This window comes from Cygnus atratus, chromosome 8, assembly GCF_013377495.2.
Source record: "Cygnus atratus isolate AKBS03 ecotype Queensland, Australia chromosome 8, CAtr_DNAZoo_HiC_assembly, whole genome shotgun sequence".
NCBI lineage: Eukaryota > Metazoa > Chordata > Aves > Anseriformes > Anatidae > Cygnus > Cygnus atratus.
In genome coordinates this window covers 3046735-3190913 of record NC_066369.1, presented here as the reverse complement: position 1 = coordinate 3190913, position 144179 = coordinate 3046735, and the positions used below count along the sequence as shown (strand labels likewise).

The window sequence follows — 144179 nt, the reverse complement described above, 5'->3', positions numbered from 1 at the left end:
TCAAGAAGCAACTCTTAAATCTACTTGACAGTCTGAGTAAGTTCCTTATGCTCTTCCTTGCTTTATATATGCCATCTCAATGCGCTATATGGTTCAATACTTCAATGTAGAAAGATTCTTCATAAATAAAATGCTAAATATATTTATACATCCTGATGTCATTTTCTTAATGACAATTAATCATTTAATACATTATGTCATTTTGTGGTATTTCAAGTGAGTTTAAATAGTTCTTCCCTTCAAATCTATCATAGAAAGCACCATTAAAATCACGTGAATTTATATTCATATCATGACTGATTTTTTCATGAATAATCGAAACAAGTTTTGACAAAGGCTTTCACAAAACAAAAATTGGAAAACCCAGTTACAATTTAAACAAAGGAAAAAGTGATTGCAAAGAATTTTTCAATACCCATATATTATGTGGGTTATGAGAGCAACCAAGTATTCTTCAATTTCATATAAACATTGATAACCTTTTTTAACCTGCGTAATCCAAACTCTACAGATTTAAATTCAGAAAAAAAAATGCCATGGAAATCTTATCTTTTTTCTGCCAACGTTCCTAACTGATTATAAAAGAATCTAATACCATACATTTTGAAAGTAATTGCTGCCAAACAAGAAATGGAAACTGAAGTGATCTGCTACTAATCCTTCAATGAATGTGAGAATTGGTCGTGACAGTCTAAAGAATTATCATATGAAGGAATTAAAGTCTAAACCCTGAAGAGTGCTCAGTAGATTAAAATTGAAAAGAATCCAGAAAAAAGTATGCCCAAGTGATAACCAGAATACCTTACAAACAGGGTCTTAAAGTGATTGGGCTGTAGTCTACATTCTAAAGTGTTTCTTTACCAAGAAACAATGGTATTAATGATCGGTAAATGGAAGTTCACCTAAGCACTGACCAGTAGGGTTACAAAAATGCAACATTGAACTAGTTTTTTCCATTAAAAAAAAAAAAAAGCATGGAACAGTACAGGTTATAATTTATGCATATTTAATCTAATACTGAATGACGCTCAAGTTCTAGAATTCCACCTGCCTTTCTGAGCAGATTGAGTTGCAAATATAGAGAACACTAGGGAATTATGACACAGAGGTTTTTGTGTTTTATGCCTATAGAAAATGACTGCAATGATCTTTCATCAGCAACCAGTTAGGATATTCACTTTGCAGTAACCACAGAAAACACATCTACTTCATCACTGTAGTGTGTCTATCATTTAAGATATCCATACTCATTTATTGTCAAAGAGATGAATCATTGTTTAGTTTACTGAGGCAAAGCTTAGGTTAAAATTCAAGTACAATGAAGAAAGAATGTCTACCTGTATTATGATCTTAGTAGCAGAACTGCCCAAACTCTGTAAAACAAAACAAAAAAAGCAACAAAAAAGAGATCATTTGACTTGTTAAACAGAAAATATCTAGTTGTACCACTTTGCTTCAGAGAACAAAGGAAAAAGTAGCACATGCAATGTATTAAGTATTGTATTCTGAAAACCCAGCATTAAATTAATTTATCCTCAGCTCTGAAGGGGAGGCAGCCTAACACTACTAAAGTAATTTCCTATGCTTAAAGCTCCTTCTAAAAGAGCTCTTGAAAGAGCACAGGCTTTGGCCTTTTGCACTAGCAGTCAGCTCAACTTTTCTATGTTTGGACTGTGAAGCTATGACACCATCATCCTTAAAACCTGTCTCATTGTCACCTGCATTAGACATAATCAGCACACAGGTACATTCAATTCCTGACCTAGTCATTTATTGTGCTCAATTTTGGGACATGAGGGACAAATGTAAAAGGTTACTAGACACAATCCTGAGGCAACACGTTTGACTCTGTAAGAACTATTTTACTATTACAGCAATCATATGAAAAAAGTATGCTTACCTGGGGATAGGTATGACGCTGCAAAGGAAAACAAAAATCTTTAAGTATTTTGTACAAGGGCTTGTCTAAACAGAATGTTGCAGCAGAAAAAGGGCCCTGTCTTTTGAACAAAATACACAGTCAAATGTGGAAGAAAAATGTAGAAAGGATAGTATATTACAAATTTATTTTAATCTTTATTCCGGTTAGAACAAGTTTGTTTAGAAGATGGACATCAGAAAAACACACGTATCAATTATTATTTCATACAAATTCGATTTAATAACCTTAAGGCAAAACTTACTTCTGGCTGACTATATGAGTTCCAAGTAAGTACAGTAGAAATTTAATACTTGAAAAATGAGAATGGAAGTGAATTTACAGAAGAAAGTTGCAATAGAAACAGGAAAATCAAAACTACTCAGGAGCATGGAGGTTATATGTATTGAGAGACCTGGTATTTGAAGTTAATCTAGCACCTCTGCAAGTACTAATAGCAGTCATGGAACCATGACTCAGCAATAACATCTGTAAGATTTGATAGGCCAAGATTTTAAGATCACTATTGGCTTTCCCTGGAGCTAATTATGTACCTAGGGTAAACTCTATGTGACGAGTTAAACATGCAGCTACTTGAAAGCTGTTTGAGTCAAAGTTTTGAGCATTATAGAGAAAAACTCCTTACCACAGGTGGAAAAGGGTTGCTGTTGGGAATGACCACTACCTACAGAGAAATCAGAGAAAGCAGTTTAATTGTCATAGTCTTTATTTAAATATGTTAGGAAAAGGAAGAATGCTGATTTCCCTAAACATAGAGAATAATACTACGGATTATTATGGGTGATTTTATAAAATAATATTTTTATGAAAAAAATGCTTAATGCACACTACCAAACAAAGAAGAATGTATACACAGTTTACACAAGAGTATGAGGAGATTAAAGACTTGCTCCCCAGTCACACGGTGACTCATCTGTAGAGACAGGAGCAGGATTTCATGGAATGTACCATATCCATTGGCCTATATGTGCATCCTTTTTGAAATTTAACTCTCCACCACAAGGTAGAAGACCAATCTAGTCTTTAATCAGTATTACACTAGAGGAAGGGTTAATATTAACTTCACTTTTTTTTTTTCCTAATGACTTCAAATGAATTAGTAGTATCTTCTGTTTAGATTTTTAATGTATTCTGATTATAAGCATTTTTTCTGTTGTTATTTTTAACTGAAAACAGTTCATATTATCCAGTGGTATAAAAAAGGAAGAGGAGGGTTAACGGTATCACAAGAGTTCTAATATAAAAAAAAAGGAGAATCATTATGTTTTTAAAACTAAGTTATTAAAAAAATATATCAGTACAGTTTGAGTTCTTTAAAGAATGGAAAAAAACAAAAAAACATGAAGGCCCTGAGCTTTCTGGGAACTGAACTTAGAGGAAGAGTTCATACAAATATTATGTATCAATTTCAACAACACCCTGAATTCTACTGGTTTCATCCGCAATTCATTTTGATTTTTCTAGTGACTTCATTTCATGAATCACACTCATTACCCAGTCCCATATTAAAAATAATTACACAATCTAAATCCTTAGAAATCCCAGGTACATCACAATCACTAGCTTAACATTTTTTTCTTTTCTTTTTTTTTTTTTAATAAAAAAAATCCCCATAAACATGTAGGAAATTTTATCATTTTATATACAGCTAAGTCAACAATCAAAAAAAGCCATGACAACACAGTGAGGTACTATAAACCATCTAAGAACCAAACTGATCCAAATCATATGAATCAAAATTAAATTAAAATTAAATTAAATTAATTAATTAAATTAAAGCTGAATTAAAGCTTTTTTAGTAGCACCACTGAAATAAAAATTGTCATGGCAAGTTATACCTCTGATTTTTTCCGTTTGAATTAAAAAGAAAAGGTGTGCTTACCTTCTTACTGGAGTCTGAACCACTTGCAGGAACAGACTGTAAAGAATACAGGAATTCATTTTATGATTAGGTAAATGTAGACAAATTAGCTACAGCACTATTTTCCAAAAGAATGTTATATCTAACAATATTTCACTAGAGTACAAAACAAAATAACATTCTGAATAAAAATAAGAGTGTACCGGCAATTAATAAATGAACAACAGAAATAAATCACTTGGTTTAAATTTTTTTCTAGAAAACATTTTTACTAGTTTTTCCATAGTATTTCATGAAAGCTGCAAATATATCAAGTAATATTGAAAGTTTGTTTATAATAAAAACTGTTGGTAGAAAAAAAAATCTCTTCTCCTTTCATAAAGAAAAAAAATAGAAAAAACCTCAAAATCTACTGTTGAAACACAAGCTGGAATAAATGGGATGTGCCATAAGAATAGAAATGTTTCAAATAAGTCATAAAATAATGTGCATATACTACCATTCTAGGAATCCACACATAAAATTGCATAGGCAACAGCCACAAAATAAAAGCAAATAAATTCTAAAAAAGATGATATTACAATATACTCTAAATGTGTAAATCTTTTGTTGAAGTTTCCAGATATGATTATAAGTACCATCTGAAGACTTTAATCCTGTCTTCCCTTCCATGAACTTTATTTTTTTTTGGTAGTAATTGTCCATAGCTGGTTAGTTTCTTAATAGCTTAGTAAGCTGAAAATGAAAACGTGTTGGAGAGCACATAGTTACCTGGCCATAGGTAAGACTGCCATATGAAGATGCACTCTGAAAACAAACCATAAATGATTTCTTTATTGATATAATAAATTGTTAATTATATCATTTTTTAATTATAATCTCAAAGTCATTGTTTTTTTCCTTAGAGGTTTTACACTTCAAATCAATTTGATTTCAACCATACTTAAATAAATCTAGGGCAACGCTAAACTATTCTGAACTTTTTAAAGATAACTGCTGTAAAGTTTTCCAACTTTCTAATATAGTCATAAAATTAATGTTGCTTTCTCACAAATAAAGTATAAAGATCAATTACTTTTACAGGAATTTTAAAGCAACATCCAAAGAGGATTCCTCTACTAGATTAAAAGCATTAAGCAGTGAGAAAGAATTTTGACATTTTGTTAGGCTAACAAGTTAAGTGTTTATAATAGGAACTACTCATCACCAATAATCATAAGCAATTATACTTTGAGGCAGTAACTATTTAATTTTAGAATAATAACTCAAACCACCACCATTTTCCTTAATATATTTAGGAAGAATAATATAACTGCATAAGTAAATCTAATGCAATTTGCAATAAGGAGATGAGTTAATAAACACAGTAGTAGGCAATCAGTAAATAAATACATAATCAGCTTACATCTTTACAAGCATGCAGGCCATATGCGTTGGCAGCACCTCCCTAAGGAGAAAAAATAAACCAGTTATTTCTCTAAATAAAGAAGAAAAAGCATACTTCAGACAACCTCAGTTCTAATTGATCCTTACATTGGATTTCTAAGGCATAGATGGTAAGGAGAGTATTGTACTCTCCACTATTAATGTATGAACACGTGTGAATGTGACAAAGGCACACTAGCCCTTTATATATTGGAGATTACCTAGTGGTACTAAAGAAATATTTTAAAACTGATACTATCAAGACGTTATTTTACTAGAAACAAATTGTTAAGATTTAATATAATGCTTGTAATTCAAACGTTAAGTGTGTGATTTGTACATACACATGAATGTAAGAATTAGAAAGCTGAAAATGAAAACAAAGAAAGTTAACTCTTTCCTGGCAATGACAGGCAATGAAATATAAAAGTAACAAGGCCCAGCATAAACAGTAATAGCTCCCATTTTAAAGTGAAGTTCATATATTATCATTAATACAATCAATATCTTCCACAAAACTTTAATTTTGTTGTTCCTTTGCAAAAATCCAATACACTCTAACATGAATTTTATGTTTTACAAGTACAGATGACATGCACGTTTTACATTTTTGGAAACACTGTCCTTGTTGGTGTTGAGTAGTCTCCATTTTTCTAGTTTAAAGCGGCAACTGTGAGTGCTTAACATTAGAACTACAGGACTAGCCTATTTCTGATTACTTGTCAGACTAAGATAAACAAGGAAAAAACTGTTAATGACATTAAAAGACTAAACCTGAGTGTTTCATTTACCTTTCAAGTTTTGTCTCATTTTTTATATTGAGTGAATATTTGACCAAACTTTGAACTGAAAAATTAAAAATCTAATTTTGTAAATACTGAAAGGAAACCAAAATATATATATATATATATATATGTATATATTTGTCAAAAGTCTGCAAATATTTTAGCCTGTATGACTAGTCACCATCTTGATATAAATGCTTCATCTGAGAAGTTTTTGATCTATTCAGCAACACATTTTAGCACTTTGCCTTCTTTCATTGATTTCTAGAAGACTGGATTGACCTGTCTAGGATTTATAACTTCATAAATATCCCTGAAACATGAAAGAATAAAGAACTGAAAGGGCCATAGTTATTGTAGTTATCTCTATGATGAATTCTGAGAGGAGAAACAACTTAGAATGTGCAGACTAATTTGCACCAGTCTTGGGTGGAAGGGGGAAAATAAACAACTTGTATAATGAATATAATTTAAGCATAACAGACAAACCTTCCAGTCCTTTTTTCCTGATTCTATATCCTATACATCTCTATGTAACTTTGTAACATCCCTGTTTGCCAACTACTTCATATCACTGAATAACCTGGAATATTCATCTCCTAGTTTTCTCCATCATTTTCCATTTGAAACAGAAATTCTGAAATGAACACTCAGATAAATAATGCTATCACAGGCTAGGATTTTCTATAAATATACTTGTATCAGGGAGAAAAAGGTAAATGTGAGAAAAGTTCTTACTGGTGCACATCCACTCTTGCTTATTGTGTAGACTACTCCACTCTGAAACAACAACAACAAAAACTAGTCAATTATTGCCTTGTAAAAACAAAGGATGAACAGGCAGAAAGAAAGGATGGGCAGAAAAAAAAAAAACTGCTATTTACAGCACAAAAATCTGAACAGCTGACAATGTGAATGGGCAGCTATGGGATAATCAAACACAGAGGTTACTAGTTCACTAGCAACTGTTTAGAACAACTCTCTTTTAGTACAAGACGTTAGTCATGATCTGAATTTCATGTAAGTTTGTCATTGATCACGTAGCCTTTAAAAATCCATGAGTTGTTATACTAAAATAGCCCATGTTTTAGAAAAAAAACACAATAACTTCAGATAGTTACATGACAAGACAAGAAACTCAGCCCTCAGAAAGAATGTATTATGTTGGAAAGGAATGCAGCTAAAAAATAAATAAATCTGTAATTAACGTATATGTCAAAGTAATTTCTCAAAGTCTCATAATCCCTCTTACAGGTAATGAAGATGGAACAAATGGAATGTTGTCAGATAACTCACTAATAAATATAATCACTGGTAAGTAGAAAGAAATATATTCTTGAGAAACTCAGTTCTAGAACCTGATGTGTAGACACACATCAGAAAGCATCTGGCAGTTCAAGTGCTAATAGGCACATAATGGCAATAAAGATAATTAACTAAAAATGCAATCGTTCCAAAGCAGCTATACATTTCTCTGATTAAAGAAGTGGAAGTGATCAGCAAGAATGCAAATATACTTATTTCAGAAATTTGAAAAGGCTAACTAGACAGTGAATTCACCAAACTTTAAACTACAAATATAATCTGGTGTTACAAGTAATATACACATTCAAAAGTTTTAATATATGCATGAATATTTCATCAAGTTTAGAGAAAATTTGCAAATACTCGTAGAGCAAAAAGTGAAACAAGTATAACTGATCCCTTAACTTTGATTTTCAAAAAGATAGAATATGAAAAAGGCCTATTAATTAATACTAGGTACAGTTTCATTTTGATTATGCCAGACGTCTCTGAAATCTACAAAATAAACAGTTCCTGTCTGCATGCACATGAGCACACACAGGTAAGAATCCTCTAGGAAGATGGGAGGAATCTTTTCCTTCTCCAGGTTAATGCTTGGTAAAAACGCTTAATGCTTGAAATCAGAGATGGTGAAGCATCTTGTAGGTCAGAATACTGACAGAAAGAGTTCAACAGAACGTAAGTAGTTAATCCTAGTCCAGCTACTGGACATACAGTTTACTGGATGAACAATTCTGACATTCTGTGTTAACTAGCAGAGGCATTATTTCCAGGTAGTGTTAATTCACCTCAGTCCTCTGCCCTTGTAGATTTGTAGTTCAAGGTTACTAAAGATAAATGTACAAATGCTGGAAGTCAGGATTCTTACCTGACCACTTGAATAGCTGTTCTGAGAGGAACCAGAAGGTTGAACCTGTAAGGAAACCAAAATGTTATTTATCATTTTCCAGAAATATGATTTTCATATAAATGACTTTAAGGAAAGCAAGTTCTACTTGGTGGGAAAAAGAACACATAAAGTAGTTTTCTGTGACTTCATTCCACTAGCTGATACTATTGTAATTATTTCAGAGATCTTTAAAACCAAATAATCAAAACTATATCAACTGATCCAGTTGATATAAATTAACATAAATTTGCTGCTTTCAGTAGAACTATCCAACCCTTTTTTATCTGTCCTTATATACCATGTCTGTCATTGAGGATCAGTTCTACACCAGTAAGATCATTAAATAGTGCCGAGTTAAGCAACATTCAGATGGAAACTTTTTACTGAAATAACTAACCACTAGACACTATGAAATATAGGCCATATTTGCTGGGAGGAAGGAAAGAAGAAAGGACTTTCACTGAGCTGAAAATGATAATTTTCAGGAAAAAAATCAAATAGTTAAATCCTATAGCTAGATGATAATTTGAAGAGTGCAAGGCTCCAGATCTGTTTGAAATAAGCAATATTGAAAAGATCCATAAGCAAGGAAGCACTATAGCTAAAAAGTAAAGCTAGGCAAATGAAAAGTTCTATTAGAAAGTCATTTTAGATTATCTAGAGAGAAACTGTAGGAAGAAGTGATAAGAAGACTGACAACCATTTAGAAACTTAGGATTTTAGTCAACCAAGGCAAAGTGACAAAAAGAAAAATAAACTGAATTACAAAGGAATAAAGATGTGATGAGGAGCAATTTTTGACTAGGTCTTAAGATTTTTGACAATTAGCAGTAGTCTCTACAGAATGAATATTTACCACAACACATCCACCTTGTCTTGTGTACGTTCCTCCACGCTGTAAGAAAGTACAGGTTCCTGTTATTGTTTATTGACTCATGAACAAACAGCAAGTTATTCTGAAGAGGAAACTAAATTGAATTCACATCTGTGGCCTGAGTGAAGAAGTCAAGTGTTGATTGCTTACAATACCTTACCTGTTGTAATAATCTCACCTGAGATTTAATGTTGTCTTGTTAAAAATATCTTCAAAACTAAACACAAGAATGTAAGCACAAATAAGGTCTCTCTAGGAAAATAATTTGGATGGTATGAAATAACCTTAATCCTATAGCCATGAAATAAATGGACTAGTAGGACAGGAATTCTAAATTTGAGGTAACAGAAACTTGGCAAATTGTAGATAAGTTGTTCTCACCTTGCTGCATTCTATTTCTATCATAAGCTGTGGAGAAGAAAAAAAAATAAAAATTATTTACTGTAAAAGAAAAAAAAACATTATCAGAAATAAGAAATACATTTGGTGAAGCAATGGACAATAAGACAAGTATTTGCTCGGACTTAGATCAGAAGATGACATAAATCAGTGCTGCTCCATTCAAGAGCCAATACTGTAGATTTGAACACATTCTATTTACTTAAGCTACCTGTCATGTTTAAGATGCTTAATATAAGTGATTCCCTGTCCAAAATAAATAAAGAAGCAAATACATTTCTAAGAATATGATACTTAGCTGTAGTTACCCAGGACTGAGGGAGCAACAAAGTAAAAGCATAGTACACACCAGAAGTAAAGCAGAATCCTCCTTAACACCTATTTTCTTTTCTTTGTATCTGTGCTATGTACTGTTTTGATAACTAGATTAATTTCCTTACTCATCTTGGGGAGAAAACAATATTTATTTTATTTTAACCCTTTTACCAAATTGATGAAAGACAGTTAAAAGCATTGAAAGTATCTGCTGAATTTGGCCATCCTAATGAACACATAATAACTAATGTATATCTGGTCATAGATATTTTAATTGAATATATTAGTTGCTAGTATGTAAATGCACTCAAAACATACCTTCCTTTTTTGTCTTCCTGTCCCATTAACTGACTCAGAACGTGTAGGTGTGAGAATTTTGCTTTGAATTCCAACCCAAAATTTCTCTAGATCTTGAACAACAGTTGCACTGCAAAGAAAATAAAATATTTTTTTCTATCAAAATGTTTCATTATAAAATATGATTAAACACTTATTTCAACCATCAGCCAAGAAAATCTATTAAATATTGATTTTGAGGGTTATGCAGTAGAAGTTTGAAAAGAATGTCCAGAACATTTATTTTGTTTTTACAGTATTATCATCCAATCTCTTTCTGAAGATAAATAAAATTGGTACTGAGCAGGGAAAGAAAAAGATGGACGCTATTCTGGAAAGCACTGACTCTTGTGGGGAATATTACATATCCTTACATTGCCCATTTAAATGATCTAAATCTATGATGGTGATCTGATTTTCATGGCATAAGCAATGGAAATAGGTTTTTTTTTTTTTTTTAATTTGTCTTCTTTTGCCTCTTTTTGTATTCCTCAAGATTTAATGAAGCAAGGACAAGACGTCTCCTGTCATAAATCTATACTTCAAACAACATTAAGCTATCAAATATTAAGATTTTTTCCAGCTACATCAAGCACGTATTTTGTTATAGCAGATAATTCTTTTTCTTACAGATCTGAAACTTGTAAAGTAATATTAAACATAGTAAAAACTTGTCTTCTCCTGTTTTCTTCAGTAGTTAGTTCATGGGTCATATCCTCCAAAAGTCACAAAAAAAGTACATTGAAGACAATTTAGGATGATATCATCCTAAATGTATTAATTTGTCTTTAAACTTAACTTTCGAACATTTCCACACACTGGTATTTTTCCCCACTGTCCAAAAGGAAAGATTTATTATTTTTTTAAAGTAACAACTGAATAGAGTCTGAACATGACTTATTCAGGGAACTAGTTGCACTATCACTGTTGCTCTTGTAATTAAAGAAGTCACATTGTAAAAACTGGTTACACAAAGATCCATTAATGACACTGTGCTTAATGGAATTATTTACATATATTAATGTCTGTAGGATGGTGTTTACTTAGCTACTTTTTCAACAGTATAACTTAAGACAGAAATCGTTTTATTTAATGGATACAGTGGAAAGGCATGATAACCTATGAAACAAAACATGACTGTGACAAAACAAAAACATCAGAAACAATAGCACAAATGCATGTTAAAATATTCCATGAAAATAAATTTTCTAGGCAAAGAAAGAAAAAAAACAACACCATTATTTACATGAACTGAAGATCTCTAACATCATGTGGAGCAATCCACGTTGTTGTAACTTTCTGTTTCACATCTGAGTTTGCATGACTTACTGCTGAATTCTGCAATTAAAGAGAAATACATATAATTATATAAGACAAAAAAGAAATTTTTGTCCATGTAAGGGTAACTGCCTGTACTACAACACTGATGTCCTTCTAGGAAGTATCAAGTAGTTTTTACATTAGATTTGTATCACATGTAGAAGATAAATGCGTTTCTTGAGAAAGTCTAAATTAAGCTTTACTGATGAAATATGATGAATTTTGCCATTAAAAACAGTCATATCTTTTATTACATCAGATTAAAGTATTTAGAAGGAAACCAAGCTTATGTAAGTATTCGGAAGAGTGAACACATACCGTCATATTATGACATTCCAAGCCTTTTGTGTTTGGATCTGTAATTTTAAAAGTACCAACAGGAACATCTCCTTCTATTTCTCGAGCTTGTAGATTAAATCCTTTAAAACCAGCATCTCTAAGGGCTTCTAAAGTCACTATAAAAACAGATATTTTGAGAAACTTGAGTTTCTTACACTACCAAAACCACTTAAGTGGCTAACAATAAATTTTCCCTCTCCAGAATATAAGACGGCACACATAGGAATAAACTAAAATTTTTCACAATTTAAAAAAAGAAAAGTTGGGATTTATTACAATTCTTATTAATAATCAAGAATGACCATAAAAGAAAAAAATAAGTTTGGAGAAGCATTTGTGTGTAACAAAGTCTATTAGAAAGTAACATGAAATATATGATTTACTGACAATTTTACAAGTAATTCTGCTCTACTAATTAATTTGATTTTTTTTTTTTATTAATTGATTTGTTCCCCTATGCATGCTCAGAATACTCCCTGATCAAAAGCTTACTTGTTTTCTAATTAGGCCTATAAAAAGTCAAAATAGTCATGGGAGAAAGAGATTTGCAATTCTTTCTACATCCGTTTCAAAAGAAGAGATTAACTTTTGCCTAAGTTTGAATTGCAGAACCTTTTGATGTGTTACAACTGGAAAAAAAAAAAAAAGAGAGAGAAGCTAGACAGTTTGGCTCTCATGTCTGGGATTAAATATAAGATTAAATATAAAACAAACAAACAAACATCAATAATTATAAACTACTCAATTTGACTGAAATTTTACTGCTGAAGGGGCTCTGAAATACATGAAAAAGCACATTTTCATGTTTTGTGTACATCTGAACTGAAACCAAGTTTCTAGATCATAATAAAAAATGTTATGATATATTATAAATTTGCTCCAGTAATGCCAGTATTGGGAACTTTCACAAATAAAACCAGAATAATGGTTTCTATGACTTAGGTGTGTGGTAGCCATTAAAAATAAGTATTAGCAGATAAAAAATAGGTAACCTGGGAATGACAAAGAAGTGAAGGCAGGGGCCAGTCATACTTTGAAATGTTAAATTGTCACAATGCCCACATAATTAGACTCAATTTGCCATCAATTTGAACCCTAATTCACCTCAGGTCTCATAGGAGGGATGGCATCCAACACGTGAATACAGTGTTAAAGGAAGCACAGTTGGGACTCTAAGTGTTGGCATATGGCATGCCTAAGGTGAAAGAGCAACACATCTATTGGAAGGACAGCCTACTGCAGCTCCCTGAGAATAGGTATGGGATTCTTACAACTCAACACAATAAAAAAGTGGTGCTAAAGAAAGTAAAGTAGGGGTAGATAAAATGGTGAAAAATGTCAAGGTTAGCAGCATCTGAGATTCAATATCTATGTCACAGTAAGCCTCGTATAACCTCACAGAACAGTCTACAGATACGTAAATCCATCCATCATTCATGGCAACAGTGTTTTAAAAACAGCTATCAGTAATCAAACAGCCTTCTCATTCTTAAAGGAGTAATTCACGTATGTTTTTCCAAGAATGACAGTTATAATAGAACTCTAATGCTTCTCCATTCTTCTCCCTAGCTATCACTTCCCATGAAACCACATCCACACTACTGGGGTCAGATAAAACAGAAGCCCAGCTGGAAAGTAACACTTAGTGAAAAACTTTTATTTTGAGTGACTGAGATACAACAGTGGAAATGTGAGGCATTACAACTCACTTCCACTGCCATGCTTGTTCTACCAAATGAGTAAGAAGCAGTCACAAGTCACTTAAAGTGTGACAGCACCATGAAATGGCATCATAGTGTGGAAAAACAAGGCTGTCAACGTGTTCCATCCAGAGAGCAACTCAGGATTAGGAAGATAAAAAGCCACAACAGCTCCACCTCCTGCAATTTGATAAAATCTGGGATGCAGCTCTTACAAACATGACTCAAAGTATCTCACTCTTGAGTTGTCATATACAGTGTTCTGAATCCCTTTGTATTGCAGAGGGTTGATATAACAGCAAATACATAAATACAAAGTTAAAGAGCAACTAATTATTAGTCTAGTTTGGCCAGCTGTCTCATAATTTTTACTTTTGCCACAGGAACTACAGCATGAAGTTAAGGTATTTGTTATATAGGAAAAGAAAAAATAAATTGAGTATATATGTTCAATTATATAAATATATAAAAACATATATAGATATGAAATATTTACAAAAAAGGAACATCTCAAGTACAAAAGAATAAGACTGAAATAAAAATAGATACACTGAGAGAGAAATGGAGGAATTCTGGTGAAGTCTGGTAATTCTGGGAGACACAGATAAAGATTATAGGTCACTCAGATTATTTACCTTGGATTTCATTTCCTGGTTCAAAGTTATCAAAAGATACAGCAATAATATATGGTGGTGCAGATGTCTGTGGTTCAGCTTCATAGTTTGGTAACAGAGAATCACAATCAATTGAAGTATTTGTCTGTGGAAAACCAAGGATTCTGGGCAAAAATATCACACAGAACAAAAAAACAAAGCAGGAGTGTCTTCTCATCTGTGGAAAAAAAATAAACAAACAAACAAACAAAAAAGAAAAAAAAACAAGATATATTTTATAGTAGCTTCTTTTTAGTAGTTGTCATAGTTGACAGATATCTGCCTTTCTCCAGGGTAGGAAACAAACATAGAAAGCTTGGCTTTCATTGTATTCATATAGTTTGAAGAATATCAATTAAAAAAAATACATATATACACTGACAAAACAGTGCAATAAATGACACAAGTACTTTAATTCTAAAATACTGAATTATTAACTGAAGATTAAATTCTCTGGTTACATGACAACAGTCCATTACAGTCATGTCTTTTGCATTATGGATTAGGACCAGGAAAGGCTTTACACAAACTTCTTCATTGTTGAGCTGTCAGGTTTAGCCCAGATCTTTATTCAAGAACTCAGACATAAGCCTTGATCTCTCAAACTGCTTTTTGTAGATATAACCATGACTAATAAGCACTCTATTTATTGCTTTGTCTACTCCCACTTCCAAAAAAACATCCAAGAAGTCTATCGTTAAATGCCCTGGAGAACTCTCAGCAGCTTTCCGAAATACTTGTTTCCTGAAGTACTCAAGAGTTCCTTAAAATCCTTTGGAAGCATTTCAAACACAATGTATGAGATGTGTCCAATTTGTACCATCGATCTGTGCATCTTAATTTGTGCATGAATGGATAAGGCCATTCATTTTTGTATGTGCTAATTAAAACTAATAAGAGAATAACCTGGAAGCATGGGGAGAAAAAGCTTCAGAACACTAATCTAAACACGTGCGCTTACCTCTGAACTCAACTTAAACAACATTTTAAAAAACCTGTGAATCAGCAGACAAAGCAAGTGACTGAAGTGTTGAAAGATTTCCTATACAAAGGTGATGAAGGTTTGCATGGTGTCACAATCACTAAATGCAGCAATCAGGAAAGTTATATGTGTTATTTATTCTGTCTTTAAAGCAGATGGAGACTATCCCTCCCAAAAGTCTCATGAAAACGTCATTTCAATAGGATCCTTGTAAGCATTGTGTCTGGGTATCAGTCCACTGGGTGCGGTTATCCAATCTCTTGTGACTGTTTTGACATAGCCCACTTCTAATTAAATTTTAAATACAGCATGTAGGTGCTATTATATTAACAGATGTGGTAAACAGTGATTTAATATGAACTAGACTATGTGTTGTTGAAATCTTTGTCTGACTCATGCTTAAGATGGAAAAAAATCTGTTTGTAATTACACGTTCCATTTCAAAGCACAGAATCCTTAGCACTGGCTCAGCTGGGATTGGAAAAAATCTGGAGCTGCACTCTACCATGAAAGAAAACTACTCTGAAACCTCTTTTCTCTTTTACTATTTAGAGGACAGACAGAAACACACAACACATTGAAACATGGCTGAGGTGCATTCTCTTTGCATCAGTTAACTTAAGACAGTTCCCTGTCTTAACAGTTATAGAACAACCGTAAAAGTCCCATTATAACATCCTTCAGAACTGAGATTAAGATGAGGAAGTGATGTTAGCATCTTACAAAATTCCAAGTCCAGATTTGAGGCAGGAGCAGAAAATAATTTTCATGGAATATGAGTTTCAATACCTATTCAATGGAGTCATGGTATATTGGAACAAAAATTTACGTTTTTTTCCCTAAGAAAATGTAAAAAAAGCTTACAGTAAATATTTATTAAATAGAAACATAGGGAACTCTGTGAAATAAAACTTATTTGCAAGTTTCTAACAAATCAAGATAAGTTTACTGTATCCACAGGTATAGACAGATACAATCTCATCTTCCTGTGAGCCTGTATGGCTCATCTCTGCAGTACTTCAACTGCTACCTTAAGAATCCTCTTCCACATTTAGTTTAGTAGGACTTCAGGCCACCAATTAAATCCCTGGGTACTGTTTAGTTAGCTACTTCATTCAAAGCCTAGTGGACTTGGGAAGAGACACTTTGGTGGTTTGCTACTCAGGAGCCTGGGGCAAACTTCTGAATAGAAACAAAAGGTGTTTTAAAAGCCTTTAAATATAGGGGACTTAATATGATAAATATGTTTTGTGTAAAAAAAAAACCAACAACAAAAAAACCAACAACAACCAAAAAAAGCCAGTCTTGGCAAGTTTATCCTGCCAACAGTTCAAGACTCAGTCCTATGTACCCCTTTCTAACTCATTCTTTATGAGTATTTTTCTCCTTTCCTTTTTTAATTGTTGAGCCAAACCCTTTACCCTCGAGAGTCAGTATCACCAGTTGGCGTACACCCTGTCCACCACATCCCCAGCAACACACCTTATCGACCAAGTGCTGATGCGTGGGCATCCTCCGGTCCCTCTGTGGTCAGCGTGAGGAGCTGCAGCCCGGGAGTGCGGATGCCCAGCAAGATGAGAGGGAGGAGGTGAACGGCTTGGCCAATCCTCGGCGAGGCGGGGAGCCAGCACGGCCAATCGTGCCTCTTCCTTGGAAATTGGGACACCGCAGGTGGGACTCTCCTGCCCAGCTGGGGCGATGACAACACGCACTCCTCATGGGTGAATCATGCCCCCTTTGACCTTTAGCTAGGCATCAGGGACAGGTAAGGCTTCTGAAGGTTGACAGACTAAACTAATATGTTGATTAAAATCTACAAACTTGTGCTATACAAAAGCTTTACTAATATTTCATGAGCCATTTGAGTAAAATATTCTATACTAGCCTATTTAATTTGACTTCAGAGTATCCTGCTGCTGGCTTTTCACTTTTTTACTCTTTTCTTGTCATTGGAAAAGACATGGACAATTCAATTCATGGTAATGCTGCCAAGCATTTTCTCATAGCAGTGTTAATGAGGCTGTTTTATCTCACCTACCTTGTGGGTAGGATCTGAAATTCTTGCACCTGACCTTCATTAAAAACTAAACATTTTTTTCCCTTGGAAGTATTTTCACAAACTCTCTGCTGAAGATTAGGAATAAAGTCCAAAAGCAGAATGACGTGTGAGAGTCACTTCTATTTAACCAGAGAATAACAGGAAATCCATGAACCAAAGACTGTTCACATGAAAATTCTCCAACTTCTTGATACTTGGGCATTTAAAATACACTTAACATTTTAAATACCATCAGCATTTGAAGAACATTATCTATTTTAAAAATTAAGCATATTTAACTGACAGTATTCTCTTTCAGTTAATCACCTTTAATTATTGAGTTGGATTTTATTTACAGTATTTCATTATGAAAGACATTACTTCTTATCTACTACTATCCATTGGGGAAGAGATGATAATCTTCCTCTCCTTACTGTACCGCTAAACTTACCATTGATACCAAAGTTATAAACAGTAGTGAAAATACATGCTACACACCACAAATACAAGAGCTTACTGGCAATGCAGTCAAATAAATGACACAACAAGGAATGGCAACAGAAACAAATAAACAAAGAGCTGGGATCTTACAAATGCATATATGCAAGACCTTTCTTGTATAAAACACTAGGGCTTCTACAAAGACTGAATGTCAGCAGAAAGATTGCCACATTTCACTACCAGCTAGAAGATACGGACAGGTAGCCAGAACCATCAGGACTATTACTCCTGGCAACCATGCATGGGACTGAGCACTCCATGAATGTTGAGTTTGGCAGGCAGACATATAAATGTCAGACAATGAATTGCTGTAATCTTGATAACATTATGATTAAGACCCATAGATAAGACAAATAAAATGCTTTTGTTGGCTATTACACCAATAAAATACTATACTGAATAAGTTGGTAAAGACTCAGACCATTATTTATAGTCTGAGAGTTCTAAACTCAGTGTCTCAGCCCATATTCAACATTACTGCTTGTGGATTATTTCAAAAGAACAGTATTTACACTGCATCAAACATAAGTCACTGATTCAGCAATGATTTACCTGTACTTCAGAACTAACATTTTAAAAAATCTTTTTCAGGTCTCCACACTCAAAAGGACAATTTTCAGTTCATAAATTAAACGCCAGCTGAACTAGTGGTGGCTTCCTGATTCTGATGAAAAACTGTGATTACAAAGTTCACTAAGTACTGAAACTACAGTGAAAGTGCAGACCAATTCTATGTTGTATGTGCATGGACCTCCCTGGTGCTTGCAATGCATATTCTTTCTTCCAAAATAATGACATTAAACTTGTGCCACCAAGGATGTGTCCCTTCACTTTAGGAAGAAGTCAGGGAACATGGGAGAGGGGCTAGAGTCCATCATACTGTGAGAAACAGGATCCCTACAAGGCAGCATGTGGAAATGTTAAAGGTGGACAAAGGGGAAGCCAACTACTTGCTCAAGCAAAACAGTATCTCTTTGGTAGGGAAACACTAGCAGAGTTTTCTAGAAATATTTTGTTTCTTCCAAAAGCTCTTTACATCAAATCAGACCAAAGAGCCTGTTTTCTTTTTCCACACTGACATCAGGACCTCCAACTGTCCCTTCATGACACTCAGCAGCCTCCAGCTTACTCTCTGCAACTTCTGTGCCAAAGACAATTTTTTGCTGGTAAAATACATTGCAACTAGAAATGTTAGAAAGTGTAACAAAGCTTCAGCTAATGTCTACATACATAAATAGCAATGTAAACGATGTGAGGGTTATTTTCATTAGGGTTTGGTGTCCTTATCGAACTGCTTTGATGCTTCCAGTATGCAGCATTGATAAACCACTGAGTCCTGGACTTTGCAGCAGAATTGAGAATCTGTTTGCATGGATACTTCAGGTATGCTGGGAGACATTGCATGGCAGCTCAATAACCACTCCAAAATATTTCCAAAGAAAACGTGTTTAAAATTACAACTTCTAAGATGTGATCTGTAAGACTACAAATGTGTACTGTGCCAAGAGTAAGGCTGTATACAAATGCATAAATCAAACAAAATGTTGATTACTTAATATACATTATATCACTGAATATACATTACATTGTTTAGGGCAGGTCTGTGGACATGAAGATGTGAGATTATAACCAGTCATCCTTCACTGAGACCTCCAAACTGAAGCAATAAAAACAAGTGAGAAGGGAGAGAAACTGTTTCTTCCACACATAATTTGGACATTGAAAACAAATATTACTGAACGTCCCTGCCTCCTTTCACATGCCAGATGCTTTCCAAAGATCTCCCAGTCCTTTTCTTTGTTTCCTTCTTGCTCAAAGAGGGAAGGCCAAGAAAAATTCCTATAACTGTTAAAACCAAAATTTGCTTCCCTAACACCTACTTTGAAAATCAAAAGCAATTTTCTGCAATTTAAATGAAAATATCCTACTTTTCTGCTCCAAATAAAAATGGTTTGTTCAGTGTACAGGATTTATGCTATTAAGACAATATTTTGCACATTTTAAGTAACTGGAAAGTACTCAAGTGAAATTTCAAAACACATTTAGTAGTCTAAATTTACTGCTAAACCTTCTTACTAGGCTTTGTGAATTATATCATTAGGATTAAAACAAGAGGGATGTTTACTTTTCCTTTAAAAACAGTCTTTCTTCTGTGTCAATATTTATATCCTATTTCCAAGGCCTTTAAGTATTCCCACATTTTTGTTTATTTGTAAACGTTACACTTCCTATGTCAAATAATTACATTCCCTTCTTAAAAATATGCCACCACATAATACGGCAGAATTCCTTACAGCTCAGAATAGTCCTAGCCTATTTGTCTCATTCTAGCTAAGTATAGTGTCTCTCTTCAAAAAAAGGATTACATTATTTTAGTGTATTATAAGAGCCAAATACATATAGTTTATTTTGCACTTCTAAGGAAGTATACTAAATGTACTCTCAAAAAAAGTGTAACTGATAATTCAGCAAAACAGTGACATATATTATTTTTATAGAAAATAAAAAGATATGAAAGTTATCCTTTCTCTCATATTAAACATTTTCAGTTCCTTGTCATCTTTAATTGCTTGTCTGCTCATGTTAGCACTTTTCTTGTCTGATTTAAACCCTGACAGAATTAATGTAAAGACTCGTTCTCTATAAATAACAATAATGGCCCACACCCTGAAAGTCTTAGATGATGTCACTGAGAGCCTAACAGGAGAATTAGTGAGTTTTAAAAAAAAGGGAGACCGCATCTACTCATTTTTATTTTGTTTTATTTATTTTTTTTATGCCACAGTCAAAATGAGGGTGAAAAAGATTGTGCTTACTGATGTCATACACTTCTGTGTTGCTCAGGAGAAACACCTGTCACGAACAGTATATACAACAGCAATGACATCTGAACATTGCGTCATCTTACCTTGTGTTGTGCAAGCTAGCAAATAGCGTTGTCCCTATGTGCTTATAAGGTGAGTGTTTGGGCGTAGCTACAAACATACACAATACTTCATATAAACCACAGTGACTACCATTTGTTAGTGCTTTACCAGACTCTATATTCAGATTGATGTAAAGAATTTAAACATTGCTCATGGAATTGGGAGACGTAGGAAAGGGATCTGACTACTCAGATATGCAGTCCAAAAGATATCTAGAACCTTAATATTAACAATCAGAATTCATTGTTTCCACAATCCCAGAGAAGCTAAATGGTCTCTCATACACGTACCACCTACTGGATTTACTGAAATATTATGTTTGTATGTAATTTTGTATCTGTGGATCTAGAATACTTCTGGCATGGTTAAAATAAGAAAATTGTTTACAGGCTATTTGTAAGGCCCTGGGACCTAGAGGATTCACCTGTAGTTAACGCAATGCACATATATACTTGATATATACAAGTGTGGCCCATTCATGAGCAAGCAGTTAGGGTTCAGTGATATAAGTTTAGCTTTAGAATGCCTAGTAATCCAACAGTACTGGGTCAAAAATAACAGAGCTACATGGTGCAAAACACTGGTTACTATAAACTCACTTTGCTGATGCACATTCATGCATTAGAAAATCTTAACTAGTTAGGCTAATTGACTTTTGGGTAACTTGTCAGAAATGTAGTTGCATGTCCATAACTGATACCCTTGAAATTTGTACCGCTACGTGACCAGGTAATGCACAGATCAGGCATTAATAATGACAGAACTCCAGCTAAGAGCTTCTGTTCAGTCAGAACAGGAATGTTCCTTTGGATTTCAAAATCAATGTAGACACTTGGGATCCATTTCTTCAAAACCATAACCCACTAGGAAGGTTATTATTTATCTCTATATCAAACTATAATACAGCATGTTTCCTGATAATGGAATACAATTTCAGCTTTGGGGGTCTCAGCTTTATTATTTGTAGCAGCCAAAAAGCAGTTATTGAAGAAACATGAGTATTTTTTGTTAGGCAGAGAGGCTGATTTTGCCTAACAATGTGTGCACAACTAGTTGAATACAAGAGCATAAAGGAAACAGAGGCATGAAGGAAGGTGTGATGGGCTCATGGGGTTTCTGATAATATCAAATTCCCAAGCAATAGCCAGTTAACAACATATGTAGCCAGGACTTGATCAACAAGTTTTTTGATATTGTACAGGTTTCCAGCAATAAATAGTAAGACTTCCCTTGCATCTTTCCTATTTCTCTGAACACACCTTAAAAATAGTAATGAAGTAATCCACACAGCTTCTTCTGAGGCAGGGAAGTGTTATTACTACTTAATTTTACAGGTGAGGAAACCAAGTCATGGAGGGATTAAGTGACTTGGCTGAGGTCATACAGAAAGTTCACTGCCATACGTGGTATGCATCAGTCCTTGTCAGCACTCAGTGACACTCCCTGAGTTCACTCAACCCCTTTCTCTGCGTAGGCTAGCATATTTAAGATTTCTCAAGAATCATCTTCTACCCTAACCCTGACTGAGGGAAGAAACATCGCCAGCCCAGGTGAGAGTCAGGTTGAGCATGATCCCCAGTTAATGGTTTTCCTGTCAATTCATTTAGGACTCCTGATTATCTTCTGGATTGTACTTTATTTTCACCTCTGTCAGGAATTCCTCCTAACGGACTCCTCTAATTTAAAACTATGTAGCTAGGCAGGATAATATTGCACAAATAGACTATACAATAAATATATGCAGTAATTATTTTTAAAAATATATACGTATTTCTCTCAGAACATAAGAGGAACATAAAACTCGCAATTTCTACTGCACTAAAGAACAAACAAACTGAAAACTAAACTTTCCTTCTTTACTTAATATAAATTTGACAGCCCAAAGTTTCATAGAATTCGTCATACTGTGTATACTTGTGTGTACACACATACAGACAAAACACAGATAACATAATACATCCTATATAGACACTGTTACATTACAGATGTAAATCTGTAAGTGCATAACCCTCATAATGATTAACAGCAGGAATAATCTCAAAAATTAAAAACCACATGCTGAAATATTTCACTTTTACAGCAACTTTCCAACAAAAACCTCTGATGTAATTTTATGTGTAAGCATTTATGCATACTCCTGCTTTAACTAAGATGATGCATTTCACAGATTACTATTTCATTGTGTGCTTGTATAGTCAGAATATTTACTGGATTTCATGTGATGCCTAAAGTGAAAAACTAAAGTGCACATCAGGTCCCTGTCTTCTTTCTGGTTAAGCAGAAACTTGAGCTTTGTCTTAGGTTTCAGTTCTCTAAACATTGCCTTAGTTTATGAAATTTCTTCAGATCTTCCACACTTTAATTCTTCTGTTCCTACATTTGAACAAGCACCCTGAATCTCTCTTCGTATTCTTAGAATCTTTTTTTAAACTACTTAATAAAATTTGTAACTTTATTCACTTTGAAATTTCAAAAGACAAGAAGATCCTGCTAGTTGCAATACCTTTCATGATTTAATTTACTTTTAACTTTTATTACGTTAATTTGCATTTAACTTGCATTTAGTCTTTTCACTGAATTATGACCTTTTTATAAGGTCAACATGACAGATGCCAAATAGTGACCAACTCTGAAATAAAAAGAAGAGGTAAGTAACAAAATAGTCAGTTTAGATTTTGGAGGTTTTTAAGTAGTTAACCTATAAGGGGAAGTTAGATGTGTTGGACAGGGTAGTAGAGAAACATTTCCCTTTTATCTGCATTAAACTGTAAACTGAGAAACTGGACATAGCCAATGAATCAGCACTTAAGTATTGGCCTCATCATATCCAGCAAAGGAATGAACACGGATACCATTTCTGGATGGTCAACAGAAGTGATCTGTGCCTTTTCCTCCACAACGGGGAAGAGAAAACACCGTTATCCCCTGTGACCAACACAGTGAAGACTGCATTTTCCTCAGCTGAAACAGAAATGCTGAGGTACAGCCACAGTCAAATCGAGAAGCTCAGGAATTAATTGCTATGTTCAAGACACAAGCCAAGACTAATACCTGTTCCGTCAATGCTGGTCATACTAGATTTCTGGAGGTTGGTCCTGCACCATACTGCTGAAATCCCCCTTCCCCTCCCTCACTTTCTTCAAATTCAGGTCTAAGTCTCTTGCAATCTTTACAACCTGTTGTAAAGCATCCCTGTGCCAATAATAGCTTAGTTCCTCTATTATATTAGTAGAAGAAAAGCAGAGTTGATGTTGTTTTACTTATGTCACTGACTCAGTAATCCACCTTTTCAGTTCATGCATTAGCAGTACTGCTACAAGAACAGGAGTGCCTTTTCTTTGGGGCAGAAAGAGTCATTCTATGAACAAAACAATAGGCATAAGAGCTGGGGGGGCTGCCATCTATTCCTTGCTCTGTCACCAATTTCCTGTGTGACTCTAACAAGTCATTAATCTCTATATGTCTCATCTAGAAAATGGGATAATAATATTTAACTATTTCATTGGGAGGTTTAATGGTTGTGAAATGTGCTGAGCTCATTGGATAGAAGGAAGCTGCTGTCAGAGTAAACAGTAATAGCATGATTATATTTGGTGGGAAGGTTTTAGGAGAGTCACTTTGTAACATCGATATTACAATTCTACATTACACAGGCAAACCTGGCTAAGCAAGTGAATCACTTCCCAAGAAATTTGTCTTTTACTTCAGCTGAGGCATCTACGCACATTGTATGGAAACCAAAATTAAAGAGAACAGGTAACACCTTGTAAGCCCGTGCAAATACCTTCTTTAGAGAACACCACGTAATTTTCTTTAGTCTTAGAATCTAACTGCAAGCACCAGCCTACAAAAGGTTTAGAAACACGTCTAGGGACTCTGAAACCTGCTATAGACAGGTATGTCCCACCACATGACAGATCAGCTATAGACAAAAGCACACATACTATTGCCTTGTTGATTTTTCCTTTGATATTTTAGTAAACACTGGGTCTTGAACTAATCGGTCTTCCATTGATATATTCTTAGATAAGAATGCTAGTATGGATTTTGAACACATTTGTTGAAAAAACATCTAATCCATGAAGTCAGTGGGAAATGCAGATGCTTGGCATTTCAAAACAAACAAACAAAACAACAACAACAACAACAACAAAAACCAACCCACAAAACAAAACAAACAAAAAAGCATCATGTTTTTTGCAACTTCTCTTTTTGTAGGTATTTAATGTTAGACACATACCGGGTAGCTCAAACTTCCCAAACCCTTTCCTCTCTCCAATGTCTCACTGTCTCCCCCTTTCTCATTTCCTGTCTCAGTTTTTTTTTTCAGGTTTTAGGTTTAGATTCCTTTAATTCACAAGAGGGTGTAACATCAAATACTCTTCTGTACTCCCTTTTGCCAGCATAACACAAAAACCGTAATGAGAATTTACCACAAATTCAAATAACTCATTCTAACAAAATGACTGGTAACTTATTTTGGGGTAGCAACTTGAAATTGATGCTTCTGCTTCCACCATACTAATCCTCATTTCATTTGTAATAAGGCATTAATATTGGTCAGATAAATCCTGTGATGTTTTAATGTTGATAGAACATCAGTGAACATATGTTGTTTTCCTCTTCAAATTAAAAGGTAAATAAATGTTTATATACACTGTAAATATCTGTTTCCCTACAACTAATATCTTAATAAATAAATAAATAAATAAATTGATATCTACATCCAGTAGCTTGACTACAGGAAATAGCATGCAACTTTTTTACTTGGAAAAGAACTTAGTCAAGTATTCACTTTCACCAAATGCATACTACTAAATAATAAGGAATTAGAACTGTATTAGGTAATAGAGAAAACAGTATACAAGGGACAGAGAAAGCTATTCTTGTATCATTTTCTGGTGAATATATTCTCAAAAGTTCTCATGGCACTGTCATGGCTCTTATGGAATTAGCAAGAATGTATAATCATTGCAGAAAAAAAGTCTTGTAATAGTAGTGGCTCTGTACCACTAGTCCTAACAAATTGTCTCAATTCGCAATGCCTTAGAAATTCAACTGAATTTTCCCTAGGAAACATCTGTCCACAGGATATTCATATTTCAGAAAAAAAAAAAAAGTCTTGGGAAAAACATGATGTTCATGTATTTTGTCAAACACAGGGCAACTAACTATTTAACTGATTTAATGAATTACACCGTTTTGCAACCTCTCCACAGCAACACAGATGAATAAACATCCTCTCACACTTCAGTCACACTTCCAGGTTTCATTTTTTAATGATCTGGAGATCTTACAATGTCACTCGACTGCCTATTGAGCTGTTGTCTGGTTGCAAAGTAACCAGTCCTGAGTGGAGTCAAGAGACGTCATTTAAATGGATTTGTAGGTAGCAGCACTTCTGAGTTCCATTATCAAATAACTTGATTGAAGTAAACCACAGTAGAATCAGAGCCCTGTTATGATATACAAGTGGCCAGAATACATATATAGTAGGTCAACAGGATAGAATATTCATTCTACAACCAGCACCTTGGGAAGCACACATGAAATAATTACCCAAGTCCCCAAACTAAGAAACATTTACCATTTACTAGGGCAATTTTCAAAAACTCAATTGCAAATTGAGTGTTGAAATGGGAATTAGAAACGCAGAACCATTGTGCTTTTTTCTGCTTGGCAGTATCTGAATAAATTTAACTCTTTTAGTGGCAAGGTTTAGAACACCAAGTAGATGAAAATTATGAATTATGTTCAATGTACAGATATAGAAAGACCTGAAGGGACTGTTCCTGGTCTGTTACTACTTTCTGTTTCTGTGCTCTGAAAAGCCTTTTTTGACAAACATCTTTTTAATGTATAAGCTTTTTGAAGTGCCCAGTACCATCTCTTGTGTGACAAAAGATAGTAGATATGCAACAGGAGAGAACACTAAACCTCTGAAAAGGCCTTGGATTAAGTACAGTCCAAATTTTAGAACCAGAAGGAGTCACCTGCTTTGCAAATTGTTATAAAATAGATATACAATGACAAGGCCCATCCAACACCTATAACTGATCATTCACTAAAGCTAGGACTTGTCTAGTATGACTTTATACTCTAGAATCTGCAGATTTAAAATGAAATCAGGTCATGTAAGTTCCAAATACTTGCTTTCAGCATGAGGAACACACCAACTACATTGTATAAACTGACATCACTGACAGGTCTGTACAAATCTACAGTTGCTCATAACAACAATAGACATTTACAACTGAGAACGAGTCCTACTTTTGACTCAGAAGGCAGTGCCTGACATCAGGAGCTAATAATCAACACAGAAAAATGTGAGCTTGGCATGACTGAGGTAGGCATTATAAGATGTACAGCTGGGAGTGGATAAACCAGAATGGGCAAGGTGGAGACTATTAAAATCTGGCCTATTTCTTCTACTGAAATGCTCAATGAAGAACTGTACAAGTATAAGGCACCATACAATTTGTATGCAAAAATAGTAAAAATGAACAACTCTTCAAAAAAAAAAAAAAAAAGAAGTTAAGAAGTAGAATGTATATGTCAAGTTTAGGCAAATTAACATTGAAGAAAACAGGAAAACATGAAGAGGCATTTAAAACACTAAATGAAGAAGTTACAGATTACTTATTTTCCTCTGAACATTTCTCTTGACATTCATATTCAGCTGTATTGGTGGAAAAAAAGCATATCATGTTGTATATACTGCCCAGCTCATGCCCAAACTCCCCAGCTGACTCTGTTCCTATCTAACTGGAATTGTGTGAACTTGTAAAGAATGTACCATACCCATGCAGCTACAGAAAATACTTTGTCAAGATTGCAGAGTTCTTAAATTGCATAAACTCTTCTTCCTTGCTCAAAAGTATGAAATAGTTGTAATTAGAAAAGTAATAGGGGACAAAGGAAGCTGGAGAATTGAGAAATCTAAAAGTAAGAAGAGTAAGAATTGCAAACAGTGCGGAATTTACCTAAAATAAGCACAAAGTAGCAATAAAAGATTGAGAATACTAACCATTGCCTTCAAATACAGCTCTTTTGCATTCAGCCTGTGGTAAGAGCAATGAGCAGGTCTTTGAAAGCCAGAATCTTTCTATTTTTCTCCCCATGTAAACCCCCTATACAGACATGTACAAGAGCAAGTCATACATAAAGAACAAAATGATCGATGACCTAGCTACTCTTTCAATGAAATCTGCTCCTTTTTCCTGTATCAACATTAAATGTTTAGTAGTTAACTATAGAAAGTTAATAATATCAAAGCATAAAAAATAACTTTCATAATAAATCATATTTGTAATGTATCACGTTAATAATTTTATAATAGAAAAAAATACTTTCTTTAAAATTCAAATACATAATAAACCTCAAAAGGTAGTGTTTATGTGGTTAGGTTAGCTGCAAGGTATTTAAAGTTTTATGTGTTTACAGTTTATACTCTGAAAGTGTTTATGTGTTAAGTGTCTTTTAATTGTAAAGGGCTGCTTTGTTGGAAGGGTGCAACCCAAAGTTCAAGGGCTGACCATGACCTGTGCAGTGATGACTTGGAGCCCTAGGGAACTGGGATGTTCCTTAATTTATTATGACGCTGGCCAAGACATCACAAGATTTTCTGTCCTCTTGGTTAATGGTATCCTTGATCCTCATTCTCTCACTACAGAAACACAGGCTAGTTAGGACATACGCTTTCCTCAATATGCTGTGGCAGCTTTATGAAAATAAAATGGAGAGCAGAAAAAAAATAATAGAAAATCTGGGCAAATAAATTCATTTGGAGGCATACAATAGATAGGCTTAAAAAAAAAAGGCAATTTTATTTGAGCAACATGGTATCGTCAATTCCTATGATTCAATAATGAATTTCTTTAGGCTGAGAAGAAATAAATGATTACATAAGAATATTGGCTTTCTTCTTTTCACTCTAGTTACGCAAAAAGCAATTGACCATTTCATCTGTATTTTAAAGACCGAGGACAGGAAATATTATTTATTTAAGTACATAACTTTTTAATGTTAAATTTGCAAATTTGCAATCCTGGACTGCAAAAAGATGGGAGACAGATAAGAATACCATCTGTATAAGTCTCACTCTCCAGTATTTAACAGCCACAGCAATCCAGAAACTAAAAAGGAAAGTGCAGCATTAGTGGCACTCTGATTCTAGCTAGCCACGGCTATTTATTTTGACAGAAAATGTAGACATATGTTGGAGGAGGAGGGAGGGATTTGAGAGGGAGTGCTCCGTGTTGAAAACAGGATATGGTGAAACAGCTTCATTAGGCTTACCCTATCATTAATTTTAGGAACATATCTTGCAGCACCCTAAGGATATCTACTCTTTCTTGGCTTCGTGCTCCAGAAGCTCACACTGAACTGATAATAATTCTAGACCATAAACTTTTCTAAGCTCATCAAGGGTCAGTAAAGCAAATTTTTTACTGCATTCCAAAGTTCTAGACCAAAGCATTAGTCTTGAATTGGACTGTTGGGGAGTTGTCAACACACTTTAGTAACCTGAGTTACTTTCTAATTAATGACCTATTACCTATTTATATTATTCTGGAGCTTAGGATAGAAAAAAATGAGACCTCAGGAAATAGTTCGCCTGCCACACAAGAAAACACTGGATCCTACAATATTAAAGTGCTAATGAAGAACAAAAATTAAAAGCATAGCATAAGGTGGCCTAACATACTTTCAGTTAGCAAGACTAGAAACCACAAACAACCTACTGAGCAAGTTCAGTATATTGCAAACACTATAGAAGCAAACTTAAAGGTACAGGATCTACAGATACTTTTTCCTAATAAAACAGTTTCTAAAAAATAATAAAAGGTTAAATAGAATGTGAGAGAAAATGTATTATTAAGTGATCCAAAATTTTGAGTAGCTGTTTTTTCTGACACTGAATAAAACCAGGTTCCTGAAAATGAAGCGTGAGAACCAATTGCCACTGCTAGTACCAGCAATGGTAATTATCTGTTCCACTTATACACGTACTGAAGTGATACCTAGTGTTATGAAAATAAGAGGGTGTCTGCTTCGATCTATCAGCCAGTCTAGATGAAGGACCCTTCCATGTTCAGAAATAATGGAACAGGAGAGGTGTGGATACACTTACATATACGAAGAACATTATTTACTGGTAGGGCCTGGGAAACAAGCAAGTTAGGTGTGACAGGCTTGAGCAATGCCCGTCACTATTTCTACAGGTAGCTTGCTACATTGAAATCAGGCCCATGATACGTATTTCTAGGGGCTTGATTGGGTGAAGTTGCATCATAACTCCATTTTTGACTTTGTACCCAAAACATTTTTGCAGACCAAAAATTATTTTTATCCCAAAGCCTGTTGTATGATGACAGGAAAAGTACTTAAAAAAAATGATGGGGAAGAACACAAATTACACAGGAAGAGGCAGGCGACACTGCACATGATATGCTTATTCTGTATTGATCAATTTTGAGAAGTGTGATGCACACCAGTGTATGTACACAGTTACTGTACATCAGTAACTGACAATAACAATCATTTCAACTCCATTTATTTGTCTGTTTTAAAGCAGCAGAAGAAAAAACTTGCTGGGTGGCTCAACTATCTCATTTATATAGATGAAAATTTCTGGATGACTTGGAACAATTTCTTGGATGTGAGCTACTTTATACTTTTATATTTAGACATGAGGGCCTCTCAGCTAAGATTTGTTATTGCTGACAGTCGATAATTTCCTTATATCCTCAACTTGTGAGCTAGTAATCTACACAAAGGAACATTTTTGTACAATCATATGACCCTGACACTAATACCAACTTGATGTACTTTTAAAACCAATGTATAAAATGCTCAGTCAGGAAATACAATTTCTATTTTAAACTTCATCAAACTTTTAAAAGTCAAACATTCAAACCTGTAGATTTTAATATATATATATTTGCAATAATTATTATTGCATTACTCCTAGAATATTTTTGATGCTTAGGCTATATATTCTACTTTTTGTTATTTAGCTTCAATTTCAGCTCTGTCTAATATCTTCAACTTAAATGTCTTAATTAGACACTTCATGGTTAAACAAACAAATGCTTAGCAGCATTAGTCTTCATCGATTAAACTTCCATGAAGAACTTTTACATTTTTCTTCACTCATTCCCTTTCATCAAAGATTCAAAAAGCATACTTGCTACTCTCTTACAAACCTATGCTGGTTGCTTACTTAGTTATCATTTGAGTAAAATATCACAGAGAACAGAAAAAAAAAGTTTTCTTGTAATTACTTCATCAAAAAACATATATTCTCCCTCAGAATGATGCAGTAGATCCAGTGCAGTGGCAAAGAAAGTACATATGAATTTTGAAGAACAAGTGAGTCCTTGGAGCTGAGTTCTAGGAGTTGGATATGAACATTCCTAACATTAAAGAAATTTAAAGAGGGCATCACATATGAAGCCAAGGAGATGGCAGTGAGTGGAACAGAGAAACTTGAGTGGAGTGCAGCAGTACATAACAAGGTTACAAATGAGTTAGGTCAAACTTGTCGGCATAGATTTAAATGCAGTAGACAGAAATTTGAACTTAATATAAATCACAGCACTTCACTTTCTTCTCTGCCCTTTTTACCAAAAGTCCCTCTGCCCTCTTGTTCGAGAATATTGCAGTTTCATTTCTTATCTACACTACTTTGTTGCTCTCAAATCCATGAAAAAAACACAGTTATCAAGGATCTTTTTTCAGGTCACTCCTTTCACTCTACATAAAAGTGAGAAGTCACCGCAGAATGTTCTCTCACGATGCTAGGTCATTAGAGTTGTACTGAGTTTTCACTTTCAAAGGCAGAAGCAGGTGAAGTCCCACCCCTTCAGAAACTAACACTAAAACAAATACCCATGTGAAAATACCTGCTCAGAATTCATAATATTTTCTTTAGGTGAATTTGAGATCTCTCCACTAAAAGGGAAAACATAACTTACTTTCTATAGACAGCCAGTTCCCCAAGGCTGGAACAATCTTCCATTTTGTTTCAAAATACTAAATGTGCCTGGAATAACACCTGAAACAAATCCAAAATAAAAATGAAAAATGCATAACAGCAATTTAACCCTAGCACAGATTCATTTCATTCAGGAATTCCTGTAGGACGCTCTATCCTGGGATATGATGACACACCTTATTTACCTAATGTAACAATATAGATAGTAAATATATATATATTATATATATAAATACTTAGTGCACCTAATACTGTATGTCTTTTATGTCTTTTTTTTTGTGTGTGTGTCTTTTATTCGTATTGGAATAGACAGAAGTGCAGTAGTGGATGAATGTATTACGGAATCATAGGATAATTCAGATGGCAAGGGATCTCAGGAAATCTGTGGTCCAAAGCTGTTCATATCTGTTGGATTACAGATACGAGGTCAAACCTCATATAATCCTGTTAAGGGTCATATCTGGTCAGGTCTTGAACACCTCCAATGACAGAGACTGTGCAACCTTTTTGGACAACTTGTTCCGATGCTTGAGTATATCTCTATCATTACTTTAGAAGAGCTCAGCTTCTTTTCCAGATTTACATGACACAGTACATAATGAGCTTTTCTTGTTGCATACAACATAGAATCTAGTTAGATTCAGAAAATGAGTACTTCCTCTAAGAAGAGGAGACAGGAAAGAATACAGTAAAGTGTAATAAAACCTGGGACATGAGCTTGACCCAGATGCTTTGGACCAGTCTTAGAAGTTTGAAAGTAAATAACTATATTGCATTAGAGTACTGTCTAAAGGCAGAAACATCAAAGTTTAATCAAATTGCAATTAAATGGTAGCATAAATGTAGCTTTAATCTATTAGGCATGTAGGATTAATTTATGTTTTTCTTTAAACTTTGCTGATTTATGACCTTTTGTTTTGGTGTAAATGTTTTATTACTGTTGCAGTATTACTTAATAAAATGATAGCAGCTGGGTTCATGCATTTCAAATAAGGATCTTCATAAGACATTTTTGTAACCATAGTTTCAAGTATTATACCTTTGCTTTGATTTTTTTGATACAAATTGATCACAGGTTTTAAAATAACATGCATGTCCAATTGTATATCTAGTGCATACAGCATTTAGAATACAATCTAGCCTGCCATTTTGCCAAACAACGTGCTCAACCTGATGGCATTTTTGACTCTCTATAATACAAAAAATGTGAACTTTGTAACTGCATTATAACCAAAATTCCTGGAAATGCTTAAGGCATTGATGGCTAAAATACTACTGGACTAGGGAAAATTGCTGATGGAGAGAGAAGGCAACAGTACTCCTTGCTTTATTTAGTATAGCTACTCTTTCAGGCACAGCTGTACTTACCAATCTGCAATTGTTTGATTGGGATATAGTCTGTTAATGCCTACCAACATCATTCCCAGAATGCCCACTACCTGATCCTCAGAACAAAAGCATCTGGCTGCTGTTCATCCTTCCTATTGAATGGCAAAAGGTAGAAGTGCAGTAATGGATAAAAGGTGCAATGGTTGGAGCCTTAGAACAGCTAATATACAGCTAATATACAGCTAATATCCTGCAGTACCACAAGTAGCTACAGAGCCTGATTTGCAAAGACTGCTTATAACAGCATAATACATAATATCAGACAAAAGTACTACAGGCTGAAGACAAAGCATTAGTACAACTTGAGGCCTTTTAACCTTCACTTTTTGAACTATTTTTTTTCCTTCCTCATTCTTTATCACTTTCCTGCACCATCACTGACTCCTCCATCAGACAGAAAGAACATTGTCCTCATGTGGGAGCTGTGACTTATACCAACTTCCTGGCTTGCAAAGTTCATTTGTAAACCTTCACGTCCCTTTGGCAAAACCTTCAGACCCGAAGCTTGATTAACAAACTTGGCCTTGGAACATCCACAAATTCTCCATCCTAGAGACCAAACCAGAGATGACAATTTTTGCTAGACTAACGTACCTTTTGTTTTCTCAGGTACTCTGCTGTGAGATACTTTGGTACCCCATGTAGTATTCAAAGTATGACAAAGTAAGTGACACACTAACAGTGACCTCTGATTTCTGAGACAAAGTCGTAACATGGGAATAGACACAACTCCTGGTATAGTGAGGAGGAGAACCTGTTTTGGCAGACAGTGGAATGGAATATACACCGGAGTCCATTTCCTATCAATGTTTCATTATCTCATAACCCTGGGTATAAAGGATGGAGCACATGGAGACCCAAGCATAGAAGAAAAGGCAGAAATGAACTGAAGAGAGCAGAGCAATAAAGAACTCTGAACGGGGGAGGAACGGGCATGTGAACAGACCCTGTTTATAGGGAAGTATGACTCGCAGGGAAACTTCCTGTGAAATGGAAGAAGAGTCCCTAGAGTGTGCAAGCCATTCCTCTTACAAGAGTGGTGAAGCGTACGTGCTCTCTACATTGGATAAATACAGCTGCCCTTGAGATTTAAAAGACCGTTTTCAGAAATAAAAAAATAATGCACTTCACATTAGTAGTATTCCCTTCCATATACCAGTCATTCATGAAAATACTTTGAACTCAGAGTTTACTTAATTACAAACACCTAGCAAGTTAACTAAGACAAAGATCATATTTTTTTGAAGTGGCCACTCTAGTCTCTTGCTATCACTCGTGGTGTTATGCTTAATGTATGATTATCACCTTTTGGAGGCAGAGACTGGGTATTATGTCTTTGAAGCACAATGAATCCTAATTAGGTATAATCAATAATAATTACAGTTATGTAATGGAAAATAAGAAGATGAGGAAAAGCAAACAGCTGAGATCATAATAATTACTGTGTATTAGGACTGATAGGGAAACTAGTATAAGAAGCTGGTCAACCAAGGAAACAGATAACTATTTCTTTGGCTTTAGAGTTGAAAAAGCAAAGCTAAAGTGTATATATAAAGTATAAAGTTAAATGCCACACTAAACATGATTATAACTTAAGCTCTGGAAGTGAAGCTATGCTTTCTTTTTACCTGAGGTACATGCAACTCTGAGGGTTTTGCTGAGGTAATTCCTTTGGAATGAAGCAATTACCACCTACATGGCAAATTGGAAGTGTTGCATTCCTCTGGTAGTAATCCTCTCCTCCATTTAGCCAGAGGACAGGGAGGAGAAGGAGATGACTTGAAAGAACAGTCAGAACTACAGAGCGTTCTACTGCAAGAGTGAAGAAGCACTAGGTGTTAATCTCACAGTATATGATTTAAAAGCTCTCCACGTGGAGTGTAAAAGCCTTCTACACAAATGAGATAGATAATTTGGTCAAAAACAGAAATTGAGCTCAATGATGCTTCTGGTCATATGTTTTATGTTCCTACTGAGCATCGAACTCTGGCATTCCCAGAAACATTGCACAATGCTGCCTTGCTAACCCAAGATATATATATTTCTTTCACTGACAGTTTCACATTTCAATGGTACGCACCCAAATGATAATTACATGCTACAACTATATATATGGTTTTTTTTTGCTTTCCAATCCATGGAGAAATCATGCTACAACTGTGTAATAGTATCAGCACACACACATACACACATATGCATATATGCATACATGTAAATATTTATGTACGTGTATTTATTGGGAAGTATCAACTAGCACTTCAGAAATTGAGTTTTATAAATAAAATAATGTTTTATCTTCCAAACAATTGTGGATAAAAGGCAGCATTTCAGAACAGGTCAGTACTTAAAGAAAGAGAAAGGAGTATTGCACAGATCCAGGCTTCTTAAGTTAAGCTTCCTAAGAACAGCTGTGTTATTCTGAACAAGATGGGACAACAGTACAACTTTCATACACGCTTATGTTCTTCTTAGTGCAGTTAAAACAACAAACAAAACATGGAAATCTCAACCTTTTGGCTGCAGTTCAACAACTGTATTATGCAATCTCTATGGCCAATCAATAGCACTTTTAGTCCTCTACCTAATTGGACAACTGTATTTTAATCACTGTAAAAAAAAAATCCTGTCAAAGCCATGTTTTCTCAATTGTCTTTATTACTGTTGGTTCATATCCAGTTCTTATGCAAACAAAGGAGTGCTCATGTTAATCTTAAAAAACATGCTCTCTATAAGCTTTCCCTATTGTGCAAATTCCTGCTCTTGCTACAACCTGTAGAGTTATATGAATGTCAAACACAGCACTGCGAAGACCCGAAAATGTCAGACTCAGTTCTGAGTAGGTCTACGATGACACCATGTTTTGCAGCTTATATTAATGAAGACAAAATTGTAGTATGATGGTGCTGAATGCTGAGAAGTAAATAGTGCAAAGCAGGTGTTTTAGTACAGTGATGGATTGTGTTCTGAGTGCAGGTCTTAGGCCACTTCCAAGCTTCAGAGCAAACTTCAGTTCTAACTGCTCCACAGAGAACCTGCTGACCGTTGAAGCCGTTCTTGGCACAGGGTCTCACGGCTGTACTAGACCTGTAGCAATTCAGCATACAAAAAGACAGGGCAGTAAGTAATAAGTTATCGTGTGGCAACTACGGCAAATGGAAGCTTTAGATCCTTTTATTCTTCCAACACTTTTTCGTATTTTTGCTCTGCAATAAGAACCTACTGCCCAGCTTTCTTCAGGCCATCAGGTCACTGCGATCAGGTGAAGTTTCTGTTCAACTTTCTTGAGTTCCTCCAGACTGATGTTCCGTCCATTAAATGGATTTCTTAGAGAGTACATTATTTTTTGCAATAAATACGAATGCAATTGTAATGTATGGCATAAACAGACTACCCAATATCCTGAATGAGCTCTCTGATGGTTACAATGGCCACATGATGCTGAATACAAGGTGTAATTGTACAACCATCCTTATGAAGAAATATTCATCTAATCTAAACCATTAATTTAAAGACTTTCATTCCTAACAGGAGTATGTCCTTCAGACTGTGGATAACATATCTGTTAACGTCTTATCACCTTTTCACAAAAGGACAGCATTCTTTTAGCTACTGTAATGACAGAGAAAGAGTAATATATATATATATATTTAATATCTTTTAATTAGGTTTAGCTAAGGAAACTATTTGTGAAAGTCAATTCAAGGTCAGATGTCTAAGGACCACCTGTCAGTGATTTACCACCCTGCAGCAATTCAGAGGTTGAGAATTTCTGCTAAAACTCAGGAAAATGCATTAAACTATTTGCTATAACTGCACATTCATACCTCTCTTTGTATCACCTATACATAAAAATGCCTTTGCATGTCTACTTTAAAAGTGTTAATCCATGTCCTGATCCACAGGGTAAGATATTAATTAAATACTTGAAACTAGGTTACTGGGTATAGTTTTCAACATTAATTGAAACTAAGCAATACAACTAGGAATAAAAGGATAATAGAAGTGAAAAATGGGATATGAAAAGGGAAAAAAATGAAAATATAAACATGTTTCAAGTCAGACAGAAGTAGCTGAGGTAGTACATACATCTTGCAATTAGGCAATCCACAGGATTCAGCTGTGGAGCCAGACTCTCAGCTTCACTTTTGTGTTCTCAAATCAGCTTTAATTTAAGGAATATATTATTTTTACATTTCCAACCCTTCCTCTATCAATGCCAAACTAAAATAATCAGGAAGAGTTTGTAGCTTCCAGTAGCATTAATTGCACTATTTTATTTTTAAATCATAATCTACAAACCTGTAGTCTACAGATGTAAAGACCTAAATTATGGAATATTTTAAAACAAAACAAAAACAAACAAACAAAAAACCACCAACCATACAGCCTGCATTAAAGTGTTATATAGATGTAACTTTCATGCATCAGTTCCTTACATGCCATGTAATTTTCTACAGAATGCAGTATGCTGAGTAATATCACAATATATCTGATAAATATTTGAGCCGTTTCATTAGGTAAAGCCATACGATGATCAAAAGAAAGACCTATCCTGGACCTTTCGAAACCTATGTGATACGTTTCAGGATTCACCTGGGAGATCGTGCCTGAAACAGCCCAGAAAGCTGCGTGCAGTTAGGTCAGAGCACAGGTTGTGAGGTTTCCTGATGGCTAAACATGATATGACATGACCGTTGCCACAGCAAAGGAGCTGTAAATTGTAAGAGATAAGGTCTTCGTTCTGCAGAGCTGGCTAAGCTCTTACCTATGGGCAGTAATCTAAGGACAAATACACAAGTGGACCTTGCAAAGTAAAGCTTGATGAGATTGGGGATGATATAAACTGCTGTGTAATCCCTAGCAGATGCACATTAAGATTACATATGAAGCACAAATGGAAGGTGTATCCAAGGCCTTACCATTCCTCACATCTGCTCTATCATCAGGACTGTCTTAAGCAGCTCCTGATGAGTGCGGCTCACAGGCAAATATTGTGTTACTGGTACACTGTTGGAGTGATATGAGCAAGCAGAACAAAAACTGTGTGTACTAGAAACTAATTCTCGACTTCCTGTTTTCAAATGTTTGAGTTCTGCTGAAGTTGACAGTCTATGAGAATATTACCTATTACCTCATTAATATTCCTTTTTCTTTTTTTTTATTTATTTTTTTTTATTTTTTTCCCTGTTAATTGTTCCACCAGTAATGGAAGCAGCAATATTTAGAGTTCCCATCCAGGAGCAGCAGCAAGGCTGATGGTTCTTTGCTTAGAATATGCCTATTTGGCCAAGTAGAAGCTTAGTTAGCAGCATGCTTGTTATTGGCAGAAAAGGATTATTGACTATCTGGGAAGGACAGTGAAAACGATGGAGCTGTAGAACCATATCAAAGCTACCCCAGAAGTGTTTGAACCAGCTAGCACTGTTGCCATCCACTTCTAGATGTCCTTGGGATACAAAAAGTTCATAGGCTGCAGCAGTCATAATTTTCTGAGCAAGGAAATTTAGGCCACAGAGACACCTCCATACTGTGCAAACCTCTCTTTAGTTAATTTAGGTGAACCCTAAATTCTTAGCACTGGAAATAGACTATTGTGAATGGTGTGTACTAATTACTGTCACAGATGTTTGTTATTTCTAAGCATTCTCACATCTGAGTTTGATGCCAAATTTATAACGTAATACAGCATTTAGTAAAGCATTAAAACTAAAATAACAATTACAGTGTTGTGTTTGACTTCTACTGCTTTCCTCCATGTTTGAAAACACGTATACATCAAACATAGTGAAAGAGTATATTTATTAGCAGTACATTGAGTATATAATCATAACAAATAAAATAGCGAATGCTGAGAATTAACTTTATGGGACAAAAGTTACAATTACAGTAATTATTATTATGAATCACTTTTGTACATGACATTAAGAGACATTCAAATGTGAAGTTCGAGCACATAAAACCTTAGGACTTGATGTGGCATTTATGTTTCCAGTGAGTTCAATGATTTGAGTGAAATTCACAGTAGTATTTTAGCTGTACTGAAGAAGGGTGAAGTACAAAGAAAATGAGTCCTCTTTAAAATACCACAATGAACTAGCTAAAAAGCTAGAAATAGGGCTGCCAAAAGAACACAGAACGTTGACCACATTCAAGTGGAAAATGTTTTTTCAGCTTTTACAGGAGCTCCTTTCCCCTGAGATTACAATGTAAAAGAAGTGTCTAGTTTTCAAAAGTGAAAAACAGGTGACAACTGAAGTAAGTTTGGATATGCATCTATGATTACAATTAGTTCCTCCAGCCAATCTTCTCTTCTCTCTTCTCTTCTGTGATCCAAAATTTCTGGTCAGACTACAGTTCCATTTTGGTATATCACCAGAACCCTATGACTGTGATGTCTGTGAGGACATACCGTGCAGTCAGGGAGACAAAAATATAATTCTCACCAGGCATTTGTGAGTATTTCCAAACCAAACTACATTTCCACCACTACCATCATCCCTATCTTCACAGATTTGGAATTACAGTCCACAGACCGCTGTATCCAAAGGGACTCTTCAATTCGTACATCTATTAAAATCATGGTAACAGAATGCAGAGTACCTTTGTTATATAGCCCTAGCCCAGTCACTAAGTCTATAAAACCTTAATGCTCTTTTGTTCTACATTTTACTGACTTTTTCTTGAGTATCATACATGTGTTACTTTACGCCAGGCTGAATGGTGTACTTTCTGTTGAACAAAACAATATTTGTATTTGCTTACAGTATAAGTAAAACTAGAAAAAAATAATTTCTACCCGTATTAAAAAATTAACCTAAATTTTAAAATCGTTGAAAAAGGTTCCTTTGTTCAGGTCTCCCATAAGATGTAACCAAAGCCCCCACCTTCTGCATTCACCTGCCTTTCAGAATTAATCTCTATAAAAAATAAGATAAAGGCGATTACTTCAAAGCACCATTAACAGAGGTAATTTAAGCAGCCTCAATTCAATAATTTCAGTGAGATTATATAGGACTCCAGAGTCAGAAATGGATACAGATAAAGAGTTAAATATTAAAAGATAATTTACTTGCCAAATCTTTCTGATGAAAACTTTTATAGCACGAAAACTATTACAAGCAGATTTCTTGTTAATCTAACAGAAACTCTGGTAAACTTTTTCTTTTATGAATGAATGTTATTTCATGAATGTGACAAGCTAAAATGTTACTATGCAGTTAAAAACGAATAACGCTTAAGATAAAATGCCCATTCCTATTTCCTCTCTTTCCTGTTTCCTCCCCTTGAAACACTCTGGAGCTAAGCAAACACCCTCCTTGACACTCTTTGCTGTCCTGATAGACGTCCTTCTCCCTTTCCCTCATATCCCGCCCTTAAACCATCAGCGCATCTGTGACCATCCAGACAGATTCACTGAGTGCCAAGCAGAAGGCTGCTCTTCAGTGAAGCAATCTGGAGTCCAAACTGAGGGACTGAGGCATGGGCTGAAACACTGAGCTTCCATCTTCCAAGAGACTTCAACAAACCCCTTTCACTTCCAAATAGCAATTCTGCATCTCTCCCTCTCAACAAATATTTAAGTGGTTAGTAATTTAAACTCTGGCACCAAAAATAGAACACACACACCCCTCAATTAAATAGGGCCTTTTATGTTAAATGAGAGCAGGGAGAAGGACAGGAAGGAAGATGAAGCAGAGCTCTGGAATCACGCTCCTAACAACCTTCAGGTTAGAGCAGTTGATTCATCACTGACACAAAATACATATCAAAATTTGAGAGAAAGGTTTAGTTACTAAAAAAAGCTCCTGAAAGCTCCCATCTCAGCTGCTAAACTAAAGTATTTATTTATTTATTTATTAATATTGTAACTTTTAAACTTCTCTAGTCAATCTTCCAGCACAAACAAAAAAACTTCCTAAAAACAAAAGGACAAATCCGCCAAACCTTTCAGAATTTTAATGGATTTTTTTCTGCAGAAGTCAGCTTTGAAACCAGGACAGAAATAAACAGATGGACACCTGTCTGCTCCTACTAACACTTACACATCATTACCAACTCTCTTACAGAGAATGTTTGCTCCTGTTTGATAAATCCACAGCACAAAATCTTCTGGGAATACAGCAGAATTTAAAGTCTGCCCTGCTAGGCTCCCCAAACGTCTGACCCTTTATTTCACAGGAGGTAAAAAAAAACCCTACGTACACCTAACTTAAAGAGCCTACCATGACTATATACCCAAGCACAGCACGGGCTCCTACCCTGGAGTAAACAATAGTGCATAGTCTTAATGCTTCTCTTTCCTATTTCAGCTGCTGTTTGTAAAGGTGTTTAAACCACCTAAAGCCAAAATCATGCAAAAGGAAATCTAAAATAACTCAAGAGGTGGAAGTTACATTACCCTGTATTTACTCTGATGCAGCTGATAAGAGCATCTGATGCTTAAATTTAACTGAATTTGACTGGAGGTCTTGGGAAGAGTGCTGGGGAACCAAACTGTAGCCAGTGCATTAACCTGGCCCTCAGAGGCCTGGGGAGAACAGTCCTAGAAATACACAAACAGCCATTACAAGGAAACAAGTACACTTTTTAAATAGCTTTCACTGTAGGTCTGATTATAGGCCTTACAAATTACAAAATTATCTAGAAAATGTGGTGTTCCCATCCATCTTCAGCAATTCATTTATTTTTTCCCACAATATGCTGACAATGGCTGGGACTTCTTGGTACATAATGACAACAGAAGACCTCTGTTTGTTTCCATAACTTTACTTTTATGGTGAAGTCAGTGGAAACATAAGGGGATTTGACTTATTTCTAAGTTTACTGCAAGTGAATCATTTTCAGTTACAGTTTCACCATTTTTGGCCCCACTGCTTGCAATTGATTGTCCTAGAAAAATACTGCATGCAAGCTGAATGCCTTTAAAAAATACATATAACAAAATACCTAAGTTAGAATAACCACAGCTATTGTGAAAGATTGCCCAGGTATACTTTCATTTTCTGTATTCAGTTTATTTATACATAAACAAAACAAAAGGAGACAGACATGAATGTAAGCAATTGCAGAATCATTAGGTGAACTGCAGTGGAAACAATGAAATGCATAATGTATACCTGGTTTCATATCCTAACATATCCCATTCTTTAGAAGGTAAACAGATTGCCAAAATTTATAATAAAAGGAAAACTGTTTCCAACCTTCTCAATACTGAAATCTGCTCATGAGCTTCAATTACCACTTTAAAACATCAAACTGTCACAGATATGGTCCTTTCACTTTCCCCCATGTGGAAATGTATTACTGAAACATTTTCTAAGGATCAAGAAAAAAAAAAAAAAGAGATCTTGACCTGTGGGAATAGGAACAGAGATTCCAGCCATCAAAATACCGAAAAGCACCTGTGGCTGTACCGAAATACAGAGACTTTCTCAGGAATATGTGGAGAACTGAATCACCCTAAGAGCAATAGAAAGTGGCAAACTGGCGCCACCCTCTGCTACCAAGACGGAATTACTCATTTTTCAGATACGATAAAAATGTAATTCTTACCCAACCTATCATACCCAATTTTCCATATTTATCTGCAGTCAGCCCACAGTCCCAGACTCTAGGTTATCATACTTCCAAGTATGATTCTTTCTAATATGTCCCCCATGATGTTTAAGTAAATCATCCATAAGCATCCACAAAAACCGAATATCAACTTCTTCAAAATTACACTCCAAACTCTTCTCAGGAAGAAATCCTCTCCTACAAAGTCTTGACAACAGTTAAGCTACTAATGCCCTCTGATCACTGCTCTTGCTAAGACAATGTTATCTCATTAGTTTGGTACACTGCAGGGTATCATAGAAGAAGCCATGAACCTCCCCCCATTTAGAACCAAGCTTTTATTGTGTGTTATTAGAGCAGATAGCCCTCTCCAGGTGTGGACTGTATGCTGGGCTCTTACAGACAATGCACATATGAATATGAAAAAAGATTCAAAAACAGCTCCTCGGTGTACCCTGCAAAAGAACAGATTATTCATTTTGTAGAAATCTATTCTGACTGTATTCCATGAAAATAAACATGCTATTTGGAAAGCCATAAGATGTTTTTATATAAATGTATCTTTTTCAAAGAAGCCTGTACATACAAATGGCCAAGGAGGTTTCAATAGAGCTAGAAGATACTATAAATTGTAGTAAGTAAACCTGTTTGGAAAACAGAGCTTCTGTCTCATGAAGAATTTCCAAAATTGTTTGACATCAGCACATCACATCACATTAGCTGAAACATTAGGCTTGTTTAGCCTCTCCACCAAAGCTTCCCCAAAATACACTCCTAAATCTCTACTTCTAGTCATGGCTCTGCTTACAATCTGTTATGAAATTCTGAACAACTGCTTCAGAAATCCAGGTTGAAAAGTACAAGGTTAAACCTTTAACTGAATACCATGAGTACAGCCTAGGCCTTGGCCTGGCTCCTTGCAGACAGACGATCTATAATAAAATCACATTACTGACTGAACAAATTTTTGCAATGCCATGTATCAGTCTTTCTTAATTTAACTATGGTTTGCCTACAAAAAGAACTACTACAATATTTACATTTCCTGTTTGAGAGAAAACAACTAAATGCAGACATTAAAATCTGGCTCTGACATCAACCCCTAACATACTAACAAGTTGAATTCCATCAACCACTAACAACTAACAAGTTGTTTCACGTGCTGGGTCTGGCTGGGAGAGCTAACTTTCTCCTTAGCAGTCCATGTGGTGCTGGGTTTTGGATTTGTGTCCCAAACGGTGTTGATAACACACCCCTGTTTGGCTGTCGCTACACAGTATCCGTGCAGCATGGAGGTCTTATCTTTCTTCCCTGTTCTGCCTGCCCAGTGAGTCAGCTCGGGGTGGGATAGAAGTTTGTAAGGGACAAAGACAGGATACCTGACCTGGACTGACCAAAGAGATATTCTATAGCACATAATGTTACATTCAGCGATAAAAAAAATGGGGCTGAAGGGCTCTGTTTTCCAAGGGGACCGGTGTGTGGGGACTGGCTGGTCTGCTTGCGGGAGGCTGCACCTTGCTCACAGCTGCACATGGCTGCTCACGCCCCGAAATCAACGTTCCCTTTTCCTAATTCAAATAGACGTTTCACCACTTGGGCAGCCACACTTTTATACAAAATTCAGAACTAAGAAGCTTCAGACTTATTTTAATAAGCACCTTCTGTGAGGTACAAAATAGAAAGGCAAGTCTTAACAGACTGTGAGCAACTCTGAGGGTCAAGCTCTCTCACTTACTGCTACATGAAAATGACAGGCATAGAAGCTTCAACGTTTGCACAACAAACCAAATATTCACAGGCAAACTCATTTTTCTTTTTACAGTTTACAAGTGGAATAAGAAAGCCAGAAAGCTGACGTGCAAGCACGGCAAGTTTCACCAGGTTTCCTGACTGACCGCCACTCGCTGAAAAGGAGCCGAACGTGACGGCTGCGAAGACCGGCGACCCCCGGGCCTCAGCTCCGCAGGGGGATGGGGACTGAGCGGACACACACAGGGCGCTGCCCCCGCTTCTGCCTCAGAAGAAGCGGCGTTGCCCGGTGGCGGCTCCTGCTCCCCTCACGACCGCGGACGGCTCCTGCCTGCGGGACGGCCCTCAGCCATCCCTGAGCCGGCCCTCGCCTTTCCCGCCGCCGGGCGCTAAGGTGACGGGGCCGGTGCGCCGCCTGCGCCCCAGCCGGCTGACACCTGGGTTAGCCGTCTCCCTATGGTGCCCACAAATCCACAAATACCTCGGCAGCTCGGGCGCATCCAAAGTTCCCCAGATAACGCTGTGCTATGTGTAGTCTGGAATCTCCCGGGGGAAACCTGTCCGGGTACCACTAGTACCCACTGCTCCTCAGCATCACCGCTTGAGGTATGATGGGGGCTCAGAAGGGGCAGCTCTGAGGGTACCTGCTCCTCCCTACTTTGGCAGATCATTTCAACCTTGCCTTAACGCTTTTTCAATTTGACACAAAAATATTGTACAATAGAATAACAGAAATGGTTTTCTTAAAGTGCTTGAATTTTGAATTAGAACCACTGATTACAACAATCCTAAGTTTATTAAGTACGTGTTGAAATAGGGTAATCTTAAGACACCAAAGATGTTCTGACGTTCTATCACAAAATTCCCTGTACTATGAGTGTTTTTTTTTTTTTTTTTTTTTTTTTTTTACACAAAGCAGTGCAGGAAAATGAAATCCGTTTACTAGCGATCAAAATTTTGTGCAGGAAGCTAACTAATAACTGGGCAGCACTTAGCTGTAAATCACTCTACATTAGAACTGTTCTCTTGGGGAAGTTGCAGTACTGTGACTTAAATTTATCTAATTTCATAGCAGGAGGGACACCTGGAGCTCATCTAGTCCACGCCCCGCTCAAAACTAGCTGAAACAGCTGACAACTGTAAGGAGCTGGGTGCAGAGCTCAAGGTGTGTCCCTACCCCCCTTTTTTTTTCTTTTTTTTTAAAGTTTGTTTGATTATTTTTAGTGATACTCTTTACTAATCTTTGACCTGAGGAGCTCATGATCTGCTCTCTCATGTAAGTAAAACTGGAGAAAAAAAAAAAAAAAAGCAACCATCAGCCTCTTTACTGTTCAGCTTTTTTCCAAACAGCCATATGAAAAGATTAATTTGGCTGAAATAGGGAATTTTATTTTGTGCAATTCAGAAATGAAGAACTACATTTTCTAAACTCAGTTGTTTCTGTGCTAGACATGTAAAATTCAATTATGCTGCAATCTTTCCATTTTACATTACAACATGCAGTGCAAGAATGATACATTATTTTACTCGAATGCCCAAGTTAATCATTTCTGAATAAATCAAGTACTATCAACTGCACAAGAGTACTGGTAACAGTTAACATTTTTCAATTGGGAAGAAAAAAAAAAATCTCAGTACCCCAGATCAAAAAAACATCAACTGGAACATAGTGGAGCCACAGTTGCTACCAAGTTCTTTAATTTAATTCCAAAACAAATTTTATTTATAGTTTTGCCTTACTGGACACTTGAGTGTATAATATAAATGGTACTAATGAATAAAAATACAATTCGAGATCATTCAACATTTCAAAAAGTACAGTTGGCTATTTTTAAGAGATTATCACTTCAGTATAGAGTTTATCTAGATTAACACCAGCTCATATAATCTTAGATTTAACATTGCTTTCTTCCCTCTTCATTTTTAAACTGTCCAGTTTGATGAAATGTTGAGTAGGTTTGTTAAAAAATAAAAAAAAAGCTTAGTCATAGCCTAACGTCTTATTTTTCTTGCTACATAAACCAATACTACACATATTTTTTCCTATATAAAACATTTATCTGTCACTAAAGTTATACTTAACTAATCAGTGCAAAAGCAACATCTTAAACAAGCATAAACTCCATCATATGTATTTGTGTACAGAGGTGATTTTATCTTTTAAAATATTATTATTAAATTAGAAAAATAAACTAGCAGTGACAATCACACTGTCAGCAGTGCAGTTTGCAAAACAGTGAAAAGTTACCTGTAATAATGTAGGAATAATTTGATGAATAATTTCTGCCATCTTCCCCCTATACAAAGAGTGTTATTGCCTATGTCTATAATTTGACATCTTTTGGAAATCTTTTTCTGTCACAACTCTTAAGATCCACTTCCAATTTCAAAGTATTTTCACCAAATAAGAACAATGTGTTCTGCTATATTGTTCCTGCTTTCCATAGGAGCTATAACATATGCTGAAATAATAAACAAGAAATAATTATCTAGGAAAACAGTAAATGCTAGTGACACAGTAGGACATAAACCTCAATATCATTATCAAGAAATTTGGAAATTCACTATTTTTTTTTTTTTTAATGTGCAAGAGGCATATAAATATTTTTCATAATCTGTTGCTGACATTTCAGTAAAATTTTTGATCAAATGACACCTCTTATACATTATGTCGAGAAAGTAAATCTCCTAAACCACATATTGCAGCAGTTCAAAACATGAGGTACAATATACTCCATCCTTAATCAGAACTTTTAAGTACTGAACACTTTAGCAAGGGAGTTGATCTACATAAGATTATTAACCTTTCAAATAAATAGTGCAAGTATAGCAACTTCTTACAATTTATCTGTCTTCTATTAACTTGCCCTCAAATACATCTGTAATTATCTCCCTGAAAAAGGCAGCATACTTGCACTACACTTCAGACTTTAAGAAAAGGGTAAGAAAACTTTAAAATACTGGTACAAAAAAATATTGACCTACGTGTTACTAGTGTGTTATAATTTCATCATGCATATATTTCATTTTCAGTATGTTGTGTGAAATTAAGAAATGCACCGTTGGTTTTGCTTTTCCCCCTTGTGATGCAGGAAGCTGTCAGCATCACCTTCTACCTAATTATTCTACCTATTTTACTACTAAGATGGAAAACCCACATGAATAGAGTGCTGGGAATTACAACTGCACTTCTGGCAAACACCTTCAGTTTGGGAACACTAAACAGAGGTCAGTAAGGGCATACAGGTATCTACATATTAAAGAACATACGTGTTTTGCATTTTGTTCACTGGATGCTGTTCCCAAAGAACTACACAGAGGTAGCCTGCTTATTCCTACTGGTGTAATTTCAAAAGTCTTCAAAACCCCATTTTCACCAGTGGTAGGTTAATTTCTTTTCCTACTGATATTGTTTCCATTTGCTTCGACAAAGCCAGGATTTTACCAAGAATAAAGGCCTGAAGTGACCATGTATTTTCTATAACTGAAGATACAGGGGCTCCCTTAACATATAGGCAGTCCATTTTATGCACATGCACGTTTCTTATGAATTTCTCATAGTGAAAAAGTCACATTTAAATGAATAAATAAGTTTGCTGCAAGACTTACAGTATTTAAATAAATTTATAAATGGATTAGCACAGGATATTGTATCATCATTGCTCAAGAATTAACTCTAAAGAGTAGTTAAATGTGTTTGAAAATATTATATGTAACTTCAAAGGTTTACACGTTTTGTAAACTTATTTCTGTGTTTACTGAATGGAGTGTTCAATTGAACACATACAGCTCCCCCTCCCAATACAGTTCAAGACAAAGAACTCTGCTTTTATTAGCGTATGTTGCTGTATGTTAGTCTACTACTCTTTAAGCATGCATTTGCAAATAACCATTTATTCTTAGAGACAAAAGAAAAAAACCAAAAAACAAACAAAAAAAATGAGAGCTGTTCTTCATATGTTTAGCTCAGTAAAGAACGTATGATTTTGACTTGAGATGTCTAAATTTCAAAGCTACCTAAAATAAATTTGCGCGTATTCTTAAAAATGCTCCTTACTAAAAGTTTCTATATTACATGTGCACTGCAGTTTTATTTTATTTTCTCGGCCTGGTTTTCAAAAGAAAAACAAGCCCCATACAGTTACTCAGCATAGGATCTGCCCTCTTTCAGCATTTTTGAAAGTCAGGATGCAGTTAAAGTGATTGTGCAGAGCAGGACATTTCTGTTGCAGTGTAAGCCAAGTGTTCATTTATGCCCAATAATGAGAAGACCCAGAAGTTTCATCACATCAATCAAAAGCTTTCACAAATCATAAAGGATTTCAAGGATAACACCAATTGACCAGGCCTGAGTTTCACAGCTGAAAGGGCAATATTGTCCATTTTCATTGGTCAGTTCTGGAAGCCCTTTCCAGGATGATCTGATAAAGGAAAAACAAAGAGCATTCTTGTTAGATTATACATTGAAATTAAAAGAATATTTCATTATAAAACTTTGAGGAGATTATCTCAGTATGAAACTAAAAACCATGACTAAAGGCCTGTTTTCCTATAGTCACAATATGTTATTTAATAACTAAGATTGGATTCAATTATTTTTATCTGCAACTGGAAATTGTACTTTTTTTGGGGATGTCTCTCCTTCAAAGTAGATTCTCTGGTACTAATAATACCTGAACTTACAGTACCGGAATAATGCTCCTGTTTCCCATTCAGGCAGTTTTGCAACTTGAAAAAAGTAAGTGAACTTTGAGATAACTGGATGCTATTTGAGGGCCATAAAGTGAGTTCCTTTGTCTAAGAATACCAACATTATTAAAATTCGGAAACAGTCAGACTAATTTTTTCACTTATAACATGTAGAAACCTTAACAATATATTGCATAAACTTATCTGCCACATTTTTATTCTGTCACTACTAGCTCTGTAATTATTTTGTTTTGCAGGCTGTTTTATAAATACTTTGATTGTTTTTTAAAAAACAAAGACACCCAATATTTTTTGCTGAAATTCGTTTTTTGTACAAAATTAGATTCCTAGTTTTTACACAAAATTTATTTTCCCCAGTCTTTACATAGGTAATTAGAAATTTTAAAAATCTATAAACAGCACGAGATCTCAGCTGTCCTTGAAACCTGACTCGAGATCTGCAATAGAATCTGCACTGAACTTTGTATGTAGAAAACAGATGTTATTTATATTATAGACTTGAGACATTATAGATGTGATTTATACCATAGACTTCTATATCATATGATAATATTGTATACTTTTATATGCAATTGGATAGTGGATACCACTAGTTACTGTATATTTTGAACCTATGTTAGCTGCTGTATTACCTTTCAAGGTGAACGTAGTGGCGAGAAAGCACATTCTTTATCATAACTACAGTTTTTGCATAGATCTGTGGACCAATTAGCTTTGAGAAGTACAATTTGGCACGAAGAAAATATCCAATTGGCCACAGCCATTCCTAAGAAAAGGATGATAAGAGAGGATTATAGCTGTCATTTTGAAAAATTGTCAGCACTTATTCTGAAATGGAATAAACTGGCTCTTACAGGTCCTTGGTGATAATTAAAACCTCTGGCTACATTATAGTTGTCATTGTCAAGAGCATTATCATATACTCCACAGTACACCATATCACTGCAAGAAAAAAAAAAGAGGAATTATGTAAACAAAGCATTAACTAAAATAAGGCATAAATTAGAATACAGAAATGAACAAAAAATTTGTCATAGCATTTACATTTGATGGTGGTTAGTCAGGGAAGTCTCCATCAGGTTCTGCTTTTACATGACAATGGAATTCCAAATACTGTTTAAACTAGTGGGAAAACAGTTAAAATCTTGGAATGACTTATATTCATAATTTTGCCCTTATGTTTTTATTCAAACTGCAATGCATACACTGTATGCTTATGCTGTATCATATACAAGTAAACATTATAATGCAACTTTGATCTCTTATGATAGCGTATTTGACTTGCCTGCTATGTGGCATCCAAAACCACCTGCCGCTTGTCTACATAAATAAAAGCAACTGCATGGACTTTTAGAACAGTAAAATACTTGTTCCTGAAGCATTTATTGCAGCCTGATTTTACAGGTATACGTGAGGATTTTAACAAACGAAACATTACACCCACCCATTAAATAATCCATACTGGCATGTTTTAACACTTATTCTTATCTCTACTATACTTACTCTGGGTCTAAAGTTTTCATGCCTAACGGACCAAGTAGTTTTTCCTCTGCTATCTGCAGAGCTTTCCAAGCTTTCTCAGGTGTGAACAACTCAGGCGCCTAGTAAAATAATAACAATTTACTCAGTAAACTCTGCACATGTACACACACAGGACTATGTATATGAATGTAGAAGACCACAAAAGCCCTAGCTATCATATTACTGAATTAAAATACAGCTACTCTTACGGAACCTACAAGTCAGAGTAAGCAAGATGACAAAAGCTATTTCACTGCTTTGGGCTTTATTTATTTTAAATACACTTGGAAAAGACTATTACTGAAGTTCTTTACAAGGAAAGTAAACAACCCCATGCTTTTCAGCTAATTTGAGGGGACTCCCCCCTCCTCATCCTAACCTAAAAAACAAACAAAAACCCACAAACACTTTGAAGACAGTGAACACTACAAATTTATCCCAGTGATAAATTTGGACAGCCATTTCATATAGCTAAGTTCTGTAAAGGATATACTTTTAGTGGATATTTTAAGACAGATCAATATTAAAAGCAAGGAAAAGAAAGCAAGCTTTGAAACTTTATCCTAAGCAATATATATTCCTGATATAACGCCATGCAGACAGACCTTATAAGGCAAGTTAAATTCAATAATAAATAAAATAGTTTTAAGTAAAAATTCTTCCCCCTCATATACCTCACTTACCACAACCATTGCTATTGTAAAATTTGGTCTGAGTTGGTAATCACACCACGGACTTGAAGCTCCATAGCTGTCTTTATAAATTCCACGTTTGTGAACAAGATTTGGATGTTTTTCATTTGGATCTGCTGGGTTCTCAGAGACAAAGAACAGCCTTTCAAAGTATGCTTGAATTTTTCTGTCCCATTCGTCATATGTGATAGTTTCCTCCTTTCCTGAAAGATATTACACGTGGATTTTATTTTCTGAAAACCGCCACAGTGGTAACAACAGAAGTGTGCTTATGCCTAGTTCTTTTTATTACAGTGTTACTTATGATATTCCTACCACAAAGGTCATTGAAGCATTGCAAAAAGGGTATTATTTAGAAGTTGAATTAGTTGAATCATACTGCAGATCAACTCCAACACCTGCACTACTTTTTACAAGACAAATTTTCTCATTTGCTTCCATTAGCTAAGAGTAAACAGTATGAGATACTATGATCTAGGGTAACTAATTAATTGAATAAGTCTAAAATTTTTAATCAATGTTTTTCAGCATGTTAACATGCCATCTCTTGCATCTAAAGATACTTAGGTAAGTTGCCAATATTTACAACACAGGATAAAAACAGATGTATCTTGTGTCATGTAATGAATGTTGTGTTTCATTGTGATAAATGGATATCAGTGATATAATTATTATGTGAGAAATTGGATTTAGGCTCCAAAGTTCCTTTGAAATCCACACCCTATTATACAAAATAAAATATTTGACAGGTTGACCAGAGAATTTTGATTGTAATAAACTTTTGTAGTAACTAAAGATTTTACCTAAACTAGATTATTTCCCAAGTTTTTCCATTTTTCCTCCTAAACCTTCTTGAATAGCTTTGATATTCATCCCTGATGTTACACTGCCACCAGCTCATTTCAGTTATATTTATATTCCAATCATAACATTATGAGATATGTGTGTCTTTACCATGTCTTTTTATGGTGACTCCATGGAATGGAAACTCATTTTTCCTAGATAAATCCAGCAGCCAGCGAACAGTCGACTTGCACAAGCCAACAATTTCCACAGCAGAGCCATCTCTAAAATAATAATGGTAAATAAGTCCAAAAATTACATTAAGAAGGTCATTAAGGATACAGATTGTTTTCAGTTACTTATTGAACTTTAAGGACAGATTATTCAGATACCTAAGTTTTCCTATTTTGTGTTGCAGCCCACATCATACCTGATTTTCTTTTTAAGTTAATATTTTGCCTCAAAACTGTGTACCATGGCTATCAAGTATTGCCACATACATTCTCATTGTCTTCTCCAGACATTTTCCAGTATACAAGAATATTATTTCCAACATACATGTTTTTTAAATTACTTTTTCCTAACTGTTATTAAGAAGGCCAAGAATCTGAAAACTTAAACTGACTTTTGTTAGTAAATAGTCACCAGTCATTCATAGTAACATCATTCAATTTCATAACTCTACTATTAGCTTTGAATACAAATTTAGTAAAGAAAGTAGAAAGTGAAAAACAAAACAAACAAACAAAACACAATTCAGGAAGACAAACAAGATGTCCAATACTATCATCCAAATGGAAAAAAAATATCATTTAAATGCAATACCACTTATTACAGCCACAGTCTGTACATTATCTAAATGCTGAAAATTGGTCTGTGAAAATTAGCAAAGTAGATCCTTGCATAGAAGACATGAATTAATCAAATGAAACAGGACAAATCCTAGGTGATACTGGAAGGTTGAAAAGAAATTAGCTTGCCAAAAGCTTCTGTGATTCTGTGATTTATTAGTAAACAAAGGCATGCATTAGAGATATATTGATAGTTGCTAAGATTGCCATAAGAGCTTATGCTTTTTCTACAATACTGTCACTGCACAAAACTGTTTCCTTGAGGAAACCTGACATATCTCCTTTATGAAATAAGACAATTATATTTTACTGTTTGTAATCCAAGACGAAAATTTACAATCGCACAAGAAAAACTCAAGCAAACAACAACCAACCAAAAACTGGGAGACTCCTGCACAGAACACTTAGCCTGTCATTGTATCTCATTTTCTGGCCTGCTTTAAATCAGACTGGCTAGGTTTGTAATTTGTTGCGGAAGCATACCACACTGCCACAGTATTTCTCCTCATCTTATATAGAACTTTGCCTTCAGCAACAAGCATGAAAATCAAATGGTTTATTTCACTAAAGAATACCCTAGTGCTGTAGGTTTGCAAGAAAAGAGCTAATTTTTAAAAATGTTTAATTTTTACTTTAAGCTTAGATGTTGCAAATATTTTTGAATTCTAAATAAGAAATACTCATTGATAATGGTGTGATTTTAATATCTTTTACAATAAAAAGTTATTCATAATCAGTCTAAATAACATTTTTCCCAGTAATCTAGTATTGCAAGTATCCAATTTTTCCCATTATGTTTTACTACTTGAATTTAAAACTTTCGCTTCTGGCATGGAGCAAAGTCCATGAAGATGAGGTCTTCCCCTGCTAAAAATACACCTCTTTTCTTTAAATGAGCACAAATTAAAAACACAATTAGTACTTTAGCAGTCAAATAGAAGTTAGAAACATATAGAACACTGAGAGCACCTCTCAGATGTGTTAACAGAAGGCATAATTCTGGAGAAGAATTTCAGCTGAAAAAAAATCAGCCCCCCACAAAGGTTAGATTTTGTACCTCGGAGTAGCAGGAATTCCTCTGTTGCGAGCTCTGTCACTCTCCCCCATTTTATCCATCCAGGTGCCACAATTGAAACGGTTCCCTCCGAAGACAAAGCCAGTTTCATGGTCAACACCCGCTGTTACATTAAAACCTGCCAAGCAAGAATATAATGTATGAAGTCTGTATGTTAACCAACACAAAACCCCAAACATGTGCTGAGCCCAAACATCCTAAATAAATGAAAAGTCTCCACACAAGAGATCTGAGGTGGGTTTCTGAAGGCAGCTATATTTTTTGAGTGAACTTTCAAAGACAAATTGCACCACAACATAAAAATAGTTGCTGAAAGTACATAAGCACTCTTAAAACATTAAATCTATCTTAAGTAATATAGTTTTAATAGCATTAAACACTGTTTAAACACTGAACATTAAACACTGAAAAATAAACTTAATAAATTGAGGAAAAGAATGTAATCTTCATCTTTTGAATTGCATAGCAAGTGTGTTATATTTTTGTTACCTTCATCTCTCATGTTTTGATCAATCTGTGGACCGGCATTCCTTTCTCGGAAATTTATGCCTTCCATATGTCGTTGCATTGCTTCCTGTATTACTTCATAAAGTGGCTGATCCTAGATTGATTGCATGTTTGGGTGATACGAGAAAGGCAAAATAAAAAAGTACTAGAAAGGCTCTATCTATTATGCCAATAATAGTAATTCTTAGCCTCTAGTTTATTAGAATTCAAAAGAAAAGCATCTAGCATTTTCAATAGCGTCTTTATCAATGGGATACATTTTATAATTTTTTTAGCATTATACAATTATTAATATAAACATTTTTTCAAGACTGAAAGCAAAGAAAAATTTAGAAGTAAAATTGATGGATTTTTTCTTTCTTCACCTCCAGTTCCACCCCACACTTTTCTAATCAAGTAATGCAGATGTAGTAAGAAGTGCCTAAAATATGTAGTTCTTGCACTGTAATCATCTTTCACCATAGAAAAACAAATAGTGCCTGGTTCCTGTAGACAGAAAAATTGCATCCTTTCATTAAAAACTATAGCTGTGTTCAAGACTTGTAAATCAGAAGTCATCTTTACCACGCTGCCTGCAGGTTGAGGAGAAGAGTCATCTCTTGGGTACATCCTAGAAACAGGACATCTGAGAATGTCTAATCCATTTGGAACAATTTTACAGTAGTCCTGGATACACTGAAGCCACCACCATACAGCATCACGACAGTTGTATCTGGCATGTGTCCCCTGGCCGAGCAGGTTGGGAATGAGACCATGTCTTAAAGTCCCACCAAATGCTAAAATTATGTTTCTAGAACAGAAATAAAACACTGTCTTGATTAAGTTAGTTTCAGGCAATTATCTAGCCAAATATTAATTACAAAATGTATAGGTTCATCTAAATAGCAAAGTAAGTCAAAGAGAAAAATAGGATCTTAAATACAGATTTGTAGCTTCCAACAGCAAGATTTTGGCATGACTTCACTTAAATTCTTCACTAGCACAAAAACTTCTTTTACAATAAAAATTTATCTATTATTCTACAAATTCCTCAACATGAATAAATTTACATACATTTGTTTCTATGAAACATACAACATTGCCAATACGGTAAAGGCAATTTCATTTTTCATACGTTGTGATATTGACCCTAAACCCAAATCCCACTGAGGTCAGAGGAAAGGTTTTTACTGATGTTTACTGTTTATGATTATCCTTGTATCCTTTCTGATGGGGGTGGACAGGGAGGGAGGGCAGGAGCAGATGATGATTTTCTGTTAAAATACAGAGAGGTGCCAGCAACTGAGATGTTGAGAATTTTCATTTGAGAACCTTTGCACATACCTTGCAGAAAACATGGACTCCAACTTGTTTTAAAAGGGAATATAAACATACTAGTAGACCGCAGATATTACTGTATGAGTAAGGTAGCAGTTAGCTGGCCAAATATACAACAGCATAAACAAATGCTAATTTAAACAAACTAACTTTTATGTTCGTGTCTTGTGGAAAGCTACACCCAAATTGAAAGATTAACGGGAATACCAGCTCAGTAAGTCTGGCTTAAATCTGACTCATTTATCAGGCTAAACATTAGCATATCGTATACAGATATCAGATTGTAACAATCCACAGTTAGCTGATTTCTAGTATTAATAGAGTAATATTAGCAGTCACCAAAAAATCATGATAGACCTTCGTACCTTTCTGATCAAAATAGAAATCCCTTTGCTACTTCAAGTTCTTAAATAAATAATTTTCAAATTATTGCTCAGTAACAATGACACAAGTACACTTAAAATAATCACTTTGTTTAAGGACAAGCAGTAGTGTTACATGGGCTAAAACTCCCTTATCTATACAGAACTGGAATATCCTATCAATGTTAAGAAAACAAAAGCGATATAAGGAGTATTTTTCATTCCATGTAAAAAGAACTCACAAATCCATCTAGGACCATTAAAGTTTTATATTGTACATCAACTATTTCTAACAGGTTGCATGTTCTTCCAGATTTTAAGAGCAAGAGCATGCCTTTTTCCTAACTATCTGAAAAACTACTTCAAGCAATAGTAAGAACTAAGAATCAGTCAACTCTTACCTTGCTTCTAAATAACGCCCTGTAACTAACATTAGACCTCTCAGTGCAATAAAGGTATCCCTTCCCCAAGAGCGAAAAATCCCTGAAGAAAAGTGAGGTAAACCTAAAAAGAAATGTCATTGAGGAATTCATTTATTGATATGGCAGAAATCTCCAAGCACAAATGTATGTACAAACTAAACAGAGGTAAAAATATATTCACATGCATAATTATCTTTTTTTTTCCTGAAATAAAAACTTATTTTGGAACAATTAACCTCAAGAATTTCTAAATCATGCAACAGACTATGTGTGTCAGTAAGAGTCATGTTTTTCCCTTTTAATTTTTTTTTTGATTAAGGCACTTTGTAATGTAGTCATGTCACCCTTTAATAATAACAAAAAAAAACCGCACAACTCCTACCGCTCTCCCTCCCTCCTCCCCCCCCCCCCAAAAAAAAAAAAAACAACACAGAAAGAAAAGGAACAAAGAAAAAGCCAGAAGTATGACAATATACATAATGCTTTGTTTGCAAGAGTTTATGTATGAAAGCCATGCTATCTCGGTATCATAAAAGGAATGACTGGAGAGCTATGAATTTCTTCAGCCTAATAATACTCTCAGCCACTATAAAAGGAATCCCACTTCTCTTTTCTAGCGGCTTACAGAGTTACACCTTACTGCAGACATTATGACACGCAATTTTATGCTTTAACAGCAAGACTCATTCTTAATAATTAAAACAGTAAAATCCATTCTTGTCTTTTCTTCTATTTATTATCTTTCCAGTCTAACAAACAAAAAATTCCATAATAAAGGCTCAAAACAATAGTTTGTTGTGCATGCTTGCTTGAACTAAATTGTAGCTTCTATTACTTACTTATTCAAAGCATTTGCTAATGTTCAAATATGACGTCCATACCTCTCTAATTTTATAGAATATGGCAATAAGCAACTTGAGAATGACAATCCATTCAAGAGTTAAAAATTTCACAGACTCAACTATGTGAAGGGAATATTTAAAATGAAGCCCTTTCGTATAATTAATCTTTATGACTAAATTAAGGTAACAGTGCTTGTCTGTGCTTCTAGGCAACACTAAAACAGGCAAATGGAATGTTACAAGAAACCAGAAACTAAAAGCAGTAAAATTCCATGAGAGAAGGACAGACAGAAAAAAAAAGGGGAAACAAAACAAAACAAAAACCAGCCAGACAGAGGCCATAGAACCTGTAGATGCTAAAAGTTTCTATAGTTTCAAAAAAGGAATGGACCAACTTAGGGAAAAATAAATCCATTCTAAGTCACTAAACACAGAAGATAATACTTTCGGTGTAGGAAAGTGCCAAGTTCAAAGACTGCCAGATGCTGGCAGAACATTTGGAGGAATAAATACTGTTTGCTGACTGTGTTTATGTTCTTTCCTAAGCAGCTATTGTTGCCCCTTTCAGGGACATGTCCAGACCAGAGGTTCTTCTGGTCCACTAATGGTCCTTACATTTTTCTGAAAACTTGTAAACAATAAATCCACACTTAGACTCCATTACAATTCACTTCTAAAATTCACATTTAAAAACAAACTAAAACCTATTATGGGAAGTATATATTTATCTTATGTCTCTTGGAAAGAAATAGAACATACTTGTAGATCTCCATGCAGGGTAAAATTGGATAGAGTTAAAAATGTCTCTAAATAAAATATTTACAAGCTTTTTTTCCAAGAGCAAAACCAAAATGGTTGTTCCCAAAAGCACTGCTAGATGAAACTGCCATATTTTTAAACAGTCAAACCTTTATCTTAAACATAAGTTAAAACACAGGGGAGAAGTGAAGAAAAAAAGCTACCTATATTTTACATATGGATGCTGACATTTAGATCCCAAGCACAGTGGAGAAAACTAATAGTTTTTCAAAGCAATTTAACTGTTTTGTGAGTTGTTTTTTTTTTTTAAATGTTATCTTCACTTACCAGCTGCCAAAGAAACACAACACTGTTCTTTCTCATTTGTAATCTCATTCAGTCTATAGGGAACATCATGTAAGGAAGGAGACAGATCGGGCAAACATGAGTATTTTCCTATCCCACACATCTGGACTGAGCCCAAGGAAAGGTGTTTAACAAATGTTGATCCGTTCTGCACAAAGCTGTAATTCAACATAATTGAAAAAACAAAACAAAAACCAAAAAATACCCTTTTGCATTCAGCAATAGCAGCCTATGAAGTGTACCATTTTTCATTTACAGAAAAGTATTATGCATAATAGATATGATGGACTAACAGAATGAGTTATTCTGAGTATTGTGCATTAATTTTGCACTTAAACTTTATTTTGTAAATCACTCTTTCTTCCAAAATAGGTGCCCAAAATTAGCCTTACATTTTTAATGTATTAATGCCAACGGGAGTGTTTATGCTTTGCATACTTTTAGGGAAGATGGCAAAATAGTGAAATTGGTTTACTTTATTTGATGCCTACACACAGACCCGACACCTCAGAAGTATAAGAAAGCAAAACTATTTTATCATTTTTTTTTAAATAAAAGCTTGTAAAACCTAGTCATCATTTTTAAAGACACATTTATATATATATATAAATTTATATATATATTCATGTAAAAATAAATCATTAAATCATTTAGCACATTGTCTAAAAACAATGAAACTTGCATTCTTGACCAGTTCATCTCCAATCATTCATAAAATATACTATGTTCCACATGCTATCACATCCATACCAAATTCTATGCCCATTTTAACATCTTTATTTTTACAAAATAATGGTGATTTGGAATACTCATAGCTAGAATAAAGCCTCTATTAAATCAACCTTCTTTCCCTTTCCAAGAAATGACACTGAAGTTCAAACAATTTCCAGAAGTAAGCAAAGTAAGCAAAGATATGAAGGATAATTAAAGGTCTTATAAAAAGGTCTTATAAAAGGTCTTATAAAAGAAACTGTCCTAATTTCAGCTAGGATAGAGTTAATTTTCCTCCTAGTGGCTGGTACTGCACTGTGTTTTTTATTTAGGTTGAACAAAGCATCAACAACAAGTACAATCTGGTATTTTCTTTTTCCTCCGAACTTTAAGGAAGCATTACAGTTTCACTAAGATTGTAGCAAGAAAGTTTCTGAAACATTGCAGGGAAATTCTGGCCTAATGTTTCATCCCCTACACGATGCCAGCAGTAGTTATAAATTCAAATCCAGGACAGACATCTGAACTCTCAAACTTCCAAGCCACTGCTATTAGAAGATTGATTTTCACTACCAATTTCACCATTTTCCATTCGATAGCACAAATATGAAAATATTCTAATGACGTTCTCCAACAGATAAAACATAAAAGGTGCAATTTACAGATTTTTACATATCTGACATGCCAAGCATACCTAGACATCTGATGCCATCCCACGTCCAGAAGCGTTGTGTATGCACCCACTAATATGGCATCAAAGTAACATGGGATAAGGTAACGTGGAATTTTCTTTAAATAGGTAAACATGGCCTTCAACCATTTACCAACCTATTAAAATATAATATTATTAGAAGCTGATAACACTTGATAACAATGGGGTTCAAAACCAGTGCTTTTAAGATCCACCTAGTTAAAATATTTATGACAGATTTTGAACAGATTATATTATATACCCAAATTATGCTTGTCCATGACACAGATGACGTTATTGCCAGTTACTAGTATCACCACTACCATGCAACCATTCATATTCAAGAAGCATTCCGTGCTAGATATTTGTGGCAGAATTGCTGTATCCCCCTGCTCCAAAACTTCAGCCAAACTCTAAGAATGGTAGGGAAAAATGTTATATTGTTCAATGACAAATGGGCAAGAACAGCAACTACGGAAAGAAATTTCTTGCAAATAGTACATTTTCACAAACAAGTTTTTAAAACTAAGAAACAAAGGGAAGATGCAACTCAGAGGCTGTCACTATGACGTGAGTGTGGGAAGGAGGTTTCTCATTGATTAAAAAAAGACAAGACTGAACAGATGAAGCTTGAGACAAGGGAGTGAAAAATTATCGAAGACTGAATAATGTGTGGCCACTAGTGCAAATGGCTGCTGATCTGGGTCTGTGACTTAAGATTCTTGAGCTTCACCATCTTCGTTTCATGGCAAAATAGTTGACACCTGAAAGTATTTATTTTCTTTCCTTCCAGTACTGTTAAAGTAGAACATGACAACCTACTATAAAGTCACTGCCACTAAAGATTGAAAACCTGCAGAAGAAGACTGTATAGATGGTGAAGTACATGTCATTGTATTACATATAACGCTATACTTTTAACCTAGAAATTAGAGGGAAAATTACCTATGTAAACACTGAAATTGTAAAATTTAGTTTCACGTGACTTTGATATAGCTATTGCTACTTCATATTTTCTGCAGAACAGAAAGAAACACTGCAAATTAAGAACTCAAAACAAAAATATGCAGACAAAATAAGCAACAACCTTGAAAGAGCACTGAGTCTGGCTACTATCAGACTAACTTGCTTTCATCAAGCTCCCATCACTGAAGTCAGAGCCATCATTTACTTCAGTACAACATTCAACAGCTTTACCTTTTCTTCTGCTTTATATCAGTACGCTTGGCTTCAGGACCAAAGCAAAGTAAGAATGTTACTCTTTCTTATTAAATTCATCACCTTGATTACCCAAATCATGTCTTTCTCTTGTGAAATGAATAAAGCAATTGCCTTGTAGGAAAGTAAAGGACTGAGTTATAAGACAGGAAACTTGAATCTTCATAAATCATTGAATGGTTTGGGTTGGAAGGGACCTTCAGGATCATCTAGTTCCAACCCCCCCACCATGAGGGGTTCCAACTCCCCTTCCACTCAACCAGGTTGCTCAAAGCCCCATCCAGTCTGTCTTTAAACACTGCCAGGATGGGGCAAATCCCATTTTCTCAGCGCCTGGCTGTGCAATCTTACCGTAACTGTATCACAATCATGTATGCCTCAGTGGTATTTAGGCCCTCTTTTAAAAGTAGTCACTTAAAAAGATGGTTACTTCATTTTCATTTGAGTGAAAGGTAGTAAACAGAAGGAACCCTTCAGGCCCTAAATATTTTCCGTCTCCCTTTTGCAACCTACTCTTAAATAGCATTGAGAAGAGGGAAGAAAAACATATTAATGGTCTAATCTTCTAGAAGAAATTGCCTCGACAATAAATACTTTAGAGACAGACTGAACTTAAAAACATTGTAATAATTGAAAAAGAAGCAAAGCAGTCATTTGAAATCCCCAAGTCACCAAATATATATTTTTACTCACTTCTGAGCAGGCTCCAGCACGTGAAATCAGACGATTGCTGACATAATCAATCATCCAATCTCCAGATCTTAAATTATCACAAAATGGGTGGCCCAAATCATTCTTTGGTCTAATGTCTGCCATTACTGACATTAACCCTGAAGATACAAACCCAATTCAGTATTAAAGGACACATGATTACCCAGAGGAAAAGCTACAGTGCAACAGATATATTAACTGGCTTTAACTATAATACTTTTCTTCATCTACAGTGAGTTAGGATACAACTCGCAGTTTCCTTAGAGTACATCCCAGACAGTCACAAAACCCAATGCGGAATAAGTAGCATGATGGAATTCATGTGTCTGATAAATTAATTTTTTTTTTTTAAATGACAGAGCACTGGCGTTAAAACATATATTGAAACTAATTTTGCAACCCCCACAGTATTAAAAAAAGACATTCTTGTTTAATTATGTTGTGATGATTTGATTTCCTGGAGTATAATGCCGATTAGCATGGTCAAGCAGAAACAACATACTGTTTTTTATCCAAGCAGTAGCACTAGCCATTAAACAGTACTAAGGTATGATCTAGATTGAGCTGCTATATTTTACCCTTTCCATGACAGAAAAATGTAATGTTGAAACTATTACCTTGGAGGCCTGCATACTTCAGTGGTGACCAGTTTGGTATATTGTAACAACCTCCACCATCTTCTTGTTCTTCTGCCTCACACCTATACAGCACTTGATTTAGGTCTGCCAAACTTAGTTTAGAGGCAATTCTGAAATAAAGATGAAAAAAATACAAACCCAAAAACAACATTTGCATGGAAATACAGAGAGGATTTTACGAACAATTCTAGTTGCAGACTTGCATTAAAACAATTAAATACATAAAACTCCCTCACCACTTAACCTAGAAAATTAAGAGCCTGAATTTTCATATGTTCTGAGTAGTGCTGCTCAGATGTTTCTGAGTCTATTTAGAAATACCATATTAAGAGATTAAGCACAAACCCTGTAACAATCATACCCCAACACTGACAAGCACTCCATGTTAGGAAGTCTACTTTAAGCAGCAGTTACACTGAACATGAACAAAAGAGCCTGGGAACCTTTTTAAGTATTAACCCTCTTTAGTCTTATACATATAAAAAGAGTATCTCAGAATTTTTATAACAATCTGACGATCCAAATCTGTCTATAGAAACAACAACAGCAACAAATCCTTCTTTTAAATGTACAGATCTTTGCTCTTACTGTGTCTTTCTCAGTTCTACTTCAGAAATCTAAAGAATACTTACGAAGAAAATAGTGTTTTTAATATGGGTGCTGAATGATCATCAGGAAGACTTCCTGATTTAAAATGAGGACTGAACTGGATCAGATGACTACGGAGTACACCAACAGCCTCTTGTGCCTTTGGATCAAGACTAACTCTGAAATACAAATGCATAATTTGTAGGAATGTAGCACTTAAAATAACTCTTCTTAAGTCTCAAAACAAAGAATCCTATCATTCTATTTTAACTAACACAGCTATTTGGCAATTATCATGACGTACCTGAATACTATTACACTTCCTGGTGTTAAATTTTCAAATTCTATTTCTTGAACAAATTCATTTGGCCCTTTTATGGCAGTTCCAGCTTGCTTTATAATTTTACTGTCTTTAATCTTAGAAGAGAAAACATATTGGCAACTGAAATTCAATGTATTTTCTAATATAAAACATCACAAATGACAAAATATTACATCAGAACATGGGTGAATAAGGCTAATTACCTGAATGTGCTCTCTGAGTTCCACTGTGAAGTTAGGCAATCCATTTATAAAACGTTCATCTTTTTTGTAAGGATTAGTATTTCTCTCAATAGTTCTAGCCTCAAGTACTACTTCTTCAATTTTCCCTAAGAAAAGTCAAATTATGTTGTAGCTGTTAATATAGATTCTTTTGCAAACGTAAAGCAAATCCTAAAACTAAAGAAATAACAATGTAAAATGCAACTCAGTTGTACAACTGAAGAATAACAAGGTGACAAAACACGTGGGTAAGTGCTATAAACATTCCATAAGCATTCATTACGCATTCATCATCTGGGTTGTATTTAAAACTGCAATTTTTTATTTTATAATAAATTAATCATGAAATCAATCACCAGTTAGAGCCTGCTTTTTACTGATCAGCTCTAGTTAGTTTGTTTCTAGTTAGTTTCCTTCTTATTTTTTAGGAGATTTTGTATTAGACTAGTTTCTAAACTGCAGATACAGATAGTGTATTTTCAGAGTGTGAAAACTTATATTAATATTCAAATAATTTCCTCTGTTCTCTAAATAATCTACAAACTAAGGTGTACAAGTCCTGTAGACACTTGTGCATGGTCTTCACATACAAATGTGACTGACTTAAACACAGACACACATACAGACCTGGATAACACAAAAAGCCAGTATGGAAAGCTGCTCTTCAGAAATACGGCAGAGGTAAGATGTATTCTTCGCTGCTATTAAGCTGTAAATACCTTGTATATTTAATTAATTATCACCTATGTTTATATTAGCTTTTGCAGTCCAATGTTGTTTCTTATTGAAATGTATTTTAAACCCACAAAAAATAGTTGTAAATAAGAAAGGTAAATAGCAGTGACATCCACAAAGATAAAGAGATTTTGGCTTTTTTTTTTTTTTTTTTTGAATCAGTAACACTTTACAAATAGCAATTTCCTCCCCTTACCCTGTAAAACTAATCACCTTCCTCTGTTGACTAGTTCTTACCATTTCACAAACACATGTACATGGCAAACTTACAGCAGAAAGTGTACTCAATAAGAATGCCTTTGAAAACCCTAAGCAAGTTTCTTACTGTGTCACCACTTTTGGGGCATACATGTTAGTACATACATAAGAAACGTTACATACTGCAAATTCTCATATTGATTTCACACACTCAAGGTTGGAAAATATGGAATTGGAATGACTTGATTTTTATGTACACCTGTCCTCCCTTGAAAAGAGATCTGATTACCTGGGATACACATTTCAGGTACTTCTTTACTGTAGAAGGAAGTCTTCGGATCCCTGAAAGCAGTTCTACTTACAGCCACAACAGACTGGTGTGTGTTAGGGCAATGTCTTGTCACTGCCACTATATCTTCATCAACTTGATCTACATACACCTAGAAAAGGTATACCATTACAACTGTGCTCACTCAGACTATAAATATAGAAAAATCACAATGTTACCCTCATATCTTGCCTGATTAAAGCCTTTAGCCCCCAGCTCCTGATGCAGCCTGTTTATGGCCAGCCTTCCTGCTAGAATTCCTGTTTGGAAATTAACTTCACCAGAAGTCAGGTGTGCTGCTGGATTCCATGTTGCATAAAATCTCTCTTCAGATACTACGGATATCTGTAAAGATATTAAGATTTTAGCAAATATCAGCCACTCTGAAAAAAGAACTGGAGGTTCCAACTATATAATGAAATCGGATGATCTTAAATAATGCTAGCTAGTAAACTGCTTGGTAACCAAAAAACAAAACAAAAAACACCAAACCCACCATCAAATACAACACCACCACCACAAAACCAACCAAAATAACTCCTCTCCTCCCCTCCCCTCCCCCCCCGAATATTAAAAAATATATCATAGGGCAAGAATCAAGTAATTTTGGAATTAAACTGTAAAACACAGACCTGGTGTGGTACAAGTTCATCATAACCTTTGGTGCTTCCTGTAGCACAGCATGCCATGGAAACAATCATTGCACTGGGAAGAGCATCATATGCAGATCGGTGCTAGGTTAAAAAATAAATAGAAAATGAATTAAATCCATAATTCATCCCTCCCAATTCACCATATGTAAGATATACTCAGTTTAACAGAGGAAACAACTGCTGATCATAATTTTCTTGATCATAATAGATTTACTGAAAAAAATCACTACAAATACAGTACAAAAGCAACTTAAGAGTACCCCTCAAAAACCCACTCCAGTTCACACCGCTGTCTTTCTCATCCTCTCCTGTAAAACAGGAGCTTAGGAGAATGGATGAACAATAAGAGACAGAACTGTTTACAGCAGCTGAAATGAAAAAGGCAAAAAAGCTCATTAAATAGCTTTGTATACCTTTTCCCTTAAAGGACAAAGCCTTGAAATTCAGTGGAACTTGTTATAAAATGTTATTCATTGGATAAAAACTTGATCTGAAACAACGTTTTTCCTACATATCACCCAGACAGAAAAAAAAAAAAAAAAAAAAGCATCCAGTCTGCATCAAGCCCTCCCATGGTTCAGAAACATCAATTTAGAAAAGATTAAACATAAACTTTGGTTTCCAGTTTAAATGCTCACCTGAATCGGACACTCATTATCATGTGTAATATCCATGAACAGTGCATGAGCAATAGCTGGCATCAGAGGTCTCAAACGTGGCTGAACAAAAGAGCCAACAGGTTCACCTCCAAAACGATAAACTAACCTTCCCTCCTCATGGCTATTATAAGCTGTCATTGCCTCTAAAGAAGAAAATAGGTGTTTGCATAAGAATAACTATCATATAGTACAGCATGCAGAGAGATGTTAATGCAGCATTTTACATTTGTTATTTTGGTGTGTTCAGTCATTAAAAAAAATATCACAGTACAACTTGATTCTCCAATGTAGATACCCAACTTTGAAATATTCTGTTTGCTATAATATGGGAAGGTAGGGAAGGGAGGAAAAAAAAGCAAAAATCTGCAATGGTTTCCCCAGCGGACTTAAGAAATTCATGCAACAAAAATCAGACACGATGCAGCACTTGCATAGCAGAGCTGTGCTACAGCTTTTTCTTCTCTCACTAGAATACAAGTGAAATATTTAACCTTCTGTAAATTAATGTAGGACATTTTTTCTTGATTTACAGCTAGTACTGTATTTTTTGCTGATTATCAGAAAGCCACAATACAAGAACTGTGCTTCTTATTACATTGAGTATGAAACTAAAAGTGCATAATCCAGAAGCAAACATTTCTTTGGAAAAAGTACATCCTCTATAATCTCTGGTTGGAAAGACACCACATATACAGCAAGCCTACCTCTTATTAAGGAGGTAACGCCCAGCCTATTCACAAAGATATTGTCCAGCTCCTCATTTCCTGTGAACAGCTCAGCCACTACAAACAAATCTGCTCGCAATTTTCTAGCTGTGTCCAGCATGTACTGCAAAAAGCACAGCCAAAAAAGCCACAGAAAAGGGAAAGGTAAACACAAAAGTGGACAAGTTTCAAAGCTAGGCAGGGATTGACAATAGGAAAATGCCATGCAGCAAGGACAAATAGAAAGCCAAAATTAAGGAATTAAAAAAAAAGTTGAGTTACAGAGGATGACACAAACATAAGCAAAAATCAAGAATTAGGATACAACATAGAAATTAAATACAACACAAAGAAAAGATAATTGCATAAGCAAAGAACGTAAATATGTAAGGAAAAAAAGCATACCAATGTTAGTGTCACATTAAAAACTCTGAACCATACATGACAATCCTTTATAACTTTCAACTGCTTATTGTACCTCTAATCAGGCTGGTAATTCCCAGGCGGTTGACAAAAACATTGTCAATGTACTCACTGCCCGTGAAGAGTTCAGCTATCACATAAAGATTAGGTCTGACTGATCTGGCTGTTGCTAGCATCTCCTATAGATCATAATACATATTTAATGATATTTAATGGAAGTCATCCATTGTCAGCTACATATATGCAATCATTGATGTGAATCTTAACCAAACATAGATGAGTTCTTAACACATGCAGTTCATAAAAATTATTACTAACAGGTAGCATTCATAAAATTATGTTTTTATTTTATAGGGATCTGTAGATTATCTGAATAATTCTAGAAAATCTTCTGAAGATTTTAAGCTAATTAACTTGGTTTTTAAACAAAAATTTGACTCAAAATGCAAGAACAAAAGGTTGGATAAGAGAGATATCTGTTAAAATAAGAAATTATTGCAGGACTTTGGTTAAAGCCTTTGAGGTTACCATTCAAAAAATAGTAACAAGTGAAAGAATGGCAGAAGTTTTGAAAATGGCTGCATTTAAGAGTCACTTACAGCTTTGGTGTGGATGCATAAACTGATTTAAGAGAGCTCTTCACAGATTTAGGGAAGCTCTGTACCCAAGCTACGACTTTGCAGAACTCAAATCTATATAAAGATATTTTACTAATTAAGTACAATTTCTGGATGTAGTCAGCTGGGAACTGACTGGGAAACAATAAGTGATAAATGTTAGCAATAATCCTGACTGACTGAACTTTTTGTAGGTGTTCTTTACCAACTTTTAAACTCTGGAATGTAAAACACTTTCTGTTTATTTCATCAACAGCAAAACATACAGGAAAGTATCAGTGTTTGTTTGCCATCCAGGTCTTGGAAATGACCAAGTCTAGTACTGACATACTAGATACTGGCTGTGACTGCACTTCAGTCCACAGATACACGATGGAAAAGTTACCCATGCCCATCAGTGTCTACAGGATCTCAGCTGAAATGGAGAATGGAGACATACAATAGCTATACCATTTTGCTAACTGTTCAAAGTAGCTGAAACCATATCTAAACATTGCCAGTCAAAAACCTTTATCAAGAAAATTCATTCACTCTGCCATGCAGATTCTACAGATTTTGTAGAAGCAGTGCAGAACTTATTTCACAGTCAGAAACTGCTTTATCATAAATGTGTTTAATTTTGCGTACCTCAGCTACGTGAATAGGCGTTGAGTGACAGTTGTCAAGACGAATGCCATGGAAATATTTGGCAGTGATTTCAGTGTATTTTTTCATATGTGCCCAGAGGTATGGGCAGTCTTCAGGTTTGTTCCCATAACGCAGTTTCACACTGTCTCCCCAGCAAATAAGCTCCCTTCTCAAGTAAACATTTGAACCTGTAAGGGAAAAAAAAAATCACTACAATAGAGCTATAGAACAGAATGTGGACCAAAATGAAGATGTGGCAATTCGTTTTCTACTTCTTAAGAGTAGGAGAATGCTGTGATGATGAGTAAAAATTCTAACAATAACAGTATCAACTCAAAATCTATATACTTTATACTGATGTATAATTTCAGACTACTCCAAGGAAATATGAATAGTGCACATCCAAAGAAAGCAAATTTTTATGTCCATGTAGCTATGCTGCTACTAAGGTAGAACCAGTTGCATTTGTTTTTCCAGTTACTATACTTGTGCCTTTCCATACCATCTTTTCATGCTGCTTTATGGCACACAATATTCCAGCTGAGACTACAAATGTGGAACACAATTACACAGCATTCAAAAAGCCACAGACCAATTAAGAGAGAAAACTCAGTAATGGAATTTAGATAAAGTAACTAAAATCAGTGACCTAAGGAATGAAAAAATGTGCCCAGGCAACTCAACAAAAGCACCTATGAAATATTTTTAACTTTCTCTATGTGAAGGGGAAATACAACAACAACAAGGCATTGAAATGTCTGCAGATTATTTTGCAAACATAAGGCATTTGCCAACACATATCACTCTGAATTACCAAACAGATTAGCTTCTAAAGCAGACTCAGCAAAACTCTTGGATGGATGTTTTTAATTACAATTAAACTGGCCTTTGTTTGATTCAGTTTACAAAGCAAGTTGGAAAACAAGACTTGCCAGCCTTGTTTTTACTGGATATCAGTACTGTCCTCAGAATAGTTAGAATGTAATATTTTACTGCATGGCAAATTCACACCCTATCTTACCTTCACAAGCAATCCACATACTTAAGTGGATTAATTTTCTTGACCATGCCTGCATACACAAGTGTTATGAATCACATAGTGAAGGTGTCCCTAATGCAGGGCCGACAAATACCTAGAGCAAACTTAGATGTCTACCTTCAGGGAGAAGCAGATCACTGTTAGCAGTTAGGTTTTAACACTAACATCAATATATTCAGCTCAGTCATTAGCAACCCTTCCCCTCTGTGAGCATAAGAATGGGCCTTTCTATTCTGATGCAGAATACAGGTTACAAAGAATAGAAAAATAGATCAGTTTGGTCTCAGTGGAGAAAGACAGCTTTGTCCTCAACTGGAACTGAAGCTTGACATAGCATAAAATACTATCTAATCTCATTCTGCCCCCCCCAAAAAAAAATTTTATTTATTTTTTTTTTAAGTACTAAGACAAATTGAAAAAAAAGAATTAAACCTCAGAGAGTAACTCTGTAATATTTGACTATTACTTTGAAAACTCTCAACCCATTCCTTCTGCCCTGAAAAGAATCTAACAAAAAATTGGATTGGATAGGTAATCTTTATTCAAGTTCAAATATATTTGAGGGTTTTGAAGAAAGCACACACTCTCATTCCCAAAACACAAAGAGATTATCTGTCAGCTAATTCAAAAATTAATTATATAGCTTTTCTGTTAATGACTACCAGCAATTTTACAATAGCATATCAATGCAATTTTCAACATGTTTCGACCTACAGTTATGCTGAGAGAGACTTCACCATGGTGCAGCTCCACATGTAGCTGGGGTGACCTACTTCTTCAATGCTGATGCTGAGAGGAGAGCAGAGAGTCCCTCTCTACTGTCTCTTTCCCTGTCCGATCTCAACATCATCTCAGGTGCCCATCTTTCCACTGCCTGACATGCACACACTGGACTTTTCAAGAAGCCAGGTTTTGCTCACTAATGCAGCAAAATACCATTAATCTTTTTATCGTACTAGTTTTCTGATGCCTTATGAAAATGCCAACTAGTAGTGGTGTTGAAACAGTGCAAGGTAAGCAACAATGACAGAAGTAGGGGAGGCGGGATGTCTCCCTTTCACTGACAGAAAGCTGATAATTTCCCTCTCATACCTTGTGATGCTGTATCTCAAATTCCAGTTTTTACAACTGACCTTCTGTATGCTGAATGGGAAATAGAAGTGCTATAAAGTGAGTATCTGCCTGCTATTCTGCTTTTTCAACTTCATAGGAATATATATGGGAAAATTAGACTAAATAAAGTAATATTTGCTTTGGCTATAATATCAAAACATTTACAAAATGATTCAAATTTCTTTTACAAACCTGGTTCTGCAAAGTTTCTAAGAGGATCATCACCCATAACCCATCCATTATGGGCCATGAAATAGCAAGCTTTTTCTGGGTGATGTATCATAGCTTCTTCCTCCTCCACAGTCAGGTCTTTGAATGGATAAGTAAAATACCTATGGAATTAACAAATAATTCAAAAAAGAGAAATAAACCAAAATTCATTGTCTTAGAAATTAAAATATTTGCTATGAACTGACTTGTAGACAAAAGATACAAGAAGGCAGCTGTCAGACTATAAATGATGGTGAGTTTTCTATTTTGTATCATGTTTTGAAGGAGAAAGGACAGGTGCTGCCACTACCTTGGTGCCAGCTGGTAGTGTAAGACTAAAGCCTCAACCCTTCAGATACATTAATGGCATCAAATACATCAGACTTTCCTAGTTCCACTCCTGTTCCATCCACAAGAGAAATTAGCACTATGTAAGGCTTCATTGTGCTCTGAGTATTATTTCAAGCTGCCTTAAGTCACATTTATTTAATAAAGAGTTATTATTGTTGCTTTAAAAAAGTCATCTCATTGATAAAGTGGCATTTATCTATGGGAAAGAAAATATAGTTGCACTTATGTTTATTTTAATTAACTTTGAACTCACTTTCCCTGGATAGACTAATAGTTTTCAACAACAACAACAAAAAAACAATACCTGGTAACTAAAGGATATTTTCTACTAATAGGACCCAGTTTAGGACCATGACCAGACAGTCGCTCATAAACCACAGTCCCCGCAAGACAATTGACTGCCTAGAAGTAATTAAATTATGCATTATTAGAATGCCTGAATATATTTGCAATTTAAAGCAATTCAACATTAAAACACAGAAGTTATAAGACCTGCTCTTGATGGTGATTAATCTGTCTGTGTTGCTCAGCATTCAGTTCCTCAATCCTCTTGCGAAACCAGTTACAACATTCTTCTATTGCTCCTGGTCCATTGCTTAGCAAGAAGATACAAAGCAGAGAACAATTGAAATAATTTAGTTTTAAAACACATAATTAAAATGAATTAAAAAAAAAGATTTTTCCTATCTCTGAAAAAAATATTTATTTGGTTTTGTAAATTTAACTTCACTTGCATTTTAACTTCTGATTAATATTACAATACCTGTGCGGTATGAATGTTGCCAATGCTATATTCATATCTACAGTACAGCCAAATCGTCTATAATCAGGGTCCTGAACTATTTGAAGATGTTGATTTGGATCAGATTTAGTGCTCATTTTGCCTGAGGACAAAATAGAAAACTATTCACAAAGTGAAAATAGAAATTACATTTAAAAGACACACAACTTTTACAGTTTGAGCATAAGTAAGATATGGGTAGACCAAAGGTTATAGAGTGGCGCAAAGGAAAAAAATATTTAAGATCTGACAGCTGGCTACTCAAAAACATCTGTGCTCAGTTACAATGTTGAATCCTGGCAAAAACAAAAAAAAAGAATTTTTGTTATTTATTTCCCAGACTATGAAGCACAGTCTTCAAATGCTTTACCATTCCTCAGAACATTCTTGCATGCTCTTATCAGCATGGTAGATTTTTCATACCTCCCCAAAAATTGGATTATTTTTATTTTCCAGCTATTTTTTTTAAGTTTACCTATAAGGTTTATTGAATTATACATAAAGAATCCACCTGTTCCAGCAACACACTCTTTCTTTACCTTGAGTTAGAAGGGTTTTAAATTGTTCCACAGCTTTATTAACATCCACTTGGAAAAATTCCCACAGTTTAATTTTTGGATATATCTCTTCCCAAATTATTTTACGGACACACTGTAAAAATAAAAATTGTGTTAGTTAATGTTCATGATTAATATAAACACACAAAAAAAGATAAGTGCTTTGTTCGGAAAAAAATAGTGAAATGAGGGATTATTTCAATAAATATATCTGCAAAGTATATATTCTGTGCATTTCCACAACCTTAGAACTGTTCAAGGTTTATTCAGCCATTTACAATGTTCATTGCCATATACTTAATTCTCATTTACTTACATTCAGGTGATGATCATTTTCAATCACCGGAGGGACCCCTTTATCAATACACTTTCCATCAGCCACCATACAGGTCAAGTGCCACAGAGCTCTATCTAAGACCCAAGCTGGCTTCAGGTGAGGAGAATTCACAAGGTTATAGCCACATTCTGGATGCATCCTGAGCCACTCACTGTTAGTAGCTTATTCAAGAAAGGCGGGGGGGGGGAAAAAAAAGTACACAAGCTGAATACTTAATTGTTTTACACAAAAATCTTAACACCAGGAAGCTAAGGTACTATGTCATGTTTAAGCAGTTCACATTTCAACTGAAGTTTTCCATGCTAATAGGAAATAATGTCTTATGCAGATCTGTGCATCACTGATAGCTATTTATTTTGCAGTGCAGTCAATTGCAGAGAAAATTTTTGTTAGTTACATAAAAATATATAATAGTACCACCAGTCCTAAAACGCTTCAGGAAAAAAACACATTTGTGTTGCTGGAAGTAAATGAAATAATGGATGTGTAAACCCCCTGTGTGTATTAAAAACAAAACATACATCCCAAACCAAAATTATTGATGGCCTAAGGTGTTATATATATTTTTATTCTTAACCCTATCAGATGCTACACACACAGAGAACAAGACACCAGGAGCACTCACATGCACTCCAAGAAACAATTAGCAAAAAATGTAGTAAAATGGACATTTAAGAATGGATTAGCTCTGACACTTGTGTAAATGATGAAAAGCACAGTGGTGGGAAGGGGTGCCACTGAAGGTCACGTGGGAAGATGAGCACACCTTCTGGTGCATACAAACTGAACACTAACATGTTCACTAACACTAACTGATGTGTCTATTTTCTGAACTAACCCTGTAGAATCAACAAGCGCCAGACGATAATAGGTGCAGAATATTAGGTATGAACTCAAATATGAAGAGCCTTTAATTGAAAATGGGTATGATATTCTAATACAGACAATAACGTGCATACAATGGTATGAGTAAATACATATAACGCAATGAGAACTTTAATTCTGGAAAAATAACAAAAAAAAGACTTGAGTAGTTAATTTCTTTCCATTTTCAGAACTGTCCCAAACACACAATTTAACTGAAAATAATTTCCATATATTCTTTTGAATGTAACAATTGAAAAACTTCACATACAAAAAAGCATAAGAAAAAATCTGCTGCTTAGGTTTTACAAGCTTTTTTAGAAATAGTTCTTCACAGAACACATCTTAACATTTAGAAAAACAGAGAAAAATAAAGTAACATCTAACAGAAGAGAAAAAATATAACAAGTTATTATACTGGAAACAGTGAAATAGTAAATACGATGCCCAAAATTATAGCAGAACAACTAACAACTAAAAAACAAGTCTGCTTAGTTCGAAGTTCAAACTAAAAAATGAAAGGTAAAGAAAATAGTGTGATCTCTCACTCTATAGTATGAATAGCTCTTCTAAACACCCTCCTGCATATCTAAAGTCCATTATGACTACAGCAAAATTCCATGTTTATAAGGTCAAACCATTTGTGGAAGTTAAGAACTTCATGGTTTAAATGTCATAAACAACTAAAAAGCACTTTACTTATTTTAAAGTTGCATATAGCAGTAATAAACTCAGGTTGTTAAAGGCCATTCTAGGCCAACCAGATCGCTTTCCTTTCTCTCTCTCTCTCTCTCTCTTTTTTATTTAAATGTATTCTTGCAGTAAGAACCATGACTTACTATCTGTATCCCTTGTGAAGGGAATGGCAGCCCCAAAAGTGAACATGTACCAAGTTACCAGGCGGGGTTTGCAAGTCTATCTATGATACTCCTACTAACATGCCAAAGATGCATCTATGTTTAAGTTTAATGCATACATCAACGTTATGTTTAACATCAGACCACAGATGCTGGCTTTTGTTAGAAACTAACAGAGATGTTAATATCAAAAACTGATTCCCACCCTTCTCTACTATACAAGCTTTCTCTGCTCCTTTCCAGTGTGTAAAAAAACAAAACTAACAAACAAAAACAATTAAGAAAAAACAACACTTCAGCTTAACCACCTCACATTTAAATTGAGCTGTCTGACTTTATAGCAGGAATGGTGGGGGAGCATTGCCATTTTATACAGTGGTCTCAGCTAGAAAGAAGAAACTATAATGATAATGACTTCTGTAAGCTGAGGGGTCATGAGCTGTTAGTGTTACCAGCGTTAGAGGATTTAGTGTGAGACAACACAGTGCTTTAGGTTTTTAATGCAGATATGCTGTGGAATTAATAAACATGCGCCAGTATCCATAATCCACTCAAAATAACTGACTATGCATTTCACATCTTTTACATTCAAATGAGTCTGTGAAATATATCTTATAATTAAATCATCCTAATATGCAGGAATTAACTGGTTTTAAATTAGAAATTTCTGTTCAATTAAAATGCGAAAAATAGTCCAATTTCCATCTTATCAAGCTGTACACAAAAAAAACTGAAAAAAAACATTTAATAAATTTTCTTATTACAAAAGCCCATAAAATATCTACCTCCACATGCAACACCATGACTTAAGCAGACATTTATCATTTATAGGCATTTCTGCTTATGCTAAGTTTGGCTTTTAACAAAGTCTGTAGCCAGTTGCAAATCAAGAGTTTTGATAATGAACAACCGAAAGGGAAAAAAAATCCAGCATTCTTATTGCAAGTTTGAAAGCAGACAAAGCCATCAAATACAGCTTGATTAATGACTTAAGTCAGAATAATGGTCATTTGAAGATGCTTATAAACATCCTTTCACCATGATATAATGTAAAAAATAGTTTACTCATCCATCCCTTGAAAATGAATTTGAGCTCTTAATATAACCAAATAAAGTCCTTCTGCAAACATAGCCAAATATCAATGTGACTTTTTTCCTTATATTCTGGAGTATAATAATTAGACTTAGATATTTCTGTCCGTAAAAACATTTTCCTTGGTAGCATGCAAATATATACTGTAAAAAGGTGACGGGATCTCAAGAACATATGATAAAAGAAATGGACTTTTAGTTGGTAAAGTGCAAGAACTTTTTATCTGCTGAGAATGTTGAAAAGCCAACTTCCCTAAGACATATGGTCAATAACTACACTTAGGAGAGTAACATTTTAACAAACAGATAGGGCAAACAACTGGGCCCATATTACTTTGCAGATTGATTGGACAGGAATGTTTGACAACAGTCAACACCAAAGAACAAAAGCAAATAACTCTTGTAATTCATAGATATCTATGTAACCATTTTTGTTGGTGGTGGTTTTGTTTTTTAAATCTCAGAGGACTGTGACTTGAACATACACAGCCATTTGTTGTTTTCTCTGCCATATGTATACTAATTATTGTGATCTTCAGGATTACAGTATAATCAAAATATCATCATTATCTAAATAATCAAGCTTATGAATATTGAAGTGTTATCATTTAAACTTTATCAGTCATACTGAAAAAAGCCCACTGTCCCTCTGTACAGAACACATACCTTTAGCTATGAACTGCAATTAGATGAAAAACCTTCAGTGCTTTGGCACATCTATGCTTAAAAAAAAAACAACACAAAAACAGAACAACCCCCCCTACTTCCCACCAACACACACAGAGCTGTAACATTTCCTCCATTGCTTAATCCTAGCCTCTTGTCCCTATTCAGTTTGTTATCTGCATGTTAGAACCGAATTTGAGCAGCAATAAAAATGACCCTGTTTAACAAGAAAGTAGTCAGTTTATGTTCACCAAATACATTAATTATGCAGATTCCATTCATTTATGTGAGCGCTGCACACCACAGATCTTAAAAATAAGCATGATATTATGAAAAATAGAGATGCATACACAGTTTATTAATTCATCTTTGTGAAGGGCTCTATTCACTCAAGTTACAATACAAAATTATTTTACACCTGTTATGGAGATGTATCTGTTGTAATTGTAAAAAGAACTCTCCTAGACTTGAGAGATTCAAAAACAGAAAAACTAAGCTGCTTAAAAACACTACTTAAAGATGTGTTAGAGGGGGAGAAGTTAAAGGAGATGATGAAATATAGGACCAATTTGATTGTTCACACAGAAATCATACCAGTATGATTGTAGACTACATCTGTGATGCAAAGCACATTCCATTCATTCTTCATTTTTTCCACAAGAGCTCCTATATCACTCCAAGTGCATTTTTTATTATGGCTTGAAAATTCAGGATTTACTTCTAACTGATCAGCCAGGGAATAACATGATCTAGACAGTCCAAGCTTCTGCAGTGGTGTAAAATGAATCATGTTGTAACCTATGTAATAATAAACCATTTATTTAATAAGAAAATAAAATTTCAGTCAAAAAAAGTTGATTGACAGAAGCATAAATTACATGTATACCACATATCTAAACCTAGTGTCCAGAATATCCACTGTAAATTCAGCTTAATCTTCCCCTTAAAATTCTGCCTAATATAAGCTTTAAAAATCATCCTGTCATTTCTACAAACTCCTGTATTTACCTGAAATCAACACGACAAAAGTAACTTCCTATTATCGGGAAATTCAGAATTTTTGCACTTCTGCAAATATCTAAATCATTTGACTGACTTAATCTGTTAATTAAATTTAATCTAGTGGAAAATATTTTATTTACAAACTAAAGGGCAAATGAACTGTTTCTACTGAAGCTCTTCAGTGCAACTTTGTTTTCTCATCACAAGATTAAAAAAAAAGTGTATATCCTTTAATATGCATATCGGCATTACCTGTTTCTTTTGCCACTTTAAGCCTATCTTCCCATTCATGAAATGGTCCCAGACACTTAGCGAGGAACGTCTGGAGTGTAATGCAATCCAAAGGTAACACATGATTATCAGCTCCAACACGCAAAATAGGATCCACAACTATGTAACCTCCACCACTTTTCTCATTTCTAGGAGAAATTGATTTACATTGGTATAGTAAATGCACATTGTACTAGTCAGTTACAGAAGCAGAATCCAACAAGCACAGCTATTTCAAAAATACAGTGCCTTAATAGACTGGTTAGGGGGGTTGGTGAGAGAAAGGACTGCAGGGAACCTAACAGGAAACACTGAAGAGATACTCATCTACTAGACACCATCTCTCTACTTCAGTTAATGCCACTTGCTTACAAGAATACAATTAGGTTACAGAGCTTTAAACTCTGCAAAAGTGATACCTTTGTTACCCTGGTTCCTCCTTTAAGAATACAGATGGAAACAAAGAAAACAAGTGCCCACCTTTTACACAAAGACCTCTATTTGGACCACTATCCTGAGAAAGAGACCTGAGCTAAATGCCCTAAGCCTGAGGGAATTTAGCCAGCAGCCCCTATCTTCCAGGAGCTCAGAATACTAGGCCATTACAGTCATTCTCTTCTGTTGAAGCAAAGGAGGAAGTAAAGTACATGAAATAAAAAATGACAGAACCTCTATGCTAGAAAGACAGGAAACACCATCCCAGGGCAATGAAGAAAACACATCTTACTCACTTGGATATTTAGAATACTGATGATTTTGAAATCTTGTAAAAATGTCTTGCCTTTCCAACACACACAGAAAATTGATCATTGTTCTGTATATTCTGCAGATGACTTTGCAGAAAGTCTTAGCCACAAAAACTGTTGTCTTTCACTAGCAGATTTCGATAGATTCAATTTTTGCATTTGAAAAATGCAGGGGAAAATTATGTTTTTCTTCTTAAAAGTGATTTCTTCAGTTTAAAAATAAACTAAGGGAGCAGACTGCATTTGGCTGTAAGTATAGTGCTTCACTTACCCAAGACTGAAATAGTATTGATATGACCCAGAAATTTGGAGATCTAACTTGCAATATTTGTCAGAGTCATCTTCTTTTCCTGTGGGATTGTGCCATGATAATGTCCTGAACTTGTGGCGATCAAATAATTCTCCAGAAGCTGGATAATTAGTGCACACGGTAACATGCTTTCCTTGAAGAGTTGGGCCCAATCGGAACTGTAGTTCAAACCCTCAAGGAAAAAAAAACAAAAACACAGACATCTCATCAGGAGTACTATCTATTTCTACTCTGTAATAAAAAATTATAATCTGGTATTATGTTAAGAAGAAAATATACCAATATATCTACCAAGACCTTTTGCCAAATGGTCATCTTTTCTCCCTACTTTCCAAACCTTTTTCCTTGCATACTTCACATAAGTCTTTTTCCCTTTACTTATATGGTACCTTTCCAATTTGTTCTGCTTTGATATATAAAAAGTCTAGGAAACAAAATACAGCAGAAGATCATGGTCATTAGACTACACATATTTTTATGCAGATTTTGTTATATGTAGTATTGTTAAAAAATCTAAAAGGTAAATCTTAAATTTACCAAGTCTATATATTAAGCTGATCCATGAAAATATCTAGAAAAAAAAAAGGAACAAATTTGAAAACAAAATATTTCAAATCCATTCAAATCCATTCTCCATTTAAAGTTCACTTAATCCTAAATTCCTTATGCTTTCAAGTGCAAAATGACGTATACTTGTGTGTAATCTACAGGGTACAGACTGTTAAACTGAGAGCTCAGCAAGTCAAGGGGAGCTTTGTATACGTGCTGCAGCTCACACACACATCAGAAAGAGCAGTACTCAGACTAAAGATACCCATGACAGAGAGAATACAATTAAGTTAAAAATATTTGGACCTAAAATTATACTGTAGTTTGCTAAGCTGGATATGAAGAAATCAGTGTTGTCAAGAGGCTTCAGAATATGTTTTTGCTTGCAGGTATGAGAGCCTCCATCAGGTACCTGGCTAATTACAGAGCCCCTTCAAATGACTGAAAGAGGTCTAAGTGCTTGCACAATGGCTTTTACTAAGTTACACACTAGTCATGCAGCTGACTGTAGTAACACAGCTACTAGTCCTAATAGTCTACATAATTAGAATTTTAAGCAAAAGAAACCCAAATATTTGTACAGAGACAAAATTATTAATACACCCATAATTAATTATAAAGTCTAAAAAAAATTGAACAGTGGCAAGTTCTAGCATCTTGAATTGGAGGAAAAAAACCACATGAACAAACAACAACATAACACTCATGCTTGCTCATGAAATAGAACCCCAGCAACTCTGATCTGATATTAATCAGATCTCAATGTCTGAGTACATTTAAACGAAAGTCTCACCAAGCTTACAGCTTCTCTTATTAACATAATCACAACTACCCCAAAAACTTCAGGTACAATAGTGGTTTTAGCATCTGAATGTCTGCCAGGTAAAATGAAGCTCATTTGATTAAAAAAAAAATCCTTACATTAAAAAAATCACTTCTGAAAGGTTAACTACACTCTCAACAGTAATGTCCTGACATTTTATTACAGTGATTACTAAAATTAGAGCACAGGGATATATGCCATCGATATCTTATTTCCTGTAACAGTTATACTGATATCAAGAATGCTGCGCTCAAAATTAGCTATGCCCTCTCAGAGACTGCCATCAGCAGAGACATTTTGAATGTCTGATAGCCACGCACTTCTGTCCAACTCCTTCCAATAAAATTTACAGAACTGGGAGGAAGAGTTAGTAATGGAGGTTAGGGTCAACTCTGCACTTATTCACTAATGGCATTTTTCTAGATTACATTGCTAGAAAATTTTGAAATCAATATACTTGAAGAGAATTTTTATTCTCATGAAACAAAATCTTGCTCCTCTACTAAACCACTTTGACATCAGCTTCCTGGGTCAACAACACCAAGTAATAAAAAACAAAAAAGATTTATGAGCAATAAATATTGCTGCATTGTTAAAAATGATTTCTAAATAGAGTGGCTTTAATTTTAGCCTGAATTTAATGACCAGCATAATAGCGGCCCAGTTCTAGGTTTTGTTTTTTTTTTTTTGGCAAACAGACTTAAGAACACTTTCAAAGAGAAACAATATCAAGTTCTTATTACTATGCAGGCACAATACCAATATAGCACAGCTATAAGAAATCTGACAGGCACGATAAGAAGATTTAGGAAGAGCTGGGGACCCTGCATTCTGAAATGTTACCTCAGACTTCCCAAGAAGTTAGTGTCATCGTTATATTTCAAAGCTATTTTATTAAAGATGGGGTGTTACATAACATGTTGCAGATTAATACTTCAGAGTTTGACTTAAGAGGACTTTTTTAGGTTAGCATGGCACGGTTACACAGAGAGAAGCTCTGTCCTGCACAGACTGTAAAAAATGCCTCACACGAAGACTAACAGCTCCCAGCTGCTCTTCATTTCTCGAGTTTTGTGAACCATGACCGGAGCCCTCAGAGCTCCACAGTGGAAGCAACCGTACCAGAAATTGTTTCATATTAAAAGAACGGGAAAAATAAAACCAAACCAACAGCCCCCCAACCACGACCACAGGCTGACCCCCCTCCCTCTCTCTGCCCGAGGAAGGCGGAGAGCTGCTGGCGAGCTGCCCTCAGCCGACCCCGACCCACCTTGCTCCAGCCTGAAGAGGGTCTTGTCCAGCTTCTCCATCTCGTTGAGGTACAGCAGCCGCGTCTCCTTACCGCTCGGCATGGCTGCTGCCGGCTGCCTGCCGCTCCTCCGGCGGCGGGTGGCTCGCTGCGGCCCGGGGGAGGCTCGCCCTGCCGGGAGGAACACACACACGAAGCCAACCCGTCAGCGGCGGCCCGGGAAGCAGGCGGCCGCTCGGGAGCGCCTCACGCCGCCGGTGCCGCTTACATCTTCCGCAGCCCCGGGGAGAGCGGGGATGGGGCGAAAGGGGAAGAGGAGGAGGGCGGCAGGAAGCCTTCAGCCCTCCCCCGGCCGGCGGCAGCAGCACCCCGGAGCAGCTCCCGGCCCCGAGCCGCCCCCGGGAGGGGCACGCCTGACACCTGTCATCCCGTCGCCCTGTCACTCTGTCACTCTGTCACCCCGTCACTCTCCCTGCTCGCCCACTGCCGCCGGGCCCCGTGGCCGCCATACTCACGGGCGGGACCGCGGCGGCGGCTGCCGAGGCTGAGAGGAGCCGGGGCAGGAGCGGCCCCGGGCGGACAGACGTCACTCGCACACTCGCCAACAGCGGCGACAGACCCCGCAGAACCCTTCCTGGTCCTGCCGTTTTTGCGCTGTTTTACAAATAAACTTCATCGGCTCGGGCGGCGCCGGCCGAGCTCCCGCGAGAGCCAAGGGCCCTCCCTGGGGGCGCGGCCAAGCCTGGCCCATCCGAGCGGGTCACTGAGGGTCGGCTCCATCCCTAGCGCTGTGGGACTGCGGCTGGGCTGAGCCCCCTGCTAAAGGGTGGTGCCCGCGCAGGGTCTGTTCGCCACAGGGGCTCGGGCACCCGCAACCACCGGCTTTCTATAGCCGAGGTGTGAGGTGCTGGTTTTAAAAAAGAGCACCCTGACTTTGAAGGACGCTGTCCTTGCCATGGCTGCGCGCTGCAGTACCCGCAGTACCTGCAGCCGTTGCCTCAGGCCTCCCGCCACAGCAGCCGTTAGCTGCTCCCACAGTAAAGGTCAGACTTGCAGCTTCAGAAGGTCAGTCTATTTTTGTGGCCTAGAACTCTATAAGAAACGTTTTTGCTTCTCAATTTACAGTCACTGTGTTACACAGTTTATCATTCCCTCCCAAGGTAGTATATTTGTGGAACTATGAGAAGACCACAAAGCAATTTAGACTTAACCATTTACTTCCAGTCATCCCATGCACCCTATAGCTGTGTCTTGCTGCAACGTGTTCATCCAGTTAAGATGCATTTAGGGACAGCTGAAGGGCTTTGATGTTTCTGGAAACAATTCCAACCATTTCAAACTCAGTTTGTTATCTTTTAGTAGGTAATTCCCCCCCCCCCCCCCCCCCCCACTCCTCCCACAGAAAATTCTAAGGCATCTTTTTTTCCTCATTACAGCTAACATTTTTGATACCGTTGAAAAAGGTTTTCACAGTGTAAGTGAAAATATCAAGTTTTATGCCCCAGGCTTTCCCTAGACAGGCTGAGGGAAAATTATTCAGAAAAGCTCCCCCTGCATGTTCTCCCAACCCTGTTAAGAGAACTGTGTGAGTGGATGATTCAGTCTGGATTGTTTCACGTGGATATTTCCAGGGTGCCCAATGGGATTCTCCCTTCGTCTTTGCGCTTCCCAGCCTCCTTATTCCTTACCCAGCTTGCTAAACCTGCATGCTTCATATACAGGACAGACTTGTGCTCAACAGAAGCCCAGCTCTGTCAGTACACTACCTGTTTTCTCTGAATTGGAAGTGTCCTAGCAAGGAAATAAAAGAAGTTCCAACAGGTACGGGAATTACAGGAACAAAGTCAACAGTAACTGAAAGAGATCTGGACTGTATATTTGCTATGGTCCTCAGCAGGCTTCAGTATCCAGAAATGACTTAGCAGTTGTGCTGCCACAGAGCCTTGCACCAGTGCCTTTTCCTCCAGGCTAGCTAGTGGCCTGGCGCATGCTGAAAACAGAGAAGGATTTAGAAGTCTTGTAAGCTGCTTAAGCAGTGAACAGTTCTAAGACAGGAAGAAAAAATAATACCCATGTAACCGAGTCCCTTGGATAAATAGTTACCTTAAAGTATGCGCTTGTGAAAAATATTTTAAACTAGAAGGGTATTCGTGCATGCAATTTCACCAGTGCTACTAAATTTCCAAATGTGGCTTCTGTTTTCCGTACTTGAATTTCCACTGTGAGCAGGGAAACTCACCTTACTCTAGCTACTAGGTCAGCACTGACATGTCTCTGCTAGCATATCCATTCAGACAGTTTTTGAGATATATCCAAGTTTATGTTAAAGGATTGTTAAGTTTCACATGACAAAAATCAGTAGGAAACCAAACATAGAGCCTCCTGATTCCAAACCCTAAAGCAGTTATTTTGACCAACGTTTATCACGGTAGCTAGAACAGACATCAACAGTCTAAATGAAGGACTTGATGTGATACAGAGCAAAGATGTTCATTAAGTATTATTAAATCACTTAATAATTAGAACAGTATAATTTCATTAACTTTCAATTCAATATGATAAAAAAGGACTATTACAAATTTACTGAATGAATATATCAGATCCCTTGATGAAGTTTAATCAGGAAAGCAGAACAGACTGCCCTAATCCTTTCTCCATCCATATCACCTGACATGCTGTCACATCTCTCAAAGATTTTGGGCCTGTGTTACTTCAGCAGTAGTAAATTAAACCAGCTTTCTGCACATGGGAATCACACCACCAAAAGATCAAGGTGCAAGTGCTACCATTTAGCATTGCAAATATCACATAGGACACAGTTAACAGCAGTCATGAATAGTATTTGTTACACTGGCATCTAAATGGTGAATTTCACAGTGCTGTTTCATCTTCAGTTTGCAGTTTCTGTGTGTGTGATACGACACACCACAGCAGGAAAAGACCAATAGTAGCTTCAAAATAACAGTGGATCAATGCCATTGATCAGGAAATAATTTTCCAGCTTTTTCAAACATATTCATAGCAGAATATTTCAGTTCTTTTATATACATCTTCCTGGTATTCCCTCCCTTCCTGCCTTCTGTTTTGCACCCCAGTATTACAGAATACTTATCCTAGCAGTGGCCTCAATATGCTTTGGGTGGCCTATTTGCTAGATGTGAGATCACACTTAAGTCATATTGCTCATGGTTACTTTAAAGATTGACTGCAAAGAGTAGCAAAGTAGAGTACTTGCATGACAGTATTTTTTTTCTTTTTAAATATCAGAATAGCTTCCAATAACAACAGTAAAGGCAAATTAACACAGAGAGAACTTAACTGAACTTCAGGCTAAAATTATAAGCAGATTCTTTTGGCCTGCGTGCAGGAAATATTTGACTTTATACAATTTAAAGTGATAGCACAGTTTTTCTCAATGCCCCACACTTCTGACCTGTAAATTCATGAATTAACACTATATGATGATTCAAACAACAGGAAGTTTCAAAGGAGTTGAATCTTAGGGCTAGCTGTTTTCTTCTAATGGGGAGATCTCCTTCAGAAATGCAAACCTGATTTTGAAAGAAAGCTCTGTTTCTTTAAAAGTTTATCTTTGCAATTTGGTTAGATTGCAGCCTTTTCTGTGAGTTGGATCTTTGCCATGCAGTGGCTGAAAACAAGTGTTGTTCTTAAACACATTACATGCCCAGCTGGAATTTACATGTGGCCTTGGACTTTAGAATCTAGTATTGAGAGAAAGTGTTGGCCAGAACATTCAGCTGGTCACCTCCAGACCATTTTATCTCTTTCTTTGTTTAAATCCCTTCTAAATAACTAAACAGATTGCAATAGCCTGATAGGCAGGGAATAAACAGTAGGGTGAAAAAAAAATATATTTTTATAAGTAAGAATTCATATGAGATGAAGGGGCTAGGGCACTAGCCTCTGCAGTTTGTTCTTACTGAACCTGTAAATGCCCTTTACTCTAGTTATTTGGCAGTATTGGTTTGACCTTTCAGAGATGAACTTAGTGTCATCGTGAATTTTTGGACTGCTGAAACATTTTTTGTCTTGTTTTTAATCCTAGCTTTGCCACTCTTCTACTCATTGGCTTCAAAAAAACAAGTTTTCTGCTTCAACTTGTGTGTAACATTACACTGATAATATATATATATTTAAATAGAAAATCACAAAATTCAATGCATATATCTTAAAGAAGTCCAAATATAATTTTATTATTATTAATATAGTTTTTTCACTGACTTTAAGATACATTTTACTGTGCTTTTGATAAGAGCTTCACATAAATTTGATATTAATGGTCTTATGAGAATGGGGTGACCAGACTAATTTTTGTTTTACATGTAGGACATATTAAACCTGATTACTGAATCACTACCAGCATTTTTATTTTACTGTAAATCATTCCAGTTAACACCAGTGAGATATGTTGAGATCTAAGACTTCAGAGATCCTATTCCTAAAGTAACTGTAATAATGTTTTGTCAAGTGGAACTTGAGGTGGAACTGAGATTGGGTAGCAAAAAAACTTGTCAGTGTATGGGAGAGCATTATACTAGGTTTCAATTCATCTGGCAGTTCCATGTAATCCGGTTTTAAGTGCGTTAAACTGAGGCAGTTGTTGGTTAGAGCTTTTGCTAGCAAGCTCGTTGTGCCCTGTGAAATGGGATAATAGGATCTCAGGTACAGTGAAATTAATAATTAAAACAAACAAACAAACAAAACAAAACAAAAAACAACACCACAGAAATGATGAAAACATAGAAAACTCAATTAGGTTAATATTTCAGTACTTTTGTCAGAAAACTTCAGTAGTTTGCTTCATATAATGTTATGGCCCACACCTCATGAAATGGGTAAAATGATTTTACTACAGCCCTTTATCAACTGATTTAATTATGATGTGCTTTGAGTTAAGCATGGACTTTCGGTAAAGTGGCAGGTTGCTATTGCATCATAACACCTGCACAGACCTGGCTCAAATTGATATTGGCAACCACAATTAATTCATTTCAGATAAGCAAGGGAATATTTTTGTATTTAAATTCTCTTTAAGTCAAAGTAGGTGCTCATTTTGGTAGACAGTATCTAACAAGTGTGCTTCAGCTGTTGATGAATCAGAATAGACACAAAAACAAAGTAGGTTTCTGTGTAGTGTGAGTAGAAAACCTTATTTTACTTAGTGGCTAATGCCACCAGGTGGCTATTTAGTGTAATTGACTAAAAGCAGTAAATTTCACTTTTACCTCTGGGTAAACAAATATTTTTGTTAAATACATTTCCCAGTGTTATTTGTTGTATGTAATGTGAAACATTTAAAATGAGTGAAAATAGGGAAGCCTGATTACCAGATAGAAAGAAAGACCAAAGGAAAAAATACATAAAAAGAGTATTTCTTGAGGCCAAAGGTAAAATCAGTTGATAAAACTGGCAAGTTTTAAATAGTGTCAGAGCTCAAGGAAAAAGAATTAATTAAGTATGGAGAAAAATATTTCATCCTACATTGTGACTTTTACCACTGTTTATTTCCTTATAAATGATCAGGATTGTTTCCATGACTCGAGATTCCCTTCTCAGTGGGGAAAAAAAAAAAAAAAAAAGGAAAGAAAGAAAAGCATGTGAAAATTGCACTGTAGGAAAAATTCTTCCTAAGATAATGTTATTGTCATTATTTCCCTTATTATTACTTATTAATTATTACTTATTAATAGTTATTAACTAAGCTAGTAAAGCCGAAAAACTTGAAAATCTCTTGATTTGAACTCAAGTGCTGTCTTGCATTGGTAATTTCACCAGTAACACAGAGAAATCATTTGCCTAGTGCACATATATGGCACTTGAGCAAGAGCTGACCTTACAGAATTCCACAGTTTTGCTGTATAGTTTGCTTACCAGCCAGGAGGAAATTTGGTTACAAGGAACCACATAACAACATGGGGCCTGTTCAGAACTAGCTGCAATGGCTTACTGTTTTCCATATTCCTTTGGGCTTGAAAAAATAGCACAGCTATCAGTACATGCCAATATTGGACTGCATACTATTTAATTTCCAAAATTATATGTTTTACTTGTTTCCTCAGTTCTTAAGCAACACAAATTCCCCTTGAAATACTCGGCATGCAGTCTGCTTTGTAAAATTGCTGTTGTTCTCAAAATTATAAGCTTTCAGCTACTTCCTTATGGCCTTGCCAGAAACCATGCAAAAAAAAAGTCATCAACTTCTTTTTATATTTGATGATATGTTCCAGGGCACAGAACAAAGGAACTCATTTGCCACTTGCCATAGTCATCCTCTGGTGTAGTTCAATAGCAGATTATACAACTTTATCTCTCTTCAGGCTTGCAGTAAGATTAAAAACCAACTGCCAGCCCTCTGTGTCTCTAACGGATAATATGGTTAGGGTAGAAACTTCTGCTTTGCAATAAGTGTAGCATTGTTACGGGCACGTTAACACAGCTATAACTGCAGTACATTTTACAAAGAAGATAAATCCGTGGGCTTTTTATAGTTCACATATCCTAATGCATTTTATTTCCTTAATACTACTTGACTATTGATACTTAAGAACAAATTAACATGCAGTATTCTGTCATAAAAATATATTCATTAAGTCTGCATAACTATTGATTTTTTTTTTCTCTCAATAGAGAGACTTATATATTTGAAAAGAATCCTTCCAGACAGATTGGTGACTGTCTGTGGAGGAGGATAGAGGTACTTGTACTCACTAGTTAAAGACAATAATTGTTGTCTCTTACTTTTCTTGCTTTATAGCTCTTTCGCAGTAGCTAACGCCTGGCTAAGTAATACAAAATGAGATGCAAAGCAGCATTCCTTTCCTTACCTACTTTACCTTTCGCATATAAGCTAATATATTTTTCTAAATTCTCTGTAGTTTCCAACAGCATTGTAGCTTGCATTTTCATCCCTCCTTGCAGATCTGCAGACTTCCATATAGTTTATATTTCTAACAGTGTTTCAGAGGTATAGACCTTGTTATGTCAATGGGTCAAGACCCTAAAATCAGATCTTCAAAAAAATTTAGATATGAGTTCCTAGTGTAGCCTGCATAAACTTGGAGCTTGACTGTTGCCGGGCCTGTAAGCAGGGTTTTCCACCCTATGAACGCCTTTATGGCAGCAAAGCACACCCGCGCGAACAGGCTGCGGCTTATACCCAGCAGCGCCAACAAGCTCGGCTCAGCGGAGCTTTTCCAAGGGCGAGGTCTCAGTCAAACCCGCGAGGCAGGACTGGCTGCAGGCCCCAGATACCCCGCAACACCTCGGCCACCCGCACGCCGCAGAGACCCCGGTGCAGCTGCCCCCGGCCCGGCCTGGCCCCTGGGCGCCGCCCCCGCTGCCGGTGCCGCCCCCGCTGCCGCCCCCGGTGCCCGCCCTGCCCGGCGCCGCTACCAGAAGAGCGCCCGGTGTGGCGGCGGGGGTCGAGCAGGCAGGTGAGGGGTGGCCGGGGGGACGGAGGGGTCATGGGGCTGCTGGGGGTTGTGATTTAACCGGCACCAGGGAGCGCGGCTACAGCAAACTTCCTGGAAGCTGCTCGTGCTTTCCAGTCGGCAGCAATCGTGAAGCAAACTGAAAGCTGGGGGGCCCTTCTGAGCACCTCTTCACTGCTGCCGTTAATGTAAGCGCTTCTGAAGTGCTTTAGACAGAACTCTGACCTGTTTTTGCCCTAATATCTTTTTAAATACTAGAAAAGATTCTAAAGGTAAATGCAGGGTTATTGCATCTGAAAGTCACACTGCTCATGTGCTCCTGGCATGTTCCTTGCTTCTTAATGCTATAAGAGTATTTTCTTATGTTATTTCTTTGTTAGTATTCATAGGAGGTAACCCCATGGTAACTGCTGCAGTTGATGATGTAGTTGAAATTGTTTGTTGAGTGTAACTAAACTTATGCTACTTTTTAGGACAGTATGCACCTTAAAGGGTTCTTTGCATACTTACAAGCTTGCAGGGTTGGGGCCCTAACAGTTTGTATGCAGAGTGGTTGTCCCATATAAAACTAAATAATCAAAATCAATCACCAAACAGGGTGAAATCCTTGCCTCTTGCTCATTCTTGGTGAATATGAGGGAGCGTGGGAAAAAAAAAAGCTTAAATTCCTCTTTAAGACTTCTTTATTCTTCTTCTGAAAGAAAACATCTCTTTGATATAATAAGCTTTAAAATCATACTGTAAATTTATAACAATTTATGCTTAGAGTAATAAGGTATCAAAATTTTTTCTTTCCTTTTTTTTTTTTTTTCCTTTAACTGCATCAGAAGGTAATTAAAGTAATGACAATGCAAAGCTGTTGTGAGGTATGTGGAAGTTCGAAGCAAATAAAGCTGTGGGGTCAGTGCTTCATGATAACTTCATGCATTTCATCTGAAATCTAGGGTCTTGTGGGCTTAGCTAGGGATGGAACAAAAAAAATGTTTGCCTGAGGTAAAGAACACTCATAAATATTTCCTTTTTTAGTGTCTGGGTCCTGTTTCTAGTTGCAGAAGAACTTCCTCTGATCCTGCATGTGATAAAGGTTAATATTGTGAGATGTGAACCAAACAGAAGTTATGATGTACCTGTAAGCTTTCTTACTGTGAGTAGAAAGCTAATGGCAATTTTATTTGAACTTCTGTCAATGTAACAGAAGGACTGGCTTAAAGTTAAACGTGCTTAAAGTTAAACGTGAAGAAAGTTAAACCAGAAGTCTTAAAGTTATCTTTCAAAGTTGTCAGAGTAGGAAGACCAACAGGCTGAGGTGTACATGTTTTGTCATTTTGTGGTTGTGTGTTTTTTCTTCTTAATTTTGAAAGGATAATGAATTATTGTGAATGTGAACGCTAGCCGCATAAGTAAGGGCAAAAACCGGATAATCTGATATGGTAACTTTCAAAGGAGCAGGAGAAATTGACCCATGCTCCCTTTCTTAAAGGGAAATTGACTCTTGAATAGCAAGGCTTTCTGCTTTGTACAAGTGCGTTTCTAAAGAGACACAGCACAGTATCATGTGGGCAGACACCTGTTCATACAGCTTATTTTGCTTTAGACAGCTTCTTCCTTTCCTGCTTGCCCTCTTCTCTTGTGGTGTTCAGGAGAAAAGTTTTGGCCATGATGTTTTCTGTACCTCTTGCTTGGCAATATGTTTGTCTTGCCCATCCTCTCTCTCTCTCTGAAACTAGTTTTAGGTTTCATGCTATGCAGCTAGTGAAGTTCTGTCAAATAGCTCAAAGACAACTTCTGTGAAGAGATCCTTTGTGCGTGGGCATTATGTGTTTGAGGAACTAGACTGCTAGGGCTTGCTTTCCTGACACTACCTGCAGGGACTAGAAGCCTTTTAAACACAGGAAGGAATAGATATTAAAAAAAAAAAAGTACAAATTTAGTATGGACCTTCTCTTCGCCTCTGTTGTCCTCAGGAACATGCTGATAACAGGGAAAAAAAAAAAAGCTTACAGATAGTGTGTATTTATAAATTTCTCTTTGTAGGTAAGTGCAAAAATGAGATATATCTCTCTAGTTTTAATTCTTCAGTTGTTTTGTTGATTCTGAAGCCACACAGCAAATATCTAAATTAGGCTACTAAATTAGCCAGCTGAAGGCAGGTAACCAGGACTTCTCTCTTTCCCCCTTCTTGGGAGAGAAAATATACAACTGCTTTTGGTCTTTGAAGTTTGACAGTGTTAAAGTTGTCCACCTAAAAGACAGTTGAATTTCCTCCCGTGCTTTACATGCAGCCTGGCTGGCTAACCCTCCTAGCAATCCAGTTACTAGTCAAAGCCGTGTGACCCACTGCAAATTTTCAGTCTTATTTGTAGCTTACTGTATGGTTGGTTCTGGCTCTTTCAAAATCTGTTTCTACAATTATAACTCTCAATTCTTCCACTTGCTTCCAATCTTTCCCTTCTTTTTCCGTAAAGGAGAAGGAGGTGACTCCTGCATGAATGAGATGGTAAATTTCAGATGTTCTGTCAAGATAACACAGCTACACTTGTTGCTTTACAGAAGCTGGTAGATGCTGTTAAACAAACCTGTCTTTCTCTTTGCAATCGGTCTTTCCAGGCAGTCTCTTGAGGTAAAGCCAAAGACAATTACTTTGACAAGAACATCTCTAATAGTTAAAGTTCAAGCCCATCACAAGTTTTCTGCTAGCTGAAAGGTGGCTTCTAGCTCACTCTTTCAGGACTATCTTTTGTAGGTTTTCAGTGAGCTACATGTTATTAAAAATAACTGACCTGCAACCCACATCCCACTACTGTTGGAGTAACGGGCCATGCCTTTAGGACTGCATTCTGATTCTTCTAAGTGACTTTCCCCCAAATTCCTTGTGACTTATATGTAGTGTAGGTTCCCCAAAAGAGTGCTCTCACTAGAAGCTCTTTCTCTTGGGTTCTGACCTGTCCAACAAATGCCAAGTAACACGTGGTAGCTCAAGTGATGCTTCACTGAAACTCCAGTTCAAATTCAGCCAGCACTGTCACTTCATATGTTGTCTTTCAGTTCTTAATAGTGACTGATCCCTGCATGAAATTGGATTTTACAGTTATAATCAAGTTCTGTATGAAATAATCAGTAGCTGACATTCTCATTATTTGAGCCCCTTCTTAATGGTAATGTAGTTCTCCTTTTGTGCCTTCCCTCCCAGGGCAGGGTGAGGGGGTGAGTTGTTATACTGAAGCGGGAGGGTGTGAAGGAGGGAATATGTTTGTAGTCATGCTTCGAACTGTTGGGTGTTGGAATATTTTTATTTGAAAATAAAGGTACAAAACATAGTGGTTTGGATAACTTCCATATAGTAATGATGTGATATGCTATAGTATCTATTTGTCAAGGAGTTGTATTTCAAAGGTTTGTAAATAAGTCACTATGACCAAAGGTTCTCAAATCAACAAGCTATAATAACTTAGAGTGGAAACAGTATTTTAAAATGCAGTAGGTAAGAACGGACCATTCCGCTGTTTGCATGCCTCAAAACTTGAGTTAACAGAATCAGATTCTCATTTTGAATCTAGGTTTCATGGCCACACTTAGTGATTTAAGGGTTTCACGTAGTTCACTTTCAGTCAGATTTTTTATTCACTTTTCTAGAGAATACAATCAAGCTGACATCTGCTGATTCACCTTTATTAGAACATTTTTTAATTTCAGCTCTGTTTATGGGAGGAGTAGAATAACTGGATGAATGAGTTCTCTAAGATAGTTTTGATCAGCCTCTCAGGTTCTTTTTGACACAAGGTGGGGAGCTTATTTTGGTTTTTACTTTATTCTTTAAAAGGCACTTATTCTTTCATAATGAAGTTAAGCATGATTCACGTTACACTTCAGCTTTCCTGAACCCAACCTGTCTGTAATGAGTACTTTCTAGTACTCTTTTTTTTGCTTTCCTAAACTATTACCTTAAATATTAGGTTATGGAAAGGATTGCGTGTTATGAAAGAGGTTTTTGCTATGGTATTGGAATTAAAGTCCAGAGTTCTTCAATCTGAAGAAGCTAGTTAAGGAATAATCTCTTAAAGCTTGATTTCTCTAGAACTGTGACCTTTTATACTGTTTGGTCTATAATTAGTTTGTGAGATGTTTTCTGAAAACATACAGAGAGGATCTTTAACAGCAGAATGATTGGTGTTATGAGTGTGCTGAGTGCTTCCTGTCTTTCTGCCTCTTTAGCTGTGTAGGTAGAAAATGGGGAGTGCTAGAATATATTTCCAGGTTAACGGGGAAAACTGAATAACTGTTGTTTAAAGCAATATTCTAATCTGGAAGGTACTATTCTTTGTAAGATCTCACTTGGATTCTTGAAAGTGTATAGAGAAGATTGTTCCTCTATAGTTACCCCTATTAAAAAAAAATACTGTTTTTCAGTACAGTACTTTTCTCAGGTTTTGGCATTTTGTCCTTTTCCTCCACTTATTTTTTCTTTTCTGCCAGCTTTTGAGTTGAGTGAGTCTGCTGCAGAACTTGTTTCACTTTAAATCCCTACCACATCCTCTGCTACTTAAACTAGAATGCAAACCTATTTTTTTTTTTCTGTGATATGTAGTCTTATCTATTCTAGCAGCAATGTGTTTTGAAGATTTCTCTTGTACATATAAGCTACTTTAATACCACTATTGTACAGAAGCTTAGTTTTTAGCTTCCTATAGACTTCTTTAACTTATAAATAAAATCACATTGCTGTAGATTTGTGATAGCTTGGGGGGATACTGGAACTAAAAGAAAACATTGACTAACTAGAAGTTATAGATACTATCGTATTTTTATCTTGGGTGTTTGGAGGAGGATTTGAGTGGTGATCTTTTTGTTCTAGTTCCTGAAATGTTTGATCACCATCCCCTAGATTTTGTTTACTGGTATGAAGTTGAGAAGGAGCTCTTACATTGAAAGATGAATGTAGCATTGCCCTGGATTTTTTGGATGTTTAGCACTGCATGTATGAGGACTTTAGAAAAGTTAATAATGATTACTCTTAAGAGTGTGTAAGACTAATGATATGTCAGGTTTCTGTTTGACTGCCTGTAGATATCAGAGTTGAGTCTGAAACATCTCTGTGTCTTGCTTATCTTCACAACCATGCGTGCTATCAGGGAACTTCTTAACCTGGTGTTTCTTATCACTTAGTGCAGAATGGACAGAAAGCAGACTTATTTGCCTGGTCCATGTTCCTCTAGAGCTGATAAATTTTTTTTTGTCTAAGGATTGGAAGGATGGTATCTTAGTTCTCCCAGCCCCTTTGGACATACAAGTGCTTTTTCTTGTTGGCTAAGACTTTCTGCAAATACTGGGTGCAACTGTAAACCCTGCATGCTGCAGAACAACAAAAGAATTACCACAGCTTTCTTGAAAACAGCATTGTTTCAGAACAAATTATTATATGATGAATGCTGAAATTTAGGGGGTTCTTATAACTGTATTAGGCTGGTCAGTCCTACTACCTCACATGGCTTTTCATGTCTCCTGTTCCCTTAGAGATTATAGCAAGCAATTATATTGTTGAACTAATTATCTGGAGGTCCAATACTGAAAAGGAGAAGTTCTAAGGAACTCCTGTGTTTGTCTTAAACAAACATATTTCTGTTTAACCTTTTATACCAAATCCTCTTTTACATGTATAAAATCTATTTCTGACATCTGGTAACCACAGTCTCCCTGCAGAAAGGAGAACTTGTCACCTGGGAGTTCTTTGTCATAAGTGAAGACATAGACACGAGTTGTGGAAACTCATGTTGGCAGTCCTAATAATGCGCAGTTTGGAGCTATGATGAATAAATGAGTGGGAATGGTGTTAGCTTGGTATTTTTTCAGTACTGTGGATCTTTATACATCAATTAAAATGTTTTAAGATCCATCTGTCCTGTAGATGTGTTTAAGGGACTTGGATTTTTTTTAAGAGAGTGGGAGAGCTGTAAATAAAAGAAATTTTAAAAGATGATGTAAATGTCCATCTGGTGGATCAAGGGATCCGTACTTATACTCTTGACCATATAAATGGCCCGAAACACAATCTGTGAAAGTCCTTGCAAAGTCTGGTAGCTATCACAACCACTTACGAATTGTAGCTACTGAAGATGGGAACGGTGTTTTCTCATGCAGGCTTTTGTTTTCAATGTGCTTCTAAAATTTAGTATTCAACATGTTCTAAGAATGAATGGTGACCTGCAATGTAAATGTTTGTGGTATTTAATTGCCTGTAACTCTCATACTTTATTCAGATGGAGCTGCCTGGCCTGGCTTCTGGTTTTTGGATGCTTATTTGCTTCTATGTATCTGTGAATGGATATCCAAATGGGAGAGTAAGAGAAGCCTGCATGAGCATGATACCCTGTCATGGTAGCTCACCACAACCTTCACCTGTGCACATCATTACAGTTAATTGGACTGAATTTAAACCTGGGGACACTATAGAAGGTATTGTGTCAGTTATAACTGAAGAGTTTAACTTACTGTTTCTTTGTGTTGCAGCATGTATTTACTTGGGTAGATACAGCAGATCTATTTAAAAAGTTGTGTTGTTCAGGCCATCCCTTCAGCAACCACTTGGTGCTTGGAAAATGAGCTTCTAGTGGTCGTTGCTGAGGCACTTCATTTGTCCTCTGGAGAATGTTCAACTTCCTTTTATTTTCATTATTGCTACAGTTCACCTGTCTGGACCAGATTTTGAAGGATTTTTCATACAAGCCCGGGATGCAGAACACTTGGATAGCCCTGCGGTTGGTTACTTTATATTAGTTGACCGGAGACATTCTCAGCTTCTGACATGTGGCCGTACCAAGGTATAATCTGGTTTCTTAAAATGGGACATCGGGCACTGGGGTGTTTGTTCTGCCCCATTACAGATGTAGTCTAGTACAAAGCTATATAATTTTTGAGCTCAGTAAGTCTCCCAGGAAATTGCTATAACTTGCAGCATAGAGGCATGGCTTACTGCAATTTTATTTGTCTATTCTTATAAACTATTTAAATGCTCCTGGTGGTAGAAGACTACTGACTACTGTATACAGCAGTCATAATTAGTGAACAATGGATATGTTCTACTGCATACATGCTTATTGTACTTCTTAGAAAGAAGACAAGCTCTATTTACTTTGGAGAAGAGAGTAACAGTTTGTCATGCTTGTTAAGGACATAATGTCTCAGCAAGGAAACCTTCCACAATAATTGACAGAAAGCAAACACTAGAATAGGCCATTATACTTAGTGTAGCTGTGTCAATTAGTGTTAGTGGAGCTGCCTTAGTAACAGGTTAGATTACAATCTCAATATTCATTTTATTTAAATTCATCGTGTTTCACATGCAAGAGATCTGAACTGACTAGTGTTTCAGCAACCAGCTTGAACTTCATGCTCATGTGAACTGATCTGGACAAAGTATCTCAATCTTCCTGGATGTTTTTTCTCTCTGTTTTTACCACCTGCCCCAATTAATGTATGCTGTAATGTGTATGCAGTGCTGCAATGCCATGGGGTTATGTTTCGTGCCCTCTCTGATGAGGACTTAGTTCAGTGTTATGCCTGATTTGTTTATCTTGTACAGGTAACTCTGACCTGAACACTAATTTTTGTTCTCTGTAATACTGGTCCACTTCTCTTTATACAGTCATTACACTGTTCCTTCATGTTCTCAGTGTCAAAAAGTGTTATGATGCTGTTTCTGCATAAACACTGCAGGGATCTCTTCTGTCACTGAAGTCTTCTGGACTAAAAGATCTCTAGTTTTTCCTTTCTAGGCTTTGTTTGGCAGTATGTATGAATTTCAGTGGTAGACTTCATCTGAGTGGATCATGACTGACTGGGGAAAAGCTAGTTGTCGACTTTAAGTTGCTTACAGTGAATATGTGCAGTATAGCAGTGCAATATCTCTTCAGAATTTAGCTGCAGCCTATGTAATGAATGTGTTAAATGAAATGTCTTTAGTGAATACCGTCTGTGTAACTCTTAATATGTACATTTTCAGAATTCAGCAGTCAGTCACACAAGTAAAGCAAAAAAGAATTATGTAAAAGTTTATTGGATTGCTCCTGGAAATGCACCAAAACACATACAATTTCTGTAAGTAAGTCCAGTATTAGTTTTAACATTAAAATGCAAATAAAATAAGCATGTACAATTGTCTGTGACAAATACTGACCAGCAAAAGTATACTTGGACTAATGGTCCCAAAAGTCAACACTTACTGCAGAGTCTACATTAATACAGATATTTGTTCTTTATGTAAAGTTTGGAGGTTATTGGTTGTTTTTTTTTGTTTTGAGGGGAGAGTAGAAGGGAATTCTGAGACTGGTTTCTTTAGTAATTCCAGTTAACTGCTTAATTCTGATATATGTGGTATGCAGTGGTAAGATTTTTTTTGTTTGTACCTAACAAAATGGTGCACATAACCTCCCATTATACTGTCTTTTTTTTTTTTTTGGAACTAGTGGGTAAAAGCCAAGGTGTAAAAACATCACCCTTCTGAGGCTATGAACTACACTAGAGACATGAATGTGTTTTATATCTAGTAGGGCATGTAGTAGGATGCTTTAAAGTTAATTTTCCCCCTTGAAATGCTTTCTTATTTCAAAATGCTAGAAATGGTGGGGGCTGGCATAAACATAGGTGTCTAGCAAGTATGTTGTAGAAACTATAGGAGCTCTTTTTTAAAGTAACATTTAACTGGTAATGTATACGGTACTGAGCAAGTGTGCATGTATTATTTTTTAAGAGCCACAGTTGTGAAGAAGTACAGGACTTTCTGGGTGAAGATTCCTGGTCCTGTTGTTTCTCAGCCTAATGCACCATTCCCAACAACACCCTTATATGTGACATCTGAGGCTATATCAACATCACATTCAGTTTCCTACTTAACAAAGCCAGTAAGTAATTATAAATCTGAATAATCCAATCTCTAATGCTTGTGATGAATGAAATTTAATAAGTCCCATTGATACAGTTAGACAGAAAAGGAAAGATGATAGGAGTAACTTACATATCAGACTAAGAACATAGATGTCTATCCTGTTGTGTTAGTTTAGTTGCTTGAACTTCTGTGGGTTGAATGTTACCATGCCTCATGTGGGTTAAGTTTTTAAATGTTCTATCAGCCTTCTAAAGTCCAGATGAAAATTTTGTGTACCTGGGAAGAGACTTACTCTGGTCTTGACTCCTAACTTATTCAGTAACTGCACATTCAAAAACTTCCGAGTACGTCTATGTTACTGACTTCTACTACTGATTCTTGACATTTCAGTGGATTGCGAAAGCATAACTACTTGATCCAGAATAACATTGTGACTTTTAGTACATATCTTGTCTCATTGCTTGTCAGTGGATTTACTGCTTTAGAAAGGAAATAAAGCTCTTCCCTTCTTCCTGCCCTCATCCTGCAGTTGATTTTGACCTCTCTAAAATTAAACTGAAGGAAGTTTCTTTCAAGTTTTTACTGTTTAAGGTTATTCTGCTATATTGTCTTTGACATGAAAATTCAACTTAAATAAAAGTACACCTTAGTAAGTAAAATAATAGTGAATTCTGCCTATCTGGTAACTATAGGGATGGGTTAAGAAATTGGTATGTGGGTGTAGATGGCACTTCTTTCCAGTTCCTTGTATGCTTTCTTCTACAGTACATTACAAAGGGAAAAACAAGAGGAATTCACATTGTTTATGACTTATTTTTGATTTGTTTTCTAGTTTAATGCATCAGGTTGTGGAAGTATGAAGTTCTGCATTAGGAATCCTTCAAACTGTGATCCTGGAAGTGCTTCGTGCCTTTTCTTATCCTTCCAGCTGCAGAAGAGTTCGGTACTTATTGAAATGAGTGGCGCCAGTGAAGGGTACTTGTCATTTGCATTGTCCTATGACCAGTGGATGGTGAGTATCCTATTTCTGCTTCTCTGGTTACTTTTGTGATCCTGGTAGAGTTTCAATGATGCTTCAGGAAACATGCATATGAGAAATGGGTTAGATTCAAAACAAAGAAATTTCTTCCCTGTAGTGCTGAAAGAAAGCACAGGTGGCTTTTTAGAGAGGCTTGCTGTCTTAGCTTGAGACTGGATTTCTGCATTAAATCTCCCAGTGGATATACCTGTTTTCACTGAATTCAGCCTTAGTAATAGCACAGTAGCTGACTGGAATTCCTGGCTGGATAAATTTTGCTTTGTTACCTAGGAAGAAAAAAACACTACCTCTCAGAACTTGCATTGCTGTTTTCTGAAAACCACTTGCATTTCAGCGTTGTTCATATAAGAGTGACTCAATCCTATCTTTATAAAGTGTTAAAGGATTCTTTTTTCTAATTGCTTTTAAAGTGAAGGGACAATGCTGAAAATGTGAAATCCATAAAGTGTTGCACAAAGATGCTTTTTATTCATGTTCCTACTGCAAGAGCAATTTGTTCTTAACAGTATATTTGTACACTTACAGTTATGAAAAACAACTTGTAACTAAAGGGTTTTAAAATACCATTAACATCCATCTCTTTCTTGTTTTAGTAAAATTTTAAATAAAGAAACTTATGATAATATGGTTGTTACTTTGGAGGTGGGGGAGGAACATGTTAAATCATAATATGCCTTACTGTTTGACTTAACATGGTTCCACTGTACCACTGAGGTGTTTGAAAGCTGGGATACAGCTTAACAGCTTGAGATTTGAGTCTTTTGCTAGACTTTTGGAAATTGTCATTATAGGTCTTTACTGGTCTAGAAATAACTTTTTCTCAAATTTATAGGGTGATGATGATGCATATCTGTGTATTAACGAGGACCACCATGTTAGTGTAAGCACTGCATACCTGAAGGGACGAAGACCTCCTGTGTTGGATTCAGAGGTACGCATGGAAACACCTAAACCATTCCACAAATGTGGGTTTGAAGTGATGAATGGTATGCTACTGCTTTGTGCTTTTATTTTACAAAGCAAATGTAAATAGTCAATTGGATTTAGAATTCTTTAAGTTGAGATTGATTGGGCTCCTCCTCAAAAATGAAAGTTAGACTTCTGAAGGTAACGTTTACCAGGAAGGAAGTCATAGTGGGAATTTACATGATTTAGGAACTTTGTGCAAATTACTCATGCAACCCTACCCTTTTGCTAGGGCTGAGGTTGTGATCTATGTATCTTGGGTTAGAGGATAGAAGGGAAGCAGGGGGTTATCACTGTGAATTGTAAAAACTTGTAGTAATAAATCTAAGCCTTAGGTTGCTACATTAACTTACTGACATACTTTCTAAGTTGGTATGCAAGACTCTTCTTTCCTCAGATCATTGCTGTGTCATTTCTTTGCAAGCGACAAGAGTCACTTGCACGGGGTTAATTTTAAACCAATTACTCTCCAAATCCCTTTTGATGTACTAGTACAGCAGAAGGTATCACAAAAAAAGTCTTGACATAAGCTGGAAGTATCTGCTTAACTAGGGCCTTTAATACAGAAGAGCAGCAAGTCAGGATCTCTACAGTACATCGTTGTTAGGATTGCTGTTCTTACCTTTATACCTGCTTCCTTATGGTTGTGCTGGATTCTTATCTTCCAGCTGTTTTTGTAGAGCTAAACAGGTCTATGGGAGAAGACTGTTCATTTATCTACTATAAATGTATATCTTGAAAGCAGTTGACCCAAATTGTGATGATCGGCCCCTAGGGTCAGACTAGATGTTAAGAAAATTCTTTACTGTGGGGGTGACCAAGCATTGGAACAGGCTTCCTAGTGAGATAGTTGATGCCTGTCAATGTTCAAGAAGCATTTGGATAATGCCCCTAACATGCTTTAAATTTTGGTTAGCCCTGAAGTGGTCAGGCAGCTGAACTCTGTCTTTGTAGTTTCCTTCCAACTGAACTTTTTTATATTTTATGTTCTGCTATTGTACTGTGGTCATCTGAATTGCAGGGGAGAAAACGACCTCTTGGCTGCGTTAGCATAAGAAATGTTTTATCTCATTACCTGAGATATAGGATGATGCTTGTGTTTGCTAATTTGAAATTAGCCCAAACAGTAGCCTTAAAAGCAATAACGAATCCTATTTTTCTGGAAAGACTAAGTATTAAATCTTCTGTTTCACAGAATGCCCTTGAAGATGTGTCATGGAGGCTTGTCGATGGTGTTCTTCAGTGTTCTTTTAGAAGGAGTATTCGTCTTGCAGCATATAAAGAGAGGTTTAATCTAGATGCCAGTTATTATATCTTTCTGGCAGATGGGGAAGCTAGTGAAGGTAAACTTGACTTGCGTGGTTGCTGTTCTTTGAACAACTCTAAATGAATTACTGTAACATAAGATACACCTTAGCTGAGAATTAGTATCTGACCTAAGGACACAAGTTTCCAAATTTGAGAGAGGCATTTAGTCCAGTCATCTTTACTGGCTATCTGGGTCATGGCTTTGATTTTCAAAGTTAAAGACGACTTATACTTGTGTTGTGTTGCATGTGCACTTGATGCTAAGAACTGTTAGCTTCTTAAGATCTAGCCATACCTCTTAAAAAATGGAGTATAGCATCAATGGAAATTATTCTTCACATTTTGTGTGTAGTGGAGAATGCTTTTCTCTGTAGAGGGTTGAATAGGTTCTTGTATATTAAGTATGCAAGACAATTTAGATTACCTTCAAACTTTAATTCACAAGTTAAGTTCCTACCATATTGCACGTTAGAGGTTTTGTATAATTAAGTTCCATAGTTGTAACGGGGCTTACATTCATGAATAAGGAATAGGCTGACTTTACAAGTGTGACTTGCATCTGCTTTAAATAAACTACTTTGTCACTGTTTAGGTGGGCCAATATACAAACATCGTCGTCAGCCTCTAATTACCAATGGAATGTACAATGTCACAGGTGTTCCTCAGGATATTGGAGGTTCTCGGTCCCCAAGACTCATCAAGGCTCATGGTAAGTTGTACCTCTCAGCTTTGACTTCCAGTTCAAAATTAGCTGAGACTGAGTTTTCCTCACTATTGCTGAGTATGTATTTCCTCTTCTTGTCATTCACTTTATTTTTACTGTTGGGTAGCAAGATTTGAGATTGTCAAAACAGTTAAGCTATTAATAATTTTCCATTTCAAAACAGTTATAAGATTCTCTTTACCTAGGAAAATGAATCTGTGTTTGCCTTTCCTCTTAAATTTTACTTAGAACTTGTTTCTCTTTGCACCTTTCTCTCTGGTTTCACTTATTTTCATTGCATTGTTGGTCTAGATCTGTCTGAAATGAGAAACCCTTCGACTGATTGTCCAGAGCTGTTGAAGTGAATTTTCTCTCCTAGTTCTGGACTGTAAACTAGGCCCATAAGAGAACTGTCATTCATCCTGTTGATGAAAGCCTGTAATAAAGGTCACCCCTCATTCTCTCTTGTATAAATTGGTAACAAGACAGTATCTCTCACTGTATGTAGGGATGTATGTGAAAGGTAAAGTAGCCAGAGATGCTCTGTCATGCTGAGGGTGTTGTCTAATCATCCTTCTTATGGATGATTCTGACCTCTAGCAAGATAAATGTTATAAAATTGTAGTCTAAACCAGGTGATTAAAAACTTATCACCAGTAAATTCTGATGGTATACGCATGGGCTAAAATATTATATGGTCTTTGAAGCAGTATTAGCATACAGCTAAATGACCTATGTTTAACTTGTGTTTTTTCCTTTTTTTTAAGGAGCACTAATGTTTGTTGCTTGGATTACCGCAGTTAGTATTGGTGTCATTGTTGCACGATTCTTCAAACCTGTCTGGTCTCATTCATTCCTGTTTGGAAAGGAGATGTGGTTTCAGGTGGGCAAAATCTCCCCCTAGCTGTATGTTCTATTTCTATTAGCAAAACTTAAACCTACTAGATTCAAGAAATAAGAGGTCAAACTTGGTGTGGTTTTCTTTTTTTAGTCTTATAGAATGGAATAACTGCAAATTGGAAATTCAGACTTGAATAATAAAAGCAAAGTCCAAAGAGGCAGCTAAGAACATCCTTATCTGCAGATCATTAGATGTATTTTAATTGTGTATTAAGAAAGTCATAGTTTCTAAAAGCAGACTTCAATTTTCTAGGTGCATCGTATGCTTATGCTGACCACCGTCATGCTTACAAGCATATCTTTTGTTTTGCCTTTTATATACCGAGGAGGTTGGAGCAAAGTAAGTGTGTGGTTTGTTTTTAACTTCATTGTAAAAATAGCACCAAATAAATGAGAAGTCCATTGACTCTAATGTTACAACTATTGTCAAGGGAATTGTTGCAAAAGTTATTGAGAAGGCAAACTTCAAATTCTAGCAACACAGAAGAATGTTGTCTCTTTTACAACTGTAGCTAAAGGAGACTTTAAAGCTAGTGCTGTCTGCTGTTTACATGGAAGAATTTCTCAATGCAGCATAAAGGTGGGACAAATCCTGGGCGGACTAATCAGTGTCTGTCTTCTTCCTGGGAGAACCATCTCCATCCATCTGCAGAGCAGCTTGTTCTGTCCTGTTATCTCTGCCAGGCTAAGCACATTACTTTTCCACCACCGTAATTTTTATAAGCTTAAATGAAATTAACATTTTTTTTTCCTGTAACTTTACATAAATATGATACTCAACAAAAAATGTCTTATGTTTAGCAAGCAGGTTTTCATCCCTATCTCGGCTGTACTGTGATGGCTCTCACAATCTTTCAACCACTTATGGCAGGTTTCAGACCATCTCCTCATGCACCAAGGTACTCAACTCACTCAGTTACAAAATGTGATGTTTTCACTTCATTGTTACTGCTTAAAATATTTTTTAATATTCTTTGATTTTTATTTTAAATTACTTTCCCGAACAACATAATGCTTTTCTTCATTTTTGTAGGAGGCAATTGTTTAACTGGTTTCACTGGAGTACTGGTACAACAGCTAGAATACTAGCTGGTGAGTAAGAGTAAGTTGTAACTCCCTTTTAAATGACTTGAAGGAACTCTTGTTAATTATCTGGACTATTGCTCATCTAAAGCATCTGGACATCTAGGTATTGAGTCTTAGCACGTGGGATCTTCTGTGCCATTTCAACTCTGAAGTAAAATTAAACCACAGGTGATAGTTAAATCCTTTTTTACCATGTTTCACTTGCTCAGCCCTGTTTAAGGTAGGTTCAGAATGTGTTGTCTTACTTTTTACCTCATGGTTTCCACCTCTTCACATAAACTCTAGAGATGTTTTCCTTCCACCTTTTTGCTGGCCATCTTCTGCATGAGTTTTTAAGTTGCCATCAACTGCAACCTTAAAGGTATCTAATATCAAAGATACTTCAGACAAATGTTAAGGATCTTTATAGTGAGGAACTGTTTTTTATCTTGAGTCCTGTTTTCCTCTTTGAATTTTTTGAAGATAGTGTTCTTATTGTAACATAGCTCAATAAATCACTATTTAACTTAAATAACCATAATTGGGTCTTCATTCTATTTCCATAAGGTTCCACAGGCAGCTTAAACACAAGTTCGGGTGACTTTGGTCTTGTTGGTCGTCACACATGCTAGTGATTTGTGTGACTGCATAGGGCACTGAGCAGGATGAAAACTACTTTGGCATCCTGGCCTTCTCCTTCCTTCCCTGTTTCCACACCCACCCTGCCCAGCAAAAGCTTTTTAGCTGCAAGGATTCCTTTAACCTCACTCCCCAAGCAACTGTAGGCAGTCTGTGGGAAATCTGTTTCCAAAGGTGAGAAACTTGTTTTAATTGCACTGATGCAGTACTGAATGTCTCTCTCATTTTTGCGAACTAGTGGTGACTATGTTCTTGGGAATGGATCTACCAGCACTTGACCTACCAGACCCATGGGACACCTATACAATGATTGGTTTTGTAGCTTGGCATGTTGGTATTGATGTTCTTCTTGAAATACACAGCTACTGTCTCATACAGAAAGGTACAAGCCCAACCAATCTCTTGTTTTTACCTTGCTTGGTGAGATTTGTGACAAAAAAAAATGTAAGTGAATTGAATTTGTGGAGGTGCGTTTTGGCTCCTAACTTAGAAGTTGAAGGGAATAACTGTTGAGTAATGGTGTGATATCTTCTTTATAAATTGGTATGGGAGTAAAACAGTTTTTGAGACTGTGTTACAGAAAAATTGTTTTTGTGCTGTCTCAAGTGGTAGCCTCTTATTTCTCAAATCACAATTCATAGGGCAGACTGAAATGTGCAAGTGTTTTCCCAGAATCTATCACCTCTTGCTGTGGTCCTGATACCAGGTGGGGTAGGACTAGCACAGATTAATTCACACAGATTTAGTCGTCTTTTTATTGTCATAATTTACTGGTATGAATGGATATATTGTATGAGCAAAATGATCTGAAATGTAACCACAAATGCTTGCAATTTTGAGTGAACAAGGGAACAAAAGTGAAATTATGGCTCCAGTATGTCTAAGACTGATAATAACTTCATTGGAAATTCTTAATCTTGCTGGCTGCTGTCACTGAAAGGAGATCACTGTACACAAGTAAATGACCTGTATCTAAAGCAGAGAGGAGACATTTGCAGGATTGAAGCAGCATGGTATCTTAACAGATGGTATAAGGGGGCAAGTAGAGGAGTGATTAAAATAACTTTAGGTTAGTGTTTCACTCCTAGAACTAGATGAATGAGTCTAATGTTTAAACAATCTAAACACAAAACAACAGTAAATAACTGCTTTTCTCTTCCTACTAACAGCTGAATTGATAGAGGATGACAGAGTACAGATATTGCAGTCACTCACATCTGCAGAAGCAGAGGTAAGGCAACACTTGTAAATACCTGCTATGGGATGGGAAATGTTTTTTTAAACGTAAAGACTGACACACTTTTTTTTTTTCCCTTGCAGGGTCATCTGTTTAAACAGATTGTGTTAACGATCTATGTCTGTGGAAATATAGTATTCCTCATTGCCTTCCTGGCAGCAGTCTACCAAATATGAAATAAGTAACTGAAGACTCTGCAGTGAAGTACTGTGCACTTGAAAAACCTGTGAGGAATACTTTATTATGTTTCCCTCAACACATCCCTGAAGATGTAATCGAAGAATAATAGCACATGTTAGGGAGAACTTGAATTCAAATCAGTAGAAGGATGCTGGAATCCTGCAAAAACTGTCTTCTGATGTGATTTTTAGTGTGAGTCTTTGCCTGAGTAAGGAATTAAGTTTCTATTTTTAGTAAGCGTAGTAACTAACTTGATTGGAGTTTATAGGCTAAGAAGACTGAGATGTACTGAAACCACTGTTTTGATAGTTAGTTCCCTAAACCTTTTGGGAATGTTAATGGAAAGCGTGATCCCAAATCTATCATATCTGTTCACTTTACTGTGTTCTAATGATGTGAAATGTGACAATTTCCTGCTCGTGACAGTTGACCATCACAAAAACTTACTGAAGACAACTGTCACAAATGCAGATTAATGCATTCTTTATCTTTGCAGTTAAATGCAAAAGTTATTCTCTGCTCTAAGAGCAGTACACATGTGCATACGGGTTTGGGAACTTCAGTCCTGTAGTTAAAACACCATTTACATCACTCAAAATACTGTTTTGTTCCCCTCAGTGCTTCTAAACCATAAAGAGAAAGTATGTTGGCAATACAAATGCATTAAAACCAGTTGTGCTTATATAACAATCAAACAGGAAGAACCTATCAGTATATGCATGTATTTGTTTATGGTCTTGGCCAGTTGTGGCTTCTGAATTACTGTTCTGTATGAATAAGATGGGTTTATGCTACTTGATTCTTAAATTTAACTTAAATGAAAATATTTGTTGGATAATGTTACTCTTGTGTTTGCACTGTTGAGTGAAATGGAGACTTGGAGTTGACCTGACTTCAGGAAAACACAGCTTCTGTTAATGTTAAATGGGTTCTTTGAGCTGTTGTACCTAGGAGACTGACTTGTCTCTATGTGGATAAGGGAGAGCATTTTCTAGTCAATAACAGATTCATCTGAATGATATGAACTAGGTAAGGGTCATGGAAAGAGATTATTCTTAATTCTTTGGTTCATGGTTTACTTAGATATGGAGGATCACTCTAGAACAGAATCTCAGAAGTTAACCCTTAACAAAGCACTGAACTGCATGACACATTTCTTGTAACAATTCAAAGTATACTTCTAGCCTAGGGCTATTAACCTAGCTAAGAATAAAGGTGTTGGAGTACTAGAACAGCAAATACTGGAGCATATCTTGTTATCGACTGTTTTAGCAAGAGCTCTCTACTACCTGACAGACAGGGTTAAAACACTCATATGGGTCAGGAAATAGTTCTCTCCATTTACTAATGCAGTCTAGTTTGGCCTCTTCTGAAATCCACAATGCAGTCTGCAGTGACAAAACATTCAGAAAGCTACAAGTTTGTAGTCAGTTATCTTGGCTGCTCAAGAAATTTCCTTAGCCATAAGAGCATATATATAGCTGAGATTAATCCCTCTGTCAGCAGCAGCAGTAGACTGAAAGGTGAGTGTAAGTTGAATGGTCCCTTTCCTCCCAACTGGAGAAGTCTATCTCAGATTGAGAAGCGGAAGACCATGAAGAAATACGGCAAAACACAGGCTGAAGGGCAACAAGCACTTCCTTGTGCGTTTTTTGATCTTTTTGATCTCAGAAACCTGGGAATCACAGGTCTACTTAATACTAAAATTTTGAGGGACTTTTGTATACTATAAGTTTATAGAAGAATCTCTAAGCTTAGGTGTGATTGGCTTTTTAAATTAAGTCAATGCCAAATTATTTCTGTAATACAATAGCTGTGCTATGTTGCTTCATTCTCATGTGAAAGTGATCACAGGGTTTTTAAAACATGAATGTAGGTATCTTAATAAAAGCTTTTTTAGTAAAGTGAAAACACTATCAAATAGAAATTAGAAAAGAATAGTTTTGTCTAGCAGCAAAATGGATTGTCTGTTTTCATAGTAGGTGCTTATTTTATAAATTAAAACTATTTAAATTCTTCCTGGAGAAACTTGTACTGAAATTGAATGTTGGAATATTAACATGTTTCTCTAACGTAGAATAGCTCTCTCCCAAGAGCTATAGAGCTGGCAGATTTTTTTAGTTGCTCTTTGGATAACTTTTTCTTTCCTGGTACTGGCAATATTGTGTAGTTTGTGTGAGGCCTCTGTAGCATATTCTAACATCTTTGATTTAAAGACTTGTTAATTTTGTGTTCCCCCTGCATGACTAGTAAAAGGAAGCAATGTGTGATTATATTCTAGTGACTATCCCTACATTCCTATTATATTCTCTTAAAAAATAAGCTATGCAAGAGTTTGCTAACAAAAGGCAGGTAGCAGGAATTTTGGCTCTAGAGGCACTACTGGCTGCTGTACATATCTTTTCTTTATTGATAACTTAATATTGTTTGGAGGAAGATTTCCCTTTTCTTCATAAAGGAATCCCACTGAAGAGAACTTCATAAGAAGAGATCAAGAAGGTTTTGATGTTCTTTCAGACTCAGATTAAACTTGTGGTGACAAATCAACAGTAGTATATTTCTGCTTGGATTCTTCTAGATAGGCAAATACTCCCTAGTGAGTGGAAATTCACCACAGAAGTTTATTGTTTTGATTGAATTGTTAAATGAAGTCTTCAAATACTTCAAATCATCTGCTCTTTACAACTACAAATAATGTTTCTTGTATATGTTTAGAAGAAAACTAAGTGGTGCAAGTTGCTTGAATGCTTTTGAACTCTTTGCTATTTTGCTTTACTTGGAATCAAGTTTTTGCTAGTTGATATGCAGGCTGTAGAATGAATTAAGAAATAAAACTTTTTTTATGGTGAATGCTACACTATTTCCTTTTATTCCTTTTATCAAAAAAAACAACAACAAAACACATTTGGGGGAGACTTGTATTGAGCGTAATTTTTTTCCTTTTGAAAAGGTTTGAAAAGGTTGGAGAGAGCTTGCCTAGCTTTTGTTTTGTATCTGTATTTATAACGCTATGTGGCGCTCTTGCTTAAATAACAGCGTTTTTATTTTGCTTTCAACAAATGTTGAAAATAGGAACTGTTCCTAAAGCTTGAGAATTTTTATGATTAGCTGATTTATTCAGTGAATTTAAGTTCACTTTAAAGCAGTTCATACAGATGAAAATAAATGTTTCATTATGTCTAAGCTTTTGTTTCTATAGTTATTACCTGTTTTCTTTTGTCATGTAAATTGTACTTTACATGTGTACATCCTTTTCCAAACAACTTAAGATAAATGGCAATCACGGAGGAGGAACCGAAGTCTGCATTTCAATGCGCAAGTTAATATCTGTGATTTCTGACCTAGAGACTCCATGTGAATAGGAAGATGGTTAAGAAGGATGATCTGCTAAAACTGAGATTCTTTGTTCAGTTCAGCTTGATTCCAAGCTCTCTAAAGGGAGTGCATATGTGAAGGGGAAGCTGTTGCATAAATTTACCTGAGGGAGTTACACAGCAGAATCAGCACGTGGCAAATGCTTCAGAACATGTTTTAGCTCAAATGTAAGCTAATTCAGCTGTTGCATAACTTCTGCTTTTGGTCTTCCTTGTGCTCTTCAGAAGTGACTTTACATACTACTTGCTATAAAAGCTGAACAGCTGCATCACACTGAACGAGTGATCTATGACAGTCATCCTGGACAAATGAAACTGTGCTTAAGACTCCAACTTTGGCTTTACTTCAGACTTTTTTTTGCTGGACCATTGAAATTATTCAGCTATAATAGTGAATTGGGATTTTATATGGTGCTTGTACTGATGTGAAAAATTATTTGCCTTCTTTCAATTCTGTTCTTGATATAGAATGTGGGAGAGCTCTGGGGCTGCAACACTCAGCTGATGAATCTCTCTACTTCCCAGAAACACATTTCTTGAGTGCTCCATTTTGTCTCCGTTCTTCCAAAGTAATTAACTGCTATCCATGCTGCTACCTAGTGCTGTGGTTTAACCTGTCTAGCAGCTAAGCACTACACAGCCATTTGCTCAGGGGTCTGTATACAAATAGTGTATTAGTGTGGGGCAGTTCAGACTCACACAAACAATAGTTTTAATATGCGATGCCAGAAGTGCCACAGGGCAAAGCAGATCTACTGAGCCTAGTATAGTCTACACAAGTAGCACTAATGTGTGCTTAGGGCAAGAGATGTAATGAGACTACAGTGATACTTTGTCCTCCTGGCAAGATCTCATTGCTGCTTGCCAGAATCAATGTAAGGAAATCCTAAGGTAGATACTGCAGTTGGACTGAACCTTTTTAATGATGGGACTTATCCATGAAATGTACAATGAATTCTAGAAAAAAAATTAAAATTCATAAATCCATCAATGGTTGTCTTCCTATTTAATTATTCATTGTCAAAGCATTTGCTTTTAAGTCTGTTTCTTGATATTGTTTAATGACCTGTACTTTATCTTCCTGCCTTTATCATGGTTGTGCAGACATCTCATATCAGTCTTACTGTTTTTTCCTATATGATTGCTGTGTTCAGTCACTTTGCACTTCTGATTTATCTTGATTACCCTTCTCTTTCACCCTTTCTCCAAAGGGTGACCAAAACTCTACTTAACATGTGGAGAAAAAAAAAAATAAAAAAATACCTCAACATGTAAGCATGCAAGACCTTGCCACAGTTGTTTGGGTTTGTTTTCCATTTGTAATGAATCCTGAACTTCTGTGTTTATGGAGTTGATATTTTGCAAAGGCCTGTCTAAAATACTGCTATTGTGTTCCCCTCTTCCCCAAGAGGTTGGTAGTACCTACTCAACAGCTACTTGTGCTGTGTAAGGTTAAGGTTTTCTGTTTTTATGCTTCTGTCTTTCAGTACTGAATTTCACTTGCCAATTTACTTACATAATCACACTTGTGATGTCTCTTTTGTTTTCATTCTTTTAAGCTACTGCAGCAATATGTAGGGAACAGTATTTTTATCCCTTTGTCAGCTCACTTAAGTTTGATAGCAGAGATCACTGGGGCAAGGCAGGGACAGATTCACAAAGCAATGTGCCTCTGTTGTAAAAACTGCCACTGTTAGTTCACTGTTAGTTCATGTCACTCTTTTCTACATCTAAATTGTATCCTATTGAGAACATCTGAGTTGAATTAAAGGTAACTCCCTCTGCTCACAAAACCAACACGTAATGGGAGAATAAACATCTCTAGTGAAAAGGGGAGGGGGGGAAAACTCACAACAAAGCAGCACAGGCTAGACATAGAGAAAATGTAATATAGTTTATTCACTTTTATCTACTATTCCAATCTCCAGGTAACAATCTCTCAAATCCCAAAATTTGAGATTATCCTACTTACTGTTCTACTTGAGACTAGGAGCCACCAAGTGTTTAGAGGCTACATGTCAGCTGATTACTACCATCCACCCTCAGTATGAGGTAGTAGTTTTAGTTGCCTGCTTTGAAACAAGGAAGACAAGCAGAAGGTTACAGTTGCTTTTAGATGGTACACAATTTCTGAGTCAGCTATATAAGAATAATACAACCTGAGCTTTTTATCTGCTTAGCCATTCAAACCAGCCTGAGACCCAATGAAATAAAGTATCATAATGATTTGAATATAAGGATGTAGTGCTTTGAGGCACTTTTTCCCCAAGAAGAAGGTACTGGAAAAATCTGACTTGCCCATGACTTTTCCAGATGCGGTTGTGCTTTAGGGCTGCTCTAAGTTCCCTAGCTACTCCCTCATGTGGAAAGAATTAGTATGTTGCTTGGTGGGAGTCATGGACCTTGCTGGAGAGCTAAGCCCAGTAGTGGCTGCACCTACAGCAGACCTGTTGTGGCTGCAGGACAAGTCACTGGCAACTCACTATTTCTGAAAGGGGCCTTGAACTAATTTTAGCTCCCCTGGCCAACTGAAATGTGTACTAAGCGCTACTTCTTAGTGCCTGACAGGTGCTGCTTGTCTGGTAGTCAGCTTCCTGGAAACGTGGGGCTTTCTGTAGCGAGCTAGGAGGTGAAGCCATGCTTGGGAGATCAAGCTGTTTACAGCATTATGTGCAGGATCTGTGAGGTTATGGGTGGGAGTCATACGTGGTCTCGGGAAGTGAGCAAGGTCTTTTGATGGCTATACTGTCATACGTGAAGTAGAAGGGTGGGTAGACTGGGGCGCTCTAGAAGGTGGCTAAATATGTAAATGCTGATTTTGCTGTTTTTGGATTGTTTTGCTGTTACTTAAAAAGGAATGCTTTAAATTTTGGCCAAGATGTGAAGCTTGGAAACTAGCTTTTATATTTACACTTCTTCCTGCTACTTTGTCTTATGCTTAGTTTTTTAAATAACTTTTTTTTTTTTTTTAATGACTGAAACATTTTCAATCAAAAGTCAAAGTAGGTGTGTTTAAAACTGAAAGGATATGCTGTGAAGTTCCTGGAGAGGGATGTTTATCTGTTCTGTGTATATGGCAACAATGTATTCCTGATCGTGCATACCTGTCCCCACATCTTCACACTTGGATATACACTGCATTTATGGTCTTGGGTAACTTCTCACTACCTTCAAAATACAAGATTTGATTTGTGTGTGGCAGCTGGCTGAATCTAAAAGTCTGTTAGAGTCCATTGGGTTATGCAATAGGCAAAATAACCCAGATGCATAAAATAGAAGAACAAAACATTAAGCATTAAGATCCAAAAGGTATGTTGAAGAAAATCTTCATAGCTTTATTCTGCTTTGAGTAGTGAAATTTACTTCCATCTTATAGCTGTTAAATCACCTTTTTCCCCAGCTTTGCCATTCTCATCCTTAGAGCTGAAAAAAAGAAAACAAACAAAGCCATTGTATTTTAAGTCTTCCTATTTCTGATGTTAAATCTTTGTATTTAGAATAACGAAGAATACACGTACCTCCAATGGTTAATCCAGCAGAATAAGCATTGTTTTAGTGTTACAGAAAGAAATTAGTAGAAGCTGTTAGTTCTAGTAATTTGGCAATAAAGTGAGTAATAAGAAACGTATTCCATTATCACTATTTGAAAATTAGCACAGCTCTCTTATCTGTTCTGTTTCTGTTACCTTCACTAACACATTACAGACAGATGGTATTGTTCTTGACTAGAAGCTGACAGATTAAAAGGATGCACGAATAATTAAACCCGTTGTTTAAACTAAACTCCTCAGTGGGCACTGTAACTGTTTGGAAGCCTTTTTCTTTTGTTGATGTTCAAAGCAAACTTCCCTCTTCCTGGTGCAGTGAGTCAGGGTGGGAGTTAGTCATATTCCTGAATTAAATCTGACGGAGTAATTTATCTGTATAAACATCAGTATGGCTATAGTCTTTAACTGGGTATAAGGTAGGTTCATTTGAAAGTGACAATGCAGGGCAGATGATTAAATGTTAAGGTTATTTTTAGAACAGCAATATAGTGCTTTTGTTTGATATGTAAGAGCCTCCCCCCACTAAGCTCTTGATCTGAGAATGCAGTGGGAATAATCTCCAGCCCTCTGACCTGTTAGTTTGAAGAGTCACCCGAAATAGCATTTCTTCCCTCCAACATGCATGTTCCTCTGTACTGGGAGACAGGGGGCCAAAGCAGCTGTTTACTTGATATATGCAGGTCAAACAAATGTCCAGTTCAAGTCATGTTTTGAAGTTTGTTGCAAATCACAGAAGCATCTGAGCATAACCTTATTATGGGACCACTGATGTTAAGCTTAGCTCTTACAAGGACTGTACTGTTTGTAGACCAAGGTACTCTGGTGGATTCAAATCCTGGTTGTGGTTTGAGAGCAATTAGCCTGTCATAACCAATAGTCCAGGGATGTGTTTTTGTCTTTCACTCTGCGTTATAGAAACAGGTGGCATGTATGCATTTTCCTTCTCTGTTAAACAGTTTTGTTGTACAATACTTTCTTCAGCACAAATTGGGCAAGTATTGTTTTCCATGGTTGTATATCTTCCAGTGGTAAAGAAAAAGTTAGCTCATCTAGACCAGCTACCTGCCCAAAGTTACACTTTCACTTCCCATGAAAGTCTATTCCATGCTGTCAGGAGGTTTTTCTGCCTACTGAGCTTCAGTTTTTCCTTTCTTCATTCATTCCATTATGTCTAGCCTTTGTTACGCCCCCAAGGACTTCATTTTCCCTAGTGAGTATTGAATCTTCAAAATATTTGCATGATTGAAATTTAAAGAAGAAAATAAGCTTAATAATCCTGAATGCTAGGGTGCTAATTACAGCACTACCATCCCTCTCTATCTGTATTTCTGAAGGCGTGTGCCATGAGATATTGATCTCCCACCAAGCTCATAGGGAAATGAAAATTACTCCAGTACGGAAAGAGGTATGTCCTGTGCTTCTGTCAAGTTAGGGCTATGCTGAAGTCTACTAATTTAATCCCATATTTCTCCATATTGGTTTGGACATGGAACACTTCCTCTGCATCTAAGTTGTCTTTTATCATCCCTAACATTTCAGTAACTTGCTCTGGAGTTTCATTTTGCTCCCAAAGCAAGACTGTAACATAATGGACTTGCTTCGTGGTCTGTCCTGTGCTTTCTTGCTTTCTGTTCTTTCAAAGAGCCCTCGGTGTCTATTTAATATTCAAATACTGCCATTGCTTCCCAAGTCTTAATTTCAGAGAGGATTATTTTTCTTTTATGGCTTGTTGCTTTAGTAATGAATGTTGAGATACCAAAATGATTTTGACTCCCCTCTTTTCACTGGTGGTGTTTATGGTTAACCTGGTAGGCTGAGGCTTGAAAAGAGTTTATTTCCTTGCTCTTTGTCATTCATTGTTCTAGGTGTAAGAGGCTTTCCTGGTTTTGTTTCTTTCTTAGAATTAGCAGTGGGATTACAGGGCTGCTTGGGGAAAAAATGAGTCATTTCCTGTTTTTTTCCCACTGATGAAAATGTCCTAAGGAGTGGTAATATATATGTGGAGGGGCAAAGAGGAATATGGCTTAATTTCTGATTCTACTGGGCACTTGAAGGTGCTCACTTGGAGGCAGAGCTGAAGACGCAGGTGTATTTTTGACTTTATTGGGGCAGTTAGCAAGCTGCTATTAAATGGAACAAGGATTTTTCCTAAATGGCTATTTTCTCCTTAGTATTGTACTTGTAAGTAAATGGGTAAGACAAATATAAATTAATAGAACAGGTTCTCAAATGTCTTTGCTATGTTTTCCACTTCCCCAAAAGTCATTATTTGTTTTCCACTAGCCTCAAAAGAGGGAAACCAAATTGCTCAGAGATTGGCAGGAAAAATGAAGCATCAGAAGCTTCTTTCAGGAGACAAAAATAGGCAAAAGATTGTTACAGGTGGAGGCGCTCAGCTAACGGCTCAGGTATGTGGCCCACCTGAATGGTGCTACCAGCTTTCCTCTTTCCCGGGGCCTATTCAGGTCTAGCCACACAGCAGGCTGGAGGATGAACAAATTGTTTTTGCTAGCAACTAGCTTCTGGAGGGTGGGTATCGCTTCTCTGTATTGTCCAGACATATGTTATAGGGGAATTAAGAGACTATTCCCAAAACACAAGGGGCTGGAACAGTTGCTGGAATGGTTTATCTTGTCTGTAGCCAGCCACTGGTGCTTTCATTTGTTGGCATAGGGTTCTTGGCAGCAGCCTTTGCTCCTGGGGGACACAGGAATTGCACAGACAGCAGAATTGGTGCTTGAGGGAAGCAAAGGTTCTCCTGAGTGATAGACAAGGGCAGTGAATGATCAGAAGCACTGGGCAGCACTGCTGGAGTATTTCAGGCTGTGTTGTGCGTGACTGCATGAGGTTGATGCTCCTCAACTGAGAGAATTACTTAACAGCTCTTCCCAGTCAATGCATACAGCTGCACAAATACTTGAAATTTCTTTATGTGATCTAATGTCCACCCTCTCTCCTGGCTTTACTTTCATTGTAAAGAAATTCTGGACTTCCAGTGCATCTGTAGGCAGGGCCTTGCACTTTTGCTTCCAAATTGCAAGATTACTCAGGATATAGTCAGGAAAAAGGAGAGAGGGGAGGGAGAGAATGTAGAATCAGCACCCCTGGCATCCCTTTAATTCAAATACAACATTCTCTAGTGCAGAATGTGGCTACTGTCTGAAATATGGTGATCTGTAAATACTCCTAAATGTAGTTTAATTATATGCACTAAAATACAACATAACCATGCTATTATCCCTTCAACCTTTCTTGCTATTGTTCTTTCAGCCTTTTATTATAAACGTTATAGTAAGAAACAGACATCTTAAATATGAATAGGTTATAAAAAGTGCTAAGAAATAATAGTATGGACTAACCAAATGTAGAGAGGAAAACTTACATCGTTTTTCAGAAACTATAAAGATATTTAACTCAGGTCAACAAAAATGTTAAAACTTGCATAGACATTGTCAAGGCAAGGCTGGAAGTGTTGGTTCCAGAAAAATGATGAGTAAAACTGGTTATTAAACAGCCTTTCTGATTTAAGGTGCAATTTGGATTATCTAGGAAGTGGTTAGAATGCAGATAGGCACAAAAAATTCCAGTATGGAGACAGCATCAAGAAGCAATGCTGTTAGTTACCTTGTAGAAATGAAAATTATCCTTCTAACTGAGGTAGTATAAATGAATCCCTTAATTGTAACTTTAAAGAGAACAACTTTTAATCTTTGATAATCACAGAAACTGGCTTTTCTGTGAAAGGTGGTATTTTTTACAAAATTTTGATATGGTAACTAGTGCATTGCTAAAGATGAAATAATTCAACAGTACCAAAATGCAGATTAGCGTTTGTTAACAAAGAAGCAAAGAAATGATTAGTAATTGCATATTGGTCCACGAAACAATCAAAGTAATAAGGGAAATAGCTGCTACCAGAGAGTAGTATCAGGTTTGCTACATGAGTGAGCAGCAGCGGCATGATTTTCCTTTTCTGTTACCTGTTAATGAGGGATCTTCAGTACCGTCTCCAGATACCTGACTCTGAAGATGAATGTGGTGCATAGGTGAGCTTAAGCGTTCCTCTTGTTCTTGTAGGGAGATGGAGTTCTTGTGGGTTGCCTTGTTCAGGCTTGAGCCCAGGCTTCTCATCAGGTTCATCTGTGGCACTTCTGTGGTTTTTCTGCTTGGTGGCTGATAAACCTGACTATAATGGCCTACGGGATGATATGATGGTTTCTCAGATTTGCTGTTGTCATCATCGTCGTCATCAATAATAACTAATTCTGCGCGGATAACCCCATCATATCTTGACAACTTTTGATCTGCTTCTGCATCATCGTCATCAATGCGCTGATAACCCATGAAAATCATTGTAACTGGTTCTGAGTCATCCACGTAACATGGTACAGCTTGGACGATCCTGTACTGAACATCTTCCTCATCTTGAGGTGCAGGGGATGTTTCATTATGATGGTAGGAGTGTAAAAACCTTGTCTCATTATGTCTTTCTATTGTATTCTGATAAGGTTTTAATTCCTCATGTGCAGCTTTTCTTTTTTCATTATGTATCATTCTGTTCTCAGGATTAGTGTGTGCTTTCTTCTCTGAATGTGAAAGCTCTGGAGAGGGAGACTTTGGTGTTGGCTTTGGAAGACCAAGCCCGTTCTCTTTATGTTGCTGCATGAAGTGTTCCCCCTTAGGAGAGAATTCTGTCTGACTGAGTCCATTCATCTCTCTTCTATGTGTGTCTTCCAGTTTTAGTCCGGGGACTAATTTGTCTTTCTGAGGAGTAACTGGTCTGCAAAACTTGTTTGCAAACACAGGCTCGTGATACTCTGTGGGAGACTGGGAATTTTTTTCAGTTGCCTGCCTTAGAAGGTCCTCCACCTCAACAGGAGCAAGTTCATCCATCCCATTTTGTGTTGTGCTGCCATTTGAGGACACTGCATAGACTGACTTCCTACCATCATCATAGACTTTAATACCTGTCTCTGTAAACTCATTCGAGGGAAGAGGTATTGTTGACAACACTGTGTTTTCTCCTGTCTTCATGTCTTTTTCAACTTTAATTTCCATTGCAAACAATGCTGTTGAAAGAAACAAGTGCTTAAACTGATGATGCAGTGGCTGGAAGAGATATTTTAGAAGAGTTCTGACAGTGATGGAGAAAGACTGTCAGAACGAATTATCAAAGACGTAAAATTATCGCATACATAACCAATGTACTAGGTTCTCATTCTGAATCCCCCCCTTTCCACCTTGTCAAAACTTGAAGTTGAAAAATATTTTTGGTTGGATCTACTTCTGCAAGGAAAAATAAGCTGATGAGGAGCCAGTTTTTGTTATGTGATTCTGACTGAGAAAGACACATTTAACCTTAGCCTCCAGTGGTGTGCTTGGCAATAGCAGTTGAAGGACCTTGACATGCTACAAACTGAGAGTTTTGGGCACTCAGGGGTTAGAAAGTGGAGTTGGTAGGAAATAACCAGGTACTGCCAACTAACTGGTGGATGTAACTGCTGGCAGAAAATGTGAAATGTGTAGTATGAAGGGAGGAGCTACTAAATTATGCCAGATAGAGGAATGAAGTACTGGAAGGAAGCTTCAGTGTTGAAAACATTTGATCTTATTCTCAAAAGCAAATGCCTTGTGTCCCACCTCTCAGTTTTATTGACATCACTGATAACATAACGCAGCTTAACTGAGAACATCATCTCATATCTATAATGCTCATCCTTTCCTTAAAGTGTTAGATTCAATTTTTAGGAAGCCTTTGCAAATACTGGCACCCTTTGCAGTTGTTAGTAAGCAGTACCTTTTCTCTTTTCTTCATCATCAGTGACAGTATGTCCTGCCCTTTTCAGTGCAGAAGGTCTGAAATACTTGGGAAGGTCAGGTATGCTGGCATATATGTAGTCTGCTGCCTCTGAATAAAGAATATCACCAATGCACTTATTTGTTTTTACTGACTTTTACGAGAACCTTTTTTGAATTGTTTTTTACTAAACTTACCTTCTTCAGCTCCTGCTTTTTCAGTCTTCACTGACTAGGAAAGAGAACCATTAATAATAAATGTGATTAGTCAGTTTTAAGATGTTAACTAGACAGTGTTTTGCTTTACATAATAGTTTTAACTTCTGTACATGGCTTCATACTGACAGGTACCTAAAGGTGGAATCTACTCAGCTTGGAGTATGGCAAGTGGGAAAGAGGAACTTGCTTCTGGTCATCTTACTCTGTGTCACTTAGAATCATACTGGTAAAGACAAGACATCAGAAAGTGTTACTCAGTGAGACAGCCTCATGCTGTAGCCCAGACTGATTGACTTCAATGATTTTTCCAAAGGCCGTACTTTGGCTTTCCAGTTAATTATCTCCCTGCTTATTTTTAAAATATATGTGTGCATATGTAAGAACAACTGGAAAACTGAGGTTGAGTTTCATCAGTTTCATATCAAAATGACCTTTAGACAAAGGCGAATGACTAATGATAAATCACTTTTCACTATAACTTCTCTTGGGGACTGAGGGGAAAGCATGATGCAGTTTAGTTGGATGCATCACCTGAAGGAGCATAAGTCGGTCTCTGTACCATTGTGTCTATCTTTTGCTGAGGTGCAAAGTTGTTGATTGGTGGCAGTGCTGTTTTCTTGAGATGTGCTATAGATAAGTTATGACAGGAATTGTTTCCTGACCTCCAAGCCCTGCTCCAAAAAGCAAATGGAAACATATGGACACTTGAACAATATAATTTCTTGGCCCCTCTTTGTATTTGATCTACCGTTGTTTCAGAACAAAGGTTCATGACCACTTGCATGATCCAGCTAGCTCTTCTTTCCCTGATTATGATGATGAATAAGTAACACATTCTACCTCTGGAGTAATTTGGCACTTACCTTTATTATGTCTTCTGTTGTTTTCTCAACTGACTTAAGTTTCTTTAAAATAGATTCTTCCTTAGCTGAGACTTTCATTTCCTCTTTTTCAAGGGCCTCAATTTCCTTCTCCAGTCTGCAATTACAATTCCCTTTGATTTAATATCAGGTAGAGAACAACGCTGCAGATTCGATTCATTTTGAATACGGACACTAGTGGGGCTGATTCTACTTACCCTGGCAAATCTCACTCTGATATAGAATCAGCTTGTAATTTCACATGCCTCAGGAAAAACTGAAATAGTATTCTCAGTTTTTAAAAAACGTACCTGCCAGATTCCTGCTGGGCCTACTGTGAAAACAATGACTGATGTTAACTTATTTATTTTTCATGAGAGAATAGGTAAGGAATGTATGCCCCCATGGGATTACCTCATCTTTAAGCAAATTTTCTCTCTACATTGTCTCAAGAAATGTGATCATTCCATGGTAATTATGATGTAGGAAACTAGTCTAGTTACACACACCAGGGTTATGACTTGCTTGTTTCTTCATTCTGTGTGTACTTGAACATTTAGGACAAAATCTGTGAAGTCTCTGGTTGTAAAAGTCAGAAGGATGTTCTTCTAACCCCAAGAGTTGGAGTTATATGAGGTCACCTCGCACACTATATTTTAATATATGTAGCTAAGCTGAATTCAGGAGGATAACACAAAGAGAAAAGGTCTAATCAATCTAGTAGAAGCTGCAATTCCCGTAGGACCATCTTTATCCATGGAAATAAAATTGCATTCATATTTCTGAGAGAGAGCAGGTATTGTGCTGATATATCAAGGCTTTATTTGATAAAATAATGGCATTTGCAAATACTTTTCGTAGAACTAAAATAGGTAAAACAGTACTTAACTGATTTTCTAATGTAAAAATTATTATAGCTAGGAATCATAATAGTGATATGTTTTGCAGACTATTTTTATGAAGCGAAAACTACATAATCATGTGGATTTTGAATACTATGCAAACTGCACACCAGAGGATGATAAGAGAGACTGAATTCTGAAGCTTTTTTATGAGTTTGTTTTGGGATCAAGAATGAAGAATTTGCAGTCACCTAGAGTGGTAAAGAGGCTTTCCGAAGGTAGGCTCGGACACCAAGACAGTTCTGTACAGTTTTGCATGTGTGAATGTGGGTTCTGGGATTTCAAATTTCTTTCCTTTGGTGAAAAATGTAACAAAGCCTGACTGACAGTAGAAACTTGGTTCTTGAGGTGAATAAATGCAAGATATTTATGATTATAAGATATTTATATATGCAGGATAAGTGTGGGGGCTGGGGTCGGGATGGGTGTGTGACTGTAGCATTTCTGATAGCTGCAACAGCTCTTGTCTAGTCTACAAACTTTAAAACACCAGGCAGTTTTAAGGGTTCCACTTCAGAATTGTGAGCTAAGGTGTCTACAGACATAGGTGTGCTTCCTAGTTGTTCATCAGTTTTTTTACTTGATTCTCTGGGAAAATGCTGAAATCAAGTCTCTAGAAAGGATTTGTTTTCAGCATAACAGTAGTCATGTGAGATGCACCAGTTCAATGCACCTAGGACAAGCAGCTTGGAAGGCTAATGTTTGAAGTGTTTGCTCAAGTAATATCCTCACCTGTATTACCAATGCACTGGCAAGAGAAACTGAGTAGTTCATACAGTTATGATACATGTCACATCAGGTGTTAATAACCACTTTCTAAACTTGCATTTAGATGAGATTTCCTGCACTAAAACAATTTTTAAGGGTCCATTTAGTATAGAAGGAGCCTTTGATTGCACCTCAGTCTAGTCAATGAGAGCTTTGTTTTACAAAGATAACTTAAGGATACCAAACACAATAACTTTGGATATTCTCTAGAACAGAAGGATATTCAGCACTTGGCTCATCTCCATCAGATTTTAGTAGTGCAAGTCACTTGCCAGTGAAGACATGGCTGGTGGGTTATTTTCTTTAAAAGCCCTCATTCTGTAAAAGATTGAAGCTCAGCAGTCAGAATTTTTTTGGCTATTGATTTGTACTCTAGGCTTGTACTTGATTTAAAAGGGGCCACAGCTCCCTTTCTTCTTCCCCTTTTCTGTTGTATGTTAAAGCTATATGATATGGTTTCTTGCGTATTAAAGCTGAGTAAAATGTTTAAGGTGTCTCTTTCTTAACTGGAGTTCTTATTTTCTCAGCACTGAGGTGCTCGATGAAACACTTCTAGTCAGAAAGGTCCAGGACAAAATATTTAACTTCTGTATATGTGAGAGGGAGAAATCTATGCCTGGTTGTTAAAGCACGTCTATAAGGTAAAGTATCTCAATCAAATTCTTTTCTCTGGTGTGACTAAGGTAGTGACTTTAGGGAGGTGTCCCACAACCTATTTTTTCCTCTGTAGTCGAGACACTTCCATTCCGCATAAGCACATATTTTGGGGGGTTTAGATAGAAGCTTTCTTTGTAGCCTACTAGTCATAAAGTCACTTTTCCATGAAGGAGATTCATAATCAAGTCCAAATTTAGCTCTGAACTGGATCTCTCCCGCTATGGATGAGTGCTATATAGCCTTAGCCTTCTGGTTCATCTCTTTCTCATTCTTGCAAACCCTTTTGCTTCAACTTATAGGAAAAAACAGAAGTAAATTTTAAAATGTTCCATATTTGACTAAAATGTCTTCCATTGTTTTTGAATCCCTGTAGAAGTTGATGACTGTAGACTTAAGGCAACTGCAAATGATATCACAGTTGCTGACTCTCTAGTCATAAGGGAATTATCACTGGATGATCAGATCCAAAACTAAAAATAAAATAATGATGGACTGTACTCCAATATGCTAGGAAAAACTGCATTCTGATTTGACTTATTCTTTAGTATGGACTAAGATCTAAGACACCATACCAAAGTCAATGCTAATAGTAGAAATTTCAACTGCATTTAAAACAGTAAGCAGACCAGAATAGTTGAATGCAGGCTAGCAGAGAAGCATTATTTAACTGCTTTTGTGTGATTGCTTGAGGACTCTGAATAATGCTGTGGCTCTTGCCCTTTTTAAAATCAAAGTTGAAGAGCTACAATAGTAGAATACTATGTGGATTTTCAGCTGGTGGTAAGAAGATCCTCTTTTTTGCAACACATATGGTATCGCAGATCTCAGAACTGAGATGTGAAGAAAAGTGCATTCAGGATGAAAGTAAAACAAATAAAAATAAGAACTCTTACACTGCTATGAAAGAAACTAATGTAATGACCGCATTCTATATTTCTGCATTTCTTATGGAATACTACTTAATATATTGAAATGTGGTTTTACAGGAGACTTTGATTGCAATATTATAATGTTAAAATTAAGCATTAAAAACTCATAGAAGCATAATGAACTAAAGGATCATTAACCTTTACTATGAGTTTGTTTTAGTCTGGACTGTAACTGCTGCTAGACTCAGGTGTAAGAAGAAGAAAAATCTTGGAAAGTTATTAAAATAGCAAAGTGGGGGTGGGGGAGATGGCTAGGCAAAAAGAAAAAAAAGGTTATCTGGGAGATCAAGAAATGTATTTAATTTTATGTATGCTCTCACGCCCATACAAACACCCACTTCAAGTGGTAATTAAGAGGACTGATTCAGTGATCAGTGGTGCTAAAGAAAAATTATACCCATGCAAATGAAAAATTGCATCTAGAACTTGTCTCTTTTTTAACACATAGTAGTATATAGATGTAAATACCTCTTATGGTTCATTTTTTCAGAGAATGTTGTGTATGTGCACACTAGAACTTGTTGAAAGGCAACTTTTTAAAAACACAATATACGTTGTTTAAAAAATCAAAGTCCTTTTGACTTTGTACAGTTCAAAATTTAGACCAGGATCTCTTTCCATCTTTAGCAGCTTCTAAATACTCTGAATCAATGCCATTTTTAGGAAGTTAATCACAGTCTGGTTTGAAAGGGTCTAGCAGCTGAAACAGTGACTATTTTAAAACAAACTAAAGCCAATATTTTTTTTTCATGGTGTTGTTGTGTCTTGCAGAGTACTGGAAGCATAATGCAGTTACTGCATTAAATCAGTCCTCTGGATATTTGTCCTTTCCTCCTTGAGTAGTGTTTGTTGTTTTAGAGGGCAAAGAAAGTAGTATGGAGATATGGATTAAATAAGGAGCTTTAGAAGATGAGATTCTAAACTGGTGGTGTCTCTGCCAAAGCAGTAGCTGAGTTAACAAATCCTTCAGTGTATACCTGACTGCTGCTGGCCACCAGCTGATCTGCGATTGGCACCACTACCACCCCAGAAGAAAAAGGCTTATGGGTGAAAAACAGATAGTAGGATACCACCCTGGAGGATACCAGACTGAGAGGAAAAGGCAGCTTAGCAAGTCCTTGCATGTTTTGAGGTGAGTCAATGCTTTAGCAGCATTGGAAACTATCTAGCCTTAGCCTGCCTTAATGTATGTATCACATTACAAACTAGAGTAGTTCTTAGTAACATGGTGATGTTTGTGCATTTTTTTAAGTATGTCGTTTAGCAACTAAGTCTGTCACAAATGAATGCTATTTGCTGAAAATCAAATGATAAAATGGGACTGAATCTTAATTCACCTTGTTCCCTGACCCACGACTTGCTCACTTGGTTCACTGCAACTTCTAACAGATAAACAGGGTGAATAGAAAAAAAAGTGTAAATGCTGTTTTTGTCTGTAACCCGAGCTTTGAGTTACTTGTCTGCAAGGTGGCTCAGGCCACCCACTGTTCACTGTTTTACTGTCAGTATAAGGAATGGAACCTTCCCTTTTATTGAAAAATGCCCAAATCCTAACATAAATGCTAGCTCTATTTGACATCCAAGTAAAGAGTGTTTTAAAGCAGGTTTAGGAGGGTAATGGAAATGCCACTGTTGTAAATAACTTGCATACAGCGGCAAGCAATTGTGCTCTCAGCTGAGAGAAACATCCATGGTTCTAGGGGTATTGAAAAAAAACTCTTTAAAGCGATTCAGTTTTTTAATTGATAATGAAAACCACATAACTGTCAGAGTGGACAGAATCTACTTGAAGCAACAGTGAATTTTAATAATTGGATGCACAGCAGAAAATTTCTACTGAGCTTCTCAATATATCGTATTGTTACTGCATGACAAGTATGTACATGATCAGTATTGCAATCTGACAGCATAGGTCAAAGGTGTGACTTCATTTTATGTATATGTAGTCAGGCAAGCTTTTACTAGCTTGGGTACCATCTATGGCACAGCAAAAGTGCTGTGCAAGTATGGTGAGTGCATATGTTGTGCTTTTTAGTGGACTTTGTTCATGCTAGACTTGGCATTACTAGGTTTCTGTATCTCTGTCTAGTTTGAAACTGGGTTGAGTATGTCTAAACAAGACATGATATGGAAGAAAGCATAGATGCCTCTCTGGAGGCCTTTGCCAGACCACTATTGAACAGTGGTAGGAGGTATAACTTACAGGAGGAGATGTTTGAGAATAAACCTGCTTAAATTTTTAGTTCAGAGGGAAGTTTCCATATGACTCAAGCTATGTTCTTCTGCCTCAGTTCTCCATCTGTAAAGTCAAATGCCTTGCCTATCTCCTCTGTGTGTAATGAGGACAAAAGCTGCCCAAGTTTCTAAAGTATGGATTGCCTAGTTATGAGAATAAATATATCAATAATGAAAATGTTTCTTTTGCTAGTAAGGCCTTAAAACCTCCAAATTGTCTTTAAAACTTTAGCAATGGTGATAGAAGTACTTTTTCTACTGCTAGGTGGGTCAGGAATATAGTTAGGACCATTTCTGTACCTATTCTTAGTTCCAGGATGCAGGTTTCTTGTCGTATTGTATCTTGCTTGGTGATGAAACTGTTTTTTCATCCTTTTTTTGATTTATAGTGGGTGAACATCACCACTTATTTTTTTCTATATGCTGTCTGGCAAAACACATCCACAATAGAAGGAAACAATATTTGCTACATAAGTACTACTTCATTGTACCTGTGAAGTTATTGTAAGAGTGAAGACAGTGTCATTCTCTTATATTTAATCTTTTCATTTTATGCTTGTCATTTGTCTGATGTCTTTCACTCCAAATAAATCTGAAGTATTTCACATGTACATCAGGTAGTAGTGTCCTGGTTTCAGGTAGGACAGAGTTAATTTTCCTCCTAGTAGCTGGCAGGGTGCTATGTTTTGGATTAGGATGAGAAGAGCGCTGATAACATGCTGATGTTTTAATTGTTGTAGAGCAGTGCTTACACCAAGCCAAGGACTTTTCAGCTTCTCGCTCTGTCCTGCTAGCGAGCAGGCTGGGGGTGCAGCAGGAGCTGGGAGGGGACAGACCCAGGACAGCTGACCCAAACTGGCCAAAGGGGTATTCCATACCATCTGACGTCATGCTGAACAATATATAGGGGTGGCTAGCCGGGGTGGGGGGCCGGCTGCTCGGGGATAGGCTGGGCATCGGTCAACGGGTGGTGAGCAATTGCATTGTGCATCACTTTGTACACATTATTACTATTATTATTATTATTATTATTATTATTGTTATTATTTTCCCTGTCTTAATAAACTGTCCTTATCTCAACTCACAGGCTTCACTTTCCCGTTTCTCTCCCCCATCCCGGAGAGCGAGGGGGGAGGGTGAGCGAACGGCTGTGTGGTGTTTGGCTGCCAGCCGGGCTAAACCACAACAAGTAGGAATCATTTTTAGGAGGAAGCTTTCTAGGGGAGGTTGCCAGAAGGTCATGGGCAAGAAAAGTTAGTTGGTGAGTCTGGTATTAACAACAAATATTTGTAGAAATATTTAGTGGGGAAAAAAATCAATTGCCATGGAATGGTGGTGTGTGTGTGTGTGTATATATATATACATATGTATGTATATAAAACATGAAACATGCAGGGGTGTTGTAAAGAGAATAACAATTTTAATAGGAGGAGAAAGGCCTGTGTCTAAAACCAAACATTTAATGCAACTTTTCCATTGTGCTACTTATGGTTGCAAGCAAAGTTATTCCATTTTCATCAACATTTAAATTGCTGATTTACGGTCAGAATCTCAGCCATCTAGATGCACAAACATTGTTTGTGCTTGTAATTAACTCAATTGGATTTATGTAGGAGAACTCATGCCTAATACATTTCTCTGAAATGCAGGCATATAAATAGAAACTAGTTTGAAAAACAACAAAAACTGGCATCCCTGAATCTGACCTACATGGGAAAGGAATACTGAACTCTTTTTTTGGGGTGTAGGCTGAATGTTAATCAAGTTTCTGGTAAAAATTCCAGTTGGAATGTAGCAGACATTTCTGTAGTTTGGCTGTTGCAGGTTCAAGCATACATTAAGCTTATGAGCTCAGGAACTTTGGCCTTGTTTGGTGTAATGTGTGCGCTATTGGTCATGTGATACAGTACTAAATGTGCAGCCTTCCCATTCACAGTGCATCTGCATATGGGCCTTGTAATTTTATATATATAAAACTATACAAATGTTTATATATTATATTTACATATATATAAAAAAGAGGTGGTCTGAGATTTTGCTCTGGGATTCATGATGTTGTTTAAGTAAGCAATCAGGTATAAATGAATGGTTTAGCACTCTCATTTCTCTCACTTCTTCCTTAAAGCAAAAATGCATTTAGAAATTTTCATTTTAATGTCTATGACTATATTTCAAAGGACCTGTAAGCTTCTAATTCAGGTAAATTTTATAAATTTATTACTCCTTCTCAACTCAACTGCAATCTGGAATTGAAGCAGAAAAATTAAAATTTCTTTGATGCTAATTTACCTCTAAGAGTTAAAGTTTTGTTTGAAGCTCCAGCTTGGTTACTGTTTTACTATATCTAATAGTGTTAAATTCTAATCAGGCTAAAAAGTTGTATGGCTGCATTCAGAGAAGTAAAGCTTAATATGGGTGTAATAGAGAATTAAAAATAGAAAGAGTGTAAATAGAAATTAAGGATGCTGAACTGAAGACAAAGTCAAGACAGTAATTACAAGAACAGCATCAAAATACTCTACAACTGGAAGTAGAAACCCAGATCCTGAGAAATGTTGAAGTGGCATTGCATATCTGACTTATCAGCCCTATTTGCTGAAATCTCTTAAAAACCATCCTATAATACTAATTAAGTCTCAATCCTGCTTTCCCTCCTGTCCTGTTTCTGGGAAGACTTGGACCTGCTGCCAGCATTGCTGTGAGACAGCTTAATTGCGATGACTCAGGTGCAGGTAACCCTTAAGGTTTGTTATCAGGTAACAGACTAGATTTAGATGCTGGAGATTACCCTTCCTGATGGAATACCTCAGTGTTTATAAGGCAGTTTATACAGCAGAAGTTAAACAGTTTTTCTTTTTTTGTGGCATAGACACTTACAGGCCTCCACTATAATAGTATTGCTTATTCTTTACTCAGATGTCATCAAATTCATTAGCACCAGCGTAGGTTATGTCAGGAGAATAAAAACATCCTTTCCCCAACATATCTTACCAGACTTGGTTCTGAAGCCTAAAAAAAAAAATAATTCTCCCCTCACCAAATTTGTTGGGGCACAAAGGAGACTTCAGCTAAACCTCCAGCTCTTACTTGAAGTTAACAGGATTTTGAAAATCTATTCTACCCTCCCAGTGTCTGGAGAAGGGTTGAACTTCCACTAGATTGGTGGGGAGTTGCCTGCTCTGTGCAACTTCCCCAGTGCTCCTGCCTCACACAGCTCCATTTCCTGTGATCACACTGTCACAGGGACCCCTCTCACATCTTCATAAACACCTCCTGTGGGGACGTTTTTAGAGCACAGTCTTCCTCCTACCATTGCAACAAAGAATTCCAGAGAGCTACTTGAAAAGCTGTTCTGTTGAGAAAAGTGCTTTCAAGCAAGAAATCAGCATAATTATAGGAAGAACTAGCACAGGCTGTTGCCTGTCAGTGAGGAGAATTATCATTTGTGTCAGATGGAGTAAGGGGGGGAGTGGGTGTGAGATAACCAGTGGAGATAATCTGGGTGACAACTTTGCCAAAAGAGTGTGTAGGAGGACAGTGGAGGAAGAAGGGAGTACGGAGGAATGTGCTATTGAACTTAAATAGACGAAGAAGCCTTAAAAAAAAAAAAAAGTGGTGTGTGTGTGGGTGTGTGTTGTTACTTTCCTGAATCTAAAGCAACCAAAACACTTCAGCTTTGCTGTGGATGCTAATAGGAGGTACTGCTCAGGATGCCTGGATCCAGTTTTTATCCAGAGCTGTACTGTGTTTGGGAAAAGCTAACTGCAGACAAGGTAGTGAGTGCCTAGAATTACATTCATAGTGAATAAAGGAGCCGTATGTGTGACTGCCTGTGTAGGTCAAAGCTATCCCTGTGTGGGAGGGCAGCACTAGGGAATAAGACTTATAGGGACATTTTTAATAAAGAAAAAGATACAAAAATGCCTTCACTGTAACAGGCTTCTGTGATTAAATTGCATGGAAGATAAGTGAAAGTAAGGCAAGTGACACTAATAGGGGTAGACAGCTTGTGATGTTTAGAAGTGCTGTGGTCTGGTAGAAATCAAGTATTAAAGGCTGTGTGGGATCTAGCGAAATTGAAGAATTTCTAAAATGATTTACTGATATTTTAAAAATCTGACTCAATGATGACTCTCTTAGAGCAAAACCATACACTGTGGATTACGTCTGACTATAGTATGACATGTATCTGGAATTAGAAACAAATACTTTTCAAAATATTTACTGTGCGGTTTGACAAAATTTGTGACATAGAAGCTTTGTGACATAGAAGCATTTTTTATGCTCTAATTCTAGCTGATCATAAAATACAACAAAGATTGCTTTACTCTGTATCACACTGCGTGCGTTTAGCCTTCACTGACATCGTAATCTTTCACAAAGTAAGGTGAGACATTTAAGGAAGGACCACTTAAACCCAGACAGAGGGAAAGGGCTACTACCCTACCTGAAGATGTCTTGTTCCAGCTCATGAGTTCGTTGTTGGTCCTCTCGATTCTGCTTTTGCATTTCTTCTTGCTCTTTTGGAGTGAGAGAACTAAGGCCATCCAAAAGCCATTTTTCTCGCAAGGCCTTTTTCTGACAGGAAAAATACAGACAAGTGTACTTTAGAAGTTACTCTATTCAGTCATTTACTGTATTTGCCTTGCTGTCATAGATGTGCTCCACACTTTTGTGTTGTATCTAGCATAAAGCAATCTAACAGGGCAACTGCTACTGAAAGAGAAATACTAAAAAACGAGTTTTGAGATTGACTTAAAAAGAAAATCAGTCAGAACAGTGTCCCATTTTATTAGTTTACCCAAAGTAAAGGTGTAGGACATCAGTTTCTACCTGACATCCTAAGGTATTCAGCATTTCTGAATGGTGCTTTTATCCTCAGTAAAGCAGAACGGTTGGGCCAAAGCGCATACAATACAAATTCATGCAAAAGGCCTCGGTCAGAAGTGCTATGGTTTATTTCAATAGCCCTAGTTTATTGGGTCATGGCACTACATAAATGCTGGGGAAGAGAGGAAAAAGATGAGAAGTTTCTGTAAATAAGGTGGTTTGCGGGTAAGAGATCTCTGGGGAGTTAATGATGCAACACTATCTCCTGAGTTTAAAAGAACTTGTGTAATTCAGCATTTCGTCTAGAGAGGGCTCTGGTGAGGGGATGTGGGGCAAGAGTAGGACTGGAAACGTGAAGGCCAGAATGCTGATATGTGGTTAGTCTTTGAGCAGACCTACAACATATTTAGGACTGCTACCATAGGGTCAGATCCAGGGACTGCATATTTAGGTCCACACCTGTTTAGGTGGAGGGTTTTTTTTGTATAGTAGTGGTTTATAAATGAGTGTCCTGCCATGTATATAGGTAAGTAGATCTCTAGGTTGTCTTCAAATTTTGCAAAATCTGTCTGTATGCACTGATTCCTACAGCCACTCTACTATGTGAACAGTGGCATCTGAAAGTCATCTGAGTTCTCTGTTATTTCAGGGGAAAGATATTCATGGAGATAAATTCATATTGGTAGGCTAGAGGCTGAAAGTCATGCAGACTTTCTTGTCATCTTTTCCCTCCCTTCAGTCTAACTCAAGAACATAAATCCAGTGCTGCCTTGGGGAAGAAGAGAGAGTTAGGGCTCTTTAGTGAAACTTTTTCAACTGGGGGGAAGCATGTATATGAAGCTTTTAATTAACCAAAATTTTTCCATTTGTAATTTAGATTTCTTGAAATGTCTGATATCCACATTGTGTTTTTTTTTTTTTTTTTAATATATAATTGTGTTAATTGTAGGATGTGGATGAAAATTAAATTGGATTGTGACTACTGCTGCTTTGAGGCAGAGCCATGCCCAGCACTGGTGAGAAGGTTGCATTAGCCTCAGTGCTGCTTGGAGTGGCTGCTGGGGTCCTTGCCCGCATCCTGTGCATTGAGTTATTTAAACTGTCGCTTCCCACTCTTTTCTGTTTCCTGTATGCTTCACGTGAGGTTATCACTGAGGGCCGACTGATGGTGGAGGATGCATAGGGAACCTGGCTGTAGTTAAATACATATTTTCAACTGGCTTCACGTGCGACACAAACAGTGTGATAGAAACTGTGCATAAAGCAAGCTTGCTGGGAGTTCTGTGGCACTCTTTGGTAGTATTTTCTGCAGAAGGTAAGAGCAACGTTTATGGTCACACTAGTCCTGTACGACAATGTTCTCTCCCGCAACACTGGATCCTAGGAAATCTGTAGGAAACAAGGGCTGCTCAAGACTGAAGTTCTGAGCCTTGACTCTGGCTCTGGGGACTTAGCAGCCCCTTCCAACTTCATGGCAGATGCCTTTTAAAAAGGCTCAGATGAAATGGATGCAGATACTTTAATGGGATGGTTTTATCTGATCTAGTAGATGCATACAGTTTGGTGTTGGCACAACTTTTATTGACTGCAAAACACTGTTCTCCCAAGTCAGAGGGAGCACAGTTATTAATTTCCTCTGAATTGAGGAATTCAGGTTTTAGTGCTGGGTAGGACTCCTAGAAAAGTGAGATTTTAATCCTGGTTGGAACTGAAAGTTTTGCACTGCTGACTCAAATCTGTAATTCCTTGTGAGAACTACAGCAAGGCTGGCGCTGTGGACCTTACTAACTGATAACCCCCATTGAAATCAACAAAAGCTTCATGTATGTGTAGGGTCAGACCCAAGAAAACAAACTCCCGAAATACAGGGATAGACAATGGTGTTATTTCTGTGTTTTCCTAGAATAGTTTGCTGCTCACAACTGAATGTCATGTAACCTCATGAATTTCCTTAGCCACTTCTGAAAGAGTAACACACTTCACAGTGGAAACAGGCTTTGAACAACAGACAATTTCTAGGTGTTAGTCAGAAGGCTACTCCGATGAGGCATTGGCACAAGCCAGAGCAGGAGCAGCTGCCTTGGGGATGTCAGGTTCTTTCTGCTGTCTAACATTTCCTTCTGTTGTAAAGCATCTTTAGCACAGTATTTAGGTTGTGCATGTTATGCCCTGTTACAGCTCTAATATGAAAGAACATTTATTTCATATTGCCCTTGTTATGTTAAAGGAAGATGTAAGACCCTAAAAATGGCCAGAATGCTGGAAAATGATCCTTTTCTTCTGTAGTTCATTGTCACAGCAATGTGACTACAGTCTGCAAATTCTGTGAATACTGTCCTTTGCCTGCTGCTGGTATAAGTCCATTGTAATCCTTAACAAGGCTGAACTAACCCATAAAGACACAGTTGCCCACAGGAAGGCACAGGTGTTTTGAGTTTGCAGGTCTTGCTCTCCCAGTGGTATGGCAGTTCACCTTACATGAAACTGGGAGAAGTATAAATAATTTTTGTAATTTTCATTCAAGCTGTAGTTCAATATTAACACCTGGAAAAAGGTGTGTGACCAGCATCTACAAGATAGTATTTAATGGAATTCAGACATGTCAGAGAACAAAAAACATAGTAAACTAGACTGGAAAAGCTCTTGGAAAACACATGCACACCACTGCTGACGATGCTTTTCAAGCAACTCTGATCCTTTCCGTTGTTGCCTCAGTGAGGAATATTCCAGACAGTAGGAAGTACTAGTTGCCAGTAAATAGAAGTACTTGAAGATGAAATTTCCCATATACTCTCCCTTGTGGTGCCAGTTAGGCCCTTGCAGTTCCATAGAGCCCTGGTCACCCAGGTGTGCTGTAGTTGCTTTCATGTCCTCTACTCCATGTGGCAGAGAGGCACATGTATGGAATAAATATTCCTTCTCCAATGTAGCTCTACTGGATAAATAGGACGTGTTACACCTCATCTATCTCTTTCTAGTAAGGAGTTAGACTGGGGGCAGCAAAGTTGTTGGAAGCTAGATTCCACTTTACAAAGAGGAACTCACAACAAAAGCCCAACCCAAACTAAAAACAAACCATCCCAAACCTTTTTATAAACTAAAAGCTAAGGGTTGTAAATAGGAATCAAGGACAAAACTAGGAATAGAATAGCGATATCCATCTAACAGGAACATCTATATAACAGTGAGAATCATGAACCTGCAATAGCTTCACAAGGGAAAGGTGTGAGTTATGCTGACTAGGTCATTGAGCTCTAAATTTCACCACACACAACTGGCGATACTATAAATGAGTGAAATCAGCCTTAGTCACTAGGGAAATGAGCCCTCAGTAATGTTTACAGAAATTACTAAATATTCTAGAGGTCTAAACTTGTTTTGAAGTGATTTATGCACAGGTTTCTTGTGTTGTTTGACTCTGTTGAAATACCTGAGTTAGTCTGAAGCATCAATCCTTATTAAAGAGCAAGTCTCTGAGGACATGCAGCAGAGGATGTTCATATAGTAAATGTCTGTTATTAGGTGCCTGTCTTAGCACTCATTTGGAAGAAAAAATCTCTATTTTGAGTGCTCTGAGCAGCTAATACAATATATTTATATGTACATTATATACATATAAATACTTTAATGTATGCTTGATCCCTCTGTGCCAAGTGAATCAATTCCCATACAGTTCCTGGATTCATTTCATGTGCAATGTGACTGATTTTAAAAACCTTTATGTACGATTTGTGACTTTCTATAGGACAAACAAATTATATCCTCAGTTTTCTTCCAGAGGAAGTGTGTGTGTGAAATATTACTACTCTTTGTCTGAAAAAGTTGCTCAATAACAAAAAAAAACCTGCTTGTGATGGTCTTCTGTTGCCACATTTACAAAAGTGGTATGTCATATGTGGCTTTGGATTGCAATGTGTACCTCTGTCATGGTAGGTTCTTTTAGCACATGATTTAATGTAAAAAGAGTTTCTAGAAACATTGGCCTATAGTTATTTGTAAAACAAGCATTTGTCTGTCTGTGCATGTATGTTTGTGGGGAGAGGATTCTTCCTTGCTAAGCTTAGTATCTCAAATATTTTTCTAGGAGCATTTTAGTTTTTGTCAAATTCCATAAAACACCTTCAGAGTATTTTTATTTTTAAAGTAAACCTCTAGATGATGTTTTAACTCTATGGTACCTATTAGTGCTAAGTGAAAGCACGTACTAAATATATTGGCGAACTGCTCTAGTACTGTCTGCAACACTAGTGAGAATTAGTGAGGTGTCTAGAACAGATCAGTTCCTCCTCAAAAGAAAGGCAGAAGAGTCAGTTAGAATTAATAGGCAAAGAAACTTGAAACGTAAATTGTAGTACACCATATATATGGAAGAACATAGTTGCACTTTTGCTGTTATAGGATTTGGAAAACATATTTTTCTCATCTAGGCCCATTGTATTACACAATTGGTTAAGCCTGTCCTTGTGGTCACTACCTTCTGATAAAACCTGAAGCACAGGTGACTTGCAGTGGCTTGCCTGTCCCAGTGAACCAGTGTATCATAACTTGGCTTGACACTAAAGAGAGGGTAGATGCAACCTTGGAGCAGGTGTCTGTATTGAAGAGGAGTCTGCTTTAATTATGTTTCTCCCATGCTTGCTCAAAGAGACACCACACTTCAGGTATTGCGTTCCATGTCTTTCTTGAAAACTTTTTATTCACTCCTAAATAAGACGACATGTAAAATACCACATCTTGCATATTTCTAGAAACAAAAATTGGTCAGTGTTGGATTTTCTTTTTTCTTTTCTCTCCCTCTATGCCTGATAAAAGTGCAACTGCACATCGTTATTGTGCCGTGTCCTGTAGCAAGCAAGGTTGCTGTAGTGGAATTAGGGAATGTACACACCCAGTCTGAAATGTGAGGCTTAATTTTCAGCTGTGAGTTATTCCTGGTTATGATCTCATTTTAAGCCATGAAAGTGATCAAATAACATTAGCTCCTGAGTGTGATTTTTTTTTTTTTATAAGGAATGATGCTTATTAAAGTCAAATGGAGTCCTGGCAAGACTCCAAAAAGCTGTGAAAATTTGACAGTAAAAGCATGACTTAAATGCATGAAGATTTGCATTCCAAAATCCAAAACCCTTATGCAAGTTGAACAACTTAAGGCTATCTTTAGTTATATAACTCCGACACCTTACTTACTTTTAAGTGCTGGTGCTTCAGTTTTTCCTCTTCTACTTTTCGACGTTTCTGTGTAATTTCTTCTTGCAGTTTTCTTTTGTCCTACAAATTAAAAGAACAAAAACTCTTTAGAGAAATTACTTGGTGCTAAAAACTAGAGTGTGTGTTGTTCATTAGGATGAAGTCAATCCATGCAAATAAAGCCTAACTTTAATTTCACTAAGAGAGTGGTCAAGCAGTGGAACAGGCTGCCCAACGTGGAGTCCCATTTGGTGGAGTCCGTGTCCCTGGAGGTATCTAAGACACATGGGAGTCTCTTTAGTGCAAGTGTTGTTCACTGCTTTGAATCCCTGAGTGCCTCTTTCTGTGCTCTTTAAGATCCTTTACAATGTACATCTTTAGGTAGCACTTGAGATTCCAAGATATGATTTTTGGGACATATCTTCCCAAAGCCTTGGAGTTATTTGCAGTAGGATTTTGTTGTTTTCTTGAATAGCTCATTGCTGATTCTTAAACCTGATAACTTCACTTTATTTAGGCTCCTTTGTTTCTGCAGTACATTGCAACAAATACACTGAGTTGTTTCAATTAAACGCTATGAATTGATAGACAACTATCATATTAGAGAGCACATAGTTATGTTGTGCAGCAAGTGTAATAAATGAAGTTGTGAATAGAACCCAAGCATGATTTCTGATTTCCTGCACTGCAAGACCCTGGAAACTGTCATGGGCTTCCTAAAAAAATAAATAAAATTTCTCCAGTATTCCTCTGCAGTCAGATGTTGCTGGAGGATGCTGGATACTAATCCTTGTATGTGCATAGAAGTCCTCAGCAGATGAGTGTGCTGCCCTATTTGTTGTGTCAGATACCAGGAAGTATAAAATATTACAAGGCCTGGATTTCTTCTCTGCAACTTCAAAACATTTCTTATCTTTTGAGCCCATACACGAGAGACAAAGTCCAGGTTATGAGTCAGCTTCAAACACCATTACAGTAAACAAACCAAATCCTCCAACCAAACACCCCCCAAATATTTCAAGTTACCTTACTGTAAGTTTGAATCAGGTCTGAAGCAAATATGATAAATGTGCCTGTTGGTTTTTATCAAGTGTAATATATTTGGAAAACAACCCCAAATCCTTTTCACCTCCTGTAGATTTCCTTTTGAGTTCTCATATTTTTCAGTTCCAATAAAATGTTTTTTTTTTTTTTAACTCTGTCCACAATTAATTCAGATGGTAGTATTTGTTTCACGAATTATCTCACTATCATGTCAAAAGTGTGAAAAATAACTTTGTTAATAACTTATTAATTTTTAATTAAATAATTAAACTGTTAATAACTTATTAATTTTTTAAAGAATTCCTGTGACAGTGATCCTTCTGCAGTTTTCTACTTATCCCAAACAGCCAAATTCTTTCAATTTAATTCTTTTGCAACTGAATAGTTTGGAGTGGAGATTAAATCAGAGGAGAACTTGGATTTGGCCATTTTTTTGTAGAATCAACTTACGTTTGTTTAAAAAAAAAAAAAACCCAAACCCTCAGTATTTCCTTTAAAACATTATATCTTTTCGAGGCAGATTTCCCATTAGAACAGAAACTGAAAATGTTTACTTAGGTCTTCAGCGTTACTTTCACTCAGTCCTTTTTTTCTCCTCTGAAAACCGACAGGTAGGAATTTGCTTAATCTATGCTTGTCCTTTTTAGTTTTCAGACATCAATATTTAAGGTAGAGCATCATCAATTCAGCATTTTTATTTAATTCTACAATGCAAAAAGGAAAATCTTTCACCTCTTCATTTGGTTGTGAAAGGGGAAAATTGATTTGTTCTGGATTTCTCTATCTGCCTTTTGACCTGCTGTCCTTCAAGCAAACATTCAGTTGTGATGATAATATGCATTTTAAACTGTCCAGTAGCTGTTTGCACACAATTTCACTGCTTTAAATTTAAATTTGAAAGTGTAATACAACACAGTAAGATCAATACAGGCAACTGCGCTGTCTTAAATCAATAGCTTATAAAACAGAATCAAAATGTAACAATTTCCAGCACACATAAGTCTTTTTCATTCTCCTTCCTGAGATTAAAACATTCTTCAGGAAACACAAAGTAGGCAGGAAACACAAAGTAGCTCATTACTACAATACTACTTCTAAGCTTTTTTTTAATAGCAAGTTATAACTATAAGCACTTACTGTTATGGCCTGGAATCTTTCCTTCAGCAATTCAGCTTCCTCCATTCTGGAAATCAAAAACAGACAAGTAGTGAAGGAAAACCGAATGAGACCATAAACAAAAGCCTCCTGATGGGGCTACAAAAAATGCTGAGGTGATTTGATCCAATTCCAGAGCAGAGAGAAGGCAGAATTTTTGACTTGTCGGGAGAGTCTCTGAACAGATGAACAGATCAGTCCAGACAGACACATGTAATGAGGGTGTGTAGAAGAGGCAGACGTGGAGAGTGCTGGCATGAGTTGACTGACAAGTTGGAACAGTGAAGCACAAGCCCTTTTCCTTCAGAAGCTGCCAACTCTTTGTTTTAATGTGCTCAGTTAGCATGCCATTGCTTCTTTAACTGTTAAATGCCCAAAACAGAATCTTTCAGGACCATAGTAGAAGTAAATTTTTATGTTCCTATTTCTTTCTTCCCTTTTGCGTATGCCTCTGGTGACAAACAGATATTTTAAATTTAAGTATTTCTATTTCTTGTGCAGCTTGTTTCACCTGTAATGTTTTAACCCGTTGTAATGTTAGCACTGTAGCTGGCACAGGGTTTGCAGAGGTAACACCTTTAGTTTAATTTCCAAGATTCATTTTTAGAAAAGCTGTATTCATAGCTGAAAGAATGTTTTAAAGATGCTAACTTAAAGTAAAATGAACTTAAGGCAATCAGGTCTACCACTGAATGCATGTTAATCTATGCAATTACTTGTCAGCTATATAAGACTCAGTGGAAGCTTTGTCTAAGTAAGGATTTTAGGGATCATCATTTCAGTGTCTAAGATGACAGTGCTGTGTTAGGTGAATCTAAAATGCCATTGACTCTCACACCAAATTTCCATTCAGCTGAGTTGAAGGTTTTTGTGTGTGCGCGTGCGCTTTGGGTTTCTGCTGAAAACTGCATTATGCTCCTTAAAGGAAGACATACATTTCACCCTTTCCAATTACATGGGTGGGAGTGAGCCTCCCAAAATCAATTTAGGAAGCTTGTAAAACAAGTGGAACTGCCTCTAGCATGATCCAGTTGTGGAAACAATTCTAACAAAGCAACAAGATAAAGCTAAATTCAAACAGCATAAAGATGTAACGTGAATCCAAAATCTTTGTTTACCCCTCAGTATCATGTAACTTAAATCTCTGCAAGGGCACCAACATGAGTGAGCATTAAATTTTTTTTTTTCCTACTAATACATTGAGGTGAAAAAACTCAATGGGATTTGGTGAGGGATTTTACCTTACATGTCAGTACAATTACCTGAAGCTTGGTGGGAAATCAGGCTCATTACTAAAAAACTCTAAGACACTACCAGATTGAACGCTTACAGTTACATACTCATAATCCAATATGAATTAATATCTAATTTCAATTTCTACCTTTCTAGTATGTCATCACTAGTTCACATACCCAAACAAAATATTCCTCTCCAGACTGAGATTAAGGATGCATTAATGCTTTGTTTATACTGTGATCCACCCTGAAGTTTTGTTCAAACATGCAAAGACCCCATATTTGATTCTCCAATGAAGATGCTTTTTTAGAATATTAATATATGCTTAATTTGGCCAGCACCCAAAATTTTAAAAAAATTACCACTTAAAAGCAAATGAGAAGTTCAAAGGCAAGTGTACTGAAGTATATCAAGAGCCAGATTACACGGGAATTTAAATGTATTCAGTTTATGGATTTGAGAATAAATTCAACCACGCCACTGAATTAAATATACTCTTGCTGTGAAAGCCAGGATAGGCTTTCTGTTTAATCTTTCATAAATTAGTATAGATTTCTTTAATTTTTGTATTCTGTGAAGTTCATCTTAAAGTTTAACTGTTTATGTGGATTTCCAACTGTTCAAAAATATTTGAAGCAGCAAATGATTACATCAGAAATGATTATGTTTTGGGCCAGAATCTGTTCTCTGATATAAACATGATTAAATTTTCATAGGGTGAAGAAACGAGACCAGTAGTTCAGGTTCAAATTAGAATCAATGGGACTGGGATTACATTGCTTTGAATTTTTGTGATCTAGAGTATTTTTTTAATGTTACTCTTCAAAATTATTTAAACACATTTAAAAACCTTACTTATCAGTGTTACATATTTACAGACCTGAAAATGATTTAACGTCTTTCACTAATCTAAGGCCCCAGATTTTTCAACTAACCTGAAGATGGCTTCTAAAATGTTGCTTCCCTTTTTAAGTGACCATTATTAAGAAAGTATTTAAAGCCCACTTAAAACGTTTTAAATTGTTTAAATCATATATATCCTCTTGCTAGGAAGGATTTGTTGTCCAGTCAGTAGGTTGTTTTCCAGTTATCTTAATCCTATTTGAAATGGGATTTATGGACAAGAGAAGAAATGGACCAGCTGTCACTCTGTCTGCCCCTTGAGCCTGCTTCACCAATAGGAGTATGCGCAGTGTCTTGTCGTCAGATCAGTGAATCTGAACAGCTGTGTTTTCAGTCTGTTTTCAGGATTCTTGGAACGAGGTTTTCAGAACTTGCCTGCCAGCAACATATCCAGAGGAAACTATTTACCTATTCTGCAACCTAAAGCCAAAAAAAAAAAAAAAAAACAACCCTGGAAGAATAATTTGTTAACCTGTTTCCATAATTGGCAACTGTATATTTTTCCTTTGTTAAAGTCATGCAGAACCTGTTCGTTATATGACTAACTATGCAATACAAGTTGTATTTTTTGGCTTTACTTCCTTTGTTCACTTCTATTTTGTGCTGGATACCTAATACAGGAGTAATAATGAGAATCAAAAGCATGTGGTGAAATGGTTGCATGATGAAGTAATACAGAAAAGTGGGTTAAAATTTAGAAGAATGGAATATCTTCAACAAAAATCCAGAAGTAGGACCTCAGAAGCACTTTCACATCTGGAAGTACAAATTCTGCTGTCCATTTCTAGAGCAAAGTCTGAATATTGGTGCAAAGAAATCTTGTCATTTCATAACCATAGCAGCTGTCCGGAGCTGTTCTCTACAAGCAAAACCATGCTCAGATTTATTTGTCACACTGATTTCCTTAGAAAAATAAAAGTAATAATAATAAAAAAAACAACCTAAGGTAATACCTGTATAGTGAATTATAGATTATTGTTGTAGTAAAAATTCTTTCTAGGAAAAAACATCTCATTACAGGTAAACAGCTAGAAGCCTTCACCTTTTGAAAAATATACGTGAAAAAGTTAGTTTGAAGTAAATGGCATTGATAGATGGTTACTAGTTGAAAACATAGCCTATACTTTCTGGAAAGCATGGTTACTAAGTTCATGACTCACCATTTTGTATATCTTAACTTGTCTGATTATTTTGCTTCTTGATGAGCTGACTTCTGTAGCTGTTGTTTTTTTTGTTTGTTTTTGTTTTTTAGGAGCACAAAAGGGGCCTCTTACTCAGTATTAAAGTTAAATTTGTATTCTTACACTGAACAAATGCATTGCTGCTATGCATCTGTCTGCATCTACTCTTGAACTTCTGACAGCAGAGGAATGGAGAGGAGATAAATTTTATTGAAGGTCCCTCACTGAAAATGCCTACCACAGCCTGCTGTAAATCAACCCAAAGCCCTGGTGTCTGAGATGCCTCTGTTGAATGAGGAGTGGTCTCTTCAACAGATAGAACCAAGATTTTGCATTTTAAAAGTGAGAAATATGCCAACAAGAAATAGAAAAATTGAAAATCTGAAAGCTTGTGTTTATTCTAGATGAAATATGAATAAATAGACAACTAAAATATTTGGGCAGTTTTTCCCCAGACTGTTTTGTTAGAAACTTTCTTGTTGGCTGTATGCTATTTCACATCATTCCCAAAAGATATGAGGTTCATTTGTCTTAGTCAAAGGCTAGTTTAATGCCTTCAAAGCTGAAGGCGGTTTCCACCAGTAGTCTGCAAACTACTTCCAGCTGGTTCATTCAACAGTGTATTAATGTTGCACAGTAAGCAGCAAATAGCTTTTGTCTTGGATGTATCCAGCTAGACTCTTCTGGGGCTCAATGTGGTGGTATTATCTGGTTTAAAAGCATAAACTGTATACTTCTTAGTGATGGAAAACTTACATAGGAAAAGGATACTAGCCAGTAGCAACACCCATTACATCTGTTTTACTTTAACCTGATCTCTTTAGTATTATAAATAATGTTGTCATGCATCCATCAAATCATAAATTCTGAACTAAACTGATAGGTGTTTCATGGAAAAATGTGTTCGTAAAGGGGAAAAAATTTTAAAGTGAGAATAACGTAGACAAAGGAAGTTAAACTATCCCTAGAATGTTATATATCTAAATATGTGTAGGCATGTAAATGTGTGTGTGCATACATATATAAAAATACACAAAAGCTATTAGCAGTTAGTAAAGATAATAGCTTGTTTTTCTTCCACAGTTTTCTATCTTAGCTTCTCTTGGTCACTAAATTTTAATCTAATGGCCTGTTTAGCATGTGGGATTGCATGGCCATCATCAGATAAATAACAGTTAAGGATGCTTTCTTTTATACTTTAGTTGTAATACAGATTATATTAGTTTGTATACTTGCAGGCATGTGGTAAAATAAGGTGAAAAAGGAGAAGAACAAAACCATATCTTTCCAGCAAATTATACAACGTTAGAAATTATATAAAAATGAGTTGTGTACATTTCTAGGATCCTAGAGGAAGTTCATAACAAAGCCTCTGCCAGCTTTCAAGAGGGATTAAATTGTTGCCTTGGAGGCCAATTTTGGCAAAGCAATGCTTGAAAAAATTTACTTACCACATAGGTAAATGAATTAACAATGAATTTCTTGGGTCCTCTCACTGAAGGAAAAAAAGTCCAAATACTCCTGTTCTTACAGTGTTAATGAAGCTAAATTTTACCTTGATTGAGTAGGCACACACCCTGAATCTCTGGGAGGAAAAGCCTTGAAGTATTATGTTTCTGTTGGTACAACTCCCTTCCTGTTGCTATTAATAGTCATGAATATATAAAGTCTTTAGAAATCAAACTAAAGAGACAGCTGTTGGTCATTGCCTTCAATTGTTTTAAAAACATTGATTATTTTAATCATATTTTGTAATAGGTTTCCTTGACAGATATCTTTCAATATTAGAGAGTTCTTAAAACACAGCATAGTCTCTGCTTTCTCTTCCACACTAGAAAAATTATATGCACGTGTATAAACTATATGCACAATGGAGCTAATCTATAAATGCTATTTAGCTAAATATGACTCACCTTGCCCCCATTTTCTAAAATTACACCATGAAATTTGTCAGTCTGATTGTTTTTTAGTAAGTTAAACATGCTTTTGTAGCCTACTTCATGTTCCCAGACTCTTGTCAGTTCTTGGCTTTGTGTATATTGGAAGTGTTTTATGAAATTCTGAATGTGGGAGGTTTCCAAAGCAATTTTCACTGTGTTGTTTCTCAGTCAAAGATTACACTTCTGTGAATTGTTTAATTTAAGTTTAATTACTGTGGTGATACTGAATGTGAGATTCTTAACAGAACGTGTTCAGGTGCCTAAATAACTGATAGTTGTGTGTGTGTTTGTTTTTGTAAACTGAAATAAATGAAACCACAATTTGAAGTACTCAGGGTCACAGCCTTAAACATTTTGTGGAATGCATCAATTGCAACCTAGCATTTTCCAGTTGCTGCAGATATGCATGTCTAAGAATAGTGCAGAGATCTAAATCCTACCCAGCCAACTGTGTGGGGAATTTTTAGCAGGGCTCTGAAAACTAGCTTTAGTTATGTAGTTTAGTTGGTTTAATTAAGTGAAACCAAATATCCCATGACCAAGGCCAATCCTGTGGAAAGTAAAACCCACACGGGTATGTTGCTGTCCATAGTAATGTAAACTGGATGACATATTCTTCTGATTTTTGTTTGCCAAAACGTTTGGAGAACACAAAGAGAACAGTAAACGGTGGTGTTTGTGACTAACAGGTTTCAGAAGGACAGCAGAGCAAAACTAGGGCCTTGCAGATATTTTTGCAAACACTTCACGTTCACAAGAGCTGTGTTCAGAGCACAATGCTGCTGGTGGAAATGCTGAACATACAGATGACTTGCTCTAGAAAGCAAAGCTGACATAGGAATCCCTTAGGGGAGAGCCTTTCTTCTGCAGCTGAGGGAGACAGGAGATAGTGAAGCCATTCAACAAGTACCTCTAATGACCAATCTCTTTGCTGAAGAGTGGAAGCTGTGTAGGTTACAACAGTTGATTCCCATCTCCTGAGGCATGGGCAGAGCTCTGCTCCCCTGGGAAGCTGCCTAGCCAGCCTGTGCCTGTAGCGAGGTCTACCTTGAATACCGGAGCTTGGGTGTTCTGCAAGACTGGATTAACCTTGTCTGATGGCTCTCAGCAAGGCAAGGAGGAATTACTACTTTCTCCACCCACGCTTCCAGACATGTTTTCCAGCCACTTTCCTTCCTCTGGCTAGTCTGTGAACGCATTGAATTTGCTAATCTGTTAGGAAAATAATTAAACAAAACAAAATACCTGAAACCCCAAATTCATGAAAGTCTGCTATGCCAGTGAGTTGAATAGGCTTGCTGAGAGATAGGAGGAACAGTAGCACTAGTGGGTAAGAGGGAGCGGGATTCTGGCTGGAGATGAACAGAGAGAGGGGAAGGATGGAGGAAATGTGGCTCTTGGCAGCAGTGAGTGACTGGGTGAACGCCGCCATCTTGCAAGCCTCAGGCCTGCCTCACCACAGTGTTCCAGCGTCTGAGACCTCTTACACTGACGGATATAATAAGCATGTATGCTTAGCTATTTATCTGAAACTTGAAACTGCTGTGAAAACATGATGACTTCAGACTCTGGCAATCCTTCCTGTGCTTTCTGATATTCACTGCCCTGTGCTGTGGGTGGGCAAAAAATATTTCTGTTCAATGTGTTTTGTGTAAGCCCTTCCAAGTATTAATGGGGAAAAAACATAAGATTATGCAAAATGTTACTGTTAGCAAGGCTG

General features: G+C 36.5%; 3 protein-coding genes across 10 annotated transcripts; 1 reads left to right on the top strand and 2 right to left on the bottom strand.

Moving 5' to 3' along the window:
• Positions 1–45192: 45192 nt before the first annotated feature.
• Positions 45193–82048, bottom strand: AGL (amylo-alpha-1, 6-glucosidase, 4-alpha-glucanotransferase). Of its 5 annotated transcripts, none has more exons than XM_035537211.2 (34): positions 81750–82048; positions 81351–81500; positions 78670–78880; positions 77635–77801; positions 76975–77178; positions 72881–73062; positions 72547–72658; positions 71990–72110; positions 71719–71821; positions 71531–71628; positions 70858–70997; positions 68514–68701; positions 67325–67448; positions 66122–66285; positions 65463–65564; positions 65023–65175; positions 64792–64942; positions 63552–63676; positions 63331–63443; positions 63071–63205; positions 62418–62548; positions 61783–61919; positions 59875–60008; positions 58452–58627; positions 56503–56605; positions 54987–55212; positions 54405–54516; positions 53898–54033; positions 52161–52273; positions 51198–51409; positions 50497–50594; positions 49848–49935; positions 49626–49759; positions 45193–48704 (listed from the first exon to the last, which is right to left on the bottom strand). In XM_035537211.2, the coding sequence occupies exons 1-34, from the start codon at positions 81754–81756 to the stop codon at positions 48587–48589; spliced, it is 4668 nt and encodes a 1555-aa protein (XP_035393104.1). In that variant the 5' UTR covers positions 81757–82048; the 3' UTR covers positions 45193–48586. The 5 variants fall into 5 exon arrangements, with proteins under 5 accessions (XP_035393104.1, XP_035393105.1, XP_035393107.1 ...); XM_035537212.2 differs by lacking the exon at positions 67325–67448 and adding an exon at positions 66847–66970 and having other exon boundaries at positions 81845–82048; XM_035537214.2 differs by having other exon boundaries at positions 81845–81994.
• An 8-nt stretch (positions 82049–82056) lies between these two features.
• On the top strand, positions 82057–108992 carry FRRS1 (ferric chelate reductase 1). Of its 4 annotated transcripts, XM_050712166.1 has the most exons (17): positions 88734–88783; positions 89807–89864; positions 95035–95230; positions 95459–95595; positions 96777–96871; positions 97524–97674; positions 98491–98670; positions 99530–99628; positions 100859–101006; positions 101564–101680; positions 102442–102557; positions 102828–102914; positions 103376–103473; positions 103608–103666; positions 104517–104660; positions 105448–105509; positions 105599–108590. In XM_050712166.1, exons 3-17 carry the CDS (start codon positions 95035–95037, stop codon positions 105689–105691), a joined length of 1782 nt encoding a protein of 593 aa, XP_050568123.1. In that variant the 5' UTR covers positions 88734–88783; positions 89807–89864; the 3' UTR covers positions 105692–108590. The 4 variants fall into 4 exon arrangements, with proteins under 4 accessions (XP_035393112.1, XP_050568121.1, XP_050568123.1 ...); XM_035537219.2 differs by lacking the exons at positions 88734–88783; positions 89807–89864 and adding an exon at positions 82057–82394; XM_050712164.1 differs by lacking the exon at positions 89807–89864 and having other exon boundaries at positions 88711–88783; positions 105599–108992.
• A 3456-nt stretch (positions 108993–112448) lies between these two features.
• PALMD (palmdelphin) lies at positions 112449–137226 on the bottom strand. Its single transcript, XM_035537943.1, has 8 exons — positions 137182–137226; positions 135001–135081; positions 129431–129561; positions 119496–119610; positions 118612–118645; positions 118415–118525; positions 116598–117686; positions 112449–112492 (listed from the first exon to the last, which is right to left on the bottom strand). The coding sequence occupies exons 1-8, from the start codon at positions 137224–137226 to the stop codon at positions 112449–112451; spliced, it is 1650 nt and encodes a 549-aa protein (XP_035393836.1).
• Positions 137227–144179: the final 6953 nt, after the last annotated feature.

Bases quoted from the DNA above. Each gene is read 5' to 3' on its own strand.
- AGL (XM_035537211.2), bottom strand. The intron at 63,206-63,330 runs GTACGTCATGAT...TTTGTATTTCAG, and splicing joins GGAAGTGTAATAGTATTCAG to AGTTAGTCTTGATCCAAAGG. The intron at 54,517-54,986 runs GTAAAGATGACT...CAATCAATCTAG, and splicing joins CTCAACCTGCAGGCAGCGTG to GATCAGCCACTTTATGAAGT.
- FRRS1 (XM_050712164.1), top strand. From the start codon at position 95,035: ATGGAGCTGCCTGGCCTGGCTTCTGGTTTTTGGATGCTTATTTGCTTC. The intron at 95,231-95,458 runs GTATTGTGTCAG...TTATTGCTACAG, and splicing joins ACCTGGGGACACTATAGAAG to TTCACCTGTCTGGACCAGAT. The intron at 98,671-99,529 runs GTGAGTATCCTA...TCAAATTTATAG, and splicing joins TGTCCTATGACCAGTGGATG to GGTGATGATGATGCATATCT.
- PALMD (XM_035537943.1), bottom strand. From the start codon at position 137,226: ATGGAGGAAGCTGAATTGCTGAAGGAAAGATTCCAGGCCATAACA. The intron at 118,646-119,495 runs GTAAGTGCCAAA...TCTCTTTCCTAG, and splicing joins CAACAGAAGACATAATAAAG to TCAGTGAAGACTGAAAAAGC. The intron at 112,493-116,597 runs GTAACAGAAAAG...TCTTTTTTTCAG, and splicing joins TGAAGATCCCTCATTAACAG to CTCTAAGGATGAGAATGGCA.